Below are 144,179 nucleotides of genomic sequence, written 5' to 3'. Positions count from 1 at the left end.
AGCGTATGAAATAACTTCAGGTTGTTAGAATCAAAATTGCATTACCATGCAATAGGTATATACCATGATCTTACAATTATACTCCTAGGCGTATTCCCTAGGTGTATTACTTAATCCATGTATGCACCAGAAGACATGTATTGTTAGCATTATTCATAAAGTAAAAATCTGCATAAGCCATAAGCCCAACTGCCTATTGGCAGTACAAACTATAAAATGCTTTATATTCATAAAAGAAATACAGGCAATGAAAATTAATGAACTACAACTACATGCAAAAACACGGTTGAGTCTTAAAAACACAGCTTTCAGTGATAGAAACTTATCACAAAATAATACATGTCATATTGTAATTCTCTTTATGTATAATACAAACACAGTCTGTAGAAAAGTAATAAAGAGAAACCTCAATTAATTAGAGTTGGGAGACCAGAAAGGGGAGCTCTCACACCCTATGACCATAGCAGAGTACAATAAGAGGAAGAAAGACTCCTTTCCTGGCAAGGACTCAGCCAATGAAAAACCACAGACTCTTTCTTTACCATAGCCCTCTCAACATCCTTTTCCTCTCTATGAAAGAGTTCTCCCTCCCTTGCCATGTGGGGACTTGCACATGGCTCACCATGGTTGCAGACCCCAAGCTGCAATTCTCTGCTGATCCCAAAGAAACCCATCTTTGCTGGAGAAATATCTGGCAGTCTATTTGTTTTAGGACAACATTTTGGTGGCCCATATGGGGACCAGAGAAGACCCACAAAGGCTCCAGGGCTGGTGAACAAACAGGTGCAATATCCACAAACTGAACCCACTGAGCTCACTGATTTTCTTGCTGTCCCTGGTATTTGAAGTTATGTCTTTTTCCTGGATCTGAGCTTGTGCCCTTTTTGCATTTGAATCTCTCTAGGATTTACGCAGGAACTATATTAAGGTTTTGTTCTTTCTGGTTAAGGCCTTGTTCTGTATGTGAGTACTTGTTAGGCACTTTGATCTGATTTCAAGATTAGACTATTTCAACTGAAACTGGCTGAGAAGCCGCTGGCCCATTCCTTCAGGGACAGGGACTGCTTCATGGAAACTATGCTAGTTTTTCAGTCATCTGCCCTTCCTTTGGAGTAGGAGCCATTCTCCGGAAACTTTGGTTTGGTTCTTCTGAGACCAAGCTGTTTTCTTAGAACTGGCTGGTATTAGCTTGCAAGCAGTTTAAATTGAGCTGTTTGAGCTGTAAGCTGTCTAAGCTGTTTGAAAATTATTCTTTTACTCTATAGTAATAAATCTCTAAGAAATGGGATCACAGTTATTTAAATATTTTTAAATATTTTTAGGGCTCCCTGCATTCAGGGACTTTTAGCCAACAACAATTTTTCCTCATGTGCATTTCTAACTAAATGGAATGAGCTGACCAAAGGCAATTTAGAATATCTATGGCTATTATGGACTTCTAAAATCCCCAAACTTAATTTCCTTAAAATTGAATTGGACTCCAAAGCTCAAAACTTTCCAGAACTGAGTGGAATGCTTATTTTGATTAATATTTCGAGGTTTCCCAACATTATCAGGAGTCTAAAATTGCCTCTACACAAAATAATATTTTAAGATTAGCTGAGACAAACGAATGATTGAAGAAAGATAAAATGGCTTCCAAAGCCTCAGGCTCTTCTTCCTTGGCCTGTCTCAAGCTCTGCCTCTGGTGCCATCTTGTCTCTCTTCCTTGGATCCTCATGGCCAGACTCCTCTTCCAACACCATTTTCCTTCTTCCCTTCTACACTGCCCATGCCTCCTCTACACCCTCAATCACCCCAAACTAATTCTATTGCCAAATATCCCTTTTTCTCTGAAACTCCCCACTCCCTTTTCTTCTGAAATTACCAGAGCCTGTCTCCTTAAAATTAAGTCTTCTGAGGATCCAGAGGTTAAACCATTAATTTCTTATATTCTCTGGACTAAAGCTGAACCATGAGCCACAGTCAAAGATTCTCCAAAAGTAGTTGAAGATCCTCAAAGACTTGAAGAAGAATTTAATAAAGTCATTCAAACTTATCAACCTTGTTCCTCTGACTTATACCAGCTAGTTCATATGTTTGTTGGTGAAGTTCAGGCTAAGCATTGGATGAAAATCACTAATTGGGAAAATCTTGAAAGCTCTCTAGAATTACGACCAGTAGAACCTTGTAACTTATTATATAATCAGGCTTGGGCAATCACTAGGCAATTCACTGAGCAATTCCCAGGATTTTTCCAAACCCTATTGATTGGAACAAAATTTAGGTTTGCAAACAAAAATCTGATGAACCTATACATGACTATTACAATTGACTTCAGATTATTTTTAAAGAAAATTCTGTTTTTTCTCCAGATGTTGATTCTACCTAGGTAGCTCTTAACTCTACGTTTATTAATGGTCTGAACTGGGACCTTTCCTTTAGTAAAAACAGGTCAGGATGGAATAGGAAATTATGTCCATTCCAGATTTAGTTAATTTGGCAAACCATCTCTCTCACACTTCAGATGAGCCACCTCAAAGGAAGACCACCACAATTCCTAATCTTCAACTCCAGCAACTGAAGGCTCCTAAACAAAACCAAACTCTCCTAGTTTCTGCTTTTATTGCAAAGATCCAGGACATTGTAAAAGAAATTACCCAGAGAAGTTTTTGTAACCCGTGAGAATCCACATTTATTGGAGAAATATCTAGCAGCCTATTTGTTCTTAGGTCAACAAGTCAAAAGTACACCATGTTGTTTATGAAGACATCTACAGGTTGTTAAAATATATATTAAAACAAGGAAGTGGTTACCATAAATTTCAGAATAGTGATTATCTTTAGAGGGGAATGTTATTAGTAGGTTGGAGCAGTTGTAGAAGTTAAGATGCTGACAGATGTTCCATTTATTGTCTCAAGAGGGGGTTACATGAGTGGTTGTTTTGTGAAACAATTTTGCTGTTTGTTTTATGCACATTTCTATATGTAGGTTACATTGCACTAAACAAACAATCGGAAGGATTTCATAGTAACGAAAACTTGTGACAAAGTTTTACCAACTTCCTTTGATTGATATTGACAATGAATGCACCAGGTTTATTACACAAATGTTTGCTTCTAAAATGACTGAAGCCAATTATTATCTAAGAGAAATTTTGTTTCATGATATTATATATTTTCATGATATATTTGATAAGAGCATCAGCAATTCATTAGCAAAGTTGAATGAGGCTTTGGCCAAGCCCCATACAAAGTATAAATAAAACATTATAATTGAGTCCAAATAAGATTTTAGAAATGTAAATTTTTCTATTTTCATAGGGTTGTATGATCTTGTCACTTAAGCCAGGGTCCAGGAAATCAATTAGTGTTATAGAAATCAAACTTGAAAGGGCCTAGTTAGTGCACAATGTTGTAAAAATCTATGATATTTGCAATTAGAGCAAATCAATGTTTTGCCATATAAAATCAAATGATTAAAAAAAACCCCAAATATTATTTTTGAGTCAGATATATATTACTGCTGATTCCTCAATATTTATTAAAATTTTTGAATTAAATACTTAAAGTATTCTCGTCAATAAGTGTGAGGTTCACTTGATTTCATTCATCCCAACCTCCCCAACATTTACTTTAAAAAGAGACCACATTTGTCATAATATGACTAATATATCATGACAGAAATGTTTCTTATTGTTTTCATTTATTTTATAATCCTATTCTTCAAACTGTTGTAAAATGATCAAAATAGTTTTTTTGTGTGTGTGTGTTTCTAAAAACAGCAGCAAGTCATAGTCTAGAGCAGTTTTTCAAAAGCCTATTTGTACAAAATAATTATTTGTAAATGAGAATTCTGATTCAGTAGATTTGGGGAGTGGTCCAAGTACCTGTATTTTTTTTTTTTTTAATTATTTATTTATTATTTATGGCTGTGTTGGGTCTTCATTTCTGTGCAAGGGCTTTCTCTAGTTGCGGCAAGTGGGGGCGACTCTTCATCGCGGTGCGCGGGCCTCTCATTCTCGCAGCCTCTCTTGTAGCGGAGCACAGGCTCCAGATGCGCAGGCTCAGTAATTGTGGCTCACGGGCCTAGTTGCTCCGTGGCATGTGGGATCTTCCCAGACCAGGGCTCGAACCCGTGTCCCCTGCATTGGCAGGCAGATTCTCAACCACTGCGCCACCAGGGAAGCCCCAAGTACCTGTATTTTTGAAAAGGTCTGTGAAAAAATTCAGTGTACAGTACAGTTTGGGAATAAATAAATTCTACAGTAATTCCTATTTATTACCATAGTTCCTTCCTTTCTGAAGTGTTTGTAATTATTCCAGGACAAAATAGTTCAATTCTCATGATACATGATTTCCTCCTACTTTCTAATTTTTAGGTTCATTCTAACTTCTTATAGAATAGAGAAATTAGGATTTGTAGTCTTCTTTTTTATTCAAGGGTAATGATTAACATAAAGTATTTATCTCCTTTTCCATATTCTTTACCTCTCTGGGACCAATTAAAAATTATGGCTTGGCTTCCAAGAGATTTCTACATTTTTAGTAAAACATGAACTACAATTTGAAAATATGCACCCCCAATTGATTTTCAAGTCTTGATCTTCTGAACAATTTAAATGTTACCCTTCCCATCATACACAAGCAAAAAGGATAAAATGTTACATATATGAACCTTAGTTTCAATACCATTGTCTAAAAAGGGTGGGACTCTCTAAAAAAGGCTTTAAAGAATGAGCTATTTGGGACGTTACGTGTCTACTATCCCAGTATACTGGCTTGTCTGACAATAAAGCTAACCCCATTCCTCAACCTTTCTGTTTTCAATAGTGTTAGAATAGTAGAGCCTTTTGTAGTTCATGTATCGACAGCCTTAGCAGGATTGCAAAGCACACATTGCAAGTCAAATAGGCCCACGTTCAAATTTACAAGTACACTTGACCTCTCGGAGCCTCATTTTTCTCATCCTTAAATAGGAATAATTGTGCCTTTTGCATGGAAAGTATTGACCACGGGAAGAATCTGTTGTATACGAGCAAGAGGAAGGCATCAAGAGCAGACAGAAGAAAAAGATGAGGTTAACTTATTAAATTCAGGAGAGACTGGAGGACATCAAGATTTGGGGAGAGAAAGACTGATTTTTGAGAAGATAATATTTTTTTTTTTTTTTTTTTTTTTATTTATTTTTGGCTGTGTTGGGTCTTCGTTTCTGTGCGAGGGCTTTTCTCTAGTTGTGGCAAGTGGGGGCCACTCTTCATCGCGGTGCGCGGGCCTCTCACTATCGTGGCCTCTCTTGTTGCCGCGGCCTCTCTTGTTGCCGCGGCCTCTCTTGTTGCCGCGGCCTCTCTTGTTGCGGAGCACAGGCTCCAGACGCGCAGGCTCAGTAGTTGTGGCTCACGGGCCCAGTCGCTCCGCGGCATGTGGGATCTTCCCAGACCAGGGCTCGAACCCGTGTCCCCTGCATTGGCAGGCAGACTCCCAACCACTGCGCCACCAGGGAAGCCCGATAATATTTTTTTAAAAGACCAAAAACCCAGGAGGAACCATGGATTGGTTCTCATTCCCTTAACCAAAGTAACAAGGAAAACCAAGATTATAGCAGGAATCTAACTAGGTAGATGTTAAGCCCACTGTCAAAACTGCCCAGCAAATTATTAATTTCAGGTGCCCACGGTACATCTGTCTTACAGTAAGAACATTATGTTTACAGACAAAATATTTAAGTAAACAGTTTTTAGATGTAGGGGTAACAAATGTCTATCCAGCCCCATCCTGGGCAGCCATCTGGGGAGAATTTTGGCTAATGTCTGGGCCATAAAGGGTACTGTCTATATTGTAATATGTGATATTCACTGAATACTTATTCTATGTCAGGTACAGTTCTAAGTAATTTACATGTGTGGACTTATTTAATTCTCATAAAAGCCTTATGAGATTATTGTAAGTATAATCATAATCCTTTTTTGCATTTGAGGAATCTGAGACAAACAGAGCTTTAGTAAATTGTTCAAGGTCATGCAGCCTGCGTGCAGATACACATCAGTAGTATCAGTAATTATAGAATATAAAAGAAACTTTTTTGCACTGTAAGTTTTCTTATAATGTCCCAGTCATTTTTTTCTTTTGCTTCCCTTAGAAAAAAATAAAATCACTAAAGATTACCTCTGTAAGAAATTGGAGCTATCTTTTACAGAAAATTGATCTTTGAATATTGAATTTTAATAGTGGTATTGCAAAGATAAATTCTTGATGCATTGACAGAAAATAGGTTTTTCAATCCACTTAATACAAATGACACAAATTGATAGAAAAAAATTTTAAAACCAATAGTCAACATTGTTTTACCATCTGAATGACTAAAATTTTGCAACTGATTTTTTTCTCCAGGTAGAAGACACGTTGAACTTTTTTGACCCTAACTATTTTGAAGTATCTTTTTTTCCCCTTTCCCTTACTTTTTTTCTTCTTAACTTCACAGACGGATCTATGATAGGAATCATGGTAAACATGTTGATACTACTCTCAGAAAAGACCACAGACCTTAAGGTGAATAGATACTCTTTTCCTTTTCCCAATTAGCCGAGATTTTTAAGATTTTCAAATAGTTAAAACTGGTAAAAGGGGAACTAATTTACAGAGCTTTCTATTTATAGTTTTTATATATCAGCACATTATAGAACATCACTCCACAGATACAGACACCCTGCAGATGGAGTTCCATCTGTTCAGCCTCATTTTGCTACGTGCTGATGAACAAAGTCCAGTCATCGACCTTTTAAATTGCTGCTGCCTTAAACTCTCACTGGATTTCTACACCATAGACTCTGAATGTTTTCCTGCCTTGACTATTGTTTTCTTTTTCCTGTAAAAGAGTTGTTTTGCTAGATGATTTGTCTCCACAGACAATGTGTTACTTTGGGCAGGTATTGTCAATTACACATTTTATATGAATTCTAAATGTAAATGTATTCATTAAAATGCCTCTTGTTTGCACTAGAATTTCAAAAAATAGTATGGTTTAAATTAACACAATGAATGCATAAAATGCTGTCTTAGTAATTCTTTTGTTACTTTAATTAAAACTATTTTTTCTACTAGAGTTTTAGTACTGACTAAATTGACAAGGCCTTGCATTAAAAGAACAAAGGCAAAAGAATAGCTTAAATCTCCAGGACACATCAGCACAAACATATGTAAGGCACACTGTGTTGCCCTCTATTGTCCTGAGAAACAGAATCTAAAGTTCGGATGGGTGATTTCTAGCCTCCCTCTGCAATCTCTTCCATCTTCTTTTCTAAGTGATTTAGAATAACAACAAGCACAAAACAAAAATGACAAAGAGATGAAATTAAGTCTCTGCTAGCTTTACCTCTACTGGAAGACCTACAGTTTTGGGAGGGAAACTTATGACTTCAGAAATGAAGGCTTCTAATTGCCCACATCCCTCATCAGTAGTAAATTTATGGCAATACAGCACTTTTTTGTGCAATAAAATATGCTGTATTGGAGGAGAGTGTAAGAACATATTTTATGAGTAGGCAACAGTTTTACATAGAATAAATAGTGTTAAACGTTTCTAGATCAGAGCTTCTTACTTTGCTCTTTGATTAATAATGCTACAGATCCACTTCTTCCCATCTGAGAATAGTCTGTTCATTGTACTCTTTACTGAATAGACGAGAATTGTAATTTCTTTCAAAGTTTCACTCCCTCTTTCTGCCTCACTCTCTTTTATCCTAGACTGTTTCTCCTGGGAGTTCGTACAGAGAGATTCCTTGGAGTCCCCCTGCTCTGCCAGTGAAAAAACAGCTTTTCTGATAATCCTAACTGTGGAAAGAATATCATCTCCCATCTCACATACACACACACACACACACACACACACACACACACACATGCACACACATCTCCTTTTTGAGCTACTACCTGGCAGGAATTTCAGTGTGACTAAATGCCTTTCTTTTTTCTCCTGCCAAGTACACTTAGAAATAGAAGCTTAAGGGCCCCAGTCAGGGAAGATGTGATTCTGAGTGAGACAGCTGAAGCTCTGTGAGAGACAGAGCCACCTTCCAAGAAGCTGTAAAGAGCCAGTGATCTTCTACGAGTGGTGACCTTCACCTCTCAGAACTTCCGGGTGGACTTGGTCACTGTCCTAGGCAGGTACAATCTAAGAGCAGGCCACCTCACAATTTGTGCCAAACAGTACAGGGCAATGGAAACAATCAAGCTGGAATCCACAGAATCCTGTTTTGAATCCTGCGTTTGCCAAGTATTTGCTCTGTTTTCTTAGCTTTCTTCTTATACATGTCAACCCCATTTTTGTTCATGTGAAACTGGCTTTCCCTAATGTCTGCAACACACTTCCTACTGCCCTTGTACCTTTATTTTTAGTTCCAGAACTCTTATTCTCAATGTATTTAGTATAATTCTAATACATGCACAAACACAAGAGATTTTAAGCAAATACAAAATTACAATCTTGCCACATTTAGTGAATGCTTACAGTATTTTCTCTCCCATATTTTTTCCTTTTTCTTCTATGCTTGGCTCCCACACTCAGGGTTCCAATTTGGGGTGTTTTATTTTTGGGGCCAGCATATAAATTAAACACTTCACATTTTCTTAAAAAACTAAATGAACAAGTTTGTGATATATTAATTTCTGATATATGGTGGCACTATTTCTAAAGTCTCTTATATTCTATTGATATATGCTATTCTTTTATCAATAATTATTCAATAATTATATTATACATTTTGAAGCACCTCACAGTTTAATGAGGAATAACAAATACAATTTAATATCAAACATTTCATCCCATTTATCATTGAAATATTTATTTTATTGTTTTATACTAATATAAGTATATTATCATTATATACAATTGCATCAAAAAAGAAAATCACTGGTAAAAATTAAGGAGACAATTTCACAATAAGAAATTACTGTGCAAAGCTAACAGACCTACAAAGGTCTTTGACAGACCAAATAGACACCTACAAAAAAGGATGTTTCTCCTTCTGCTTTGAATGTAATAAGTTGCCAAGGAATATTTCTTACACCCTAGTAAGAAGAACAAGGCAGATGACCCCTAAAATTACAGATTTGCTTAAATCTATAAAAGCTCTAAGAATCTAAGCAAACTTAAATGAATTAAAAATTCAGAAACGATCATCTTCTAGTAGAGAAGAGACCCACTGCTGGTTTTTCCTTGGCAAAACAGTGAGAAAGAAGGAAGCTGCCATCATTAGGAATTAGGAGAAACTAGCTGAATATTTTACAATTGTTTAAAGTTGAGAGATGACTAGCTTGAGTGTTTAGGTTCTAGAGGAGTATGAAGCCCAAAAGAGTTTGCACCCACCAATCACCAATTTCCCACAGGCCTTCATTAAGTGCTCACTCAGAAAAAAAGGGTTCAGCAGGTGAACAGTAAAGACCCATCTGAGTACTCAAGGTCCTGAGATAGTAGGGAGAGTTCACCTATGTGCAGGAGAGAAATCTATCATTTATATAATTTATATAAATCTATCTATCTATCTATGTAGAAAATGAGAAAGTAAAATTGTTTCTAATCACAGGCAACCCAATTGTCTACCATAAAGTCCTAAGGGATCAACAGAAGTGTTGGGTTGGCCAAAATGTTCCTTCGGTTTTTAAGTAAAAATAAAAGACACATTTTTCATTTTCACCAAGAACTTTATTGAACAACATATTCACCCTTTTGTTCCACTACCTTCGGCCATTTTTCAGGGAACTTCATAGTTCCATCTTCCTAAAACTTTTTATCTTTTTGAGCAAAGAACTGCTCCAGGTGTCTTTTACACTCTTCCAGGGAATTGAAAGTTTTTCCATTAAGATAATTTTGTAAAGACTGAAATCAAAGGAAATCCAAAGGTGCAATGTCTGGTGAACATGGCGGATGGATCAGAACTTCCCAGCCAAGCTGTAGCAGTTTTTGCCTAGTCATCAAAGAAACATGTGATCTTGCGTTATCCTGATGGAAGATTATGCGTTTTCTGTTGACTAATTCCAGACGCTTTTTGTCGAGTGCTGGTTTCAGTTGGTTTAATTGGGAGCAGTACTTGTTGGAATTAATCATTTTGTTTTCCGGAAGAAGCTCATAATAGAGGGCTCACTTCCAATCCCACCATATACACAACATTACCTTCTTTGGATGAAGACCAGCCTTTGGTGTGGTTGGTGGTGGTTCATTTCTCTTGCCCCACGATCTCTTCTGACCCACATTATTGTAAAGTATCCACTGTTCATCGTCCATCACAATTTGTTTTGAAAACGGGACATTTTTGTTACGTTTAAGTATACAATTGCATGCAGAAATACGGTCAAGAAGGTTTTTATTCACTTAACTTATGTGGAACCCAAACATCAAAGTGATGAACATAACCAAGCTGGTGCAAATGATTTTCAACTCTTGATTTGGATATTTTGAGTATGTCGGCTATCTCCCCCATGGTATAACATTGATTGTTCTCAGTTAATGTTTTGATTTGATTGCTATCAACTCCACGGTTGGGTAGAGCACCGTCTAGCAAGAAATCTAGACCGTGGAGCACCGTCCAGCAAGAAATCTCGAGCACGAAACTTAGCAAACTGCTTTTGACACGTTCGATAAGTCACAGCACCTTCTCCATACACTGCACAAATTTTTTTGTGTGTTTCAGTTGCGTTTTTACCTTTCTTGAAATAATTAAGCATAATATGCTAAAAATGTTGTTTTTCTTCCGGCTTCAATATTAAAATGGCTACATAAAAATTCACCAATTTTGATAAGTTTTTTTTTTTTAATGCCCACTGATAGGACAGCTGTCACAATACAATCTAACAAAACTGTTTTGAATGAAATTAAAGACAACTTAGTGCTACTAGAGCCACCTTATGGAAAAAACCGAACAAACATTTTGGGCAACACAATATTTTAATTCTAGTATTATTAGCTGGTAGTAGTAGTATTTAGTAGTAGAATTAACAGGGAATTAAGCAGCAAGATACAAAGTCAATATCAAAGTGAAGAGCATTTCTATATATTGGTAACAAACAAATGGAGAATGAAACTTGTAAAATACCAGTTACAGGTGGTATATATATATATATATATATATATCTATCTCTCCATTCATTTGAAGGCCTTAGGAAAAAGATTGAGCTCCCTAAGGAAGAGAGAATTCAGCCAGCAGACAGTGTTTGGACTCCAGCTGCAATAGCAATTCTTTCCTGGATCTCCTGCCAGCCTACCCGGCAGATGTTGGACTTGACAGACTTCACAATCACAGGAGGGAATTCCTTAATATTTCCTTAATATTTATTTTTAGATCTATTTTATTAATAGATTTTTAGATTTATCTCACATCCTTCTGTTTCTCTAGAGAACCTTGACTACTATAGCCACATAAGTCTACTCTTACTTTGCAAATCTATCCTTCCCTTTATAAAATCTATAAGATGTAAACTTCCTTTCAATGTATTATGTAAAGAAATGTTATTCATCCTTCCACTGAAGTCACTTTATGCATAGGTCTGAAACCCAAGATGATATAATTCTTAGGCAACAATATAGAAATAGGATTAAATCATTATGTACTAAATAATTTTCTAAATGTGATCACTCATAAAAGCTTATCATTCTGATACTAAACAAGGGGTATTTCAGCAAGGAATCGTTCTTTGAAATTCATAAGATTTGGACAACAATTTATCTCTCACCATGAAAGAGAAAGCAGCAGCACATTTTAAAGAGTATTTTTTTAGATACAGTGACTCAGCAACCTTTGGGTAAATGTCTTTGATGAATGAGCTCAAACGATTGGACATTGTATTGTACTCTCTAAGCATCTGGTCAATATCTCTCTGATACAGTTTGACGCATTACAGTTGGTCAAGAACCCAAACCTGGGTTCCCATTTACCTGGCTAATTTTTCTAACTCACTAGATCAGATAAATCATTCTTGATTTATCCACCCATAATAGGAAGACCTCTCATTTTTTCCATCTCCAAATGTTATCTTATTTTCAAGTTTACTAATTCAGAAACAATACTACTTTACTACTTAAAAATAAAAGTAGAAAGGTAAAATGCCTGAAGATGAGAGAATTCATGATTTTTAAAAGTAATTCACCCTAAATGAGGCACTCCAAACTTCAATTTCAGTAGAGACATAGTAACAATTAGAAATTATGCTTTACTGGTCCTACTCATGAAGTTATAAGAATATCATATTCTCTGAATCCTTCCTGACTGGTTCAGAAAGTCATGGGAGGTAGATCTCTTTAATGTACTACTGAGTGGGGAGTCCTCTCACCTCGCTCTCTCTTCTAAATTTGTGTACATTAATCCTTACAATTCCCTCCGAGCATACTCTTCGGTGGTATTTTTTTCTATTCCCAATAATGGATGACTCTCCCACGTTGGTGTTTTGACATTTCTCATTAATCCAAAATAGGCTGCATTGTTCAAGGCCCAAAATAATCTTCAGTGGCTTATATTGACTATATGAATATACTTGCTACTTCCTGCATATATAAACCACACATATTGCTATATCCTCATTTAATTCTGACATTGGCATATCACAATACAAGAAGAATAGCCTCCTTCCATTTAAAAAATTATTATTATTCCTATTTAATTCGACTCTGCACATGAGGGGAAAAGGAGGAATATTTGAATCGTATACCATTGTGCACTCAAAACAATCTTCTCATATTTTCTGATACTTCGACTCTCTTAGTCTAGGAAGATTTCTTTCTTCTGAAGATGTCCAAAGCAGTAAAACAAACAAAAATGACCAAATATGAATCACCCCATATAGTGAATTTTTCCTGGCAAGCCAATGCAGGGTAAGTCTCTATTTACAATGAGTACACAGCTCGACAGACTCAATGGCTCAGTTGTTTCCTATTTCCCCAGTACACAAATAAAATGAGTGGACAATGATCGGTCTTAAAGCCAATGGCCAAATTTTAGAAAATATATTATAATGGACACTATTCTTTCCAATATGGGAAGAATACATCTCAAGGGGAGAAGGAAAGGAGCTAGTTTACCTCACTCTAAAACACCTGTTAAATATTAGAGTGTCTTAACTTAGGTACTATATGATATCACTCTTATCAATTCAATATCTGGATGGAGATATGGTTTTATAAATTTGAATTGTTAAAACTACTACAAGGACAGAAACTGGAGTAGCCCTACTTTTTTTTAAAAGTGAGTTTATTTATTTTATTTTATTTTTGGCTGCGTTGGGTCTTTGTTGCTGTGTGCAGGCTTCCTCTAGTGGCAGCGAGCGGGGGCTACTCTTCGTTGAGGTGCGCAGGCTTCTCATTGCGGTGACTTCTCTTGTTGCAGAGCACAGGCTCTAGGCGGGAGGTCTTCAGTAGTTGTGGCTCACGGGCTCTAGAGCGCAGGCTCAGTAGTTGTGGTGCACGGGCTTAGTTGCTTTGCAGCATGTGGGACCTTCCCAGACCAGGGATCAAACCCATGTCCCCTGCACTGGCAGGCGGATTCCTAACCACTGCGCCACCAGGGAAGTCTCAAGGTAGCCCTACTTTGAGTTCCAATAAAACAGTTTGAATTCAGGTGGTAGAGCATACATTAGCAACTCAGAAAAATCATAATGTTATTCTTTTATGAGCATCTTTTATGTGCTAGGCTTATAGTATATGCATTATTTTTAAATATTCCAAAGATATAAGATTTTATAGTATTTATTTCGTGCCAGGTCTTGAGATGGGTAGTATTATTATTTCCAGTTTATAGACGAGGAAACTGAAGTAAAGAAAGTGAAGTAACTTACTAGCTAATGTCCTGACTAGTATCAAAGGCCAAAGTTAAAATAGAATTCTCGGCAGCTATGCTTTCTAAAATATTTTAAAGCAAAAATATCATATGCTCAATAAATAATGAACAAAACTGAGCTGAATTTCACTATGTTCACACTTTTAAAATGTGGTTTTGAACAAGTTACATATATTTTAGTTTGAAACAAACAAAAAACTGAATTGGCAATATAAATGCCATTGTCCAGCAGTCTCTCAAACTCAAATCTCTGAGGATCACAATTAAAAGCCGTTCTGAGAATTCAGTAACCAAAAACAAAGTACACATACATACACACACACACACACACACAACTTTTAAGGCTACTCAGACAATTATTTAAAAATATATTACAGAAAAAGCTATGAAGTTTTTTTGATTTTTTTAAGAAAATAACTTCCCACATGTCTAGTAATTTATCATAATTCACTTTTTCTTTCATGTGCTATTTTGTTGACTACTTACTATCTAAAACCTAACATTTAAGTAATTCATGATATTTGGTTCAAACATTGGAACTGATGACATCAGACATGCACAGGAGGGTATAAATAGAATTTTTTCATATGTTAATTTTCAATTTGTATTTATTTTTATTTTCTTTATTTCTATTGAGGGACATTTTCAATTTTCAGTTAATTCATGTGGCCTCTTTATATATGAAAGTAATTAAAACTTTGTATTATCTGTTGCAAATATTTTTCTCACTCTCTTTTCTTTGTTTTCTGACTTTGCATTAACTGCAGAAAAATGACTGGTATTTATGTAGTCAAATCTATCTTGAACTCATATATCTAGCCCTATCTCCCCAAGTTCATATATCTAACTGCCTATTTGCTATCTACAGTTGAATATTACATAGATACCTCTAGGGTCTCATTTCATATCATATCACCCTTACCTGTATCCAGGGACTAGGCCAAGTTTTTCACCTTGGTTATCAAATTAGTTTGATCTTAATCCAGCCAATGGCTGAGGCAACAGACTGCACTTGGAAAAACCAGACAGAACTTTACCACTTGCCCTTCATGGTATGCTTTGTTTCTCACTCTGGACTTCCCTGCTCTCACTGAGGCATAAGCCAAGATGGTTTTAGTGCCCATAAACACGAAACTTGAACATGTAGAAACAGTTATTGCCCTCAAGGTGAATCTTTGATGGGAGTCAGGGTTTTGGTGGATAAATTCCCTTTCCTTCCCTCCTCCTGGACCTCCTGTCTCTAGTGCTCTATGTTATATGAACTGTTGGAAATCCTGTGCAATTTAGCGATTGCTTGTGCTTGATCCAATAGGCGGCCAACTCAGTTATGCACCTGATATGTGTTCTTGCCCCTTTCCTACCTTCTTCTCTCTTTCCCTCATACTTGCTTCTCAATCATTGTCTCCCTAACAACATATTAACATGTAAACATCTGTTTCAGGCTCTGATTTCTGGGCATCCCATACTAAGACAGATGTGTAGTAAAGAACTAGTTAGTATGACAAAAAGTGAACTATTGATTCCCTAAAATCTGCTGTTCACATTATTTTCCTTATCTCAGTAAATGGAAAATCCATTTCTAAGGGCCTCAAGCCAACAATTTTGAAGCAGTCATTTTCTTCTCTCTTCTTCGCATACTCCACATCGAATTTATTAGCAAATCTCATTGTATGTACCTCCAAAATACATCTAGAAATTACCCTATCTCTCCACCTACACAAACCACGATCACTGACATCCAAGGTACCATCAACATTTGTTAGGATATTTTCAGTATCCTTCCAAGTGGTACCCATGTTTCTACACGACACCTATAACCTATTTTTCATGTAGCAGAGGGAAGATTCTTTTATAAATGTACATCCTATGTTCCTAATCTTCATACAACCCTTCAAAAATTTTACAGTTGCTCAGGGTGAAGTGAACACCTTACAATGGCCTATAAAGCCCTACTTGTTTCAAACCCTTGTTTTTTCTCTAACTTCATTTCCCTGCTGCACATCTAATCTTCACTCCTAATCACAGACCTCCTTGCTGGATATCAAACACACCAAAAACACTTCTCTGTTATGACTCTTTCCACTTTCTATATACTATTAGCTTGTCCAAAGGATTTAAATAGATAATCTAGTAAATTTTGAGCACAGTTCCTGATACATAGTAGGAGATCATAATAATTATCACTTGCTATGACATTTTAAAATAGAAACTGCTATTATTCTTAGTGCCTCAGTCTTATTAGTAAAATGAGTACAGCGATTATAACACCAATGATAAAAATGAGAATATTTCCTTCTGAGTTTACATGGGAATATAAGGGGTTAGGATGAGACAGTGGAGAGCATTATATAAATGCTGGTAATTATTTAAATATTTAATGTATTCAGTGCACTAACAATCACATTTTCTCATATTTCTAAAAACTTATCATCGTGTGTTTAGATGACTGAGTATGTCATGGTTATAGATTTTATGACATATTATGTTAACATGTCACCACATCCTTCCCTTCTCCTCTCCTTCCATCCCCTTCCCATTATCTAATTGATACACATGTATCCAGTCTTATCTGTTGCCTCCTTCTTTCTCGCAATTATTCTATTGATTTTTAAAAAATCCCTATCACCATTCTTTTCCAGGTTCACGTTTCTCTTTCCTAGATTCTCTTCCATTTTCTACTTTCTTTTTATAATATAATTCTGGGATTTCTCAGCCAGTGTTTGATGGCAGGGTTTGGAGTTGTCTGTTGCCATGGATACTGTTTCAGCTACTTGCCCACAGGAGGGAGCCCTCTACCTGTTAAAAGGTAGGCTAGCAGCAGCAATTTTTTTGTTATGGAAAAGGACAGTCGAAAAGGAATCAATTAGCAATAGAGGCACAAGATGATTTTGTCATAGCGTGCAACTCTTACTGGTGCAAGGATGGCATTTGGCTTATTCTCTAGACATAAATAAGAAGCACACTAGACAGTTACTTATACAACACAATAAGAAAGACATCTAACGTCTCACTGAACACATATTTCTTCTCATTTTATTTTATTTTATTTTATTTTTACCAGCTCCATCTCTTTGCATTGAAACTCAGCGTGATATACCTAACAAGAATCTCATGCAACTAGACCATCGAGGATAGTTCTCATAGGAGAGAAAAAAATCAAAATGACCTTTTCTGAAAGAAGGTAAGGTCTACATGTGTCAAAGCAATGGAGTTCCCCAGATAATTGTGGGGTTTTTAAGATTTGCTTCGAAGTGTAGAGTCCTTGAACCAAAGGAAATTTCAAAACAATCTCTCCACATTCACAATGTTCTTTTGGGACAATTACGCCAAGGCAAAAATAATTTCATTCAGGGGTAAAGAGCGTTTTCTAACGCAGGAAACCTGAAGTACCTTTTTATAGTTCCAGCACTGTCAGCCCCACAGATACACCATGCTTGCTCTGAGACCTTGAGATTCCTGAAGATAGACTGGATCCTATGGCCTATTTAGGCAGTAATTTCTGCTCACTCATCCAACCCTGATGAGTTTGACTGGGTTTATTGTGAGCTTACAGCTTAGAATCTTTTCCCCTACCTACCCACCTTCAAGTACTAGCTGATTATAATTTACTCTAGTAGAAAACACCAAGTTATGGTTATACCTAAAATAGCCGCCATGCAAATGCTATCTCCTGTAGTCAAAAATTAAAGAAAGGTGCTAAAAATCTTAAAGAGAATGTTTTAAGTCAAACGTGAAGAAGAGAGTATACAGTAGTCAAAGTTAGTGGGCCAAGGAGCACAGTTCTTTTAAAAATATGAAGCCTAATATTCTATATTTCTTAAGGAAAAAAATAACTGTCCAAATTAATTTGGAATAAAGTTGGCATGAAATGAGAGCAGCAATTGAAGTTACAACTTGTGTTAAGTTTTCATAGCTAATTTATCATATATCAAAGGCTCATTTATTATAAAGATATTAATTAAAATCCAAAGATTAGATTATACTCATATCAATAAAATCTAAGTTTTGTTATTGGAAAAGATACTATAGCTTTTTTGGGGGATAAGGATTTAAGATGACAGACCTGATTAGCAATCTTATAGTGACAAATTTAATTATAGAACATTATACCAAATGTAAGAAAAAGGGACCCTACTGTTTAATTTTAAATATAAATGAAGCAAACAAAGTAAATCTGACGGACTGCCTGCTTTATTCACTTTTATTTTGACTCATTTTCCCTTCCTCAGGGTTCTCAGCCTTCACATTTCATGTCTAGGAACTCCAACTTTGAAATGCTTCACTTTTGTCAACATTGACGCTGGAAATCTTTTATTTGGTGTCTGAAAGTAATTTAAGATCTAGAAAGTAACAATAGAGGCCAAATTCCTCAAAGAAGATTTTAAAGAGAAGAGACTCTTATTTCCAAAAAAAAAAAGAAGAAGAAGATGAAGAAAGAAAAAAAGGTCGTTTATTTTCTATTAGACTAGCAGGGACTAAAGGAAGAATTTCTTCATAAAAGCAGACTCAGTGTGGCTTTTGCCACTACTTCCCATATTCCCTTGTCTGTTCTATAACTCAATGAAGGAGTCACAGATTGATTCTTTTTATGTCTCACTTGATGCTGGCAGTCAGAGAAAAGCAGAGACCTTGAAAATAATAACTACAGAACAAATTTAAGTAACAAAACTAATTTTGTTCAAAGTAATCCAACAAAAGAATTATGTAGCTAAAACCTGCAAGGAGTTATCAAAAGAAGGTACTATTTATAGCTAAATGTTTTTGGGGGGAGTGATAAGGCATAAGGGGTTCATTAAAACATCCTAATAAGTTTTAAAAAAAAACCTGCTAACCACAGACAGTGGATTGATCCTAAAATACTTCATTCTAAATGCTGTATGTAAGTCATCAAAGAAGGAAAACAAAAATAAACACAAAAGCAGATTATCTAAAGGGATATAGCCACTATATAACTCACCTATATCTCTGTGTAAAAGAACAAGTGTGCTACCAGCACCAAAACAACAAAAACTAGTAACATTTGGAGCTTTAAGGAGGAAAGCTGTTTCAAAGTTTTCGCTGAAACGTTATGGTTTTACCTGAGCAAACCATCTCAGTCCACTGCTAAGAGGTGACTGAGCTGACTGCATCTCTACACCCAATACCTGTGAACCCAGCACTGTTTTGAGATACACACACACTCACACACACACACACACACACATGCATACACATATGCATGTATGTATCTATCCTTTAATCTGTAACTATTTAATCTTATTTTTATTAGAAACTACTTAAATTATTTAGATTTGCTAGGTAATATCTGTGACTTTAAACTACTTAAAATGGACTTGGATCTACTTGTTTAACATTAGAGTAAAAGATAATTCTAATAAAATTTTTGTGTGATAGTTGATCCAAACTGTCAAGAATATTTTTTAAGCATGACAAAAAAACAGTCATTTACAAAGTCTGGGCTTTGGACAGTGAGTTAATGACTCAATCTTTCTGTCATTTCCTACACGAATCATCAATTACACACATGGCTTTTGAAAACTAAGGTGGGGATCTAAACTACAGCAGGTTTTCTCATTGACCTCTCTTACTTTGCTCTCAGGCTTTGGAAAGATAATTACTCATTTACATCAAAATCCTTTTGCTGGCTTATTTGAAAAACAAGATGTTTACTTCTCTTTACAAGGTGAAATCGTCCAGATTTATTGGCCTCATACATGAAAATGCTAAATGAATGAAGTCTTTGCAATCTCTCTGCACCCTTCCCAACATATCTGCGATGATGCAAGAGACTGGCCTAAATGAAGGAGCATGACATAAAAAATAATTTCATTGCAGGACAGTCCAAAGTTTACATTTATTAAAAATAGTATCTTGGATTTTTTTCCTCCTCAGAGGCTTGACAGTTGCATACCTGTTCATGGGAGCTTTATGGTGGGAATATTTTTCTATACCTACATATTTGTTGCCCTTCCACATGCTTACTTTATTACCACTTTAGTAATATTTCAAGGGGTATGTGGGTAGGATGTGGGGGGAGTCCATGCTCTGAAACTTGTTACTTGCTCTTAGTTGTCAAACCTTCACTTTGATGCTCCTTCTTTCTCACCCCCCTTGCTTTGGGAAATGGTAAAACTTTCTGCAGCCCTCTTTCTCCCTGACAGTCCTTATGTGAATCTTGGCATCAAATCCTCTTTGCTGCATTCTCCACCCAATCCCATGCTCTGGCCTGATTCCAATGTTACAATCTGAACATGATCCCAACTCCTTCCCCTTGTCAAACTTTGAAGTTGTACAATAAGAACACTAACTGCCATTTACAAGTACAACTATGATTCAGCAGGTTTCTAATTGTAGCCCATTTCATCTCTGTCTGGTGGACAATATGTCATTTATTCTGAAAGCTATTTTAGAAGTAATGAACCCTCCTTTATGGATCTACTGAACCCTACGTGTATATCAATCACAGTTGCCATTTCAGGGTAGTTCATGGATGTGTTTCCATTTTTGGTTCTTGCTGCTCTAGACTATAAGCTCTTTGAGAACTCCATTTATTTGTTTTTATATGTCCACTAGCTAGAACTATATTAGGTATATAATAGACTCAATAAATATTTGTTGAATGAAGAAATCCTCACAACAATCCTGTAATGTAGGTATCATTAACAAATTTTAAATTAAGAAACTCATGAATGGAAGATGTTAAGTAAATTTTCCCAGTTCTAAATGTAGATAAATAGTAAAACAGAGATTTAAACTTCAGGAAAGTCTGCCCCTATGACTTGCTCTTTCTAGCATCTTGTTATACCTTGTATGACCTCAGATTCTGTTTTCATTATTCACAGAATTGGGTTTATATTGACAGCGTTTTCATTGTTGCTGTTGTTTTTATTTTTATCCCACATGAAAATTCAAAATAGAAAATGATGCTCTTTTAAGTAAATAAGAAAAATTTAGTCGAATGAGAATAATTTGCTTTGGATTTTCTGAATGAGGAGGTTTATTATTTGGATGAGCTCAAATTAGACAAGTGATCATAAATACTAGAAAAGATAAATTAGAAATGAGATGTGTAACACTGTACTTAAGACCTGAGTTCATGACCCTAATCACACTACAATTGAAAAGAGAAGAAAAAGAGGTGCTGAAATTAGCCTAGTAGCCAGCATTATTTTCTCCTAGGAGAAATATTCCTAAGGCATTTACTGTGACTCTGAAGCTGTTTGTTTTTCTTTGTTTTTATTGCTGCTCTTTCCCCCAACCCTTCAAAATGGGGCTGTAGGGAAATGTTATTACAACTTATTCAGTTTAGCTGGGCTTCATTAAAGGCTAATCGGCCCATGTAATCTATTTTATACGTTTCTGTACCATTTGCTGAGTTGTGTCTTCTCAAAATAACATTTTTAATATCTTCATCAATAATAACCACAAGTAAACTTGTGAACTTAATAAAAACATTCAATGTTCATGTCCCCAAGCATTCATGAAAATAAGAAAATAACTTCCCAGGGAATACCACAGCGAGAGCAATTCTGTCTGTATTTTCTGGATAGCGGTAAGGGGTGGCAAACTGGTCTGAATGAACATGAATAGGATGCCAACACATGACATGTATTTTTGGAAATGTTTTTCAGTTTAAGCCTTCTTTTAATAAGCACATAAAGCTTCCTTCACAGGATATTTACTCCCATAATTCTGCCTTATGTGGACCCAGTATTGTAGAGAATATTGTTATTCTAGAAACAATACTCCAAAATGCTTAGTGGTAAAGATGCTGAGAGCAAAATGAACTTTTGACCCCAATCACAGAAAAGTGTGTAGAAATAAAGATTTTGCCACATAATATAATCATTGAGCTGTAATAAAATGAATCCCCCTCCCCCCACTTCTCCTTCCCTCCCCCTTTTCCTCACTCACCCTCTTCTCTATTTTTCCATAGATAAGAGCTAGTATACACAGGTAAAATGCACTAAATGCATACATACCTTTATATGTGTTTCTGAAATCACTAATCCAAGAAGGAAAAATGAGTCCTTGCATGTGTATATGGAAAAAAGTGGGTGGAGGGAGAAAGTAAAAAAGGAGTGCAAGGGACAAGAAATTCAATTATACCAAAAAGAAAAGAAAATAGGTAGCATGTACAGATAAGAAATATCTATACCTATAGTTTCCTTAGATATTAGTTATTCTGGAAATCTATTTAGCACTAAACATTGCTTTCCTGATATTTGGCAAACTTCTGATGCTGTACAATTTTCACATTGAAAGTGTTTTTCAGATGTATTAAAATAGTTTATCTTTCTTTTCTAATATTGTGATAGAATTTTACCTTAAAAAATATATATATATATAACTGCTTAGGTACATGTCTCCTAATTTTCAATTGTTGAGGAACAATCTCACCTTTTTACTTAAAAAAAAAGAAGACCTATGGACTCAAATAAAAGAGAATTTTGAGGTTCCTTTCACTTAGCTCTAGAGTGATGTTTCCTTCCATGAAAAGTTTAGAGTCTGTCAATAGACTCTTTATTATTTTCCCTGCATACACCATTACTAACTGACTATGTTAGTGTACTCAGGCTCTGTTCATTTTTCTTCATTCTTTTTTTCTCTCTGTTCTTCAGACGGCATAACTTCTATCAGTCAGTCTTCATACAGTTAATCCTTTCTTCTGTCAGTTCAAAACTATTCTTGAGCTCCTCTGGTGAGTTTTCCATTTCAGTTATTGTACTTTTCAACTCCAGAGTTTCCATTTGGTTCTGTTTTATAATGTCTATCTCTTTACGGAGAGTCTAAAAGATGAGGCATTATCATCATAACTTCCTTTACTTCCCTGAGCCTGGTTCCTTTTAGTTCTTTGAATGTATTTGTAGTGGCTCCTTTGAAGTCTTCCTCTGTTAAATCTGACATCAGCACCTTCTTATTGGCAGTTCCTGTTGCCTGATATTTTTCCTGTGTATGTATCACGCTTCCTTTTCTTATTGCATGTTTCATAATATTCTGTTAAAACTAGACATTTTAGTCCATTTGGATAGAGCTTGCTGTTGTTGTTTATTTTTGACTGGCTGGACTATTTTAGTAAAGTCTATCTACCACCACCCCTGACAGTGTGAAGTTCTCATGTTGCTCATCAGTGGGCACAGCCTTTGCCATGCACACAGTCACCTGGGATAACAGTGGTTTTAGCAAAATTCTCTTTGACCACCTCATTTCCTGACCACGCTCAACGTTAGGTTCCACCAACTGCCAGCTGATTGTTCCAATGCTTTTGACATTACTTGACATAAATTGTTCCACAGTCTGATCCACCTAAATTTGCTTTCCTTTGCAGGGTTCGTTTTTGAGCACAATGTTTAAGGATGTTCTGAACCAAGGAGGGGTCTTCTTAGCTATTTATTTCCCTGGTTCTCTCTTTTAAACTAATGGGCTTCTAGTTTACTTTCTGTGCTCTCATGAGCCTCCTCTTAATCGTTTTTCAACAAAACCTCTCCGTGTCTTTTTGTTTTGTTTTGTTCTCTGAGAGTAACTATAGGTTTGAACTTCCCTAAGACTCTGTTTCAAATACTATCAGTTCCTTTAAAGTAAACCTGAGAGCCTGTTATACTTAAGGTTTACACCCCACTCTGGGAAAAAAAAATCTCTGAGCCATGGCTCTGGAACTGGAGGTAAGAAAAGTGGCTCATTTCCCTAAATGACACCCATGCTTTAGGAACATGGCACTGGGCAGGAACAGTAGCTTCTGGCCTTCTTGGCTTGCTGACCCCAACATAAAATTTCCTTCTTGTTAACAAGCTGGGGCAAGGGTGACCAGGCCTTAGTATTATCAGAATGATGCACCTGAAGTAAAGACTGTCCTGTGAGTGGAGGTTGAACACAAGAGGGAGTCTCCAACCTCTCAAATGCACTCATCTGGAATTTAGCCTCCTCCATAGTGATGAGAAGTACTGGCAGATTGCCCCTCCTGGGAAGATACTGTAGCCCTTGAGAAGGAAGAGAGGGAGCTCTGTATTCTTGGCTGCTCCTGCCTGGAGTGGAATTTCTGTCACTGTGTGCAAAGGGGAGAGAGTATGAGATAGATGGGGGGGGGAGGGGGTCGCAATTCAAATACTACTGTTTCTTGCAATTTTTATTGATTTGAAGTAGATTTTCTTGAGTAAATGCTTCTTTATTTGATATAAGCCCATAAGAAAATTTCCAGAGAAATTTTAATTTTTTCAATACTTTTCACCAGTTATACTAGTTTTGCTTAAGAGCGGTCCACAGGTCCATGCTCAATTCCAGATGTGGAGCTCTATAGCTCATATAATTTGTGTTCAAAATAAAAGGTATCTTCTAAATTATTTAATCATTGTATGTTATTTACAATAGAACTGATACCCAAGGAAGATTCATAATTTTCTAAATGAAAAACTAGTGAAAGAGTAAGAACTATAATCCAAGTTCTCAATCCATCAGTGTTTTTACTTCACTATATGCTTATTTAAACTTGGAACTGCCCAAAATAGAAAACCACTCCCTTTAAAAATTATACATTTTAAGGAAGATTTTATTGTTATTAACTACAATAAAGAGTCTTCATTTAGAGACTGACAGAGGCAGATTCCAATATAATCTAAATATTCTAAAGATTTGCAGGGACATAGTCTGATTATTGAGTACACTAATCCCCTATGTAATATTCTCTCTTGTTTACATTACTATTTTATAATGATAATATTGGGTTTTTTGTTATTGTTTTTAATAAGAGACTAATTCTAATTTTGTTATTCCAAAGAGACATCTAATAAGTTCTTTCTGAAATACAGTAATTTATGAAATGGATTGTCACACAGGAGTGCTATCCTACTTGTTTTCTTCAAAATCTCCAAGGAAGTCTCCAAATAGAATGAAGAAAAATTATTGAAAGAGGATAAATTTATTATGAAGACTGAAAGATAATACCAACAATAGTAAAAGTCAAAAAACTGTTGTGAATTCTGGCTGTGTAAATAGATTATACATACACATGGTAGATAAATAGAGATGTTGATGCAAATATATCTATAGATCAGTGCTCCTCAACTAAGGATGATTTTGTCTCCTAGGAGACATTTAGCGATTAGGTAGAAATCAGGAGTGCTGCTATATATCCTGCAATGCACAGAGTATCCTCTCACAACAAAAAATCACCTAGCCCCAATGTCAATTGTGACATCGTTGAGAAATCCTGTTACAGATAATTTTAAGTTCAAGCAGAGGCCCCATTACAATATTGCCATAAATGTATTCAACTCATATTTCTTGCAGAGACCATGGATCAAGCACTGTCCTAGGCTTTTGGGAATTCAGTGATGAGTAAGATATGGTCTGTTCCTTCATGGAATTCACAGTTTCATGAAGAAAACTTTGCTGAAAAACAGCTGTGGGGAATCTGAGTAAGAAGGTGAGAGCACAGAACAAGGACTGTAAATCTCTTACAGTTGTTACTTCTTTCTACTGGAATTTCTGTTCAGTTTTATGATCACTTAGGTCAAGAACTATGAGCTTAAATTTCAATCTTTTATGACACAAGATATTAAAGATGAAAAAGAGGTCTCATTTTGAGCCTAAATTCTGTCCACTCTGAGTAAAGCAAAATTTTGGATCTATCTAGATGATTAGAAGACCAAGCACAGTGGATTTAATTTTTACATTTAACAAGTAATTTTATTTTCACAATTAATGAAAAGCATTCTAAAGGGACTTAAGTGGGGAGGGGGAATGGTGTACAGATTTTGGTTCAACAACAATGTGCCAGAAGCAAAGTGTGATTCCAATTTCCCTTAAACCTCATCCTTATGGACTGATTTAGAAGCACAGTGAGAGGGACGAAATAAAGAGTTAGTAAGAACAATACAAACTATTTCTCTGCAATGCCTCGGGACAACATGGTGGCAGTGTTAGAAGTCTTAGAAATTGCTCTAAAAACATTACATAGCAGTATGGGTAACAGCAGTGATCTTACTCAGGTCTAAACTGTGACAATAGTTGGCACAGTTTTAACTTTCACTTCTACAACTGATATGAATATACCTCCTGCAGATTAGAGAATGAGATGAGAAATCTATCAGACGGTCTGTAGTAGATGAAGAATTGTGTAATGACTCCAAGATTCTGAGGAGAAATGGAATTTCTAAGGAATAGCTAAGGCAAACAAGTTGAACACTCTTTTTAAGCTATTATTGTAGTCTTGTTTTACTTCCTGACTCATGCAGTGTGAGAAACATTTATTTAAAATAGTTTTTATCCTCCTCCAGTAAATCTTCTTTCAATTTACCAAACTCTCATTAAAAAAAAAAGAAAACTGAGATAATAACATGAATGTATTTTTGTATGATTAAATCAGCAGTGAAATTTTTCTTGTGTGTAGAAAATGGAGGTCCATTGGCCCATATGTTACATCCATTAAAGCAACAAGAATACATGCAGGTTAAAAGTAAAAATACGTCATTTGACTGCCTGGAAATAATATTCTGAAGATTCACGAAGATACTGCTGTATCTTTTTTTTTTTTTCCACTCTTATTTATTTATTTTTGACTGCGTTGGGTCTTCGTTGCTGCGCGTGGGCTTTCTCCAGTTGCAGCAAGTGGGGGCCACTCCTCATTGCAGTGCGTGGGTGGCTTCTCCCATTGCAGAGCACGGGCTCTAGGCATGCAGGCTTCAGTAGTTGTGGCATGTGGGCTCAGTAGTTGTGGCTTGCGGGCCCTAGAGCGCAGGCGCAGTAGTTGTGGCGCCCGGGCTTAGTTGCTCCACAGCATGTGGGATCTTCCCGGACCAGGGCTCAAACTGGCGTCCCTTTCATTGGCAGGTGGATTCTTAATCGCCGCGTCACCAGGGAAGTCGGATAGTGCTGTTTCTTTATTAGAGCTTTTTGCTCTTCAGTCTTGCTAACATAGGATTGATGTTTTCATTTAAATTTACAAAGCTTCCTCCCACATGCACATCAAAAGCAATATTCAATATCGTTAGCAAGCATTCTATCGCTAGGGCAGTCATTTTGTATTCTCTAAGCATGATAGGAAACTAAACATAGGGTCAGTAGATGAAAGGGAGTATGACAGATCATGTTGCTTTAGATTTTATATTCTCCCTACGAATCTAATAAAACAGAAGATGAATAAGAGAAATTACTAAATGGTTAGCAGAAAGAAATCATAGTAGTAGATCACCATTTTAGAAATTGATTTAAGTGATGGACTTTTACATTTATTTATTTTATTTATTTATTTTTGGCTGTTCTGGGTCTTCATTGCTGCGCACGGGCTTTCTCTAGTTGTAGTGAACAGGGGCTGCTCTTTGTTGTGGTGCACGGGCTTCTCCTTGCAGTGGTTTCTCCTGTGGAGCGTGGGCTCAGTAGTTGCAGCACGCAGGCTCAGTAGTTGTGGCATGCAGGCTCAGTAGTTATGACATGCAGGCTCAGTAGTTGTGGCTCGCGGGCTCTAGAGCACAGGCTCAGTAGTTGCAGCACACAGGCTTAGTTGCTCTGCAGCATGTGGGATCCTCCAGGACCAGGGATCAAACCCGCATTGGCAGGCAGATTCCCAACTAATGCAACACCAGGGAAGTTGCAGTGAAGGACTTTTAAAAGACTATCTATAATCTAGACTTGAAATCATTCCCAATACCCCATTTTATTACAATAATGTGCAAAACAGGGTGAAGGGAGGGAATACACTTGATTTTTTTTTTTTAAAGTGGAATTTCAACTGCGGAGGCCCAAATTTATTATATCCTTAGAAAATCATGTTTTCTAAATATAAAGATGAGGAAAAAACAGACTTACTCTTCAAATCTTATGTATTGCTAATGCAATGGAGGAATAAAACTGAACACGTTCTTATCCTGACTACCTATTATTGCAGTAATTGTTTAATGTGACATTTAAGAAGCATCATTAAAAATGAAACCAAAGAAAATAGTTCTGCATTATGAATAGAATACTTTTAAACCAAACATTTAATCTAAAGTAAAATTACCACTAAGAACATTTACTTCTGGGTTACCTGGCACAAAAAAGAAAAAAAAAATTAAACTAAAATTTCAGTCATGAATGAAAAGTTGCTTATCAGTTTATGAAGATAGTTTGTCAAATTTTATTCATACTAACCTCTTAACTAATTCATCTTTTTTAAAAAATAAATTTATTTATTTATTTTTGGCTGCATTGGGTCTTCATTGCTGCGTGTGGGTTTTCTCTAGTTGCAGCAAGCAGGGGCAACTCTTTGTTGCGGTGTGTGGGCTTCTCATCGTGGTGGCATCTCTTGCTGCGGAGCACGGGCTCTAGGCGCACGGGTTCAGTAGTTGTGGCTCGCAGGCTCCAGAGCACAGGTTCAGTAGTTGTGGCGCACGGGCTTAGTTGCTCCGTGGCATGTGGGATCTTCCAGGACCAGGGCACGAACCCGTGTCCCCTGCATTGGCAGGCGGACTCCCAACCACTGCGCCACCAGGGAAGCCCTGGCTAATTCATCTTGTAGAAGTTCATATAAGCACTAGTGGATAATATGAAAGATGATATCTTTCATAGCAGTTTTATAAAAAATTAAGACTGTGCCATTTATTTTCTAATTTTTTGATGACTCTCAAAGATAAATCCAGTCATGTCAACTCATGGTTTATGGAAGCTATTTCTAAGTTGTACAAAACTGTATTTGAAACATGTACTTTCTGGTTCTCCATTTCCAGGGTAAATGGAGAATGAATTCAGGGTACACAGTAAATCTGCCATTATAAAATTTAGATACTTAGGATTGTAAATGATTATATTCCTTATATCAACTGCCTTAATGAACTTTTTAGGGCCAAGTTATGGCAAAATCTTTTGAAATTGACATGTTTGATAACGGCCTGAAGTAGAGATTCCTTATTAATCTATTGAAAATAGATTCACGTGTTTTAGGTGCAGGTGTTATCACTGATATTTTGTTTGAAGAATTTAAGTGTTTGGCTCCTAATTTTGCAGGGAGTGCCAAGACTGTTCTAAATGAACAGCTTTAGTTCTGTTCCAATATGTATGCAAGTTGAGTGAACCAAATTGTGAGCTACATAGCAGGGATGAGATCAATTTGTTTGCAAAGATTTTAAGAGATGTAACCGCCGAATGATTCTTAGTATTGCCACTTAGTATTGCACAACTAGAGTGAGTATCTTAGTTTGGATTCCCTTTTAATGGACACTGAAACAAGGACTCAGGTGCAGTTGTGAGAAAACAGGACATGTGAAAGGAGGAAGGAAAAAATGCCCTGAGAAGGGTACATTATCACGGTCACTGTTGTAGGCTTTGACTCCAAATTCCCTCTGGACACTTGAAAAGTCACAACACCTTCCAGAATGGTCCATTTAACAAAAGAGAAGTTGAAGTTCTTAACCAAAAGCCTCTGTTACCCATTATTTGAGGACTACCTCCCAGGGGCATCATCCTTGCATTTCTGGGCTGCTCTTATGGCCATATCAAGCCAGTTTTTGCAAGGGTAGATTGTTGGAAGAGGCAACGTGCTTAAATTTGGACAACAGCAGCCCAAGATGAATCTGACTTGCATGAAATTTTCCACCACAACTGAGGTTGAAAACAGATGGGCAGAGACAATGCAGTACAGAAAACAAAGGCATGTTCTACAGTGAGTTTTGAGGGGAAAACAAATGTACAAGCTGACATTTTTTTATCAGCCCAACTGAATGCCGATCAGTGCCTGCTAAAATGGAAGACATGTAGGTTTTTTTTTTTTTTAATATGGTACTGTACCTACTAACAGTTGCAGTAGTTTTTGAAGGTAATCCAAGGAATGTGACACTAAGATGAAGTCACCAGCAAATATTATCATATTATTGGTATACATCCATTATTTCTGAAAGATTTGCAGATATTGATTTATAAATAAAAAGGAATTTATTGAGTCATGGACCAGTTTCACATCATTAAGGATTACAACATGCTCTAACAAGAGTAGGGGCTTACCTCTGCTGAATTCTGGAGCACACAGTCATAAGGAGTCTATTTCTACATTAGGTAAAACAGTAGATTAAACTTGGCTAAACTGTATAGACTAGTTGTTCAAGATATTCAATTGAGATACCAAAATCTGGAGTTTGCAATTAAAGCACAACAACAAAACATGGATTTTTAAGGAGGTAGCTAAAAAGTACTGGATCTATAATTTTGGAGAGAGAATAAAATATAAATACTTAATCATTACCAAACACAACCACACTGACATTTTTCATCAAGAAGAATAATTAAAAATCTGGGTTATATATTTAGACTGGGGCAACTATCAATTACCTTGTGCAGTGAAATACTAAGTGAATTATTTTAAATTAAAGATCAGCTAAAGAGAATTTCAGAAGGTGAATAATAAATAGCCAAAGAAATGCCTATGCTTCCAAAATCATCTTAATTAGAAAGGTCCTTTGGTATATCCTTCTCAACTTCATAATTTCACTTTACTTTATATTTTACACTGAGAAAACATAGCCTACAACTTGAATAGAAAGAGACTTAAGGGAAGAACTGAAACTATAGCATCAAAGAACAAATAATTATATACAGTTATTAGATACATTTTTTAACCCTTCAAAGACAAAAAAGAATTGGTATCTGCCTTAGAGACATCAGAGTTAAGTTGGGCAGGTGGGCAAATAAACAAATTATTACAATCAAATATGCTAAGATTTAGGATAGATGAACATATAAGCTTTCATTGGCAGTAGAAGAAAAGGGCACATAATCCATGCTGGTATTTCAGGAAAAGTTTCCTATAGGAGATGATTTTTTGTGGCCATTTCAGAAAGACAAACAAGAGTGACCCAGGTAAAGAAGAGAGTGAATGACCTATGCAGAGAGGAAGCAGCAGATGAAAATACATAGAGCTTGAAATATCATGACTCTTTCTGAAAACTCCAATTATAGTAGATTCTTACGTTTGCTCAGGACAGGCTGTTCTTTGCAGATTCTCTGGTTTGAGTCTGAAGGTCAGAGATACTTTTTGAACCATGCCATGAGAATTTTGATGGGAGGAATATTTAAGTTTAATTGCTAGAATCATTAGAATAAAGCTAATTCAATTGATGTGTTACCCTTTAATAAAAGCACCTGCTTTAAAGTAATCCTTCCAATTCCTGTTCATCACATTTCATAAGATATTATCTAACTCTGAGATGGTCACTAAAGAGATTTTTGATAACAAAGCGGTGGCATTCATTCTTCTGTTCATATTTTCAACAAATGTATATTTACTATCTGTACTATTCTTATCACTTATTTTTTAAAAATAAAATCAGCACCCAAATATTCCACATCAGAGAGGGCATATCATGAGAAAAGATACAAAGACCAGAATGTCTATAATATCTACATTTTTCAGCAGATATTTATATAAACACACTCAAATAAAATGACTTCACTATTTGCACAATCATATTTATATATGTCAGCCTAGTATCTAAATATGGGTTTCTAGGATAAAGTTATAAAATTACTCCCTATCCTAGAGTTAGCAATGGGTCACAACGTCACACAAATAGTTCCTCTGGAATAAGCAGATCCTGTCAAATTCAAAGTTTAGAAATTTCAGTAATTTTATCTCCTAGAGCTTGCGACAGATATTAAACTAATCAGCTGAAGAGAAGAGAAAAGTTGCCATGGCCACTCACTAGGGTAGCGGGCCAGAAAAACTATTCAGAGAACAGATATGGAGCAGCAGAAGGTACTCTTTTGTTACACGGGTTCCACTGACAGCTACGTGACTGTCGGTGCGGTTCTCAGCCCTTGGGCTTTTCTGCCGGAAATGGACTCTCTCAAACATGTTTTGCTATCTATAAAGCAGGCACTTACTGGCCTCTTTCCACACAGCAACTTTTCAATGTATCTTGGCTCTAGGCCGAGCAGTCTAGTGAAATTCATTAATTTAATATTCATAGAATCATCTAATGCTGAAATTGGAAGGAATTTTAGAGGTCAGATAATCTAATCTTTGTATGATGCATGATTCACTATTTATTGGCTGTTTGCCTGCAAGGCAATATACTGGGAATGTTCTCTCTGGCCCTCCTTCTGCGATCTGGGAAGCAGATTCCAATCTAAGTGTCATTATAAGATTGTATAAAAAGAAAAACTTGATGACCAGACTGCTGATGTTTAAATCCTGGCTCTGACTTGACTTCTGTGTCATTTTGGACAAGTTCATTGCTCTGTGCCTCAGTGTCCATATCTGTAAAATGGGATGTTGATAATACCCAACTCATGGAGATGTAAAGTTTTTTAGAGTATTTCTTGGCACTCAGTAATGTTCAATGAGTTTTAATTACTATTTTCATTAAACTCTGCTCAGCATAATATTTCCTCTTTCTCACAGCTATCACTTCTCACAAACTCTCAGTATTCTTTTACACCATCTCACCATGAAAAAAAGGATAATAAACGCTTGCTCTCTTTTGCCTACTGTTTAGGAAAAATATAAAGTTACCTTGTCAGTTAAGTTTAGCTTGCTGGAAGTTGTATTCAATGACAGAACAACATTTTCTATAAATCCCAGAAATCAACAACTTTTAGTAAGAATATCTCAGAGGCATCCTAGTTATGTTATCACCGTCCAATATTTTTGAACATTTTATAATCACTTCCAATTTTAATATGTTCTGCAATGTCAAATATTTGTGTAAATGGTGAAATTCTAACTTAAAAACAGTGAATCTGACATAAAGTTGCATGCTGCTTTAAATGCAACTAGAGGCTACTGCGTTTTGTTTTAGTTAAAATAGGACAGTGGGAGGAGGGACCACCTATATTTCATTCACTGCTGTGTTTATAGTAGTGTGCCTGTATATAGTAGGTTCTAAGTAAATACTGTTGAAAGAGTGACCTAATTAGTTATTAAGATGTAAGATATAAATTTGGTAATAATTAAACATTAATAGAATCAGTAAACGTGTATTTTACTAAAGAGAACTGGCACAGGCATGATAAATTGCTATTGTCATCAGAATGCAGATATTAAAAAGCCACTGCGTTCATAAAAAAAAAAAAAAACCTATTAAAGTTTTGGCGGGAAAATCATACTTAATACTCTCTACATATTTATTTGCTAAATAATGTGCATATTTTAATTTCCAAATGGTTTACTTTTGCTCGCTGAGCAGCTACATGTTCTCTATGCATTCTCTAAGCTATATATTTTTAACAATGTATGAATGTAAAATGTACCTTCAGCTAATAGCAAATGGAATTTTTTTTCAATATTCTCATCTTAAAGATAGATTCTAGTAAAAATACTTATTTGAGGCTTAACCAGGTGACAGATTCCATTTGTCTGTCCTACAAAGCTGAGTAAATTCTTTCAACTTTTTCAAACATCACAATTTTCTCCTCAAAGTCTTAAACTCAAAAATGGCCAGGCTAGAAATTTTTTCTGTGAGTTCCTTATAGAGACACATGCTACTTTTATTTTCTATAAATGATTACCTGATGGAGTAATTTTATTATCCATGCTTCTTTTAACACTTTGCCCTTTTATCCTTCATTCTTTTATAACCTAGTATGCTAAAGTATACTTTTATACTTCAGAATCTTACCATAATATTAGAGACTATAAATCAGGATTAGACACCTTCACGCTGTGTTCACAAATATATAATTTGTAGCTGTTATCACATTAATATATTTGTATATTTACTATCCTATTTGATTATGATAAACATTCTACTGTGAAAGATATATAGATACATGTTTAGCAAGTACAAATACATACATGCAAAGCCACAGATGCAATTTTTTTCCTATGACCAAAGAAGACAACTGCGTTTACAAATACCTTCAATTCTATTTGTTTTAAAAACAATAAACTTAGTTGTTATTGCTTTCTCTTATTCTACTGTTTCCTAGGTGCATTTTACTCCTCTGGTTCATTTTGACATAATAATTACTTTATGGGTTCGAATCATTCTACCATCTCATGTGGTCTGTATCCACAAGGATGTATTCTTTTATCATATTCTTATCCTGTCCTCGTATATTTTAATTACTCTTCATATTTCTTTAAACTCTAACTTGAATACTCAATCTCTCATTACTTGGAGGCACAAAAAAATATCATGTATGTATATCCTATAATTTATACTGTGAGTTTTTCAAGAACAGGGTTTTTCACAGTCTTTTGTACTTAGCCTTGCCATCATATCAGAGAAACTCAGTAACTTCAATGTACATGGTACAGAAGTTCTATTTGAGACACTATTGGCATCCCATATAAAATTTTACTGGAATTATTCTTACCTTTAAAAAATATGTTTCTATTTTTCTTTGTTTTAGAATGATGGAAATAATACATACTATTGTATTATTATAATATCTACTGCAATTTTAACATAAAACGAATATAAAGTAGAAAGCAAAAGTCATCAGTAGTCCCATTTGAGCTCCCTACTTCTACAGACAATTAAGTCTAATAAGTTGAAGTAAAATTCTTCCAGAAATTTTTCCCCACCTAAAATAATTCTATAAAGAAATTTGCTTTATATAGTGTGTGAGCATGGGTTGGGATGAGGTGTCCTTGGGTGATCAGATTAGCTGTCTTCTCCTTCATGCATTAAGAACTGTATTCTTGGCTACTAGGCCCTCACTATGTTCCTGACCCTGAGCCTAGCTGACATTTAGGTACAAAAGGCTAGCATGGAAAGAGGCTTAGATGCTGGCATATGCTGAAAACAGGTGAGGAGTGTTAGATTATTAAAGCCTGAGTAAATACAGGTAATTGGACCCTCGCATGTGCTAAATCACACAAAAAAAAGTATTTATATTTCTCTTTGGTATTTTAGCTTCTCAAAAAGTAAATGTACAATTATCAGTTAAAAATAAGAGTTTCCCATCCTGAAAGAAAACCTAATTGTCCTTACATGTAAACCAGTAATAGTATTTTATTTGTCACATAGATACATTTTTTCATTATCTTTCCCCTATCGAGACCCTTTTCAGGAAGGTCTTGATTTTAATGTAATAATAGTACATATATTGAATACCTTGTAGATTTTTAAATATACTGTTCTTGTTTCAAAACCAATTACTGGTTTTATTAAAATAATTTCAGTTAATTATACTGCAACCATGCCAATCATTTAAAAAGTCTTTATAGCTCAAACATTAGCAATCATTAATTACTTTACACATACTAGCTGGCCAATTTTAAATAATTTACATGCATATTTGACTCAGTAAAATCTTTGACATATTGAAGTCGATTTTTTAATATAAAATGGAAAGAAGTCATTAAAAATTTTTAAAAGCCTTTAACATTTTCAAGAAATGCTTATACAATATTCCGGTTGTAAATAATTAAAAGGAAGAAAGCTATTTACTCTATACCCCTAATTTTCCATGGTAAATAATTTTAAATATGAAATTTATTATCTGAATATAAGATGTTTCCTAAATATGTGCTGAAATATAATATATGTTTTGAACTTTGGTCTCCCTGATATTAAATATTTGTGCTTTTACCTATGCTAGTCTGTTGCATACTATTTATATCCTAGTCTATGACAGATAATAGAAAGAGGTCTTTGAAATAACTCTAAGAATAACCTTTAAAACAATATATGTAGAGAAAAATATTTCAATAAATTTTGGAATGAAAAATCCTTTTTTTTCTAGAACCATTTCACTTCAATTTCTTCACAAAGACAATTGTGACTGCTCTATAATATTTTTCTAACTTAGAAGGAATTAAAATTTAATAAATGTTTAAGTTTATAAAATGATAAATAATATACTTTTACCAAAAAAGAATATTAAATGTGTCTTTAAATTTCATTTAAAAGTCATATATTAAAACTCTTTACTTCAGATATATTCCTATACTAATAATTAAAAAGAGTTGATCTTGCAACATCTAAGATCTAATATTTCTTGGTTATTCTCAAAACCTATTCACGGAGGTTCTAGGGTCTAAGAACTGATATTAACATTTTCTCCTGCAGCCCTTGCATTTCACAGCCTTTCTTCTTATCCTTACCTAGCCATATTTAATGAGACAGTGATAAGCTCCTGTACCATCTACCAAGACTGAGATCTGTTTAATTCAGGAGGTTCCATTGACTTACAGAGCTGGACGCTCACATAGCATAACTCATGGAATACTTAGCTACAATGAATTCCTACAAAGGATCTTCTTTGGAAATAAATATCAAGAATCATAATTGCTAGTATTATTTCAAAAGAATAAAATACAAAGTAAGATATTTGTCAAAAACTTGATGTATATTGTCTTACCCTCACCATGAGGGTTAAGGTCACAATGTAGGTTTAGCATTAACTCCATTTTATAGAAGAAAAGAAAAAAACACTTCTGAATCTAATAGGTATAAAGTGACTTAGTCAAAATCACATGATTACTTAAAGCAGAGAATAATTTAAATCCTAGTTCTGTGTTATTCCAAAGCTTATGTTCTTTTGAGATGCCATGCTACTTTTTGAAAATAGGCTAATAATTATTTAGTCTAAAGATGACATATCACATATATTTTACAGATCACCACATTTTTGATGTTTGACCATTGACTTCTTTTTAACCCTCAACGTTTTTTCCCCCCTTTGGCCGCACTCTGGACAGTCTTATAAAAGAGCCTGCACATACTTCCTCCTTTGGAGCAGGAGTGAGAACTTTCCCCTAGTTACACCCTTTAACAACTATAAACCCACTTCCTCTGCTTTGCCCAAGCCACCTCCTACCTGTTTCCACAAACTGATTTCACCAGGAGTCCCTCATGTGAGGTCGTTCTGTCAGATTCTCTTGGTGTGTGAACTGTCTTCAGGTTCAACATATGAATGAAGTTTGAAGGTTGGGGTCCATCCTGCAAAACAATGAAATATTTACAACTCTACAAAGAAGGTTCCAGGTCAGTTCTCAACCAAATTAATATTACTCAGAGATTCCAAGGAAAGTATCCAAAACATAACTTGTTTGTTACAAGTAGCTGAGATATAGCAATATTCCCCATAGGTAAAATTTTGTAAACTAAAAGTTTGATCCTTGATCCATTTTCCCATTTCATAGTTTCATTGGACATTGCTGTGAACAAGATAACAGGCAGGAACTAAATGCTATTCGCTATTCATTTTTAAATACTCTTTGTGTCTAATATACAACAAGAATCTAATAAAAGCTGTTTGAATAATAAAGTAACAAATAAACATTATTGATTATTCTACTTACATTTATTCTTAATAAAATTGGTATACATTGTATAGGTCTACTCAAGTAAGAATCAACAAATCAGATTGACCATGTTCATACTATTTTAGATTTTCAAAATATAAAAAAATAACATTTTCTGAAAATAGTAAAAGAAATGATGAATATATTCACAATCTAAAAATATGCATCCATGTGGAATTATCATTTAAAACGAGGGCAAAATCCAACAAAGAATGTCAGAGTGTGGGTCAATAGAGGTTTGAAAATGATACTGATGCTCCATTATCAACATGGAGATATAACTGTGTTATTAATAGGCTAAATCAGGTTATGACCCCACCGATTAAAATAATTAGATGTCTTAATTAGTTATACTATTAATTAACTCTGATCCTCTATTAAGAAATTAATTGAGAATAACAGCATTACATTTATATTCTAACTCTAAAACAAACAAACCAACAAATACGCAAACTGGAAGAATTGATCACTTTCTGTCAGTTTTTCCTAGTTTTGCACTGAGGAAAGTGAAAGAAAATAATCTGTTATAACACAGCTTGTACATGGATCTCTTTGGGGTTTCATACATTTGCACAGAGTTCTTTTCTTCAGGGAGTATTGCTTTTTTTAAGACTGTCTCTGCTGTAAATGGTACAGATATTAATCAGTATAATGCCCCTGGTAAATTACCCTGCAGTAAAGATTAAACTTGTATAATGTGTTTTCAAATTAACACTAACCTTTAATGAGAAAACTAAAATTCTTTAAAGATCATAATTTTCTGGTTATTTTCATAGCTCCTGTTCAAATACATATAGTCTGCATGAAGAAATGGAGAAGAGCTCCCTTGCAGTATATCTAATATAATCCTTACAATGCTAATATAAAAAGTAGAGTTCCCGTGCAATAAATGCATTAGAAATATGCAGAGGACCAAAAAAATAAAGTATTACTTCCTAGCACACTTATTTGATCCCCAGAACAGTGTGGAAGAGACTTTTTAGTTTGAAAGTGAATTTGCAAATGTGGAAGTGAAACTAATCAAAGGCCATTAACTCAAATTTTCTTGTCTATTTGAATGCTGCAACATGAAAACAACTCACAATAAATGGAATTTGAAATTAATAGAAAGGGCAAGAGGGAAGAGATATGGGAACATATGTATATGTATAACTGAGTCACTTTGTTATAAAGCAGAAACTAACACACCATTGTAAAGCAATTATACTCCAATAAGTAGGGAGAAAACTTATCTCCCTAATGAAAACAAATCTTCTCTGAGGCAAGAAGAGGAAGGTCCCTAGTTTACAACCATTTCTAATGTGAACGTAAAAAAAATGGCTCTGGGATTCATCCCCCAAGTAGAATAAAATCCGGAAACAAGAATTAATTGGTAAATAGTACCTAGCCTTTGGATTTCAATGTGAATATTTTTCTTTTCACATGAGAAGGCTACTTATGCATACAAATTATGATAATTGAACTATGTTTGGAAAACAAATAATTCTCACAACAATTTTGAGTTTATTAAAATTTAGAGAATGCCAAAGCTTAATTTCTTTTGTTAATCATTTTAATCTCTCTTTATAAGGAGATGGAAAAAAATTTGTGTTAACTGGGTCATTCCAGGAAAGTCCATACTCATATTGTTACTATACTTGGTGTAACCTCAATAATTTATATTAATTTTCATCTTAACCAAAGTAATCAACTTTTGTTTCCTACAGACACAGACTCAGTGAAGACTAAATGACAAATCCATAAACTCTTCATCTTTATGAGCAGATATTTCTTATAACTTTCAAAAATTCTATTGTAGCAAAAAAAAGGTGATAAATATATAACATCTGGCAAAAGCGTTTTCACATTCTATATGGTAAAAATAGAGTATATTATGTTTAATGACCAAAGCTTCTATTTTTTTCTTGCTCTTAAATTACCAGAGAAACCAAAGATTATTTATTAACACAATTTAATATTAGTCTAAGGTTTCAAATTTAATTAAGAATTTGGAAATTGTAATTAAAGTCAACACATTAATCCCTTATTATTCCTAGCATTATTAAAATTTATGGGATTTAACATTTTAAGAGATATCACAAACTAATTTCTTTATGAACCATTTAATAATTTGAAATCTTAAACTATTGTGGGAACAATGCTAGCTTCTTTGACTCAAAAACAAATGTTGGAAATATTTCAAAGTTTAAATCATGAGATGTTTAGACATAATCTTGTATAAACTGGAATATTTTGTTGGTATTAATTTATATAGTAAAACGTGGAAAATGACATGTCCATTACTTAACTTGTGTTATTCACTTAACAGGAATATTACATATACTTTTTTTTTTAAATTTATTTATTTAATTTATTTTATTTTTGGCTGCATTGGGTCTTTGTTGCTGCACGCGGGCTTTCTCGAGTTGCAGTGAGCAGGGGCTACTCCTCCTTGCAGTGAGCGGGCCTCTCATTGCAGTGGCCTCTCTTGCTCTGGAGCATGGGCTCCAGGCACGCGGGCTTCAGTAGTTGTGGCTCGTGGGCTCTAGAGCACAGGCTCAGCAGCCGTGCCACACAGGCTCAGCTGCTCCACGGCATGTGGGATCTTCCCGGACCAGGGCTCGAACCCCTGTCCCCTGCATTGGCAGGCAGATCCCCAACCACTGCGCCACCAGGGAAGCCCCCATGTACTTATTTTAAGACAATTTACAAGCTTATGTGTTTATAAAGCTAAATTTTAAAGACTCCTTAAATCATATTTAAGCTTTCTTCTTCATTTTGTAGAACTATAGATCATCTTTCCTCTTTAACATTGTGAGCAAGGCCATTACTCAATTACTTTTCTAAGTTGCAGAGTTTTTCTTCCATAAGCGCACATATTTTAAGCAAAATAAATTCAGTTTAGTAATTTTTCTTTCTTTTCTTAAAGACAATTTATCTAGATTATATATTTTTAGAGTGAACACATGATAAAACTTTTTGATTAATTAATCTCCAAAATTTCCCAAGAGAGGGGATAAAGTAGAAGAGAAAAAAAAATAAAAAGAAGTTTGAAGGAGCTGGTTTCAGACAAATGTGAAATTATTATTGTCAAAAGTTATTTATCTTCTCTCTGCATGAAGGAAAGAAAGATTAGATGTGGGAAACCTCTTCTGATACACACAAACACACAGACACACAAGTCATTACAGCTCATTTAAATAAAGTGACTCTCATAAATATTCTCTTTTAGATAAACAAAACTATAGACGGTCTCCTTTTTGTGCTAAGTTGTCTCTAAAACGAAAAATCTTGTTTATGTCAAAAATTCCTCAAAGTGACCACTGTAATTCTAGATTGTCCTTTATGAAATCCTTTCAAAAATTAAAATTTTTGTGCTATTGGCACCCATACAAATAGGCAGATGGAATCTAGCTAATGGCAAGCCTATTAAATAATGGTTGCCCTCTGCTTCTTTTGGTGAAAAACAAACATTACTAGCAAGAGTCCTCTGAAAATCAAAACCAACACTGCACTATTATCTACCTCATAAAAGCTCTTAGAAATGACAAAACCAAAACAGTAGAAATTATAGAGAATTATTCTCTGATTATACTACATTTAAAACTATAAAGAGGGGCTTCCCTGGTGGCACAGTGGTTGAGAATCTGCCTGCCAATGCAGGGGACACGGGTTCGAGCCCTGATCTGGGAAGATCCCACATGCCGCGGAGCAACTAGGCCCGTGAGCCACAACTACTGAGCCTGCGCGTCTGGAGCCTGTGCTCTGCAACGAGAGGCCACGACAGTGAGAGGCCCACGCACCGCGATGAAGAGTGGCCCCGCTTGCCGCAACTAGAGAAATCCCTCACAGAAACGAAAACCCAACACAGACAAAAATAAATAAATTAATTAAAAAAAAAAAAAACTATAAAGAAATTGCAAATGTAGCAATAAAAGTACCTAGAGATGTGGGAAATTATTCAATTATTTCCTAAACAATTCTTGGATAAAAGAGGTAATCAAAATTCAATTGTCAAATAATTATTACTATATTTAAAACTATGAGATGTAATGACAATTGTATTGAGAGGGAATTAATCACCTTAAAACCCATCATTACTCACAAAAGGAAAGAATAAAAATAATAAAGGACACATTCAATTTGATAACATAAGGGAAAAAAACTAAAAAATAAAAGGATTATAATTCATTAAAGAAAGCAGAAATTTTGAAATGCAAAGAAGTGCAACAGAACTTTAATAAATCTAAGAAGTGATTCTTAAAAAAGTATAAACTAATAGTGGTATATAAAAAAAGAGAAATATGAAAAAGATGCTATCAAAGGGAAAACTGCACTGGCCATAGTTGAACAGCCTAGGGTGACTTTTTCCAAGGCTGTTCAAGTAGGGAAGAGAATTGGATTCTCAACTCAATTCTGCTGTAACAAGGGTTTTCAAGAGATGAGGTGAGGGAGATTTTAGGCCACCTGTGTTTGCTAACTGGTCTTACCATGAAAACTGAACTTTCTCCTCTCTTCATGATTGGAGGGAGTTTTATAACTTGGAGTTAGGCTCTTACACTTCCACTGGGACTGGGAGATAGGGTGCTCTCATGCTTGATGATTATATTTCACTGAGATGGCTCTAGGCCCTTGAGAAAGACATTCCTGGGTTATAAAACTGGAGAGAAACTTTTAAATGATTTATAGATCAAAGAGCAGAGTCAGTATTTGCAATTATAAATCTTCTAAAGTAAATGTTCTAAGAAAAGGGAGGTCAGATAGCTAGAGTCAGAATCCTATCTCAAGTGTAGTTAAGCTAAGGGGAATATTAAGGCCCTATTGGCCAATACTCCAATACCACATGTTCCCACAAGTCATTATTTTCAAACTTTAATATAACTCATACTAATAATGTTATCACATACTAAATTATTTTATAGCATAAAGGAAGAACACGTCCAACTTTTTAAGTGCAGTATAACCCCTATACCTAAACATTACAAAGTACCAAATGTAAACTACCAGCCAATCAAACTTCTGAGTATTTACACACACTCACAAAAATACATATACAAAAACTAAATTTAACATTAACAGACTAATTTCAGCTGACATCTAAAAAATAACCCACTGAAAAAACTGGGTTGGGTGTCAGCTGGGTTTCTACCAAGAAAGAGATGATATACTTAAAATGGGTTAATTGAAAAGAGTTCAATGAAGGGACTATTTACAAAGGTTTGAGCAGAATTAAGAGATCAACATGGATAGTGAAACTCCAAGGGATGAACAATCCTGGCAAAGTCATATGTGATATCACTTAGATACAAGGAAATACATTACATCTAATCCTGAAGGGACAAAGGAGGTGGAAAAGAGTTAATGGAGTCCAGTGAAAACTAGGGCCATGGACCACTAGAGAAACCTTAGGGCCATAAAGAAATGCAGCCTTTGCCAGATCTGCAGCAAAGTAAAAAGGAGGTGCAGGAACAACCATCTCCCCTTCTCTTCTCCTTCCACTCTAAGACTTTCTCAATATTTTTTCTACTGGTCGAACACAGGAAGGCTGAGGGCAAAGGAGCCTCCCAGGCAGGGCAGAGAGGGTTAGTGTACAGATATAGGGGTGGGGAGGATAGCAGGGATTGTATCGTGATTGCAAATGAGCTCCAAGGTCAAGAGATATGCTACCTTTTATTGAATCAAAGGCTAAACTGATTGGAAGATGACATTTTATGTGTCACTAGGAAATAAAAAATGCTGGCAATAAAGTTATAACAGTATTTTTTCATCTGATACTTAAAAATTTTTGTACTGATTTAACATTTTTTAGATTTAGACCAAAAAATGTTATTTTTTATATATCACTCTTTGCCCACATTAAAAAAAATATGTGCAAAAGTCAGCTGAGAAATTCTTAAAATTTCACTATTCACTCTGATTATTCAAAATCACTTTCACTCAGCATTGCTATACTCTACCACCTGTACCATTAAGGACATTAATGAGGTGACATTTTTAAGAATGACTTACCACCATCTTTAGGAGTTTCTTCCAAGCCACAGACACTCATTTTACAACTTTTATGCTGGCATTGGCTCCACTGTATCAAAAGTTACCAATGGAAAGTTTCCAGACAGCTTTCCAGATTAATTTTCCTTCCTCAAATGATCCATGAATGGACTTGGAGAGAAAAGAAATAAAAATCTTCTCTCTTGTGAAATCAGTATTATTTTGAGTCACTGTTATATACAGATGAACCTATATTACACTACACCATGATATCATGTTTTTTTTAATTAATTTATTTATTTTTGGCTGCATTGGGTCTTCATTGCTGAGCGCGGGCTTTCTTTAGCTGTGACAAGCGGGGGCTACTCTTTGTTGTGGTGTGCGGGCTTCTCATTGCAGTGGCTTCTCGTTGCAGAGCACGGGCTCTAGGCCCGCAGGCTTCAGTAGTTGTGGCACGTGGGCTTCAGTTGTTGTGGCTTGCAGGCTCTAGAGCACAGGCTCAGTAGCTGTGGCGCACAGGCTTAGTTGCTCTGCGGCATGTGGGATCTTACCAGACCAGGGATCGAACCTGTGTCCCCTGCATTGGCAGGTGAATTCTTAACCACTGCACCACCAGGGAAGTCCCCAAGATATCATGTTAAGATGAGTCACAATTTAAGGATTATACAAGACTCCTAGGAAGAAAATTATTTTTTAAAATATACTAAGGAATATATAGAAATTATAAAAAAATTAAGAGAGAGAACTTTTGTTCCTTCAACAAGTAAACCTTAAGAAAAGCACTGTGTATATTTTTAATCCATGTTTCTTTCTGTTTCCAATGATGTTTATAATCTATGTTTTATGGGGAAGAATCGTGATCCTTGACTACTACATCCAAGAAATCTGCAGAGATTACCAAAAAGACAATTATGCTTAACATTTCTACAGATCTGAGAGTGAAGAAAGTGAAGTTAGTAGGCAGAGCAGCTGTAGAACTCCCTGCTGAGTGGGAAAAATCAGGCAAAACTGCAGCATGTCACTGTGACACAGTTTTTCTGTTTGTTTGTTTTTTTTTTGTTTCTATCAGGCAGGGAAACTGCTAGGAAGTCAGAGGGAATGCTCAGTGTTAATTAGGTGCATGGATATGCTCTTCAGTGACTTCTCTTTAGTAAATTCTAAACGTGAAATTAAAGGCCTCTCTTCTAGAGAAAGGAGATACTGAACAAAAGCAATCTGCCAGGGTACTGGACACTATGGGGCTCTCAATCCTAGACATGGTGAATCTATTCCTCCCAAGGGCCTTTGCTTCTAGCAGAGTATTCTGGCTGAGTTAAATGTCTGTTTCCTACTTACGTCTCAGGTGGATAACAACATGATATGTTTGCCTACCTAAATTAAGTTTACTGAGGCATGCAGGGTCTTTCACTGCGGCACGTGGGCTTCTCTCTAGCTGTGGTGTGCAGGTTTTCTCTCTCTAGTTGAGGCGCTCGGGCTCATTAGTTGTGGTGCATGGGCTTAGTTGCCCCGTGTCATGTGGGATCTTAGTTCTCCAACCAGGGATTGAACCTGCGTCCCCTGCATTGGAAGGCGGATTATTTACCACTGGACCACCAGGGAAGCATGACACTACTAAGACCCAATGCAACCAAAAATAATAAATAAAATTAAATAAACAAATATTTTAAAAGTGCTAAAATAAATAAATAAAGTATATTGAAGCCTTTTCCTCCCTGACTGATAACAGTTAAAGTTAACAAAGAAATACTCAAGTGAAATTGGTGCTGTTTACTTCCATTTCTTGTTCTGCACTATACTGTCTTTTAAAATATGGCATATTAATGCTAGGCAATGCTTCAAGACTGAGTTTTATCAAGGAATACCATTTCTGTGGAAGTAAAAGAAAAATATAAATTCACGTTTTAATTAAAAAAAACAGTCATCCTTAGAGTCCCTAGCTGCTTCAGTTTAAAACACACACACACACACACACACACACACACAATATGTGTGTATAACTAAATAGATACAGATACATAATTTTGTATTTAATATATCCCATGCAACAAGATACTTGCTAAGGGTACAAAGAGGGATAAAATGCAATCTTTACACTCATACCATCATACCATAGTGGCATCCATTAAAATAAATAGTAGACATAGTGAAAACGAACAGGACCCTGTGGGATCCTTCCAAGTATGAAATCCCCTCAGTGTCCCCCATTGCCTGTTTGTAGAAAGAGGCTCTAGTGTCCTAGACCTTCCCTGAGTTCCAAAGAGCAGTTAGTAATTAGGGAAGTGAGGGAATGCAGAAACAAAGGAAAAGCAGTCAAACAAGAAAAGTAATGACAATAGTTCAGCAATAAAACAGAGTCTTAGTTCCTCCTCAAGGGGTATACATAACCATCTGACAGATCTCTTTGAGTTGTTCTTCAGGAACTAAGCCTCACCCACCCTCCCACTCCAATAGAGGGTGGTGACTACATGCTGACCACAAGCACTAAACCCCAGACTGGCTGGAACCAGAATGCTGATGACTGAGATTCCTGAAACACCACCCTGTTACCTCACCACCAACCAATCAGAAGAAAGTCATGCACCCTGCAGCACCCCCATCCCCAGGTGTTGCCTTTAAAAAGGCTTCCCTGAAAGCCATCAGGGAGTTTGGGTCTTTTGAGCATGAGCTGCCCATACTCCTTCCTTGGTGCCATGCAAATAAAAGCCTTACTTTCCTTCACCACAAACTGGTGTCAGTAAATTGGCTTTGCTGTGCAGTGGGTGAGTGGACCCAAGTTCCTCTGGGTAATAACACTGACTAGGAAAGCAACATCTCCCTGCATGGCTAGATTTTGCAGAACTGAGTAAAATGAAACACTAAGAATGGGAAATGTGACCTAAATGTTATTCTCCCCTATGTTCCCTTCTACTTTTGGCCTGCTTCTGAGGCAGAAGGGAAGGGGTCAGGGCCCAACCTTTAAAAGAATGACATAGCTGTTGAGGATATGATAAAAACTGGTTATTAGACCCTACTGGGCCCAAGATGGTGGAAGATTTGACTTCCAGTGGACCTTGAGCCTCATTATACGCTCATTGTAATACATTAGCATATGCTAAATGACACACCCACAGGTGCCATGACAGTGCCGAGGACAAAAAGTGGGTGGTGGTCCAATTCCTGGAAATCCCTGCTGCTTCTCCAAAGTAGTTGGAATAATCCTCCTACTCATTAGCCTATGAAATTACCCAGCTGATAAAAACTAACCACCTCCACACCCTGGGGCCTCTTGCCTTCTGAGACAGCTCACATTCTGTTTAGGGAGTGTATATCTCCGTGAATAAATATCTGCTTTCACTCTACTTCAGCTCTGTTTTGCAATCTTTCCCACGTGAAGCCAAGGACCCTGACTTGGTGCCCCCTGCTCCCCCCCCACCCCACCCCCGCATCCCAGGGACTCGCAGGAGACCTGGGACTTAACCATCCTGCTATGTCCCATTTTCCTGCAACACTTCTGCTCTCACACTAATGTATTTCCAAACAATCTTTTTTTCTATTTAGACTTTCTAATTGTTTTTGCCAAGAGGATTAGTTCAGCACTAGTTAACTCATAATTATCAGAAATGGAAACTTTGTATTTTTAATCTCCCCAGGTGATTCTGATGTGTTCCAAGAACTTTGATCTGGCCAAATGCTGACCTATTAGCTTAACACTGTAAAGACTTCGTTAGTTGGATTATGAGTTGAGTTTTCATTGATAGTTATCGTTAGCATAATAAATGATAGTAAAGTAACTCCTTAACATTTGTCCAAAATTTTTATCCAACTGGTAATGTCTAAGAAACAGGATAACTTCTTGGTATGTTATTTTTGGCCTGTAAACAACTGCAATTGTCACAATTCTGAGCAGCTTGTGAACTTTAGACAAGTTTTATTCACGGGGATTTATTCATCTTCGTGTGTTTTATAAGGATGTAGTGTATTGTGGTATGTCAGTGTATCATCTTGGACAGGCTGAAATCAGTTCTGAGATTTTAACCTGTAATCTTTGTTCACAAAAACAAGTATTAATTCTCAATTTATTATACAGCTGGATGAATTAGCAGGCATTATGTATCCCTAAACATTTTAAATAAAATGTTGTACATCTCTCATTTGATTAAACATATTATTTCCCTAACAACCCTCATACTTCAAGATTGTTTTCTATAGAACTACAAAAATTACTGATTATAGGACCTGGCTTTTCTTATATAATTTATCATTGATAGTCCTACGTAACAGGCCAGGTGTTTAAGAAGGGGGCTTCAGAATATTTTTTTTTCTTTTTCTTTTTTCTTTAAACTTGGACTCTGGATCTCTATTTGGAGCACTATTATAAAGGTAACCGTCTGAAATTTTTCTTTGCTAATTGACAGGACAACAGCACTGGTTGCTAATTGGTACTTTGCTGATGAAATAGGAATAGTTGAAGTGCAGCAATTCATATGCAAACAACATACATCACCATTGCTTAGGCAATTGCTTTTACATTTCAAAACCCTGTAACAAAGACTATACTGCAAAGAGTAGAGTTCTTCATCCTTAGCATAAAGGAAACTTCACATAAACCCTCTTTCAAGCATATCAAAGAGGCTTTAATGGGAAAATTATATTGTAATCTTTAAAAGGACCAGTTTAGTGGCAAGATGAATTTCTAATTTGTGGGCCCTATCATTTTCCTATTTGATAATAATTTAGCTTCTTAGTGAAGCATGTTAACTCTTTAAAACTTTTGAGGAAAATTTATAAATCTTGCTGCCAAGACCACTACAGTTGATATGCACTAAATATGTAGAATCTATTAAACTAACCATGTTCCAAAGTGTCTTATGTGTGAATGGTGACTTACATCCTGCAGGACAAAGTGGTTCATTTCCCCCTGATTCTGAAAGCTCAAGCAATTTGGTTCAGAAAGGGTAATCTGTTTGTGTTTCTAAGGTAGTGAAATTTTGAGTCAAGTTCTACATATATCTTCTCATATCCAATCCTTGAAAAGAACGTGAACAGAAATAAAGCTGCAATGAACTAGCAGGTTTTGCTGAGCATTTGGCCCTAAAGAGTTTATTTTAGATATTTTGGTAGTGTATGAATATAATTCTATAAATGAAATAATAAGCCCAAGATCAAATCCATGCCTCTGATCAAATTACACTCTTTGAGTCAATCATTATAAAAAACAGTGATGTTTCTGTTAGGGGAATCACTGTCCAAAACCACCCGCCCTGACCAGGCATGATAGTAAACACTTACATGAGTTATCTTACAACAGGAGGTCCTGTTGAGGAACGTAGAACTAACAAGCTACCACCAACCAGAAGAATTCAGGAAACATCAAAAGAAGAGAGGAGATGCCAGTCCATATGTCCTACCAACCTCCCAGAATCCTTCTTGCTGGAATCCATCTTGGCTGGGCAATGCACATGCCACCAGAAGGACCTTGAGTCAGAATGATTGGCCAGAGACAACCAGGAAACTAACCCCATCACCATAAAACCTGAGACGGCAAGCCATGTGGCAGACCAGGTCTCCTGGGTTCCCTTATTCTGCTGCTGTCTGCCCAGGCGCCCCTTTCCAATAAAGTCTCTTGCTTTGTTAGCACATGTGTCTCCTCAGACAATTCATTTACGAGTGTTAGACAAGAGCCCACTCTTGGACCCTGGAAGGGGTCCCCCACCTGCTATATTTCCAAACATTCCTATTTGTGAAAGAAAATAAATTTTTATGAATCTCTTTTTATCACATCTAAAGTTCACAAGGTCAACATTTTTTTTTTAATGTGCTTTCTTCTGTGCTTATTTTCCTCAGCCTCCACACGATACATGTAACAAAAATGTAGTGGTAAATTATAATTGCATCTTATCAAGAAGCTGTTTGAAAAGCGCAACAGCAAAGTATTTCTTGTTTGGAGCAAATATGACTTGATGGTGATTAAGTAACTGGAAACTGAACTTTACTAATAATCACAGAAGAGGCTGAGAAGAGGTAATGGATGGACTACAATGTGTATCTGATCATGGGAATTAACTTATATTTATCTGGCTGAAGAAAAAAAAAAACATAGAATGTCTTCCAAGCTACTAAGACCAAACAAATCCTAAATATGTTTTATTTGTGCAGATAAAAAAAAGTTACTTGCCATTTCAGTAAACAAAGAATGTTGCCCACCATCAAGCCATCAGCCACTGTAGCCTCCACCAACAGGGTGCCCTGATGGGAACTGAGGAAGGAGAAAAGAGGATACTGGCCCTAGATAGTTAAAATACATATTTAAGGAGTAATTTCATTGAGCCCAGACTCTTACATCTTCCCATACATAGAAAAGCACTAAAATCATTAAACTGAGATGTCTTTTACTTCTTTGTAATTAGCAGTAATTTTTTGACATTCAACTACTTTTGTTGTTGTTTTGTTTTTTTCACAGAAACTTATGTCTACCCAGGCTATAGTTCTCAGTAAGGTCCTCAAATAAAACATAACTTGCAACTTTTTAGGTTGTGCATTTTTCTTCTGTCAACACTTCCCTCCCCGTTTCTCATGCTAATTCTGGGCATTATGTTCTGTTCAAGTTTTGGGGCTATTTTTCTGTCTACCACACCCCTTTTGAAATATCATTTATTATCAACTACTATGCTGATTAAAAATTATTCATTTTTATCAATAGGTCTGGTAGATTAATCTACATTCAATCAGATACCTATTATATACTCAAGATTATTACACACTACATGAAATAAAGAAGCATAGGAAAATCCCACTGCCTTTAAAAAATTTACACTTTAGTTGACAAACAATAACATTAAACAATAGTTATTAATATGCAATATGGTCTAGAGAAAAATTATGTGATAGATTTTAAAAACTGATGTAGGATATAATCCAAGATGAAAGTTACTAATTAAAAGTTTCACAAGGTAATTACATTTGAGCCTATCCTTGAAGACTGGATAGCTTTACATGAGTAAAAATAAAAGAGAATATACTGAGTGAATAAAACAACTAAGGAATGTAATAAGATAGGTTGTAAAGATGCTGGCATTATGATAGAGCATGAGGAAAGAAAAGCAGCGGGGAATGAGGCTTGAGGCCATAAATAATAAAACTGTATTTTATTTTTAATATGTGTGAATGTATGTTTATGTGTGTGGTGGATATATTTTACAAAACCTGGACCTGAAATAAATTGAACATATAAAACAAAAAATCATTTGATGTCTCTTATTATAATTCTGAATCATAAATTTTGTGAAATACACATTTTAGCTACTTTAATACATCCTATTTATTTTTAGATGGATACTATAGGTGAGATAACAAACATTCAAACATTTGATTAAACTTGGGAGGAAAAGTAAGCAAAATTCTTAGTAGTTCTACTTATTTGTTAAATAGAGAATGAAAAGCAAGGTCCTGCAGTACTAAAGCTATTATACTTGGGCATGCAGCACAAATATCATTTAAAAGGTCTTTCTACAGATAACACTGAGTTACATAAGAAAGTTGTAAGAAAACACATATTAAACAGAAAGAAATAAGGTAGTAGATATTTGCAATGCTATGTCTGACAAAGGACTCATATCCTAAATATAAATATAGGAGTTCTCTAAATTAACACAAAAAATGACGCAAAAGGGAAAAATGAAAAAAAAAAAGTTGAATAGGAATATTACCCAAAAGTATGCCTAAATGACCAGTAAACACATAAGATGGTATTAATTCATCATTAGGACCATACAAATTAAAGGCACAATGAGATACCAGTATACATCTATTTTAGTGAGACTAAAAATTAAAGACTGACAACAGCAAGCACTGAAACAGTATTGATTGGAATTTTTAAAACTGCTGGTGAGAATGCCAAATGCTATATATGACTCATGTATCTTAGAAAACTTTTGATAATATCTATAAAGCTGGATGACCATTTCCCAAGAACCAGCAATTAACTTCCTACTTATATATCCAATAAAAATTCATACATGGCAGCTGAAAATTGAAAAATCCTAAATGTCATTAACAGTCAAAGAGATAATCATCGTATAAAACACCATACAGCACAAAGGACTACTGTTACATGAAACAGCATGAATGACTCACAAATAGTGAAAGTCACAAATATGCCATCGAGCAAAAGAAAAAGACACAAAATATACATGCAATATATTTTCTTTAAATAGTGTTCAAATAAGCAAAATTAGTGTATGGTGTCTGAAGTCAGGATATAGTTATATTTTGGTGGATTGTGGTAAAGAGTGGCAGGGGTTTCTTATGTATTGCTTGTAATAATCTTTTTTTTTTTTTTAAGTCTGGTTGGTGGTTACAAGTGTATGTTCACTCTGAAAATTTAATCAGCTATAAACTTATGATTTGTATACTTCTTGTATGTATATGTGTGTGACTATATATTTTTTAATAAAAGAAAAATAGGCAAATATAAGGGATTACCTTTTAGCTTTCAGTTGTGATTAAATTCAAATCATTATCAAAATAACATGCCACTGTTTTTGTCCATCTGATTGGCATCAATTAAAATACTAATAGTTGGAGAGGATAGAGATCAGTAAGATATTTTAATCTTTTTGTAGATGTTAGAAGCTGGAAAATCACTTTGGAAAAATGGTACTATTTTATAAATTAAAATTATGTTAAACTGAGAAATACTATCCTAACTGTATTACCAAAAGAATTTCTTATAATGTATATCAGAAAACAAGATAACAGCAGCACACAATATAAAAATAAAAGTCAGATACAACTTAATGGCCATGAACAGGAGCGTAGATAATACACTTCGAAGTAATCACAAAATGGAAGTGTTTAACATGAAAAGATATGAACAAGCTGAAACTACGTTAAAAAAAAAAAAGGATGAATATTAACAATGTGATTTAAAGTTTAACAAGTTATAGGAGATTATATTTCATGATACCATTTTTAAATTAAGCACAATTAAAATGAAAATTAATTTTTCAGGAATTTTCATAAACTGAACACAAATAAAAATATATGCAAGGAAATAATAAATGTAGAACTATAGACGGTGTTTTGTTTGTTTGGTTGTTTTTGTTTTTCAGTTTGAGGGTGGCAGGTATCTGGATGGGGCAGGACCAAAATTGGATGATGGAGGTCTTTGTTAGTGTTCTAGATTTTGTGTTGAATAGTGGGTTTATAGATGCTTTTTGAATTTTTAAAAACGAATAGATGACAGCCATGTAGATCGAGGAATAGACAGACTTATGGGCAGGTAGATGACAGACACTATCAGAGTCTGTCATAATCAAAATGAAATAGGTTGGCACCTGGGACCCTTTACTGCAGTGTTTGCACCTGGGCAAATGTCTCCTTGAGCAACAGAAAACAAACTATAAGGGATTAAAAATAACTGGGTGCATGAACAGTTGGGACAAATTATGAACAAGATACAAAAAGACCAAAACCCAGCTGCTACTTCTGAGGTGCCTGGAGCAAAAGCAGTGTCCTGCCCATGATCCCATGCACACAGCACCACCAAGGGGGTGGGCAGACCACCTAAGCCACCCCTCCAGCCCACCCACTGGTCAGCCCTCACCCTCACCGCATTTAAGGGACCAGCTACCCACCCCCACCCCCACCCCCCAGGGAGCAAGCAAGGGAACCTGTTACTTGTTTTTACTCCCTATGCTACAGTATGAGTCCCAATAAATCCTTGCCTGAATTTCTCATCTGTCCTCTTATCAACTTCTATTGATTAAAGAGTCTAAGAGTCTAGGTCGGTAACAAAAGCATGGATCCAAGTTTGTGTGCCTTTGTCCATAAAAAGGAAAAAAAAAAAAAAAGAAATTAAGAAATAAGGAAACAAAAGAAAGATAGTCTTCAAATCAGTAAAAACCTCCTTCTAATTAGCACTTGTAATTTAGAATTCCAATCACAGAAATTCTCTTGAAGGGAAAATTTGTTTCTTGAGTTGACCTTTATTTACTGTCTTCAGTAACAGCAAGATTGAGTTCTTCAAACAGCAATGCACTTGATCTTTGCACCACTATTATATTATTTAAAAATATAATTTTTGAATGTCAATCTCATTTGTTTCTTCACAAGTCTAAACTATTATATTAGAATTAGCTTTCTATTAGCAGACTTTAACCTGGCATCTAACGGAGCAGTTTACCATTTACTTTATTAACCTAGTTATTTGACTTGCATTCTGATAACATACTTGGTGTTCAATTATTCTTCACCAGCCCCTAGTACAGTTTAATTCCATGAGCGACAGATTACAAAGAAGTATCAATTTTGAATAGTGACAACTCGTATAAAGAGGTTAATAAAGGAAAATTAGAAGGCATTACAGAATAGTTCTATGATCCTGGATAGGTTTTACCTCTCTGACATATTAAAAATATTAAAAACCAAGGTCTACAAAGTAGCTTATGGTGTATTTTTATAAATAATCCTATCTATAAGACTCAAGTAATTTAAGAATTGTCAAGTAGAAATTCAAGAAAAATTGTAGAATGCTTCTTTTTATTGGCACTACATGTTTTAAGTTTTTAACTATGTCACATTCTTTCATAGTTCAAATGTTAGATTTGGGGAGAGTTTTGTACTATTATTTCCAAATTGCAAAAATTTCAAGTTTGTTGCTGTTGAAAATATTTTTTTTCATTTTTCTAAGAATCTTTTTTTTTTTAAACATCTTTATTGGAGTATAATTGCCCTACAATGGTGTGTTAGTTTCTGCTGTATAACAAAGTGAATCAGTTATACATATACATATATCCCCATATCTCCTCCCTATTGCATCTCCCTCCCACCCTCCACATCCCACCCCTCTAGGCGGTCACAAAGCACCGAGCTGATCTCCCTGTGCTATGTGGCCGCCTCCCACCAGCCATCCATTTTACATTTGGTAGTGTATATACATACGTGCATGCCACTCTCTCACTTCGTCCCAACTTACACTTCCCGCTCCCCGTGTCCCCAAGTTCATTCTCTAGTAGGTCTGCGTCTTTATTCCCGTCCTGCCCCTAGGTTCCTCATGACAATTTTTTTTTTAAATTCCATATATATGTGTTAGCATACGGTATTTTTCTCTTTCTGACTTAATTTCACTCTGTATGACAGACCCTAGGTCCATCCATCTCACTACAAATCACTCAATTTCGTTTCTTTTTATTCTAAGAATCTTATATAACAATGTTTTCAAAAAGTAACACACGTTTTTTAGTATTTTCAAACTGAAATAAAATACATTGGTTAGTATAATTAGTTTTTCCTTATTTTGTGTTTTCCTACTTTACTTCTCTTTCATATATTTATTGGTGAATTTAACTATCTAAGTATACATTTATTAAGATATGTTATAAACTAACTACATTTTCAAGGTTCCAATCATGAAAATTAAGAATTTTGGCCTTTGTCTTTGGTGAAAATAGCTTAAGAATTTTGAATATAATCAATGCAAATTCTGCTCGATAATGGGTTTTATAATGAGAACATCCATTTAAGGTATAAGTTCATAATAGTAGCTAAGCTCTATCATGTGCCGGATAACATGATAAGTGCTTTCCTGTATCTTATGCAGCCCTCACAACACAGCTATGAGTCTCAGCTTCCTCATTTGTAAAAGGAGGATTAAATATCCCTCATGTTTCTTATCATTAAAATATATCATAACTTATTGGCAAGGAGTAACTTCTAGCTACTTTTTTCCATACAGAGGTGCATTATTCATGCTCTAATAAATTCACATATTACAAGTAATTAAGCAAAAAATGTCTAGAGAATTCTAACTTTTAATTAATTATTCAGTACTGCTGAAGGTAAAGTCAGATTTAGGTCTGATATTAAAGTGATGAGATTAAACAGAAAATATTCAACAGCAGCCTCACCATTGTCATAAATGTTCACATCAAATAATCTGACACCGTAAGAACTGGAGGAAACTATTACCCCCTGTGTCAGTGGCGTTGTGAAAGTAATACAAGCTGAAGGCAGAAAACCTGAATTCAGATTTATACTGTTTACTAGTTATATACTGTTGGGCAAGGAACTTAACTTCTCTGAACTTTATTCATTCATTTGTTAATGCTCAAAAATCATGCATGGAGATATCAGACTAACTGGTTCCACTTTCTTCATTTTTACAATATAGGTAATGACCAAGTCAGAAGTAGTTGCATACTCCAAAGATGTCTAGGTTAATGTGTTACATTGCAGACCATAAAGTCCTACAAGGTTGTAATAAATTATTAAGATAAGTGAGCAGTTTTACCAAAATAAGAATAAGATTGTTTCTATTTGTCTATTTTACCACCAGAGAGCTATAGGCCTTTGATGATTTCTTTTAAGAATTTGCCTTGGTTACAATAGTTTCTCAGGTCCCACTGGCACTATCATTCTATAAAATTTATCATTGCATTGATTCATTCATTCATTCATTTAATTTCTCTGTAAATCCATTTGTATATTTTTTATTGAAGTACAGACACTATACAAATGCTTTCTCTGCATCTATTGAGGTAATCATATAATTTTTATTTTTCCTTTTGTTAATGTGGAATATCACATTGATAGATTTGCATATGTTGAACCATCCTTGTGACCCTGGAATAAATTCAACTTGATCATGTTGTATGATTCTTTTTATATATTGTTGGGTTTGGCTTGCTAATATTTGGTGGAATATATTTGCATTTGTATTCATCAAAGATATTGGCCTATAATATTTTTGGTAGTGGCATTGTGTGATTTGGTATTGATGGTGGCCTCATAGAATTAATTTTAGAGTGTTCCGTCTTCTTCAATTTTTTGGAATAGTTTGAGAAGGATAGCTATTAGTTCTTTCTGTGTTTGGTAGAATTCCCCCATGAAGCCATCTGGCCCAGGACTTTTGATTGCTGGGAGGTTTTTTTTTTTTTTTAACTACAAATCTAATTTCACTACTTGTGATTGGTCTGTTCAATTTGTCTATTTCTTCTTGATTCAGTCTTGGCAGGTTGTATGTTTCTAGAAATGTGTCCATTTCTTCCAGGTTGTCCAATTTGTTGGCATATAACTGCAGTATTCTATTACAATTCTTGGTATCTCTGTTATATCAACTTTTATTTCTCCTCTTTCATGTTTTATTTTGTTTATTTGGGTCTTCTTTCTTTTCTTCTTGATGAGTCTGGCTGAAAGTTTATCAATTTTGTTTATTTTTTCCAAAAAACAGATCTTGGTTTCACTGATCTTTTCTATTGCTTTTTTTTTTTTTTAATTTCTAATTTACTTCCTCTCTGATCTTTATTATTTCCTTCCGTCTGTTGACTTTAGGCTTTGTTTGTTCTTCTAATTCTTTCAGTTGGTAGGTTAGGTTATTTATTTGAGATTTTTCTTGTTTCCTGAGGAAGGCCTGTATCACTATAAACTTCCCCCTTAGAACTGCTTTTCCTGCATCACATAGATTGTGCAGTGTTGCATTTTCATTTTCATTTATCTAGAGGTTCTTTCTGGTTTCTCCTTTGATTTCTTCATTAACCCATTGTTTTTTTTAGTAGCATGCTGTGGCGTAGAGTGAGCAGGGCTGGAGCATTCATTCACTCCAGGCTCAGGCACACGATGAGGCAATTGCAGGAAACCCAGGAACCGCTACAGCAGACCTCTCTCAGGGGCAAGCCAGCACACACTCTTCCTACTTTTCCACTCTTCCTACTTGATTACATATGTATATTTCTTATAGCCTTGGTTGTACAGGGGTCCTTCTGCCAGTTTTCAGTTAGTTTCAGATAGAAGTGTTCCACATATAAATGTGTTTTTGATGTGTCCTTGGGGGAACTGAAATCCATGTCCTTGTACTGCACCATCTTGATCTCCTCCTCCATTTGTATATTCTTAAGAGAAAAGAAGTTTGTGGCTTTTTTTCAGCTAATAAATGCTCAAAACATTCTGAAGATGCTACTGTATGAATTTTACACAGATGAGGTAAAAAACTGTGCTAGATGACATTAAATGTTATCCCTTTCCTCTCGATTGTTATTTCCTTATATATTTTTCTTTCTCCCATTGTTCAATTATGAGAAAAAGATACTTTGAGGATAGTATTTTCTTTGTTTTAACCCTTTTCTGCATCATAGAATACAACATCATATTGTCATTATAGGGTTTCCAGATAGGTGTGGGGTAGATGTAGACAAAGATAAGGATGATGGATACCCGAGGACAGTAAGGCCATGCAAGATGGTACTCAAGCTCACTCCTTAACTGACCAAATTATCTTAGATTGGGGTAAATGAATTCAGACTTAGGGGATATTAAATTTAAGAACAAACAACCTACCATTGGTATTTCATTAGGCTCAACAAGGCTGGAAACTTGCTGGTTGAGTAGAATTAATACGGAATACAGTATAGCAATCACAAGATTAATAGACTGCCTCCAAGGTTTTAGAGACACACATATATGTGTCTGTGATTTAAGAGGACAGCAAAAGTAATATTACTTTTATAAACTAAAAGCAGCCTCTGCTGCAATCTAGTTTCTTAAAAAAAGTTTTATTTTTTAATTACTCTTATTGAGAGGTGAAATTTCCATAACATAAAATTAAGCACCTTAAGTTGTGCAATTCAGTGCCATCTAGTAAATTCATAATGTTGTGCAACTGCCCTTTCTATCTAATTCCAAAACATTTTCATCACCCTTAAAAAAATCCTTGTGCCAATTAGACAGTCACCCCACATTTCCCTCTTCTACAAGCCCCTAGCAACAATCAATCTGCTTCCTGTCTTTACATGTTTACCTATTCTGGATATTTAGTATAAACTGAATCAATTTTTAACTATATCTTCATGCTTTTTGTACTTTATGTACTTTTTGACACTTGCACATCTCAGAGGATAATAATACTCTTTCTGTGCATCATATTATACTGTTACTAATGTCACTGCAGCAGATGTAGTGAGAACTTGTCTCATGCTTACACAGTTACTTTATTTTTAATTACCCTCATGTTCCAGTTAGTAATCCTTAATGATCCTATTCATGGTAAAAGTCAACCTCATCTGTGATGGATATAGGTGAGTGCCATCTGTGATGGATATAGGTGAGGTAAACTACCCTTATAACAACACAGAAGTGAAGTGATGTCTTGGGCTTCAACAAAATTGTGCTCCACTCTTCTGAAATAATATTTCTCCTAATATTTCATCAGGGATGTGTATGTGTGTGTCTGTGTATGTTTGTTGAGATGATACTACTTTATAAGAGGTATAGTAAGTGATGCCAAAAAATGTGCAGTAAGATAGTTATTCATCCTCTAGTTCAGTGGATTTCAAAGATGTGTTCTAATGGTTCCAAGGACTACTAGAAATAGTGTAATATTGGCTTGAATTATGCTATATTTCCAAGTTACCTAAAGGCTTCTATAAACATCTGTGCTTTTTTCCCCCTATATTCTCTCTCTCTTTTGTCTGGCTGAGTAACTTGACCTAGGGTGTGCTAATAATAGGTGGCATTCACATTGTATTTTCATGTGCTCACCTCAACCTAAAGATGAGTTTGTGGGTTTTCTTTCCTGTGGATCAACAAAAGGAAACAAGATATCATGTTTTGTATTTTGACTTATAGATAATAGAAGAGCAAACTGTGGCTTCTAGATCTTTAGCTCCAACCTATTGATCTCTGCTTCTTTTTTTTTTTTTTAAATATTTATTTATTTATTTATGGCTGTTCTGGGTCTTCGTTTCTGTGCGAGGGCTTTCTCCAGTTGTGGCAAGTGGGGGCCACTCTTCATTGCGGTGCGCGGGCCTCTCACTATCGCGGCCTCTCTCGTTGTGGAGCACAGGCTCCAGACGCGCAGGCTCAGTAATTGTGGCTCTCGGGCCCAGCTGCTCCGCGGCATGTGGGATCTTCCCAGACCAGGGCTCGAACCCGTGTCCCCTGCATTGGCAGGCAGATTCTCAACCACTGCGCCACCAGGGAAGCCCCCTGATCTCTGCTTTTAAGTTATGAAATACTTGCACAGTTGTTCATGTTAGCCATTTTATCCATATTTGTTGCTTACTTTGTGTAACATTCTTCAGAGAAAACCAGTGATGTTTAATAACTACTATTAAACAAATGGCATTTGTTTCGACTGAATAAATGAATGAATGAATAAACAAGCATCAATTCCTAGCTTATATCATCTAAGCAGTTGTCTGTTTACTGGTCTACCTCTCCTGCCAACACTAAGGATACTAAGGTCAGGTAAAGTGCCTTTAATATATTCAATTCCACCGCTGAGTACAGCATCAGATACAAAATATAGGCATAATAATCACCTGATAAATAATAAATGTAAGGATAATATTTTAAAACATATATTTGCTGTACAACTTAAGGTGCAACACTTTTTGATCTGCATAAGGAAGCACAGACATTCTAGGAAAGCAAATATATATATATATATCATACAAAATATCTAATTTCCAACTAACTCTACATTCCAGGTCAAGAACCAGTGACAGCAGTGATGTTGGCAAAAATGATATAGGAGGGGCCTCTAATGGCTTGTCTCACACCAGAAACATTGAAAGTCTGACAACAATGATCAGAATCAACCTTATAATAACTCTAGAAAATAGTTAAAAGTTTACAGCAAGCAAGCAAATGCTTAAACAGGAAAAAGACAACTTAAAACAGCAGAAATGATTTGTAGCATTTTAATTTAGCTCGCCTACCTCCCCTCTTCCAGGCCTGAGGTGGTTATAAAGATGGCAGCACTCCCAGTGTGGGTCCCTGGCTCTTCAGGTCCCAGAGCAGATCTCGCTTCCAAAGAATTGTGTTTGTCTGTTTTGATTTGTGTGTGAGTTCCCTGAAGAACTGACACAAGGGACCTGCCTTTGCCTTGCCTAACTCAGAAGTCTCTCAAGGAGGAGAAGCCACTATATGGATGGTGTCTCTTGAAACCATTAAAAGACAAATAAATAGGCCACTGCTCCCTGGGGCAAAATGTTAACAGTCAGGGCAAACAGTAGGTACAACCAAAACCAGGGAGAAACTGGAAAGTGACAAAATTTTGGGAATAAGGTCTTTGAAAAGATCCTGCATATAGAGGGAAATCTAAAAAGTCATGCAAATGTCCTGGACAGAATGCATCCTCACTCTGCCTGATTTGTATGCTCAGCATAAGCAGGAAGTGAAAGTTAAGGTAGAGTTGGGAAAGAAAAAAAACAGCGTGGCTAGGCAATGAAGGAATTTCCCAACACACACCCAATGTGCAAAGATCTGGAAAGTACTAGTAATAAATTTAAACAAAATGGTGCAAGACCAAAATAAATATAAAGATATTCTGTGTTTATGAATTGGAAGACTTAATATTGTTAAGATGGCAATGCTACTTAAATTGATCTACAAATTCAAAGCAAGTCCTATCAAATCTCAGTGGTCTTTTTTTCCCAGAAATAGAAAAGCCAATCCTGAGATCCATAGGGAATGCAAAGGACTCTGAATAGCCAAAATAATCTTGAAAATGAAGAACAAATTAGGAGGATGCACATTTCTCAAACATGATCTCAAAACTTACTACAAAGCTATAGTAATAAAAACTGTAATATTAACATAAGATAGACATACTGACCAATTGAATAGAATTAACTGTCCAGAAAGAAACACTCACATTTAAGGACAATTGATTTTTGACAAGGGAGCAAAGAAAATTCAATGGGAAAAGAAAAGTGTTTTCAACAAATGGTGCTGGGTCAACTTGTCAACACATGCACACATGAGTGCGCACACACACCTTGAGTACATTTTGACCCCTAACATATGAAAATGAACCCCAAATATATCAAAGACCTAAATGTAAGAGCAAAAACTATAAAACTATTAGAAGAAAACATGGTAAAATTTCATGGTTCTGAATTTGGTAATGGTTTCTTAAATATGATATGAGAAACACAAGCCACAAAGAAAACTACTATTGTTAGACTTTATCCAACTTACAAACTTTTGTGCCTCAAAGGACACTGTCAACAGAATGAAAAAACAACTCACAGAATGGAAGAGATTATTTTCAAATCACATATCTGATAAGTATCTAATATCCACAAAATATAAAGAAATCTTAGAAGTCCACAAAAAAAGACAAGCAACTCCACTAAAAAAATGGGCAAAGGATCTGAATAAACGTATCTCAGAGTAGATATGCCAATGTCCAATAGCACATGAACAGATGATCGAAGTCATTAGTTATTAGGAAAATGTAAATCAAAACCACAAGATAGCACTTCACATCCAGTAGGATGGTATAATCAAAAAACAGATAAAAACAAGTGCTGATGAGAATGTGGAAAAATTGGAACACCCCTAATATTAAAATGGTACAGTCACTTTGAAAAACAGTTTGGAAGTTCATCAGTAAGTTAAATGCTGAATTATCATTTGACCCTGCAGTTCCACTTCTAGGTATATATCCCAAAGGATTGAAAATAGACATCCAAACAAATACTTATAAGTGAAAGTTCATAGCAGCACAATTTATAATAACCAAAAGGTGAAAAGAACAGAGAAATAAAATATATTATAGCTATATAATAGAGAATTATTCAGTCATAAAAAGAAATAAAGCACTAATAATATATGCTATAGTATGTATGAACTATGAAAACATTATGGTAAGTTAAAGAAGCCAGACACAGAAGGCCACAAAATTATATATTATATAATTCCATTTATATGAACTACCTACTATAGACAAATCCAGAAAGACAGAAAACAGGTATGTGGTTGCCAGGGTCTAAGGGGAGAGTAACTGCTTAATGGGTACTGGCTTTCCTTTTGGGTGGAAGAAAAAGTTCTGGACTAGATAGTGATGAGAGTTGCTTAACCTTGTGAATGTACTTAATGCTCCTGAACTGTACACTTAGAACAGATAAGGTAAATTTCATGTCACCTATATTTTACCACAATTAAAATACTGTAAAAAGAAAATGGTAACCTATTTTTTCTCACTTCTATCTAAAACTAAATATATAAGAAAGACTACTGTAATTAATCTCTGCCCTTAACTTAAAGTTAAAAGGTAATCTCTATCTAAAAGTAAAATAAATAATTTCTAAGACTCAAACTGTGATCTACTTCGAGAACTACTGGAGAATGGGAGAAATTTGAATAGTGACTCAGAATTTTTCAAAATGATTCCAATATAGCCACATAGCACTCCTAAGAGAAAGAAAGTGAGTGTTGCCTTGTTTATTTTTCAAAACCACTTGTACAAAAAGAACAAAATACATTTTAGTAAATAAAATAACACCTGTGGTTTATGAAATAAAGAGAAGGATAATTATTCAGTCAGGTTAATGATCTATAATATCAGTTCAGTAACTTAAATGTTATTTATATCTTCTAAAGTAATGAGAATGTCCATAGTCAATACCCTTGGGAAAGATTCTGAAATTATTACAACAAAAATGTTTGATTCACAGTAGCTTCTAGCACTTTCCCTTGATGTTGTGCCTCCCAGCTTATGCTACTTCACGATAAACAGTGTCCTTAAGTTAAATAATGTGTTTATCTTAAACATGATATTTCAAGGGCTAAAAATTTTATAAACTGTATTCCAGACTTCCTAGAAAAGTAAAATAGAATAAGTGATAGAATATTTGAACTATAAGACTCCTTAGTGATTTATAGAATTTACTAATCATTTTAGAAAACTGATTCCCAGAGATTTTAAGTGTATTATGTTTTGCATAATGTCACACAGCTAATGAGTAGTCAAGGGGCACCAGACATCCAATTTAGTGGGGGATTTTTTTCCCCTTGTATTTCTCTCATTACTTCTGCTGCTCACTAATAATCCTTCATTTCTTTTAGGATAAAAATCTCTTCAATGTAAAATGCCTTAGGTACTTTTTATGAGTGGTTTTACCTAGGGTCATCAAGAAAGGCTTCTCTGAAGAGGTGATATTTGAGTTTGGTTCTGAATCATGAGAAGGAGATAGCTATGCAAATATTTGAGGGAAAGTTCCAAGACTTCCAAGAAGGAAGAGTAAGTAACCATCGCGGGAACGACCTTTACATATCTCAGATTTAAAGTCACTGCACCTAGAGCATGATGAAAATGGGAGAAATATGAGAGAGATGAGGTTGGGCAGGTAGGTAGAACCTGCAGAGCCTGGAGGCCATGGCAAGCAGTTTACTTTTATTTTAATTGCAATAAAAAGACATGGAGGATTTTAAAAAGGACATTACATCTCTGATTAATATTAAAACTTAATCCATAGATACCTGTTCTATGGAGTATGGAGCACCTTTGAACAGGATTATAGCAGTGGAGATGCATGGGGATAAAATGATCCAATCCAGGAGCTAGAACCCAAGACCTTATGGAAAGACTAGATGTAGATTTTCAAAGAGAGGAGTAAATTACTACTCCTTTATTTGTAGACTAAAAATCTAGGTAAATGTTGTTGACATTTACAGATTTGGAAAAGGAAACCAATTGTTATGTTTTGGCCACGTGAAATTGAAGCTATCAATTATACATCCCAGGGAAACATGGAATAGTCAGCTGGACACATAATCCTTGATCTCAGAAGTGAGAACTGAGAGGAGACATAAATTTGGATACTATGAATGGGTTTCTTCAAACTTTGCAATTAAGTTAGATCCCTTAGGAGAAAGGAGAATAGGGAAGATCACCAGGGACTATTCCCTAGGATACTCCAACATTTAGAAGTATGTAACAAAGTAGAAGCCAGAAAAGGAAAATGGAAAAGAATTCCCATTAGGAAGACAGAAAACTCCTCCAGAGACACTTTCAGAGGCCTTTGAGAATGTGTTTCAAAGAAGGAAGCAGGGAACTGTGTCAAAGGCTGCTCAGAAGTCATGGAGGATGAAGATGGAGAATTAATCATTGTGTTTCCCAAGAAGTAGATTATAAAGGCTTTAAAAGTGGAGTGGTGGGATTAAAAGCCGAACGGTAGACAAATGAGGTACATATGTCAGATGAAAAGGTAGAGATATTTTTTTTTGAAATGGGGCAGGGAAATGGAGCACATGCTGGAGTCAGAAGTATATGAGTGAAGGCATATGAAGGCACACAATTTATTGGCATGGATGGTTCCTCATAAAAATTCTGCAGAGTATACATACATTTTCTCAAAGTTTGTAAATGAAGAATCTGTGGCTCAGTGACTTTGCTGAAGCCCTATTGACTGTTAGAGGGACCTTATTTCTGAAACCTGAATTCTAAGTATTATTTCTCCCCAAATCACTTGATATATAATCTAGGGTAATCAAGCTGGTAAAATGCCTTTTTAAAAGCTGCTTTTGTCAACCTAAATGTCCATCAACAGATGAATGGATAAAGAAGATGTGAGATATATATATAGAATGGAATATTTCTCAGCTATGAAAAAGAATGAAATATTGCCATTTGCAGCAACAAGAATAGACCTAGAGATTATCAGACTAAGTAAAGTCAGACAAAAACAAATATTATATGATATCATTATATGTGGAATCTAAAAAATAATACAAACAAATTTATTTATAAAACAGAAACAGACTCACAGATTTCTAAAACAAATTTATGGTTACCAAAGGGGAAAGGGGAGGGATAAATTATAAGTGTGGGATAAACATATACATTATTATATGTAAAATAGATAAACAACAAGTATTTACTGTATAGCACAGGGAACTATATTTAATATCTTGTAATAACCTATAATGAAAAGAATCTGAAAAAAAATCTGAATCACTTTTCTGTACACCTGAAACTAATACAATATTGTAAATCAACTATATTTCAATAAAAAAGGTGCTTTTGTTATACAATTTTTGAGAGTCCCAGATTCTGTATCTGTGTGTGTGTGCCTCACAAGATGAAAACTTGGACACAGCCTTTGAATGTCTTTGTTTTCTTAACCTGACAATGAAGGACTAAAGCATAAGCGTACTTAAGTGTGTGTTGAGTCACTGACATGACTGATTGCACGTATACAGCTGTTTATATGAGAGAGATAATCAGATGTCCATCAGAATTTTGTGAATTCCTACCACAGAGTAGAGACATGTTTAGCAGTGACATTCTGATCTCAGTTCCACCTACTTCTGCATCTAGGTAACATCATGTAAATAATCCTTACTAGTGCATTTTGAACAGAGATGTGCGTCAGTTCCAGACCAAAGTGATTAAGGAGTAGATATACATTCATTATGGTTTCCCATTTCCCATGTACTTGATACATGCAGAGAAATCGGACACCCTAGAAATGGACATTCCCTTCTCATGGAAAAAGTCTGGGTCCCTAAATGTCCTTGTAGAAGGCCACTTACAGATAAGGATCACTAGTATTCAACTTTACATGAACAGGAAATAAACATCTACTCTATTAAACCACTGAAATTTAGAGATTGAGGTATCACATCAGTTACAGTTACCTTGATTAATACACTCAGCTTATGCTGAATCACTGTAACAAATTCTGTAGAATTTGAGAATCATAGTTTGAGGAGATTTGGACATGGTAGTAGTGGTGCTGTGTTCAATAACAAAAAAGTCCCGTTGCTGAGAGGATGGAAGCTTTTATACATTCTATGTGTGATTCTGCTACATTCTAGGTGTCATGGAGCAGAAGTGTCAGAGTACCATTAGGAAACCAACGAAACAAAAACTACTCTAGCTAGTAACTGCACTGTTACCAGTAGATGTCAGGCAATTTTTCCCACTGATTTTGAAAGAGCAAGTTAAATGAAGAAAACATTCTTCTAAAAATAGAAATTGATAAAGTTAAGTTTGTTTTCTGAATATCTCTTTACCCTGTGGCTAATGTCATTTCATTTGTGCATATTGATCTTGACAAATGGGAAAGAAGAATGGTATATGAATTGGGTGATTGGGATTGACATGTATACACTGATGTGTATAAAACTGATGACTGATTAAAAAAAAAAAGAATGGTATATATTATCCTTCTAAAAATATTAAAATACAGAGATGATAGATTTTTTGCAAGGATTAAGAGATATAGCAACATTATTAGAGATATTAGAAAGATAGATATAGCATATGTGGGTATATAACTGTTGTATTAAAGATATTTATACATATATACATACACATATACATATATATATATTTATATACTTTTATATTTTTATCAAGGAATTCTTTACTGGTGATTTCATTTTAGACCTTAGTGTTGAAATGAAGACAATCCAGATTTAGGGTTAAAGATGAGGGAAATGATAAAATATTGGTTAATTTAGCCTTAACATATGTAGGGAAATTTCCAAGGCAGAGGGCACAGGCCTTGAAGCAGGACATAGGCTCAAGAAGATAATTCTATGAACATCAAGGATATTCCCATTTTGGATACACAGGTTCCTTTGTGAGAAAAAGGAAGGAGGAGAGGAACGTACCCCTTTCCTCTAATGTGCTTTCTGTACTTTCATATAAAAACAGTAAAGTCCTAGATTTTAACTATCAGTTATAAGCAAGGGCACTTATACAAAGTGACACCATGTTTTGCAGGTGTTAACATGTATATTTTTCTAATCTTGCTATAAAATTTAGGGAGTCAATTATTTTACAGTACCCATTCAAGCACCATGCATTTTATTAATCTCACTTAGGGAGTCCTAAACAGAGAGGCATGTATTAAATCCTACAATTAATTACAAAGTAAAAGCTCCATTTTCCAGTCATTTTTTAGATAAAAACATTGCTTATGGAGGCAGCCATGGAATGGACAGGATAGTATTTCTCCAAATAATGTGATTTGAAAGATGACAAAAGAATTCCATCAACAGTCAAATCTCAATATACTACTTCCTGTTCCCAGTTCCTTGGAGTACAGTCATTCCTTGGTACTAGAGGGAGATTGGTTCCAGGACTTTCTGTAGATACCAAACTCTGAGGATGCTTAGGTCCCTTATATAAAATGATGCAGTGTTTGCATACAACATACACATTCTCCCATATACTTTAAATCATATCTATACTACTAATAATAGCTGATACAATTAACCCTTGAACAATACAGGTTTGCGTTGTATGGGTGCACTTATAGGAGTATTTTCTTCAATGAATACATACTACAGTACTACACGATGTGCAGTTGGTTGAATCCCTAGATGTGGAACTAAAGATACGGAGGGCTGACTGTATAGTTTTACTTGGATTTTCGACTCGCATGGGGGTTGGTGCCCCTAACCCCTTTGTTGTTCAAGGGTAAAATGTACAATATAAATGGTATGTAAATAGTTACCAGCATGTGACAAATTCAAGTTGTACTTTTTGGGACGTTCTGGAAATTTTTTGGAATATTTTTAATTAGTGGTTGGTTGAATCTGTGGACAGAGAACCCAAGGATATGGAGGGCCGACAGAACTACCATATTCCTCTTAAATAAAGCAAACACAATTTTTTCTTCTTGGGGATATATATATATATAATATATATATAAATATAAAGTGTCCATTAAGAGAACCACATGTTAACCTTAGAGTTACTATCAATTAATTGCAAATATTTGGCAAATTACCTACTAAACACTAACCCTCATTTACTTTATCTGATAGGTAAGTTGGCAGGATTTTGCTAAAATGATTCTGGGATCCACCAGCCACAATGCTTAGTAATTCTATAGTAAATTTAGTTTCATCCTTTGTGGTTTATAAACTATTTTCTCACCAGTTCCTTATTATTCTTACACAAATTTTCAGCAGATAAATTAAAACAATCACTTTACTAGTGAAAATAAACAGAATCTGGGAAACTATAATTGCTTAAGATCAACAACCTCCCGGGTACTTGGGTAGAGTTCTAATCTAAAAGTTTTAAATTCACAATTCTTTTATTACATGACACCAATCTTCCTGAACAGTTAAGATTCCTACAGCAAAAGGAATGTATCTTTTTCAGAGCCCACTAGATTCCTGAATGTAACCAATAAAGTATCATTACTGTAATGAGAGCTCAATGTTGAGAATGTTTGCAAAGATAATTCCTTTGTATTTCATTTAATTCAAAACTGTTGGCAAGCTTCAAGTTAGTATTCACTAAATGAGTACAGGTCATGTGAAGAAAAGAGAAAGAAAAAGAAATATGATTCAGTAATTTGAAACATTTTTCTTTTTGCCCAGCAATCAGAATGACAAATTTTACTGAATCACAAACAACTTATAAATGTAAAGCCAGAAGAGCATGTAACTGGAAGGCATGACTTGTGTAATTAGCTTCTCTAGGCTTACCTTGCTTCAATTGCCAAATGAGGTCAATATTAAGAACTCATTATACAACTTTTACTACGTGCCTTGCACTGTCCTCAGCTGAAAAGGATTAATTCTTTAAGGCAACAATTCTAAAAATTCTGATTTTACAAATGAAGGAACTAAGACAAGGGTGCATTAAGTAGTTTGATCAACGTTTCATAGTTGGGAAATGTCAGAGCCAGGATTCAAATTCAGATAGTCTAACTCCAAATTTCATGTTTTAACAATTACTCTATAAGCATTTCATACAGTATGAAGATTTGATGAAAAATATCACAGAATAATTTACAGTGCCAGCCAAAGAACAATCCCAAGTTAATATTAATTCTCATTAATATTATCAACATATAATGTTTATGCCTAAATACCACTATAATTAAATAAAATAGTATGCTAATAATAATAAATCATTAATATAATAACAAATATCCTATAAGAAAAGAAAATATATTAGGATATATTGTATACTTCTCTGGTTTAAATTTAAATAAGCATAAATACTGATGGGGTTCAGGGCAGTTGGCCCCAAAATGTGTCACTTTAGCATGTGGATTATTTCAAGCTGAAGATGATTAAGGCCCAACATACACAAGAAGAGTTTTTACCTCCCTTTTAACTGTCTAAATTAATTTAGATAGGGAACCTATAGCAGGAAGAGAGCTAGTACCAAAGATAACTTTTTTAACATAAAGACTTCTCCACGTGGCCTTGCAAACATTTGTCTATCAAGCATTTGCTCTTTGTTCCATCTTCCTGTGAACTGTCTTCCTACCCTCTGAAGTCCCAGATGCTTATCCCTTTCTCTTTAGCTCAGAATGACATGTAAAACCCAGTTGCCTGTCAGGGAGCTTCTCTAGCCTTTGGGGATCCAGTGCATACATAATTAAATTTGTTTTTCTCCTGTTAATCTGTCTTCTGTTAATTTAATTATTAGGCCAGGCAAAAAAATCTAGAAGGGAAAAAGGTCAAAGTCTTCCCCCCCTACAAAACAAACAAGCAAACATTTACCATCATCACAAGAATCATTAACATGAAAAAAAAATTAAGTAAAATATAAAGAGACACTGAATAAAAGAGAAGGCTATATAAACCTAGATTGTCCCCTGATGTATAAAATATTCATACATCCTATTGAAAGTAAATGCTTTTGTCAAGATTTATTTAATTTTCTGGTGGGATATTTGTTTTCTTCTTGTTGTGACTCACTGCTTTCTCTGAAAACTTGATCCTACTCTCAGCTTCTATGTGGTAGGCAGATGTTTTATTTTCTCAAAATATTAATACATAGAGCAAGGTGAAGCAAGATTTTAAATAATGCATTACATCAACAAAAAATAAAATTGAATATTAGACACTCTTCTCTTTAAAATCCCTTTAGTCAAATCAACAAGCCCTATTATTGTTTGACACGCTGAGTCCATCCAAATTCAGCTCATTTTACCTTACATTCTTTTCCCATCTTTATTTACATAAATTTACCTACTTAGCCCTCTCCAACTTAAGATTTACTTTGGCCTAAAAAGGGCATCTTCTGTGAATTCCCCTTCGGTGAGTGCCCCATACAACTTCCTAACCTTAGTAATTTCAGAGATTTTTTTTCCTCTTCTTCCATTAATTGAAGGGGTGCAGTCCAGAGATTTAATCTCTCCCTGATATAAATAATGATATCTCTGTTTAAAGGCAGATACATTTCGAGCCACTTTTGACCTTTCTTATCTCCCCATGGCAAAGCTGGCTATATAATTTGTGGGGTCTAGTGCAAAATATAAATGGGAGGTCTCTTGTTCAAAAGCAGGGAAAAAGCCAGACACAAAAGGCCATCTATTATATGATTCCACTTATATGAAATAAACAGAATAGGCAAAACCATAGAGACAGAAGGCAGATTAGTGGTGGCCTGGGGTAAGTGGGGAGGAGGTGATGGGGAGTAAATGTTTGAGTTAGTGGAACTTCTGATTCCCAGGTGTCCTCTGGAGACAAGCACTTAATGAAGTTCCTTGTCATTTAAGGTTAAATTCCCAAGGAACAAATGCTTCTGGTAAAGAGAAGCTATTTAATTATTTACTTACTTAATGTATTTTTTTAAAGTTACACATGTTTGTTTTTCTTTTCTCCTTATGGCCTAATACTAAAGTTTCATATTCTCTGTATATTTATTTTCTATGCTTTACTTCCATTAATTCTTAATTTGTGCTTATCATCCCATGACAAGATTGTTTCAATACCCTCCTAATTTGTCTCTTTGCTTCTATTAAATTCAATGTGTAATCCACAGTTTTCCAAAGGGATTGTGTTTTATGTTTATATAATTTCTGCCACTTTCTGACTTCAAAATTTGATTTACACTCATTGCCTGGTGCATAAGTTCAGACTCAACTAGGGTGATAAGGCAGGATTGATCAAAGGGAGATTCAAGGAGATTCAATCTCCACAGAGTCTCCATAGACTCTAATTCCATAGGAAGATAAGAAATTTACCAGTAGTCACCCTGTTAATTTTGGTTAGAGAACCAGGAGAAATAGTTATAGTTGGAAAGAATTTGTGGAAAAAGAAATAGGACAAGAAAAGAGGGGAAAAAAAGGAGAGACAATAAAATACTTTTATTCTTGCCACCATAAATGTGAGAGTAACCAAAGATGGAAAGTTATAACTAAGAAGGTAAAAGTAATCAATAAAGACTGCAAGCACCTATTCCTCTTCCAGTTGTGCTGGCTACAGCAATCATTCCTTATAGTATCCCCTCCTTAGGACAAGGGTGAAAAATCACAAGGAATTAGGCAAATCATAATAAGAATCTAAGCTAAATATGATCATCTAGCATTGCTTGGGGTATGATCTGTGCAGAACTTTGAAAGAGAGCGATGTCTCAAGTAAGTGATAACAAAAAATAAATAATCTCAGTTTTCTATGAAAAGCTTAATTTGAATCTTCCACCTCACAATATTTCTAGGCTATGGAGACCTATGCTTCTCCAGCTGAATTTAGTTAAGTCCATGTAGGGAATAGATTGTGTAGATGCATATTTATGTTGAACCACTTGTTCCACTTATCAACATTGCTGCCTGGAGGGAACCTCAGGAAATCCAAGGACTGATACTAAGCAGAAGCTCATTCTCCAAGATGTCTTTGTCATTTGGTATGAGATTGGAGTAGCTGTACTTACCAACTGCATACCTTAAACTCCTTGCTCTGCAACCTTCCAGAAATGTTGAACTCTCTCAAGGCATGACAGAGAGAGAATAGGAAGCCAAAACAAACCAGACTTCTAACATTTTTAAGAGACTTTCCTCTTACAGGAAAGATCCTTTCTATCATTTGTCTCCTATTTTTCATTATTTGGAAAGTTCTATTGTATCCTTTAAGATCAATAAAAGATCATCTCCACTGTGAAGTCTTATCGAAACCTCCTGTCAGAAGTAATTATCTGCTCTACTGCTCTATAATACTCTAATGCATTGATGAAACAAAATTATTTTTTAAGGCAGGACAAGAAAATTTTAACATAAAATTTTCTCTATTTGAGTCACTGCCCCCTCCCCTTTAGTGTGCATTTTGCATCTGAATTATACATTAACTAGATTCTCTTAGACACAGGAATTCCTACTCACCAAAAAAAAAAAAAAAAAAAAAAGAGACATTTCCACCTGGCTCCAGGAAGATAACTCCTTAGGATGTAACATTCCTTTCTCAATTCTATAAGTGGGCACAATGACCCACTACTCACTGTGGACTATGTAAACTGTCAATATGTTACTTTCAAGTGTAACCACTTCTCTCAGAACCTTACATGACTGTGCTTTGACCTCTAATGGGTGGAATAGTCCTCAAAGTTTTCTAAAAGACTGTCTCCCAGGATATAATCTTCAGGTTGGCTCGAGTAAAGTTTTCCATGTCTTTCTTACACTGACTATTGTTTAATTTTTTGTTAACAGCACCATACTTCAATTATCACATTGATGGTATTGTTTTATAATATCTGTTTACTTGTTTCCAATGCATTTCCATCTCACTTAGGATAAAATTCAAGTCCTTACCATAAATGCAAAGGCTCTGCATGGCCTGGCTCCATGTTATCCTCCTGACCTCACTTCTTTCCATTTTCCTCCTGTACAGGCTTTTGTAGGCATACACGCCAGGACCTTTGCGTTACTGATCCTTTGGACTAATTTTTTTTTTTCCTTCAGATATATGATTGATTCATTCTTTACCTCCTTAAATTGTCTTATCAGAGAGGACTTTCCTGATGACTTCACCTAAAATAGACCTATTCCCAACTGCATCAAGTTCTTTGTGTTTACTATCGTTTTGTTTTCTTCAGAGCACGTCTCTCTTGATTTTTAAAACATACTTATTTTTTGATGCTGTTGTCTACCCACCAACCAATACAATGTATACTTCATGAGAGAAGGACCTTATTTTTTTATTTACTGAAGGCATTCACTACCCAGGACATTTCCTGGAGCACAACAGGTACTTGATAAATAGTTGCTGAACATATAAGTATGTTGCAGTCTAGTCTTATAAACTATAGATTCTGTAAAGGCAAGGACTGCATCATGTTTCTTCAATGTCATTCACAGTCATGAACATATAAATGAGTGCTTCATAAGAATTTTTTTTTAATTTTTAATTTTATACAATTTTAAAGTTTACTTTCCATTTATAGTTATTACAAAAGATTGGCTCTATTTCCCATATTGTACAATACATCCTTGAGCCTATCTTACACCCAATAGTTTGTACCTCCCATTCCCCCACACCTGTATTGCCCCCATAAGAGTTTATTGTAAGAGTAAGGTACTTTTCCTTAGACTATAAAACAAATATTACTCCTAAGTGCATTGTTACAAATTTAAAAGACTCAAACTAATGAAAATAAAGAATGAACCAGTTATGTTTTCAGTTTTTGATGCTTCTCTTCTTGATCTCAGCTTCTTAAGCCCCCAAGAACACAGTAGGCCCAAATTTCAATTTTTGCCTTCCAATCCCTATGAGATTACAAAAAAACCTATTGGTGTCTCTATCTCTTCATCCTCTGTAGCTTTTATGTATCTTATCAAACAGCAAATTCACTGAAAGGCAATGTGACAGATGGAATGTTGGCCATAACTCAATATACACTCCTTCTTTCTGACATTTTGATTCAGAAGTTCCCTGCCACCTTCATACAAATTTGTTTTTGTGTATGTATACATTTCACCTATCTTTTCTAGTTGTTTTCAGTAAGATCATTGATCAGTGTGGCAAACTACTTCTTCATAGTAAAAAAATATAGATATTATTTTGATATTTCAATCAAGCAAATTGAACTATAGGCATGCAATTTGTTATAGCTTCTTTCAGGATGGAGTATTTGCCATTCCTGACAATTAAACCGTTAAAAGAAAAACACGGTTGACAATGACACTCTAAGATTATGCAGTTAAAAAGTTTTGCAAATAAAATAAAGAATTCTATGCATTTTTAACACAATTAATCACTTTTCTGTCTTGAAAGTTTTCAGGTCATAAATAAGGACCAGTGAATGCATGAGTAGAGTATTAGAAATCTTCACCTCAACAATTTAAAAATAATAAGTACTAAATGTACTGGAATGTGCAAAAATAAGCACCTAACAAACCCTGGCTATCAGACTAGGCTGTCACACTGACCAACCTTCTTATTCTTCTTTCTGCCACTCCAGATTAGGAACATTACTTTATTCAAAAAAGGATAATGTAATGGAAATGGTTGATATAGCTGTTCCAGTTAGAAACTGTAAAACATTTAGTATGACATTAGACTAGAAATGAGTATGAGACATAGTCAAGGATGTGAACTGCAAAAAAAATGGGAAGATAACATATATTTGCACACACAAAAAATATTAAACTGTCATGAATTGGCATCACTTAAGTTGTGAGAAGTCAATAAAATACAAGTTTCAGCATTTTTACAGAAGCTTCATTCATGCATGCATACATTCAGCCAATATTTGTTGAACTATGTCAGTCATTCAGGCAATGGGGATTCGATAGAGAACAACTGCTTCTGGAGAAGCTAAATGTCTAGTGGAGAAAACACAAATTAATTGGACAATAACACAAATGCGCTTACAACTCTAAATTCTGAGACCTATTGGAAAGAGACAAAAAAGGTATAAGGGGAGAAAAGGAAACACTATTGTTCCCTATCCAAGAGCCCTCATCCCTTCTTTCTCTTTAACATAACCATACTCTTACATGGTTAAAGTTTTTTGCCATGGCACACTTCCTTCCTGCTGGGATGTTCTTGACAAAGAGTGTGAAGCTTGGGGCTTCGGCATGTACCTTACCAAGGAGACCAAGCTGAGGAACTGGGGATGGCAATAAGAGGCTCTATTTCTTGACATTGTTGAGCCACTAGATTTACCTCTTATGTGAAGCTGATAATATTAATACAACTATTCGGGTAATACTCTGTTATTTAAAGCTAAACACATCCCACTGAAACTAATGTTTCAGGACATATTTGGAGTAATATTTTTTTGACTTTCAGTGTTTCAGGACAGGTATTACAAAGTTAGATTTTATTTCCCCAAAGCTATTCTCCCACTTTGCAATACTAGCTATGTTGTATTGACTACTTAGTTTGCCAGAATCACACATATTATTTCTAATTCTTATAAAATTTGAAGAGATAGATATTATCCTTTGTTTTCCATATAAGAAAACTGAGATACAGACAAAGTAAGATTTTTTCAGATTATACAGCTAATGAAAGTTGGAGTCAGAATTCTTATCCTTGTCTCTATGACTCCAAAGCCCAGGATTTTCCCAGTAAATTATGGCAAATATCTCATGACTCTGACATTTAACTGATTCAAATATTAACTTATTATTAGGAAAATAGAAAACCATGTGACTCAATTAATTAATTTTAGCCATAGAATTAATGAATGAGAGCCTCAGATCATATACTAATAGAGATACTTATTGTCACATTGGTTTAAAATTAGTACACCTTTCGAATAAACTTGAGGATAAATCCAGATATAATTGATCAGTAAATCTTATGAAATCAGGAATAGTGTAATAATAATTCCAAATTACTCTGCAACTTAGGTTGTTTTTCCTGTTTCTGAGTAGACTAGAATTCACTATAAATTCATATCTTTTCCAAGAAGTCATAGTAAGTATAAGAAAATAAAATATATATATTTAGATCTTAAAAGTTCTCATCACAAGAAAAGATATTTTTTAAAATGCAGTCGTTTATGTATATATGTATATATATAAACACACAATCATTATAAGTAACTATTAATTACCTCCTTATGATTGTTCCCATTTTATAATATCACATTATCTAATTATTTTAAGTGAATATTTTGCTCAAAGAGTTAGATGTTTATTAGAAAGAAGCATTTAAGAATTAAGGTTGACAGTATTGCTGTCTCTTGTATGTCAAAGGAAATTTTACTTTTTAATCATTTCTATTATCACCCATAGAAATTGAGGCTATTGCATTTTGAAGGTTTTAAAAACAATTTGAAATGAAATTCTGATTTCTCTGCCTCACTAATACACATATTAAAGCCAATAAAGCCTTTTAGAACTGTTAGGAGTAAGTGATCTCAAGGGAACAATGTTTTCCAGGGAAATGATAATGGGATACAGAACCTTTCATTTCTGGGTCCCTAGTTTGAAAGTAGCTCTGGTTGTAAGTGATGGAAGGTCATTACTGTTCAATGGCCTATGTGAAATTAGTTGGTGGTTTCAGTCCAGTTCCTAGTGAATAGGTATTCACATCCCAATTGGCATTAATTAACATGCATGTTGACAGTTTTATTATGAAGACCAAGGGCTACCGACATTGAAAACTGGATTTTGGAGCATATGACAAATGATAGCATGGCTGGGGAAACGTATGTTTCTAAGAATGTTACCATGGAAAGAATCTGAAATTTGTTTTTCTTCAAGAGCCTCTTTGAAAAGTTTCTTGGTACTCAGAATTTTTAAACAACAAAGGTGTATTTATAACATTGATCTAGTGTATCTTTAACACTGTTCCACATTCTCAGAATGTTTTTTAAAAAACCTTAATTATTGGAAACACCTATCAGCAAAACCCATAATTGTTACTTAGACTCTACCCAAAAACTAATTCTTAATTTTCTTAGACCAATGACATAATAATCTGGCTAGATCCACTAATCAATATTATTTGTTCTTCTAGATGATTCTGATGATATCCAACCAACTCTGGAAGTGAAACAGAATGTACCTTATAAAGGATAAGCAAAATTCTTTGACTCAAATAGTACTAAAAATAGACTTTTTAAATACAGAAAACTTTGCAGCTATCTATATCTGATCTTTCCTAACTACTTGGCAGGTATATTGCCAGAGCTGAAAAGCCAATTATATCAGAATCTCAGATATTCCATCAAACAAACAAATATGTGCTGAAAAAAGTGAATGTTTACTAAATATATGCTAAAAGTTGAATAGTAATGTCTATAAGACATAATTCTCTAAATGGGATATCCCTCTCTCTCTCTCTGTCTCTTTATTTTTCTCTCTGTCTCTCTCTCTCTCTCTCACACACACCCCAATTTAAACAAGCCAAGTGACAACCATTTATTGAGTACCTATTATTTCATTGTTTTCCAGGAACTTTAAGCTTCTTCAGAGTAATAGCTCATTAAATACTGACAGAGTATGTGAGGGTTGTCATTGTTACTTCAGATTCATAAGTGAGGAAAGAGTCACAGAGAAATAAAAGAGCTTATCCATGTTCCACTGGCAAAATAACAGGGTGAAGTTTCACATTCCATGTTTTCTTGACTTCCAAATCCATGTTTATTCCACTACACTAATATAAGAAGTTTATGTCAACTTACAATTTAGGAGTCTATAAGCAAGTCATTTCTACTCTTTCAGATTTATTTCTTATATGCAAATAAGAGAGTTGAACTAGATGCATTCCCAAATTCCTTTTAATTCAACTGTCGTAAGATTCTGAAAATGTTTTAGTTGGATGATGCAGACAGTGATTGGAATCATTAAAGAATATGTTCTGTCTATGGCGCATCTTAATGGTAGGTCCTGCACAGAATGCAAAGGGAAAATAGAATTACTTGTTTAAATGCTAGGAAGCTTAGATTAGTGACTACTGAAAAGAAAACAAACAAAAAACAAATTTATGTAAGGAATATGTCAAGAATGGTAATGGACAAACATTCATTGCTGGGAGAAGAAACTAGTTAGCCAAACTCAGGCAAATGGAAAAATTAAATCAATCATATAAAGAAAGAAGACCAAATATAAGAGTGGATACAAGTTTCATCATATATGAAGTTCAAAATCATTCCTGGTTGGGATTTGCTGCTACTACTTCCCATTAAAAGGTCCTGGGCTAGGAATCCCAAGATTTGAAGTTCTGTTTTCCTCTCCTGTCACACTAAAGAAAGACTACACTGTCAAATTCACATTTAAGGATGGTATCATGTATGTGGCAGAAATTGAATTGGGTCTCAAAGCATAACAGGAGCCACCTAAGACATGAAATAGTTTCTTTGAGTATTCCTAGACTTGTCACTCCGGCATCAGAATTACTGATTCCTGGTGAAAAATGTCTTTGATTTCTTTGTTTATTAAATTGCACAGAGTATAAACCAATGCTAGGAAATAGAGAAACAAACTGTTAAAGTCAGCTACACAGAATGAGTACAAATTTTTCACATGACCAATATGATTAGCTGAATAAAGGCTGTTTACAACACAAGACCCATGACACAAATTTTTATTAAGCATGTGAAAATTTAAGACACTATTAATTCTGTCCACTTCTATTTATTTACTTATAAGTAAATAGCAAAAAATATTGAATTTGACCAAAAACTTTTAAACCCTTTTGCTAAAATTGCCTAGAGTCCATTGAACACTTCTTTAAAAATAATATAACTGATGGAACAATTTTATCAACTGAGGATAGGTTTGGTTTGGGGAAACAGTAAGACCCAGTTTAGCACCAAGTATGATAAATTAAGTAAAAGATTCCAGGAGGAAAACACTGTTTTTGATCAAGTTGAAGTGTGACTAAAAGATAATATGAGTGATTTGTGTGTCTTTGACTTATAAACTAGCACTGATGGCAATTCCTAAGGAAGAAGACCGAAAAAATTTAAGCACTGTTAGAATACTGAACAGTGTCTAAAATCCTCTTGAAATAGGTATTTTGAAAGAAAAGAATTTCTGTTTCATTTTTTGTATGTTTGCATTTTTGTATGTTTTTCAGGTTACTTTTATACAACAGTTATATTATGTAGTATAGAAAGCAAATATAACAGATGCAAATTAGACATATTAAAATCCATGTTAATCATATGCAACAAACTGGAAGGATTACCTTTAAAAAAATTCAGGGATTGAGTAAGCAAAATTAGTGCAACATAGGAGTGGGGAAGATAAATCCCCTAGGCTAGGTCATCAAACCCTGATTCCTTTCCTTGCTCAGAACCTTAAGCAAGATGATACAATTTTTAATATTTCTAACATCTTTAATTTTTATAACAGTAATACGCAGGTTTATTTTGAGGTTAAAGTTAAGTATGTATGTGAATTGCTTTGCCAAATGTAAAATGCTATAGAAAAATTAATATGTAGTTATCTTCTCATTGTTATTTTTGGTGCTATATCAGGTAGCATGCTTTATTTAATCAATAACAGGTAATCAATTTTAAAGACACTTAAACAGTAAATAAATTTTCATCTCATATGACATTAAACCCAAGTATTCTAGCTTTAAGAATGATTAATTTAGTGACTCAATGAGGTTATCAGCAATCCATCCTCCTTCCATTTCATCACCTCGCCATCCTTCTGATGGCCCAACTATGTTTTGCAAGATGGCTACAATATTTCCAAGTGTCACACCCAAACATAGCAGTGGTCATAGAAAATACTTTTCCCCTGTTAAAGTATAAAGCTCCATTTTCTCCTTTACCTAAGAGCATAAGTTATTAGACATACCTGGGTTACATGGCAAGACCAGACTAGAAACTGACAGGAGATATAGGATTATTATGGGACCTTAGACTAATTAGGATTTTCTCAAAACTGGGAGAGGGTCAAGTTCTCAGAGAGATGACTATCTAAGTGAAATCATGACACTTTTATACAGGTAATCAATAATACCTCTTGGTAATCAATAATGCCTATCGGTTCAGGGGTTTGGTAGTTGTTACTGGAATGTATTAATTCCTTACCTTTAATTCCCTGAGCACTGGTGACCCAATAGTTGTATAACAGTATAAAGTTCATAGCTGTTATTCATAAAAATATTCTTACATCTTTGTAGAGGCAAGTGTCCCCTCCTTTCCTGCCCCAATAACAACCAAAGAGCTACCTTTGGACTCACATATTTTTATATAATCCCAGTCTACTATCTGTACTTGGTTGACCAAGCCAATCTGAACTCTTTCTCATGAATTCTTAGAATAAATGTTAAGTGCAAAATATGTTAAGTTTTAACAAATATAAGTTGAGTAACTACCACATAATCATTACCATGTGATCATTATATGGAACGTTTCCATCTCTCTAAAGTGTTCCTCCATACCCCTTTTTATTCATTCCCCTCTCCCACCTCAAAGCTTTGATAACCACTGATCTACTTTTGCCATTTTAGTGATATCTTCTTTAGAAGTACAGAGTTTTCTTTTGTATCTGACTTCTTTCATTTTGCATAATATTTATGTGCTTCATCCATAAATCATCTGTCCATTTTATAAGGCTGTTTTCTTATTATTGAGTTGTAAGTGTTCTTTAAATATACAGGAAACAAGTCTTTCATTAGATAAATGTATTTTGAATATCTTCTCATAGACTGTGGTGTGCTTTTGTGTTTTTTTAATTAACAGTGTCTTTTAGAGAATAAAAGTTGTCATTTTTTTCTTTTACGGTTTATGGTTTTCGCCATCTGAAAAAATCTGCCTAACAAGTGTCACAAATATTTTCTCTTATGACATATACTAGGAGTTTTAAAGTTTTAGCTCTCACATTTAGGACTATGATGCATTTCAAATTAATACTGGTTTATGGGGTAAAAGTTTAATTTTTAGGTAGGGATGTCTAATTTTTCCAGCTCCATATATGAAAAATAGTATCTTTTTTATATTGAATTCCCTTTACATCTTTGCTGAAAATCAACTGACTATATATGTGGGGGGCTATTTCTAGACCCTGTTCTTTTCTATTCTTTTACCCACACCACACTGTCTTGATAAACATAGATTTATTGTAAAACTTGAAGTTGAATAGTATATCTTTAAGTCTGTATTTTTTTTAAAGGCCATATTTCAAAATGTCTAGGCCATTTGCATTTCTATATAAATTTTAGAATTATCTTGTTAATTTTAACAAAGATGCCAGCTATGATTTGGTGAGGATTGTAACTGAGCCCACAGATTAATTTATGGAGGATTGACATCTGAAAAACATTAAATCTTCTGATTCATGAATATATCTCATTTACTTAAGTCTTTTAAAATGTCTCTCAGCATTGTATTATAGTTTTCCATGTACAGATCTTGCACATATGTTGTTAAATATTTTCCTAAATATTTCATGTATTTGATGCTATTATAATGGTATTGTTTTTTAATTTAAATTCCCACTTTTTCATTGCTACTTAAAACAAAAAAGGACAATTAATTTTTTAACTTGCCTGTATCCTCAAACCTTGCTTATTACTTTCAATAGCTTTTTCACATTCCTTAGGATTATCTTCATAGAAAAAACACCATCTACCAATAAAGACTTCCTCATTTCCAATCTCTATGACTTTTAAGTTATTTCCTTGCCTTACTGAAGTGTAGGACATCTGGTACAATGCTGAATAAAAGTGGTGAAAGTGGAAATCCTTACTTTTTTTGAGATTATGCTTAAAATGTTCAGTATCCCACCATTAAGCATAATATTAGTAGTAGATATTTTGTAACTGTCCTTTCTGGTTAAGATATCTGTTTTATTCCTAGTGTGCTGAAAGTGTTCAATGATGTAAGGAGACTGAATTTTGTCAAGACCTTTTTCTTTATATGTTGAGATAATAATATAATCATTTTCTTTTTGTAGAATGAAGATTACAGATAACAAAAATAATTTTTATAGGTTAACCTTGCATCCCTGGGATAAATCCAACTTGATCGTGAAGTATTTGTTTTTTTATATATTGCTGGATTCAAATTGCTAAAATTTTGTTAAGGATATTTTGCCTGAGTTCATATGGGATATTGAACTGTATGGGTTCTTTTCCTATTTTTTCCCTAATAATTGCTGTTAATAAAAATTCTATGTGAGTGTGAAACTAACAACTGAGCTTCAAAAGAAATGATGCAAAAACTGAAGAAGAAATCTAAAGAAGAAATGGGCAAATCAGTAATTGCAGAGTTATATTTTAATAAGCCTCTGTCAGTAACAGAGAGAACAAGTAGAAATAAGAGTATAGAAGACTTGAACAACCTTATTAACAATCTTGACCTGACGTCTTAAAACTCTCTACCAAGCAATAACAAAATATACATTATTTTCAAATGCTCATAGAACTCTAGCAAGATAGGCCATATTCTGGGCCACAATATCAGTTTCAATACATTTAAAAGATTGAAATGATACATATTATTTGACTATGTGAAATTAAATTGGAAATATCCATAACAGAAAGAAATCTGAAAAATCCCTGAATATTTGGTAATTAAACAACAGACCTCTGAATAAGATAATGATCAAAGATGAAATCACAAGTTTAATATATGAGAAACTATATTTAACTTAATAGAATGAAAACACAACATATCAATATTTATGGAATGGGGCTTACACACTGATCAAAAGGAAATTTATCCTGTTAAATAATTATATCAGGCAGTAAGTCTCGAATGATACAAGCTTCTGCCTGAAGAAACTAAAGAAACCAAAAAGAAAAAAAACCTAACAAAAACTAAATTAAACCCACTGCTAGTAGAAAGAGAGAAATAAAGGCAAGTTCAGAAATAAATGAAACTGAAAACAGAACCACAGTAAAGAAAATAAAGGAGACCAAAAGCTAGTGTTTTGAAAGGTCAAGAAAATAGTATTAAAAAAAAAAAAGGTAGAGAGAGAAGACACAAATTACTAGTATCCAGAATAAATGAGGGGGCATTGCAACAGTTTCCATATGCATTAAAAGCATATTAAGATAGTATTAGGATGTACTCTGGGACTTCCCTGGTGGCTCAGTGGTTAAGAATTTGCCTGCCAATGCAGGGGAATGGGTTCCATCCCCAGTCCGGAAAGATCCCACATGTTGTGGAGCAATAAGCCCGTGCGCCACAACTACTGAGCCTGCGCTCTAGAGCCTGCACACCACAACTACTGAGCCCGTGAGCCACAACTACTGGAGCCCGCCAGCCACAACTACTGAAGCCCATGTGCCTAGAGCCCGTGCTCCACAATAAGAGAGAAGCCACTGCAATGAGAAGACTGCGCACCACAATGAAGAGTAGCCCCCGCTCGCCGGAACTAGAGAAAAGCCCGCGTGCAGCAACGAAGACCCAACGCAGCCAAAAATAAAAATAAATTAATTAATTTTAAAAAAAGATAGTATTAGGATGTACTCTGTGCCAATATGTTCTACAACTTAGAAGAAATGGACAGATTCCTTGAAAGACAGCATCTGTAAAACTCATTCAAGGAGAAATAATTAGCCTGAATAGCCCCACATCCAAGAAATTCATACTAAAAACTTTCGTACAAAGCTCCCAGTTGCACATATTTCATAATAAATATTAGTTGTCATCACTTTTTATTATTAACTTTCCATTGAATTATTCCATAAATATTTATGTAGTAGACTTTAATTCAGAGACAACTAGGTTCTACCTAACTAGTCATTATTTTTTTAAGACCATCATGACTTTACCCAATATCTTCCCTAACTTTGTTGGCTTAAAGACAATAATGGTATTCTTATTCATTTAATATGCTTTAGATAATATTTATTGCAATTATTGGCAATATTAGAGCTCTTTTTTTACACCATATCATTATCTCCTCATAATTATAAATATTGGTCTTGCCTTTTTTTTTTTTCAGTGACATGATTTTTATTTCATCTAATGCCATTGGGCAAAATAATGCACCTTCTCTGTAGACTGACATATCTACATATGCCAATTGGTATATCTTTTAGCTCCCAGAATTCCTTCTGTTTCACTATTTAGCATCATTTAAAAATTATGCTAATAAATTATTTCTACTGCTAGAGAAGGAATCTGGAACACAAACTTGACAAATGCATAAGGACTTGTTCAAAATATGGCTATAATGTCATAGGCATATTCGATGGTGTAATGCAATAACAAATCTGGAAAAGGCATGTTTAAACTTTGCTAAGTAGTGTTTTTGAAAGGAAACAAATCTGCCTTTAAATCTGATTGAAAATGCTTAACTACTCAATTTCTTCAACTAGCTTTGTTTGCATATAATTTGGTTTCACTGCTTTGTGATTGTACATTTGCATTTAAATAGATTCATCTCCAAATGCTGTGCAACATACAGTATAAATGTGGGACTGTGAGGCCATTTTGTAGAAGATATTTTTGCTGACCCGATAGTCCAAAATGTTATAAAGCTCTTTGATGTTTTAAAAATTGCACAATGAATTTTATCACGTCTGTAACTCCCAATGAAATTACAATTTGGAATGATTTCTCTGTGTGTCTTGAACCTGACTCTTTCCTTCATTCTTTACCTCATTCTAATGCAGACTGATGAAACTGTCTCAGCCATTTCCCTAACCTCAGATCTAGGTAGAGGGCTACGCAATTTAAGATAAGGCAAATGACATTATGTACTTTTATTGATTTTTCCTTCTGAGTAGCAGTGTCTACATGACTTTTAATACTGGCAAGCAAAAATCTTCCACACTGTATATGAGGGAGATGTTCAAGCTGCACCCAATAAAGTCTTAATAATAGCATAGAATTGAAACACACATAACAATACGATCTTAGAATATACACTTGTATCTAAACTCTCACTACATTTTATATGTATGTGTCATAAGTCACTTGTTCTTGACTTATTTCCCTGCTGGAAGGTTAGCTTAACAGAGCTATTGGACAATACATTATATGAAGTCTCCTAGAATGTTCTTAATTTTGAGATGGTCAGTTCGGTTCTATTTTTCCTTTTAGTTCTCACCTAATCGCTACCTCTGTAAGATCAATTTGTTTCTCTTTGTTTAGTATTTCTTTGTTTTTAGTTTTGTTAAATTTATTTTTTATTACTTGACTCCCTCACTAGAGTAGGAACCACATAAATATAATTATTATATTCAATGTAGTTGAATTTATTCATTTGGAAACCACCTCTTTCTAAAAGGTCTGTTTTTTGATAGAAGCTGATCTCTACTACACCTAGAGGTAGGCAAGAGGATTCAGACATAATCTCATCCATGAAATCCCAACCTCATGGCCAGAGCAATTAATTCAATAATGTACACTTGAACTAAATGAATTAAAACTTGAGTGAAGCTCAAGAAATAATCCCCATAGAAGTTCTCCCTTTCCTCTTGAAATAAATTAATAATCATCTTCAGGTGAAAAGGAGAGAGCCTACCTGATAAAAGAGCCAATATATGGAAAACTGAAAAACGAAATGAAAAAAGACAACTCATAACCTGGTCGTATCAAATGATTGCTGCATTAAACTGTACCTGACAATGGGCTCTGGAAATGCATATTGACATGTTGCAAGAAAATTCTATTTTGCTTAAGCAACATGTGGCTTGTATTGCCCTTTAAATGCTAATAATTTCAAAATTTATGTATTTTCCCAAATGAGATTATACAGTGCTATGTTGGTGTATATATAATAGCCAGATCTCCAAAGTAACGTCTTGATTTGTAATATTTGCTGCTACCACCATTGAACATGGCATGAGAACGAGATCCACACAATTACCTGTACAAAAGCAGTGTGAACCACTCCAGCCCAACAATGAGGCTAAATTGTAGCTGTGCCATGAATAATCTCCTTAATTTTAATAATTAAGTGGGATATTTTTGTCTGGATTGTGACAAAATTTGAAAAAGTAATTGAAATATAGTTTTAAGGTCTTTGCCTGCCGTGCTTCATTGTTTGCACATTATTATTTGAATTGTAAGAGTAAAGAGGGATTTATTTGTGCAGTATATTGTGTATGAAGTGTGGAACATGGATTAGAAAAGGAGAGGCAAATTTCCAAAATATACAAACAGCTCATACAGCTCAATAACAAAAAAACCCCAAACAACGCAATCAAAAAATGGGCAGAAGACCTAAACAGACATTTCTGCAAAGACATACAGATGGTCAACAGGCACATGAAAAGATGCTCATCATCTCTAATTATTAGAGAAATGCAAATCAAAACTACAATGAGGTACCATCTCACACCAGTCAGAATGACTATCATTAAAAAGTCTACAAATAACAAATGTTGGAGAGGGTGTAGAGAAAATAGAACCCTCCTACACTGTTGGTTGCAATGGAAATTGATACAGCCACTATGGAGGTTCCTTTAAAAATAAAAATAGAGCCGCAGTATGATCCTGCAATCCCACTCCTGGACATATAGCTGAAGAAAACCATAATTAGAAAAGATACACGCACTCCAATGTTCATAGCAGCACTACTTACAATAGCCAAGACGTGGAAACAACTTAAGTATCCATTGACAGATGAATGGATAAAGAAGATGTGATATATATATATCTACTCATATACATACACAATGGAATACTACTCAGCCATAAAAAGAATGAAATAATGCCACTTGCAGCAACATGGATGGATATAGAGATTATTATGCTAAGTGAAGTAAGTCAGAAAGAGACAAATACCATATGATATCACTTATATGTGGAATCTAATATATGACTCAAATGAACTTATCTACGAAAGAGAAACAGACTCTCAGATATAGAGGACAGACTTGTGGTTGGCAAGGGGGAAGGGGGTGGGGGAGGGATGTATTGGGAGTTTGGGATTAGCAGATGCAAACTATTACATATAGAATGGATAAACAACAAGGTCCTACTGTATAGCACAGGGAACTATATTCAATATACTGTAATAAACATAATGGAAAATAATATGAAAAAGAACATATATATATATCTGAATCAATTTGCTGTACAGCAAAAATTAATACAACATTGTAAATCAACTATACTTCAATAAAATAAATTTTTAAAAAAGAAAAGAAAAGGAGAGGCAGAGGCAGATATATGATGAAGCAAATTAAGCTTAAGTTTCTGGATTCTTATTTCCATAGGCCTCTTCCTACACCAGGAGTATAGCACATGTATGCACAGGATCATATGCTTTTCTAAAATTACCAATGCTAAAATGTTTAAGCAGTGTCATTTAAGAACACTATCTTTTGGAACTCCAATTTTTTCTATACTTTCTGTCGTGTAAGATGCACTGTATGGCCATAGGTGTTTTGAGGTCCAGCTAATGCCCAAGTAGACTGAGGGCAATAGACATGTAGATAAGGACATAAGAGGGTGGTTAGTATGGCTATGTGAGAATCAGTGGCATATAAATGTTTCTTGAAGTCATGAAAGAGCCTGACAACCCCCCAAACATGTGCAAATTTTTTAAAAAGTGGCTAAAATTAAAATATTGGAAATAGCATCATTGAAGCAGTATGGAGAAGGCAACCAGGGAAGAAAAATATATAAAGGAAAATAGAAATCTGTAGTGGTGTGGAAGGTATTGGAGGTCAGTTTCAAGAGGGGACTTGATCAGATGATCTCAAAAAAGACGAGAGGCAATTAGATCCGGCCAATAAGAAACTAACTTAAAATAATCAATTCAGCAGAGTTCTAGGAGAAGAAACCAGGTGACAATGAGACAAGGAAGCAACAGTAAGAGCTGTTACAAGAGAAGTGGGCAACTCTTTTAAAATATTTTGTTGGAATGTAGAAATGTAATAACACTAGGATGATTCCCAAGATTTAATCCTAGATTTGAATATTCTAAGCACACACACACACACTCAAGAAGTAATATAGACAATTACCTTATATAACATATGTATATAAAATTAATATAATGTAAATGTAATTACTTTGTCTCTAGGTAAAAATCAAAGCAATACTAATCAGAACATGGCTTTTAAAAACGTAAGGGAATAAACATTTAAAGGTAGATTGTACATGTATTAATATAATGTTACGGCTTTTGTTTACTCTAGCTTTTTACAAAATTTTATTTTTATATATTACATTTATTTGCTTGAAGGAGGTGAAAAATGAAAATATAGAAGGTAAATTACAATCGCTATTTTTTTTCAAGCCTATTGAAAGCTATGTAGGATATATAGTTTTAGAAAACTCTTTGCAAAGCTAATTGACCAAAATTCCCATGGTCTACTCGGCCTAGGAACAATTTTTATTCCAAAACTTAATTTAAGATACTAAAAAGAATTACTAGGTGCTTATTTATTAGTGTCTATTTCTCCAACACAATCTAAGCAAGAACTATAATCCCTTTTCAAAAAGGTTTTCTTCATTTCACATTTCTCTACTTCTTTAAAAAAAAAAGATACATTTTGGTCACATTTACAAAATATAGACTATGAAGACTGTTTTGAAGTTGTGAGCATTTTTCTTCATAAAGGATGTGACAAGAAACAGATTTATTCCGCCTCGTCTTCCACTGGTACAGTGCCAGCACATTTGGAAATGGTGCATTTATTATTATTTCCATTAAAGCCACTGTCAGTTTGGGAAACATTAATTTTGTCTAAAAACACAGTTTGCAGATTTTGAATAACAGTATCAGACTTAATGTTAAGTTGAATATTATCTGAAAATGGAGCACTCTACCAACTGACTTATCTTGGTTCTAAGATTTTTTGGAGTACGGTTAATTCATTTTTTGCTTAGTAAACTAAATGCTTCAAGATTTTTACAGGAATACACTAGACAGTACTATTGGGAGACTGAGGCAAGGAGAGGCCACAGAAGCTAATATGGCTATAACTAATATGAGAGAAATTTATTCTCAAGGGGACTAAATGGAAAGCAGAAAAATGAGCAACTGTGACAACACCATGACTGGGAAGCTGCATTAAATGGTTGTCTGGGCCCTAGAATCAAAGAAAGCTTGATGAGCTTGTCCTGTCACTGGCTGCTAGCAAATTACATAACTTCTGTAAAGAGAAGATGGCATTATAATGCTGTTTCGTAATATTTTCTGGCTTGTTGTGAATTATTAAATAATAATTATAAATAAAGTGTTTTGTATTTTACCTGATATCTTATTAACAATAAATATCAATTACTTTTATTGTCTATAGTAAGCCTTCAAAGCAGATAAATGGATTCTGAAACCAGGGCAAGAAAGAAAGAAAGATTTATTGAGTACTTCAAATATTCTACACTCACCTGTGGGATCTCTAAAAACTTGGGAAGACCTAGGAGTGAGTACATCTACATCTTACATCCACCCAAAAACTTGGATAAAGCCTTAGTAGTCACTGTTGTGGTGAATGAAAGTTTAGACTAAATTATACCTGGAATTTTCACTGCTTAGTTTTAGCTTACCCACTGAATAATTGATGCACTAACTATATTTTTCTAATTCATTTAATTAAATGCACTTTAGTCAAAAGTTTGTGTGAAGATTTAGGGATGCCAAATAATTGAGTGAAGTGTGCTATATGAGCTAGACACTAAAGATAATGTTTATAATTATCTTCTGGCAAAAGACCTCAAGACCTGTACATGTTCTCTAAAAATGAGACTTACAAACTACCTTGGATCAAAGAAATAGATGATCAATCTTAAACCACTCTATCAATATATAAAAATTAAAGGTCTCATTAAGTAAGTGTATTTTCACATTTTTCTATATTGAGAAAAATGTAGCTGAATCTGGTGATTTAGGCCTGTCTGTCAATTCATTTAAGAGAAACAATCTTTCCAAAGCCAATTTAATTGTTAAAAGTTTTTATCATTTACAGTTTCATTTCTTTAATTTTCTCATCTCCAATATGGTATATGTCAATAGTAAATACCTTACAGAATTGTTGTGAGAACTGAAGAGAGAATTAACGTAAAGCAGATATCACAGTTCCTGAAAATACTTAAGTAAATCTGAGTTATTCTTATTGGTGGAGGTATTGGTATAAATTTGTGAGATCCTAAAAATTATATCTACCAAAGTAGACCAGTTCCATAAATATATATGCATTCTATAATCGCTTCGGTAAAAAAACAACAACAACAGCAACGAGGGGGCTAACAAGAGAAACAAGGTAGAAAAATATCTGACTAAATACTTTTGAATCTTATTTCCTTTCTTAGCTAAAGCTATTTAGAACACTTAGCTCTTTAAATTTTAAACTATTATGGATTTAATAATTAATTTCCATATGGGGGATTATTTGTCTAGGCTATGAAAAATATCCAAATTATAATTTAAGTTATAATATTTGAACTTCAAATAGAGTTGAATTTGAACTCAATGTACTAGGTAAATCACATAAAGACCTTCCTTCCACATATCATTTCTGACTAAATCTAATAGCCTGAACCTCATGAATCTTGGCCTTTATATAAACTGTCAGCATCCTTACATATAATTTCTGGTATCAGTAGTGTCATACCAAACTAACAAAAGCATATGATTTACTCTCATTTATTTCCAACTAAGAGAATTTTGTTGTGAACAATATAAACTATTTCAGAAAACTTCTAAGCAAAAGCAAAATATTACAAATGATTTATTTCTCTCTCCAGCTCCAGCATCCCCATCTGACTTTCTTACCTCCTGCCTAAATGTCTGCACATGCTCTTCAGTCCTCCCTGAAATATTGTGATGAAGGCTTGATCAATTCCAATCTTAAATTCAGAAAACTTCTCTTTATTTACCTTGACTCTTTCTATAAGTTCAAAAATATTTATCTATCTCAATATCAGCTATATTTGTCTCCTTTTTTTCCAGCAATATCCACGTTTCACTAAGACGCAAATTCACCTGCCTACTGTGTAGGTAACATTTGTTGCCAACTTGTTAGCCCCAAAGATTAATGTTTTCCATATTAAAGTGAACAATCCTATATTCCTCACCTCCTTAAAAGATGAATTGTGTGTCTTTTATGTGGGAAATAATATTAAATAGGTGATATCTGTCCTAGGCAGTCTTTTTTTCCTCTTGGATTTCATGACTTTTCTTCCTTTTCTTTTTATAAATTTATTTATTTATAAAATTTATTTATTATAAAATAAATAAATTTGGCTGCATTGGGTCTTCATTGCTGCGCGAGGGCTTTCTCTAGTTGAGATGAGTGGGGGCTACTCTTCGTTGTGGTGCACGGGCTTCTCATTGTCCTGGCTTCTCTTGTTGCAGAGCATGGGCTCTAGGTCTGTGGGCTTCAGTAGTTGTGGCTCGCGGGCTCAGTAGTTGTGGCTCGCAGGCTCCAGAGCGTAGGCTTGGTAGTTGTGGTGCACGGGCTTAGTTGCTCCGCGGCCTGTGGGATCTTCCGAGACCAGGGACTGAATCCGTGTCCCCTGCATTGGCAGGCAGATTCTTAACCACTGCACCACCAGGGAAGTCCCAACTTTTCTTCCTTTTTGACAACTCCACAATAACCACATTTTTGCCACTCCCTGAATTGTTAAGTCTATACTGTATCTAATCTATTAGCCAAATGTATTAGCTAATCCCTCTCAATGTTATTTGCAGACACATGAAGAATACTTGTATTCTCTGGTGAATCAAGAACTAAAGGAAGTACCTAACTGTGGAATTTCAGAAAATGTGAACTAGAATAGTGAAGGTCTTTGGAGGCCTTATGGTAGAGGCCTCCAAAGGGGCCTATTATTTGGAGGCCTGCTTTTCATGGCTAAAGCGTCTACCATAAAAAGTACAGATCTCATCTATACCAACACACTGTATAGCATAATAAACTGAGCTCCGTCATTATAAAAGATCTGGGTTCAATTCCCAATTAATCCACTTAACCGGGTAGCCTTAAGTATGCCATACTTTTTTCTAGACCTTAGTTCCCTTCTTTATAAAATCAGTTGAAGATTCAATGAGATAATGGATACCATATGCTTAGGATTGTGATACAAGAATAAATGATTGCCACTTCAAAGAAAATGATAATAGAAATATAATGTGATGATGATGATAATTTTGATGTAATTTTTCTTTTGATCACTTCCTATTACCCTACATTCCTATTTACCTATAATTAGTGTAAGATGTTATATCCTGAATATCTACATATTAACTTTCCTATAGTTCTTATCCTCTGTTTCACCTGAATTACTCAGATTCTGATTTTACTTTCTTTTCTGGTTTATAATGTTGTTTGATTTAGGCTCCATCAAATCTTTGGAAGAACGAGGCAGTACATACAAAAGAATATTTATATGAATACTTATATGAATATGTAAAATGGAATTATATGTAAAATAAAATAGCATCAACCTTAGGGTCACCTATGCCTTTATGCATAGGTACCATCGATATTTCCCTAATCTAGTCAATACATTTTTTTCCTAAACTTGTTATTGAGTACTGTGTAATTACTAGGTATTTGTTGGCCTTGAAAGTGCAAATCACTGAAAACCTGTATATAACAGTTTCCTTTGTCTTCTAACTGTCCCACAAACCTAAATTTTGATATAGATTACTATAAAAATATAAGGTATATCATAGACTCCCATACAACCTTATGGTTGGAATACCTTAGAACAACTACTTCAATGTTCTCCACAAAACAAGAATTTTCTCTAGATAATTACATACCATCACTGACATATCCAGGCTTTCCTCAAAGGAAATTATAGAAGTTTACTACCTCAAAAACTAGCTCACAAATTTATTGTTCTGATTACTGAAAATTGCTTCCTCTTATTAAGTATAAAATCTGCTTCCCTGGACCTACCAATGTGAGGTATTAGTTCTGCTCTCTAGAGCTCTACAGTACAAGTCTAATCCGCCTTCCACATGACAGCCCTTCACATATTTGAAGACAGCTTGCACTGCTCCTCTAAGTCCTTAATCTATATATTCCTGCGGTTCAACTATTTTTTTTGCCAATTCTAGTTTTTCTTTCTTGGCTTCCTATGTGGTTATTTTCTGTCACACTCTAGCTTCAGTTTGTCAGTGATTAGTTTCAAGACCCTCTTCTCTTGGAATAATACTCCAACGAATGAACATAATATCAAATAGGAATTGTGAAAATGTTGAAAAAAATTTAAAAATCAATCGTAACTTTCCAGTGCTTTAGTTATCAGATGCTATGTTACGAATGGTTCCAAACTTTGTGGTAAAACACAACACTCATTTTATTCAGTTTACGAATTCCATGAGTGAGAAATTTAGAAAGGGTATAATAGGGTGGCTTATCTCTGCTCCATGATGACTGAAGCCTCACTTGGGAGAAATAAACAACTGGGATGACAAAAATGAATGGGGCCTGACATAATGTGGGGACTTCTTAACTAATATATCTGTTCAGGCTGGGATAACTCAAAGACCTCAGCTGACCTATGGTCTCTCCATGTGGCTTGAATTCCTTAGAGCCTGACACCTGAGTTCTTAATGGAACATGCAGAGAGCATTCAGAAAAAAACAAGGCAGAAGCTTAAAGGTTTCTTCTGACCTGTCATCAAAAGATGTGCAGGTGACTTTGAGGTGAACCCCAACTTGGAAATAGACATTGACATAGAAAGGGGGAAATGAAAGGTACAGAGCAGTCACGACTCCACAGCAACTCTGGTGTCTAACTGGATATATGTTGCCAGTTCTAAAGATCTCCACGTTTCATACTGCCTTTTTCACTTTTAGTCCAAGCTGATAAAATTCTTTTAAAAAATTCTGGGTTTCTTATGTATCAATTTATAAATCCACTCCATTAAGAGAAAACCAGATCCACAAATCACTTTATGATAGATTCTCTCAATCTTGGGCTTCCTATGAGACAGTTGTGGGACAACACCCTTAAGAATTAATAGAAGGTTATTTTTAACAAAGAGTGTCTCTGAGGCACGCATGAGATAAACTTAAAAGACCACCTTTTGCCTTCTGAAAGAGTCCACAAGGCATCACTTTAAATTTTCTGGAGGGTTTAACAAAAAGATTTTCAATTACACCTTTCCTTCATTTTTACTCTGAGGCCACATTTTCCTGACAATATTGTAGATTTGACATTTGCCCCAAGTCCCTTTACTATTTTGAAATCTTCTGCATTCTGAAGAGGCTGTGAATAGTTTTTTTTTTTTTTTTTTTTTTTTTTTCAAAACTTTGGTAAGTCTTGTCTCCTAAATACTTTTTTCTAAAGTTTGCTTTAAAATTGAACAACAGCTTTTTAGCTGATTTCTATTTGTATCTTATCATACAGAGCTAAAAGAAACCTGTTAAACCTTTAAAATTCAACATGGAAATATCCTTAGCAAATTCAACTCGTTTCTTAAACACAGTTTTCATTTTCCACGTTACCCTAGGTGACAGTCTTGCCAAGATTTCTGCTACTACATAAGGTAAACTGGATACATTATGAAAGGTAAGAGTGAGGGAAACAATTATCATCCTGTTTTGGGTCATGTGGGATATTTAGCCTCATGGTGCAAAGCATAATTTCATATAACCAGCCCCATTATATGTTTACTTCCCTAATGTGGCCAAAACACCCATTTGACCAAGAAATCTATGGGATCCAAAAAGCCCTAAATGTTCAGAACACCATGTGACCAAAAACCAGTCATATAACCCCCACTATTCCAGTTCATCTACCTTAATACTTCTGTTAAAACCTTTCATAAAATTGGCTGATAGCTCTAATCCATTAACTGTCATTCACTGTAATCTGTTCACTTCTTGCCTACACAGCTACTGTTTCATGGGTCTTCATTGCAACAACACCTTTACAAACTCCCTTAGTCTTTATGATTTCCCCCCACCACTGTGACACTAGCCTGGAAACACCTCAATTATGGTGAAAAACAACTCTCCTCCTATTCTGTGTCTGCCACTGATCAGTTTAATATTGCTGGAGAAAAACACAGATAATTTGTGAAATAAAATAGTGTGTCCTGCTGGGATTGACATATATACACTAATATGTATGAAATAGATAACTAATAAGAACCTGCTGTATAAAAATAAATAAATAAAAATTTTTAAAAAACTGTGTCTTGAGTAGGTTTGATTTTGACCTGATTAAAAACTCTGAACTAGCTATTGGCCTTTGTTTAGAAAGATAAAGAAGGAAATGAGTGAATATTCACATATCTATTGCCAACATTTTTTAGTTAAAGCTTCACATGTTCTGTAATTTGTCACAGGTTCTGTGACAAGTTCAGGTTCTGCCTAAATTTGCATACCAAGGGAGGCAAAGAACTTTCTTCCTACAAATTCAAAAATGTTTAAATATTGTTAGAACTGCTGACTTCTAATCTATGAATGTTTGGAACAGGAATACTTGTCATAATGTTTCAGAAAAACTTGTTCATCCCAAATTTTAAGCTGTATTTGTCAGAGGAGGTTGGTTTTCCTGATAATAATAACTGCCCATTGAGTATGGCTCGGCTGATCTACTTTAACAGATTCCAAACATGTTAGGATCATATCTAAAGACAGTCTTCCTTGCAAAAAAAAAAAAAATAGTTTGCATTTAAAATAATAAACCTAACAATTGTCTTCTTAATCTGTGTCTTGGCAGAATTCAAATTCAATCCATGTTGAAATATTTTATTTGTCGACTGAAGAAAAAGTACAGAACCTAAAAGTTGAGAATGATGTTTTATTTGGTGGACAAAACTGAGGACTTAGGCCCGGAAGACAGCCTCTCAGGTAACTCTGAGGGACTGCTCCAAAGAGGCAAGGAGGAGCCAGCATATATAGGAGTTTTTGCAACAAAGACCAGGTAGTTGGAACTTCAACCGATTACGGTTAATTAAAGAAAACCAGACATCTCAAGTTAATGAACTTGGCACTTTTCTCTGTATGGGAAGATGCAAAACTCTGGGCTCATTGAAATCATTCCTTTGATATGCACCTCAGCTATCTAGGGCCAGTATTCTGTGCTTTCCCAACCTGCGTCCCCTCCGGGTGCACCACTGAGGGGTGGCTGCAGTGACTGAGGGCTTGGAAGCAGGCAGCCTGTTTGTCTCCACCCTGAGTTTTCTCAGGGCTCACTGTCAGGCACAGGGGAAGTGGCTGGATGGCTACAATATCCTTTGTTTACTGATATGGCAGGCAAAATTTTTCATTCACATATTGTTTCAGCTCTGATATCACTATATTTTACTGGATGTCAGGTTTTTTTTTAATGTGTTTAGGTCATATCATATCAATATATTCTATCCCAATCCATCAAAATAGTTCCTGTACCTTGAGAAGATTTAAGTTTACATACCTAAAATTAAATGAACTAGGGTGTAATTTATTTATTAAATGAGCTAGATTTAGTGAGTTCACACCTAAAATAATTTCACCCCCACTCTTATCTGTATGCCTTCGAACTGCTATGTTGAATTGTTTTTCCCTATCATTGTATAAAACATTGAGTAAATTCCAAAGCTTTCATAATCACATTCTAGTATTTGCAAGTCCTGTTTGGTCTAATGACAAAACTTTATTCTCTCATTTGAATCAAAGCTATTTCATTTACAGGCAGCTTTGACCTGAAACTATCAAATAAGCTTTCATGTACTTCACATTCAGCTTCCTTCTCCTGTTTGCTTTACCTCCTCTTCTACAGTCTAGTTGATGTTTATATCTATTCCCAGACTTAGGGAAAGGGTAATGAGTTCTAGGAAACAAGCATGATGTTATGTGGCCAAGATAATTGTAATTTAACATCAGGACCACCTTTATGTCAAATGCTGAAGTAATGGCAGTTCTGTCTACCAAAGGATATTTTCAGATTTCCTCCAAAATAATAACCATGATTGGAGACCACTTTTCCTGTATTTCCCTGATGACGATGAGGCTTCTACCAAGTAGAATTTTGAGACTTGCCCTCTCAATGTCTAGCTTCTGGCTGTCTACCCCATGCTCACTCTTTCTCGAAGAGAGTCCATGCTCCCTTCCACAACGTCAAAATCTGGCCCACAGGAAACTGCTTTGTGGAATTTAAGTTCTGTCCATTCCCCATGCCATTTGTTTCACTCTGCTGCCACAGACCATTCAAACCTATAGACTTTTTCAGGCTTGGATCAGAAAGTACTTCTTGTAGCCTTAAAAGTCCAAAAAACACACCTAACATCTCTAAGTGGGTCTCTGATCTTTACTTCACATAGTTTGGTGGCAGGAAGAATTAGCAGCTCTCTCTCCAAATAAATTCCCAATTTGTAGTTCTTTTTACCATCATTCTCTTCTCTCCTCATTTAGGCTAGAGTTGGATAAATAACTACTTCTACAGGGTCTTACCATGTTTTGTTTACCATCTAGTGCCCAAGTGAGTCTTCTGGCTCACTGGAACCACTCCCAAAGGCATAGAAACTCTAAGACAATAAGAAAAATTACATTTGACATTGTATTACCAAGAGACAGCTCTTAAGAGACATAGGAAGAACACTCTTTGACATAAATCACAGCAAGATCTTTTTTGATCCACCTCCTAGAGTAATGGAAATAAAAACAAAAATAAACAAATGGGACCTAATGAAACTTCAAAGCTTTTGCACAGCAAAGGAAACCATAAGTAGGATGAAAAGACAACCCTCAGAATGGGAGAAAATATTTGCAAAAGAATCAACGGACAAAGGATTAATCTCCAAAATATATAAACAGCTCATGCAGCTCAATATTAAAAAAAAACCCAATCCAAAAATGGGCAGAAGACCTAAATAGACATTTCTCCAAAGAAGACATACAGATGTCCAAGAAGCACATGAAAAGCTGCTCAACATCACTGATTATTAGAGAAATGCAAATCAAAACTACAATGAGGTATCACCTCACACCAGTCAGTATGGGCATCATCAGAAGATCTACAAACAACAAATGCTGGAGAGGGTGTGGAGAAAAGGGAACCCTCTTGCACTGTTGGTGGGAATGTAAATTGATACAGCCACTATGGAGAACAGTATGGAGGTTCCTTAAAAAACTAAAAATAGAATTACCATATGATCCAGCAATCCCACTACTGGGCATATACCCAGAGAAAACCATAATTCAAAAAGACACATGCACCCCAATGTTCACTGCAGCACTATTTACAATAGCCAGGTCATGGAAGCAACCTAAATGCCCATCGGCAGACGAATGGATAAAGAAGAAGTGGTACATATATACAATGGAATATTACTCAGCCATAAAAAGGAACGAAACTGTGTCATTTGTAGAGACATGGATGGATCTAGAGACTGTCATACAGAGTGAAGTAAGCCAGAAAGAGAAAAACAAATATCGTGCATTAACGCATATATGTGGAACCTAGAAAAATAGTACAGATGAACCGGTTTGCAGGGCAGAAATTGAGACACAGACGTAGAGAAGAAATGTATGGACACCAAGGGGGGAAAGCGGCAGGGGTTGGGGGTGGGAGGGGTGGTGTGATGAATTGGGCGATGGGATTGACATGTATACACTGATGTGTATAAAATTGATGACTAATAAGGACCTGCTGTATAAAAAAATAAATTAAATTAAATTAAAAAATTTTAAAAAATGAGGCACTGGGCCTTGTAATTCTAATTCTATCTCTACAAGGAATCATGGAAAAACTCAAGAAAATATTAATGTCCAACTTTAATTACTTTGATGATAATTTTTACACATTTTATGTTTGTTGAAGTACTTTTCAGGAATCTTGTCTACGTTATTTCTTAAGCTACTTACAGTATATATTACTGGGAAAGGAAATTAGACTTATTTGTACTTAAATATCTGGTCATATGTTTTGTACAAGTTTAAAACTATTAAAAGTAGGTTAATTTAAGCCCCCTAAAATAGGTGGATTAAAGTTCAAGTTTATATTCCTGAACTGTTTAAGAGGCTTACTAATTAGTGAAGTCACCTGCAGTGTGAATATCACATTGGACTATGCCTTTCCTAAAGACATTCAATAACTCTCCTTTGCTTAGGACATTAAATTTAAACTCCCTAGCTCAGGGTCACAGTTGCTCTTTTTCTATACGCTTCCTATTTTCTTCAACAAACTTACCTCACACTACTTCCACACTCAGTCCTTCTGCTCAACTATGTATTGTTCTTGAAACTCATAAGAAACTCATCACACAATTTCCCCAGGTATCTTCTTCCCTGAATCTCTCCAGCTAATTTTGCTCTTCTATTTCTGTTCAAGATCTACGCTTATTTAGAATTTGTCTAGGTAAATTTCAAATATGTATCTGCAGGTTTACCTCCACTAGATTTTAAATTACTTAAACTGATTTTTTCCAATCTTTAGTGCCTAGACTAGGACCCTGTATACACAGAGCAGGCTGGCAACACATTATATTGGTGATAATTTATTATGCAACCAAATATAAAACACTACCATATAGTGGAGCTCTTAAATCTCACCAATGGAAAATAGTGATGTGACTTGTTGATATAAGTTATGCAGTAGCACACCATATCTTGATTTATTTCTCTGTTTATACTTATATTTATTTGATTTCTGATATATATACAAAGATGCTTTTTCTGTTGCCCAGGAAGGGCATTTGTTTGTTTATATTTTAGTCATAACTTATGTATGTTTATAAATAAATATATTTATATATACATATACATATATGCAAACATACATGCATACATATAGTGGACGGGGTTGACATATGCATATGATATATGAAATATATATGTGTGCATGTATGTGTGTATGCATATAGTGTGGTAGATTGTAAAATCAGACACATTGCTTTGTCTCCTCCCAAGAACTAGAGCCTTTTTCTACCCACTTGGATCTGGGATATTCTTAAGCCTTGCTTAAGCCAAGAGGATAGTAGCAAGCATGATGCAAGGAGTTTCAAAAAGCACTTTCATTTTAAGATTCCTTCATGTCCTACCATCACATGAAGAAGCCTGAGCTAGCCTACTGGAGGATGAGACCACATGGAACAAGCCTAACCACCTGAGGCCCCAGAGATCAACAAGAGTTTAAGTGAGGACATTCTAGACAACAGCCCCAGTCATTTCACTAACTGACTGTGGTGATGAGCTAGGCCAGTTCAGTATGGAAGAGCTTCCAAGTTAACCCACAAAATTGTGACTAAATGGAAGGGACTTGTCAGACCCTGCTCTAAGTGCTTTAAACATATAGCATTAACTCTTGAAGCTTCATACCAACTCAATGAAGCAGGTACTGATATTTTATATCATAAAACTGAGACAAAGAAAAGTCTCGTGATCACTAGAGGGTAAGTGGTAGAGAAGGGGCTCAAACCCTGGCAATCTGTTCTCTTCATATGGATACCTAAGTTCCTCTTCCCTGCATGATGGACTGAGCTGGGAATTATTTATTAATGATCAAATAGCAGGTGAGCTCAAGCAATAATTATTTGATTCCTTAAACTGAGAGTTAAGAGCAACGGAGCCTGATATAGGTTTCAGTCTCCCATTTTGACCTCTGAAAATTTGAATAAAGCTAGCCAAAAAGTTATTTACCAAAAGTTAGACATTCCTATGACTCATTTTCAGTTTCTGAAGGCAGTAGGCAGTAGCCAAAACATGCCCCACATCTACAGTGAGATCCTTACCACAATAATCCTGTGAGAAAAGCCATGGATGTCCCCATTTTATACATAAGGAAATAAGGCTTAGAGGGGATGAACAATTTGCTACATGTCACCTGTTGGTAGGTAGATTTTTCTTCAAATCGCATTGTTCCTTCTCTTACATCATATGTCTATCATCTGGGCATACAAACCAATTAAAACACTCACTCTTATAATGTTGGACCACCCAGCAAGTCCCAAACCCCTGCCCACTTCTCTTTATTATTTCTTGAGTTTAGAGGTATAGATATCTGCCTAATATTTTCATGATTATCTGTAATCTCAGGAAAAAATACAAAGTATGACATTCATGTAGAATATTGGTAAGTAAATTTATGTAGATTTAAATTTCTCTTCTTCCTTCATAGATTAAGCTACTTGTCTCCAAGTAATATTACTTCTAATTATACTAATAAGAGTGATCAAATTAAATTCCTAGATATTAGCACTGGAAATTGACTTTTCTTGTGGCAATCACTGAAATCCATATAACTTATTTGGTACTAATTCTCTGAGGTTTCTTGAAAATGACCTTTAGCTCTTAGTATAAATTAATTTTGTAAAATGCTTTTACACTTGGAGAACAGGGTTGAGACCTCTAGGTCAAGGATAAAAGAACATTAAACTTTTAACATTTCAAATTTTCTTTTCTTTCTGTGATTATTTGAACTTATAAATGGGATTTTGTGAGTATAAGATACATGGTATTTTGTTTTTAATATAGTTTACTTTAAAAGTGGTTTAAGTAGGGAACATAAAAGAAACATATTAAGGATAAACTGAAGTAGGTTTCAAATGATGAAGCATAGCGGCACTTTATTTGGAAATAGCAATAACAGCAGTTTGATGTGCATGAGTCTACAATTTAATCAACAGAGATTTAATGAGAACACACCTCTTAAAAATACGTAGGAAACAACCATAGTGTAAGGCAGTATTTGAAAAGTGATACATGCGATACAAAGCAAATGAAACAGGAAAGACACAAAGTAAGTGAAACAGGAAGTCAGAGATACGAAATATACATTATTTGGTGAAGGATGAGAGAAGTTAAGAATTCACAGAAGGAGAAGTTAGGTTGAGCTGAAGAGTGGATTGGATGGCATAGAAAGAAAACTTAATTCAGACAAAGTGAAGAACAACACTATGGCACAAATGCAACAAAGTTCTTGGTAGAATAAGACAGTGTTTATTGTGGTTATACCTGGATGGAGATTTCTAAATATTTCCTTCAAATATCTGCCAAATATAGGAAATGGAATTGCTACCAGTGTGTATGTAAACGTGTGTGTGTGTGTGTGTGTGTGTGTGTGTGTGTGTGTACCTTGCATAGAAATCATGGCTGACCTCTTAAACTTTCTTTAGCCATAACAAATCTGAAGACAAGAAACATTAGCACTGCTTTCTCCTGAATATAAAATTTGGGACAGTGTGGGAATTAAATCTCTTTTCTGCTGATTATGAGTATTTTAACACCTGACACTTAGCAGATGATAATTTTTTGTCAATTTATATAATTCGAGTAAGGTCTAAGAGGAACTGAAGTTTACTCTTAAGATAATTTTAAAGATGAATTCTAAGGAAACACCAAAAACAAAACAGAAACATAGGGTCAATGAGGCTATGCTTAAATCATCTTATGCGAAATCTCATATAACCATTTAGTCAAAAGGCTAATGTGGTAATTGCCAGCAAATTTATCCATTTGTTAAAGTGTCATCTCTAATGACTTAAACTTGTAAGCACCTCATTTGCCAAAGTTACAAATACATTCTTCATTTAAAAATTTTATGACAAATAATAAATGTCTTTGTTTTGTTTTTCTCACGTTTAGTCTGAATGATGGAGACTGTTTAACATGTTCTACTTTATCATTGTTGTGACAGCAGATTTGTTTGAATAGTGGTACAGGAAAATAACTTTTTTCTCTCTTTTCTATTTTAATGATGCTGTCACCTAATAGTAATACTTAGAGAATAAAAGAATTTATAATTTTTATTGCATTAATACTCTATATGACACTTATAGTTGCAAATTAGTGCATGGGAGGTACTTACTTTAACATCACCTTTATAACTAGGTTACCACAGTGCTATGCCTGAAGAGTAGTAGTCAGAGTAGTTGACACTTTTCCTGAGCATTTACTATGTACAAATCTTATGCTAAGCACATTAACTATATAATCTTAATAAACACTCAAAATCTTGGCACTTGTTTCTATTTTATAAACTAGGAAATTTGTGATTAGATCGATTATGTTATTTCCCCAAGGTCCCATGATTAGTAAGTGGCAAGTTGCTGAGAATGTATTCTGTCTCCATCTATATCCCTAGGTAAGGGCTAGGAGCTGTATCCTGCTTATGACATTTCTCAGTAAGCAAAACTCTATGGAGATCCTACCTCTATAACCCTCAGCCTTGTTTATTGTGCAGAATTACTCATTACTGCCACTATTCACAAATTTTAATTCTTCTCTTGCACTTTTAAAAACTATTCTTCACTGAAGGATAAATTACATGCAGTAAAATCTACAGCTATTGCTAGTACATCTAAACCATACAAAAAATATACCTACACTCCTGTCAAGATATATTTCCATCACTCAAAAAATATTCTTCTTTCCACTCCTCAGACAATTCCTTCTTACCCTCCACTGCCAAGTCCATGAGTCAACCACTGTTCTTACATCTTTCTCTAATAGAGAAATTGTTTCCTGTTTTAGAGCCTGATTTAAATGAGATTAAAAAGTATGTACTATTTTTCGACTAGTTTTTCTTGCTTAGAGTTACGTTTTTGAGGTTAATCCTTATTGTTTGTATCTACAGAATGTTTCTTTTTATTAATGAATAGTATTCCAATATATGAATAAGTCACAATGTTTTAATCCATGTTGTTGTTGATAGACATTTTGGTTGTTTCCAGTACTTCTTTTTATAGAGTTAAAATTTTCATATCTCTTGGGCAATACGAAAAAGTAAAATTACTGGTTCATAGGATAGGTGTGTTCTTAACTCTTATTAGAAATTGTCAAACAAATTTCGGATGTTATTTTATCACTTTATACTCCCCGGGGCAATATGTAGATTGTTTCGTGTCTTTGCCAATATTTGGTATTGTCAGTCTTTTTTATTTTAACCAATCTATTAGGTATGTAGTGGTATCTTATTGTGATTTCAGTTTTAATTTCCTTGATGAGTAATGATAATAAGTAATCATGAAATTATTAGCCATTTGTGTATTTTCCTGTGTGAAATACTTATTCAATTATTTTGCCCATTTTATTGTATAATTTGTCCCCTTGATATTCATTTTTAAGAGTTGTTTATATAATATGGATAAAACTTTTTTGTTGGATATATGTATTATGAATATTTCATCCCATTCACTACTTGTGTATTCATTTTAATAAAGGTATATTTTTCAATAGACTTTTTAAGAGCATTTTAGGGCAGAAAATTGCTCAGAAAGTATAGAGAGTTTCCATATATCCACATACCTACATGTACATTTTCCCCTATTATTAAGATCCTGCATTAGTGTGGTACATGTATTATAATTGATGAAATGATTCTGATACATTATTATTAACTAAACTTCATAGTTTCCATTAGGTTTCACTTTGTATGGTACAGTTGTATGGGTTTCAACAAATGAGTAATATCATCAATCCAGCATTACACTATAATACAGAACTGTTTCACAATCTTAAAAATGCCCTATGTGCCACATATTCATCTTCCCCTCCCCCACCAAACCTCTGGCAACCACTGATATTTTTTAAATGTTTCTATAGCTTTACGCTTAGAATCAGTTTGTTGATCTCCATAATGAACCTTGCCAGGATTTTGAGTGAGATTGGGTCTGATATAGACCAAGTTGGGAAGAACTGACATCTTAACAATATTGAGCCCTTATGTCCATAAGCATGGAATCTCTTTCCACTTATTTAGATTTTCTTTCATTTCTTTCATCAGAGTTTTATAGTTTTCCTCATGTAGATCTTACACATTTTTTGTTGATTTTATACCTAAGTATTTAATTTTTTTCTTGTTAGTAACATAAGTGGTTGTAAGTCTTGAGTGCCACATTCAAGGCCAGGGTGATCATGGCAAAGTGATTCTTTATATAGTTGAAATGTTTAAAACAACTTTATATTTGGAAGACATTTATAAATATTGTATTAGAAAAGAGGTAAAAATCTAAAATCCACAAAAATTTACTGTATATAGCATCATAGCTGAAAAGATAATCCCTTGAATTCCGTATCATGAAAATCCAAACTTCAATATATTCAAGCCATGAAAAGATTGACCTGTTTTGAAACCAGCATAAACTAGTACATTATTTAAGCACTCTTCTTTATATCTTCTATCCTTGAATTTTATTAGTCAAATCGTCATAAAAGTACCCCTAACAGAAATAAGGTGATGGTTGATATAACAGTAAATTATATGAATAATCACAAATGGAAGTTGAATAAGATGCTTAATTTCAAAGGCTTTAAAGGGCACTGGGAGGTAAATATCAAAAAATTATTGCTTCAATGATTGGGTTTCCTGAGGCTATTTTTGAAAAGTTACAGTCCTGTCTATTTATAGCTGCAAGGACAAAATCAGGATGGCACCTGTGATTCAATGTGGAAAACAGCAGAGATGAGAAGCCACATAGACTTTTTTTTTCATGGTTTTCACTATGTCATATTGTGATAAAGCTGTACTTCCTCTTATTTTACCTTTATTTAAAATTTGTTATTATTTTTACTTTAAACTTTATCATTTTTTCCTTGGCATTCTGCCTTCAACGTGCATTTGTCTCCATACTTAGTCACTGGCAGTTCTACATTGTTGAGCTTAACAAAAGAGACAGACAAAAACCTTACTCAAAAGTAGTTTCAGTTGAAATTGGAGGTAAGTGTTATAACAGCAACTTGTACAAGGTGTAAATGGAACAAGAAGAGGTAGAGCTAACTGCTAGAGGCATACAGCTAAGGCATCATCTAACAAGGCAGTGTCATTTGAAGGAAGGGAAGGAGAAAGAAGAATGGCAATATTCCACCATTAAGGAGCAAATATAAAGGCATGAAAACATGGACAGTCGCTGGGAAAAGCAAGCAGCTTGGTGCACTAGAGGATTTGGAGGAGTAGTTGAGAAAGAACGATTTACAGAAAATGTAGAAAGCACTATGCTAAGAAGATTTCAGTTTATTGCAAAAGCTTTTGAACACAGGACTGACAAACAGTGGATTATTTTAATAAAACTAGGGTAATAAAATTTAGGGTATTAAATTTGGAAGCCAGGAAGAGGGACACTTGGAGTAAAAGAAGAGCAAAAGACCGGTTAGGAAAGTAAATATTATAGTATCTGGGCAGGAAGAGAAACTGAGGTTCCACCTTCTCAAACTCACTCGTCTACTTGAGATGTTGAAATGTTGATTATTTACCAGAATGATTAATTCAGACTTCTTTACATGAGATTTATATCTAATAATTCAAGTGCCAACCCTCTGTTATATTTTGGAAAAACAAAGCAATTACAACATGGCTCCTGACCTAGTAGAGCTCATGGTATCATGGAATACAAATAGGAATAGAGAGAGGTATTATACAAAACCTGGGGTTATAGCAAAGATAAAGGTCAATTACAAGGGATATATCAATGTGCAGGATTAAAGAATTATGGAGGCCCTTTAAAATATGATTCCAGTTTTAAAATCTACTTCTTGAAATATAACTGTGTTTACCTTCAGACTATCCTTTTGTCTAATTTTGGATGCATTTCCCTTTATTTCAACAAATTTAATTAGTAGCATTGATCGATCTTAACATAATCTATATTAAATAATTATGCAAAATAATTGAGTGTATTAGACTGCATATAATCAATGGAAAATACTGTTTTGTTTTGGGGTCTTTAGAAAAATTGTTTCTGTATTTCTAATCATTTGTTTTCTTATTTTATTACACATTTACCACCTCAGCTTATCTTGAGAGAGGTTAAAAAATAATATATATACATATATATTTAATGTATTATTATAGCAATACTAAAATGTAAAGTTAAAAGGGAGGAGAGATACTATTAGAAGACACAAAAATAATAAAAATTGAGGAGAGAACAAAAAGAGTATAACATAATCCACTCCTATGCCTAGCTCATAATAGGTGCTTAGTGAATGATTAATGACTTAAAAACAGATTATGGTCGACTTGACCTTTTAAAGTAATGTTTCAAATTATTTATTATTTTTATGTTTACATTTAAATTTAATTTATAATTAAATTCTAATTTTAATTTACTTTGAACTTTAATTTTCAGTTTAATTTTTATTTTTAACTTTTTTCATTTATCACTTACTGTCTCAAAAAGCTTATTTTTTTCCAAATTCAACTGTAGCTATTATTAGAATAATGTATATAAACAAATTTAAGATGAAGAGCTAAATATGTAAATTGAAAAATTTTCAGAATTTTTTCCAAGTCAATATTTGATGAAATTTTCAAGTGAAATAATATTTATTTTGTTTTAAGAATGACTCATTAGTTTAATAAAATGAGGGCATAAGTTGATATTTTAATTTACTGTTTTTATTTCTTAGTTAACATTGTAACCTAATGGGCTTAGAAAATTTACCATTAGGTTACAAAGTTAAAACTAACTGTAACTGTTAGTTGGTTAGTACCATCCAGATGAAAATTATTTAGGCTAACATTATTTTCATCATATTATTTATATCCTTGTAAAACTGTATTTCTATTTATTAGAATATATCCAGATTACACTCATGAGGAGAATCTTGGCCATGTTCACAGGTAATTTCCTCAGCCCACTTCCAAGCAGAGGAATCCAAGCAGGCAGGTCTCAAGATACCTATGATTCTTCACTTTGAGAAAAAATATCTTACTAAGGGGAAGATTAGAATCAATATAACCTCAGATATTCCATAATTATTTCCTCTGCTATCTTATTCACTAAAAAGCATTGCTTCAGTATATTTGATGGGGAAAGAAAAAAAAAAAAGTAACCTTTTATCCAGATAGAGTTAGCTTATTCACTAACAACCCAGATGATTAGAATGCTGTAAATGTAAATATTTATTTTCATCATTTACAGAAAACATTTCCTGACAAGGAGTAATTTTGTTTAAATTGCTGTTCACTTCATCAGAAAGTGTCCAGTTTATGAGCATTTATGGAGTAAATCTCTCTTGGGTATCAGTAGCACGGAGACTTGTATTTATCTGAATACTGTTTTTTTTTTAAAGCTGTGGACTCTGTAAATAAAGTAACAGATAACATAGTGTTTCTCTCCTTGGTTTTTGCCTTAATCACAATATTGTATTCCACTTCTATCATCTGAATAGGATAAAAAGGCATGCATTTATGTGTAAAAAATTCATTCTGAATTTTTGCTGGTTGGTTTGGTATGTAGCTTTTCATTTCCTTTTAAGTGATTTTATTTTTTGTTATTTTATTTTTTGCTCATATTTGGGAAAGCTGCCTCGAATGAACTGCCCTCTAACTCACAGGTTTAATTCTGAGTATCACTGTATAGACATTAAGTGAATATCATTTTTTTAAAATTACCATGGACAGTGTCTGGACAAATACATTTTATCATAAAATTTATATAATTTATTGTCCTATTTCAGTGATCTCTTACAAAAACAGGTTAAACATTGGAGGAGATTTGACCAGCTTGATATAATATCTCCTGAAGTTTAACTTTCCCTTAAGGTTCCATACTTTGATTCATTGTGCTCTACGTTTTTAGTCACAGCTTTAAAATGTAGCCCAAATGTACAGTTAAATCACTTTTCTGGGGTCCATCGCAAAGCTGTGATAAATAGTGTTCAACAGTATGTTCAATTCCAAGCCTTATTAAATGGACACAATGTTATGATGACCTTACAGTATGATAGCACTCTGTTAATGTATTTATATACAAAAGATACATAAACTGTCAAGTGTGGCTACTGGTATGGGGAACTTTATTCAATGACAGCCCAATATAAATTCTAAGGAGTCAAAATATTATTTTTTCCCCCAAATTATTGGAGAATCAATGACCAAAATCATTTTAAAGGAAAAAGCCAATACTGATACTATATTGCTCTGTTTAATCGAAGTGGCTCTGCTTTAACCAATGTTCATCAATGTGAACCTGACAAATACTGCAAGGCAAAAAAATAATACATGAAGAAAAACTTCAAAGCCCAACAAGAAAGTAAAAAAAAAAAAAAAATCTAACCTTTTTGATACACCTAAGGTTTTGTGCCTTGAGCCGTTCCTTTCAATTATTAAATACAGGCATAGTGTCCAGGATTAAAAAAAAGAATGTGAGATATTTTTACTTAACAAATGGTAGTGTGAAAAATCTGTTTTAGTAGTGCCAGAAGTCAAAGAGTTATGCTTTGAAATGTTAGCATAGATATGCCTTTACGAAAAATAAAACCAGTGCCTTTCTAAATCTATAGGTAAAACAGTACAGCTAAGTTGCATGTGGAAGTTAAGTCAAATATCTTGGAAAAATCAAACTCAATACCACATAAAATATTTTCATTGATAGAGGCATTTTGTTTCTGCTATATTCTCTGCATGCTGCATAATTTATAATTACACCTTTATGTTTGTGGTCAATATGATCTGCTTAAAGGACTGGTAGGTCTAATATTCCACAGAGCAGCTACACAGTTTTGTAAAAAATCAATGCTACTGGCATTCAGATCAGGGTGGAGCATGGAGTCCATGCTTTGATCACACTCTCTGCTCTAAACATATAGTGATGAATGATGAAATATTAAAGAAGAAAACCTAAAAGGCACTGCTGGGCTCAAATACAAGATAAAAATCTCTGTGCCAGAAATAGAATAAAAACATGCAGTAATGAGCCACGCTGAAGCTGCAGGCTTACTGAGCTCCAGGTACAAAAAGAAGGCAGTTTGGGCAGGGGTTAAGTTTCTATAGTGTAAATGGTACCACAACTGCTTCATGTAAAATGGTGACTGTAAACCATATTGACTACGTAAAGGCAGGGAATGAAATTTGGCCCCTTCTATCAAAAACTTTGTAAATGGAGACAAAAAAATAAAATAAAATAATATCAATCACTGCCTGGGTCTGTAAATCCTGGGACGCTTCAAACATAGGGAGATGAGAAGACAGAAAAACCTCTGAGCCAAAAGTTAAGCCAAATCATTAGCTGTGTGTGTGTCTGTATCTGCTAAACTCTTAACATGACCATAGGATGGAGAATCATAAACTCTGTTAAAGATTTGGTTCTATATTGTGGACCTGTAGGGTTGAATGGAGGCAACTGAAATACCACTACAAAGCAAGAAGTGATCCAAGAATGGTGGGGAAGGAGAGTCAAAATCCCCAAAATTCCTAACTACCCACACAAGATAATAAAACACCTGAAAATAATCTAATGCATTGATAGCCAAAAAATCCCTATTCATTGGAATATAAAAACTTTCTACTTGAATTTTATAGCAGATTCTTACAAAGACTTTAATTATATGAAAATATTTAAAGAGAAATATGGGTGATAAATCCCAGTTTGAAAAAGAAGTATTTTTAAAGGAAAGCATACAAAAATGAAAGAAAAACAAATATGAAATAAGAGATTTTAAAATGAAAAATTACTGAAATGCAATATGAGAAAAAACTCTAGACAATACATTTGATGAATGGAACAGTGAATGGTTAGATAGTATTGAGGGAATCACACAGAAGGCAGCAGAGAGAAAAAAAGGCAATTTAAACGTAAAAATTAACAAATAGTTAAGAAAGCTGGGAATATAGTGCAAAATTCTAGTTCTCAATAATAGGTGTTAAAGAAGAAAAGAAAACAGGTAACAGCAGTAAAGTAATATCTTCCGTAATAACAGTTAGAAAAACTTTTTTGGAATTGAAGTGAGTTTTACATTCTTATTCTAAAAGTCACTAAGATTAATTAATAATATAAGTAAAAGAAAATCTAAATCCATTGACATTTTGGTGAAACAGCAAAGCATCAAGGAAAAATAAACAGTATATAAAGCTAGAAAATGAAATATTTATGAATGAAAAGTTATTAAACTGACCTTAGATGTCTTATATACAATAGTAAATGTCAGAAAACAGTGTTATGATATTTTCAGAATGCTCTTGAAATACAATTAACAACTCAGAAGTTTAGTCAGCTAAACACTCATTTAATAGAAAGATATATTCAGAAAACAAAAACTAAGATAACTGTTAGAAAGTACTAGTGAATATTGGACTATTAGTGGATAAGTCTTAAGACCAAAAGACCCTCACTAAAATGACTCTTAAAGAGCAACATTTGGCAAAAAGAAGTAAACTGAGAGATGTGAGAAAATGAGAACATGAGATAAAAGAAATAGGAGTAAATCCATAAAAATTAAACATGTAAATAAAGTATATTAACAAATGGTTTTAAAAATATTAACTATATTATTGTATCAAAAATAAAAGAACTTAAGGCTATTTTAATGAAATAGTAGTGCAGTAGGTAAATGTTCAATGGGCATTTAACTGAGGCCCTTGTCATAATCAGGAGAAATATATAAATACTGAATGTGTAGAGACATAGTAGACCAGCGATGCTTAAAGATTTGCACTCTAAGCTCCTTGCATCATTAAATCAAGGAATAATTCTTAGAAGCAGATCCAAAAAAGTACAAATATGGACAAGGGCTATATACAAGACGAGGCACTTGTGCTTAATTTTTGAGACTGGTTATTAAGTAATAAGTAACTGATAATGATAATACACAGCAGCACCAGAGAAAGGCAGATGGCCATGAGCTCCTGAGGGTACGAAATGACCAGCTAGATATTAAAGCTGAGTGACTTCATAGCACAGGTTCTGCTTCAACATAAGCTAGTTCATTAGTACCAAACATTCCTGGTTTTGCTCCGAAGGTCTTTCCCATTCAAAACAAAAAGCTACTAAAATATGCTGTAATTTTGATAGAATGGCAGGTAGAGGAAGTACAGGGCAAAAAACCAACCCAGAGTAATGGAGTTTGATAAATCCCCAATATTTAAAACTGATACTTTAAAAAACACAAATAAAATGGAATATTATTCAGTCACGAGAAAGAAGGAAATCCTGCTATTTGCAACAACATGGGCGGACCCTGAAGGCTTTACGCTAAATGAGATCAGTCAGACAGAGAAAGACAAACACTGTATGATATCACTTATATGTGGAATCTAAAAAATGCTGAACTTGTAAAAACAGAGAGTGGAATGGTAGTTACCAGGGGCTGGGGGGTGGAGGAACTGGGGAGACGTTGCTTAAGGACACAAACTTGCAACTAGCAGATAAAAAAGTCCTGGAGATCTAATGCACAGTGGAATGATTATAGTCAATAATACTGTCTTATAAACTTCAAAGTTGCTAAGAGACTAAATATTTGTTCTCAACACAAAAAATAAATGATAAATATGTGACATGATAAATGTGTTAGCTAAAGTTACTGTAGTAATCATGTCACAATATATAAATGTATCAAACCAATATGTTGTACACCTTAAACTTATGCAATTTTATATGCCAATTATATCTCAATAAAAATACTTTAAAGTTGAAATATAGAGTGACCTCATAGAGTAATGTGAACCAGAAGTAAAACAGTTCTTGTATGAGACTGCAGTTGAAGTCAGTATCACCTTGGTGGTCCTGAGTACCTCAGGACTTGAACTTGGAGTAAAGTGGTTTCTGACTTATAAATGTTCTCTGAAGAAAAGAAAGGTAATATTATTTTAGGCCCTGAATATTCCCTCCATTTAAACAATATCCAGTATCCAGTACACAGGCAAGAATTGTCAGGCACGCAAGGTTAAAAAAATATGTTAGTGAGAAAGACCAGAATCAGATAACAGAAACAGACTCACAGGGACCCTGATAGCACAATTTTCAAAAACAAACTGAATAACCATAGCAACTATGTTTGAGAGGACAAAAGATAGGTGAAAATGTCCAGAGGGAACTAAAAATATGAAATGTAGCAGATCAGATTTTAAAATGAAGCAAAAAAAAATGTCAAATACAAAAATTAAGAACTTGGCGAATGAGTTTAACACAGGATTAGATATATCAGAAGAGAGAATTAGTGTACTGAGATGTAGGTAGGAAAATGATTATCTAGAGACAAAAAACACAGAAATACATAGTTGATGATAAGAGACATACAGGCTCCAGTGAGAAAGTCTTAATACAAGAATGCCAGAGGGAGAAGAGACAGAGAAAGAGGGAGGGAAGATAGAAAAAGGGCAGAAGCTATATTGGAGGAGAGAATGGCTGCAATTTTGTAAAACAAATAAACTATCCCAAATCACAGATTCAAGAATCCTGACAGATTCTTAAAAGAATAGATTTTTAAAAATCCATACCAAGACATTGCAGGGATAAACTAAAGAAAACCAAGGATAAAAAGAAATGTTCAAACAGGAGAGGAGGGGGAGACAAATTATCATTATAGATGTGACAATCACATCACACAGACCTCTCCATATAGGATGCAAGGCAGAAAACAACAGGAGGTATATCTTCAGTCTGATGAAAGAAAATAACTGCTTTATACAAGTCTAAACTCAGCCAAAAATATATTTTAAGAATGAAGGCAAAATTCAGGTGAACAAAAATCAATCAGATTCTACTGACTGATGCACAATAAGGAAAATCTGAAGAATGTACTTTAGTCAAAAAGAAAAATTCCCAAATGGAACATTACAGAGGGAATGAAGGAATTTTTATGTGTATAAATAAATTATTAAAAATAATATCATATAAAAATTGAGAAGTTGAAAATGAAATCAATGTGCTCTAGGTCCTTTAATTGTCTGATGGTAGGACCAGATATTTACTAATTTTAGCTAATTTAAGGATGCATGTTGTAATTTGGAAGGGAACCATTGCAATAATAATAACAATAATAAACTGTATATGTTCTGAGTTGATTAAGACAAACAGAGATTGACAAAAATACAACTAAAAGAAGAAAAGAAATGAGGAAAAATATAGAACAGAGAGGATATGTAGAAAGCACGTAATAAGATGTTAGATTTGAACTCAAATATATTAGTATTAAAGTGAGTTTAAGAAGATTAACTACTCTCTAGTAGTTTTTATCTAAAAGAGATAAATTTAAAGTGTATGTGCACATAAAGAATGAAAATTAATAAATGGAAAAAGATACGACATGCAGAACTATCCAGAAGGAATTCTGTGTAATTACTCTAACATCAGACAAAGGGAAATTAAAAAACAAAGAAGGATTTCTAGATATAGAAAGACCTTTCACCATCATAAAAACTTTTAAGTTCCTGGGAGATATAATAAATCTAAATTTGTATAAATGTAATTACATAGCAGTGCTGTCCAATAGGACTTTCTGGGATGATAGAAATTTTCTGTATCTTCACTGGCCAATATAAAAGCCACTGTCCAATATGTAACTATTGAGCATTTGGAATATGGCTTTTTGTGAATGGGGAACTAAGTTTTAATTTAATTTAATTTTAATTAATTTAAAGGTAAATAGATACATGAGGCTAGCAGTTACTATACTGAAAAGAGCAGTTGTATATCATCTAAATACATAAAGCAAATATCCAGAGAACTCAAAAAAGAAGTAGAAAAATCTAAAATTAGAGTTGAAGATTTTAATAAACCTCTATAGGTAACAGAGTAAGCAGGAAAATAAAATACTAAGTGTAAGATTTGAACACAATAAATAACAAATTTGACAAGTTGATATACAGACTGCTACATCCCCTAATTGGAGAACATACATTATTTTCAAGTGCAATTTTTATAAAAATTGACTATAAGCTGGACCATAAGCAAATCTTAGCAAATATAAAATAAAATCATGCAGAACATGTATGCATAACTACAGCCCTCGATAGATTTAAGGTAGCAGTAACAGTCAGATAATTAGAAAATATTGTATTTTGAAATTAAATAAACTCCTAAATAACACACAGGTCCAAGATGAAATAACAACGGATTTTAGAAACTATTTCAAACAGATATACACTCTAATAAAAGTAAAATATGAAAATAAATGTGTTGCAGCTAAACATTGCTTACAGGGAAATTTTTAGCTATAATGCACATACTAGAGAATAAGAAATGCTAAAAACCAGGAAGCCAAGATTTTATTAAATAAAATTTGAAATAGAATGCATGTCAACTCCTCAAAAGTCAGACAAATATAGCAAATGGAGAACTCAAACTCAATGAAAAAAAAGATAAGTCTACAATAAAGAAAACAGACAAACCAAAAGCAGGTCTTTGAAAAGACTAACATAATAACAATAATATGTGGAGGCTTCTTAAGGCAGAAAAAGGGAAGAAAAAGCACAAATAACAAATTTCAGGAATATAAAAGGGAATATAGCATTACAAACCACAATGTCATTCAAAAGGATATAAGAATATTATGAGAAACTTTATACTTATAAAATAGAAAACTTAAATAAAATAGACAAATTACTAGAAAAATGTAAATTATCTAAATACAAGAAGAAATTGACCTCTAAATGGTTCTAAATCTTTACTTTAAAAGTGAAATTCATTGATAGATATTCTGATAAAATAATAACAGACCGAGATATATTCATGAGAGTATTCTAGTAACACCAATCTTACACAAAATCCTCCACAGAACATATAAAAAGGAAACATTTTCCAACTTGTTTTCTGAGGCCAACATAAATTTGATACCAAAATCAGTAAAAAGGAAATTATAGGCCAATATTACTCATGAACACAGATGCAAAAATTCTCAACAAAACATTAGAAAACCTAATTCAGCAACATATAAAAACATCATGAATGAGTTGAGCACATCACAAGAATGCAAGGTTGGTTTGTAAATTTCCAAAATATGTATTAAAATATTGTTTTCAAGAATAAATACTGGGAATAATCTCTATTTCTGTTAATAAAAACGAAAAATATAAAAAGTACATAATTTTAAGTTAATGAATTACGGCAACCGTCTACCAACATGGATACATCTCATAATATAATGGCAATCATAAAAGCAATTATGCCATTTATCCAAATTTTAAATATCAGAAAATAATTTCCATTTAACATTTAGAGGCACATAAATATGTGGTAAACATGCATGGAAACAACTGCTACTAGGGGAAAAGAAAAATGAGACTGGGGAAGGATGACTTTTGTTTTTCTTTTTTTCTTTACACATTCCATCCCCTGGCCTTTAAATAAAAGTGTCAAAAGTAGTGGCTTAATATTATGGTATTTGTAACACTGTGAGAAATACATACATATGTGAAAATTCTCACAAAATATTAGATAACCTAATTCAGCAATATATAAAAACATACATATATGCTTATTTTATATATATGTGTGCGTGTATGTATGTATGCCTGTTATATTATCTATCCTTTAGTACAGGGGTCCCCAACCCCTGCGCCGAGGACCAGTCTGTTAGGCACTGGGCCGCACAGCAGGAGGTGGGCTGTGGGCAAGCGCACTGCTGCTCCCCACTGCTCCCCATCACTCACATTACCGTCTGAACCACCCCCATCCCGGTCTGTGGAAAAACTGTCTTCCAGAAAACCTGTCCCTGGTGCCAAAAAGGTTGGGGACCGCTGCTTTAGTATCTATTTGAAATATTCTACATGTGACATAAATAAATAGGTAAATATATAGCTAGATGCCATAACTTATAGGAGAATTTACACTATGATTTACAATTATCAGACTCTTCCATCATATATCAATTTGAGACATCTATTCAGGCTAGTTCTTATGTCTGCTGATGATATGAAACTTTATATGAAAAAGGTAGTTGAAACATTAATTTTAGCTGTATTTAATGTTCATTAAATTTCTGAGAACACTTACTTTCATTCTTCACTAAAATAACTGACTTAACCATTCTTCCTCCAGCTATCTAGAAAGAATCTGTGTCTTTGTTTCTGACAGACTTTGGTATTGTACCATTTTAACTAAAATCAATTGGCCATTTTGGTACTAGAAATGGAAGCCCACTACATCATTATTCTGAAGAAGAAATTTATGAGGAAAAAATTTCAAATTGTCTTCTAATAAATATTTAATTGCTTTTTCTTCCTATATACTAGAAGCATTGCTAGTAGGTGGGGAAAAAAGAAATAAACCATTTCAATGTTCTTATTTGTACAAAGAACTATTGGCTTGTCAGAAATCAAGAGCTTACTGCCAAATCCAATGAACCTATTTTATTCCATATCTTGCTGCATCTTTGTTGATACTGAGGACAGTAGCTATAAGGAAGTCTAGTAAAACTGATATTTATCACATTATCAAATATAGGTGAAATAAAGATTTTGTTCTAATTAAGGTATGAGGTACATACTGGCTAAGCAAAATCAACTGGTATTCATCAAATTAGTCACAATAGAATGATTGTGTGTTCATGATGCAACTAACTTCATCTTTGTGTTCAAAAGTGTTTCATTATTTCTATGGGAAGGGCAATGCTAATTATACAAAGACAGACCTTGGGTTGAGTTGAATCAACCTGCAATACAAATAAATTAGAATTCAAATCTAGTGACTATTAACATGGTAAAAATCTGAGTATCTAGGAAAATGGGGGAAAATGATGTCATTGCATTTCTTGAGGTATTCTTGAGGTATTCCTGTATTGGTGGGGAAGCCCCGGCAGTAGAGAGCAAGGGTTCAATCCTGGCCACCCACACCTTCATAAAGTTATATTTCACTGACCTGTATAGTGGACCTTCAACTCCACCTCTCTTGAAAATCATCTGTGTCTGGATGAATCTACAGATATTTTACCTGGTGAATAAGAATATGAGAAGGAGTTAGTACTATCCTTTTCTCTTTTCTCCTATTAGATTTGACAGGTTAGGTCTCACTCACTTCATTTATCCAAGATTGTGCATTTTATGCCCCCAAAATAGGTAAGGAGGTGCCAACATCTCTTTTCTTAAATTTACTGAATTTTCACTCATGAAACTGCCCATTGCTATTACAACACAGAGATAGAGGAATGAGTGATGGCTGAGTAGATAGAAGACGTTATAGAGGTAGTATATATTCCAACTATTCACATTACTAAGATATAGAAGTTTCCTATGGTTAAAGTGGCTCTCAAAGACAGTTTAACCAACTGTCTTCTAGGTACCTACCTGACAAAGGCCTGCCTTTTAGGTGTCAGTCCACATGAGCAAAACCTCTGGGGTGGATTTTTTGTGACTAAGGCTAATTAGGGGAAAATAAGGTTGAGATTAAATCAATCTCCTATGTCAGAGACTGCCTGGTTAGAGGTTCCTGTAGAACCACACTTTCAGCAAAGATCCAAGGGGATCTCTATGCAGATTTCTGGCATTTGTTTTCTTCTGCAGACATCTTTCCTTCCTGCAACTCTACTCCACAATAGCTAGTCCCCTCAGACTTTCTGAGCTTCTTTCCTGCATCTGTTTCCACAACTCAGCAAGACTGCTATGGAATCCTGCCCCCGTTCTATGGTTGGAATGTGCCTTCAGACAGCAAAGCCATGCCTTCTTTGCCCTTGTCTTGCAGATTGCTGTCTAGTGCTGCTCCTTGTGTTGTCAAATATGTGAAAATGATTGTTCCATATAATTTTCATTTATCCAGCTCTTTAAGGTGAGTAAATCCAGTTGCTACTACTACATCATGGCTAAAAGCAAAAGTCAACATAATCTCTATACTCCAATAATAATAATAAATAATTTTATATTGGTAAACTTTTTACTAATTGAGTTATTAAAAAGCATTTTCAAAATATGTTTTTGTTTTGTACAATAATTTTTACATTATTTTATTAGGTGTAATAAATAAATTATACTATAATACATATATAAAGCTAAATGGAATGAACAAATGTATAAATTGAGTGTTTTTATTTTTAGAAAGAAATTTAAAATAACATTGGATTTATCATTTTGCGTTGATTTGGAATATGTACTTGAAGAAAATATTTTTAGCAAGCAAAAATTACATTAAATTATTGATAGACATTCAATAATGCATAACTTACAAAAAAAACTTATTTTCTTCAAAATACATAGACATGAAAGGAAAAATGCAAATAGCTTTCCAGAAAAAAGTATTTTAATGGCTCCAAAGGATAATTATGATGAGTTCTAAGCATAATTTTGGGGTGATGATGCTGATTATGATGCTTTGTTTTATAATCTTTTTGCCTTTATGTTCTATACTTTTTCTCTTTCTGTTGTTGAAATGAAGAACATAGAACCAAAGTTGAAGATTTGATCAAAGAGAAAAATTTTTTAATGTCTACAAGAAAATGTTAAACATGACAAATACCCAAATAGTTATTTGGAAATAGTCGAATAGTTGGTACTGAAGTAAGGAAGGGAAGATAATAGCAATATTGAAACCAATACATTTAGGCATAGATTCATTTATATTTCTTAATATTTATATAAATTCATACTGATATAACTTTTAAGGCTATAATAAGTAAGAAATTTATATTTCCTCTGAGAAAGGTGGCAGAGGTTCATTAGTTTTAAGGTTTTTATGACTTTTAAAAAGAAAGTAACTTCATTTTATCTAAACGAATATAAAAATGTAATACATGGCTGATAAAACTGTCACAGTTCTATAAGCAAATAATTTGGTTCACTTTCTTTTTATTGCTCTTATTTTATATATTTTCAGAGAATGAAAAAAATATTTTTTTTTTCAGTGATGTGTGTATGAGGACCATCATTTAAGAAGGCTTAACTCTTTAGGGTTAATATTCCTTTCATAAAGTATATCCTCTCTCAGAGTTTTTAGGAACAAATATTTCCTTGATAAGAACTAGATTTCTTATATGTCAAATTCCCTTAGTAGAATGTTAGATAAGACTGCTTTTCCTCATTGCTGACTTCAGTCAAGAGAGATTTTTCACATTCACCCCCAGGGCTGTTCCCAACATACTCTGTCCCTGAGGAGGGGCTTATTTCAGTTAAATTTTTTATTCATCTTGGCATGAACTGGTGTGTCCTCTGTTCCTCCAGTGGAGAGCTCTGCTTTGCCAGTGCTGTGTGGGGAGGTTCTGCCCTGGTCCTGCTTTGCCCGGACTAGGCATTTCAGTCAACCTGATGCTGGGATTCAACTAGCAGCTTCAGTGACTCTCACGATAAATGGCATCTTCCAAACTTGCTTTTCTGTGGTAAAGGTAATAGGTTAACCATCATCATCATCTATTCTTTGTTTTCTATCTCAGTGCATTCAGGATTAGGTTGGAGAGAAAAAAAAAACAGCAACAAAAAAACACTATTCAGTGAAGGCCACTTTAAAGAGGCTAACATGAATAATGGTTAAAAACATGGAAAACCAAGCCATGTAGGTCTATGTTTGAATCTCATCTTCATGTGTCAGGTGTTGCATTATTTTGGGCAAGGCACTTTCTCTGAACTTCAATTTTCGTATCTATATATGAGACTAAGATATATTGATTACAAGGATTTAGTGAACTATTATTTTGTCTGTATACCTATTTTTAAGTATAACTGTATAAAATATAACTATATATAATAGATAATAATCCTTTAAGAATAGTGTATAAAGTAATATATTTTTACACAGACATAAGATATTTAACAGAGAGTATATGAGAGATATTTAAGGTTATTATATTTATATGACACACACAGAAGGCAGAAAACCTTAGTACAATAATTTATACATAAAAGAGTCTCATAGAATATCAAGTACCAATCACTGGAAGGAATAATGTGGAAACAGAGGTATTTTAACACTATAAGCCTTATTTTTGTGTGGAATATATTCCTTGAATATTCCACTTGCCAGTAAAGAACAAAATAAATAAGCAAGCAGGGAAGGTAGGGCATAATTCTTTTTATTCATAATACCACTTTCTCTTAGTGTTCCTTACAGTTGCCATTCTATGTTATCCTTTTTCTCTTTTTTTAGGAGGCAATGCTTTATATTGTAACCTCTTGTCTATTTGGTTCCATTGTTATAGATTTTCTGTTCACTGCAATATAATCATTAGCTATGAATATTGGGATAATTGATATAATGAATAATCTATGTAACTTTTTATTTACCCAAAATGAGATGGAACTTCTATGTACATGTGATCCTGAGAAATTAGCATCTTCTTCTAGAAAATTAAAGGACTAGTGGAAATATATCCTCTCCCAATTTCAGAAGTTAGTGAAAAAAGGAGATTAATCTAGCTGCAACTGCACCAGGAGAAACCAAGATGGAACTCAAGACAGTTCAGAAACATCAAGCCTACTTAAAGAGATGAATTTAGTCGTGTTGCTCATGTTAACAGATGACATAAATAAAATAATGGTCAACATTTCATGAGTCACAGAACAGTTTCTTGAATATCATGAGCATGTGGACATTTCTCTAGCCAGTGAGTAGCAAATTAATATTTGCTGGCTGTTACCTATGTATTTTTTTAATCCATTGATGCCATATGTTTCCTGAAGCCTATTCATCTAAGGGGAATAGATGCAATGATTGGTAATTACCACCTTCAACTTCTTCCTCATTCTCTATCCAATTACTACATTTATTTTTTTCTCTGTGTTTAGCTTGTATCATATACAGTCCACTGATACAGCTTTAACAAGCAAAAAACAATAATTTATATTAAGAGATGTGACAAAGTTACAACTTAACATGGGTGAAGAAAATACCTTATAAAACTAAGATATCCTACAAAGCATGTAGGTTTCTCAGTTAACTATATGCAATAAGGAACTCTCTGATTATCAGAATAAAAGAAAATATAATTACATGATACTCAAGTCTAAAACATTCAAAAAAGTAAAATATAAAAATCATAACAATATAACAATCAAGTTGTGCTTCTCAAATAATACTGGGTGGTAGATTAAATGATAAGCCAAACTCATACCTGGAATGGTCTTTGAAGATGACAAAGATATGTCTCAAATATACTTTATGAATAAGGTACGTTAGTTTTAAAATATGAAATTCTCTAAGGTAAAAAGGAAAACCTAAAATATGTAATTTGAAAATTGTGTATTTCATATGCATATTTTATCCCAAATATGGCATAATTCCTACATACTTAAATCATAAATGAAGGGTTTAAATTATATATAAACATATACGTATATGTGTGTTTTCATACAAATATCTGTATTCACATGTAATAAGGAAGTATATAAATGTATTTGTGTATGTATCTATATACATAGATCAACACAGAGAACTGTAATCTCTCTATATATCTATCTTGCATCTAGTATGGATGTGATATAAAAATATAAGGGAATGTATATATGTTACACACATACGTGCACACAAACACACAGAAAGAGAAAAACGTGATTAGGGGAAATTACCCTGTGAACCTTCCTCTGCTTTAGTCATTGTTGTCATTTTACAGTGGTTAATCTATTCCAAATTACATCTGTTTTTTTATAAATATGAGACAGTGATCTAATTACAACAAATCCTTTCTTATTAGGGTAAACAACAGCTACTTGTGGTATGATGCTAATTCAGTATGGCGGAAGGCACGTAATGAAATAAGACTTTCAAATCATATTAGCGTACAGATACTATGCTTCATGATCCTTTTCAACAGCACTGTAGTCAGTGGTTAATGAAATGCATGTCCTGGAGAGAGAGCATATTTTGTTTGATCAGGTAGGTTAAGAACTGACACAACAGTGCAGTCGTGAGGCTCTTGATTGCTGAGCATTCTTGTTACTTGCTGGTTATTTAAGGAGAACCTCACTGATTTCTTTAAAGAGACTAATTGGAAATGAATGAGCTCTCAGAGTTTATCAATTTAAGCAGCAGCATAAATCATCCTCGTCCATGTACTCTTCACAATGCCAGTGGGTGGTAGTGTAGGGGTGGAATTTAAGTGAGTCATTTCATAATCACAGTCAGACACATCATGTTGTGATGGTGGCTCATGTTAAAAGTAGGAACTGGTTGCTCAGAATCTGTACAATATTTGCAATTCAGTTTTTATTTTCTTCTATTTTTTTTGTAAGTGACAGCCATTATTCAATGAAAAATGGAATTAGGAATTCAGCTCTTTAAAACACATGAGATACTCTGGTTTAAAAGGTTTAGAGGAACAGTATTTTCAGCAACATTTATCCTGGATTCCTGAGTGAGAAGCACCTCCAAAGTAAACCTAGGGCTCTGTGAAGCAGCTGAAAATTTGTACTTCTAGAAAGCTCTATGTTTAGCAGCTTAAATACTACATTCATGCCAATTATAGATTTAATCACACATTTGAGTGTGAATTTTCCACACTGCTTCAGAATTTTAAAAATTACCTTTACCTTTTATTGTTTGTGTGTGTGTGTGTGTGTGGTTTCTTTGAAGTGGATTCAACTTTTAAAATAGAACATAAATAGTGTGTGTGAGAAATGAAAAAAAAATTCAGTTTCTGAACTGGGCTTTTGTTTTATGTTTTTTTTTTAACTTTTGGGTTTATTTATTTCTTTCTTTCTTTATTTTTGGCTGTGTTGGGTCTTTGTTTCTGTGCGAGGGCTTTCTCTAGTTGCGGCAAGTGGGGGCCACTCTTCATGGTGGTGCGCGGGCCTCTCACTATCGCGGCCTCTCTTGTTGCGGAGCACAGGCTCCAGACGCGCAGGCTCAGTAATTGTGGCTCACGGGCCCAGTTGCTCCGCGGCATGTGGGATCTTCCCAGACCAGGGCTCGAACCAGTGTCCCCTGAATTGGCAGGCAGACTCTCAACCACTGTGCCACCAGGGAAGCCCCTATGTTTTATTTTTTAAGTAAGCGTCACTGTTTGTGTGAATTTCTAAAGCTGTATGTAGATTATATGTATGTCACATTTCCAAAAATATTTCTATAGTTTTCATCAAGTTACTAAATAGGTTTTGATCCCCAAATACAAACAACCTTAACTTTAGAGTCATCTTTCCTTTTCACAGTGATGGATCAATTTTGATGGTAAAGTATCTGTAAATTGAGAACATGCTTGTTTACTGGATACATAACTAGAGTCTCTTGAATGACAGCAGTGTCAACGTTCTGACAATTACCTATTTTGTCTATAACTCCATTTATGTTCAATTTAAATTTCACTTCAAGCATTATACCTTTTTGTTTCTTTGCTGCACTTTCATCTGTGCTAACCAGTCCCTTTCTTGAATATGCATATTTGTAAAATGTCAGAAGTTTATCACCAGGACACAAGAACGTGACACGTTGACATGCTTTGCTCCCTGTACTTGAATTGAGTAACAAATGTGCAGTGATCAATCACTGAATGACTTTGGAAGAAATGATGTGATTGATTGCTAATCCTAATATGCATCTGTTACATGAAGATTTGTGGACTGAAGAGACAGCAGCGAAGTTTGTACTTTATTCAATTACTCACACCTAATACACAGTGGTAACTGAAATTTGAACCATGTTGTGGAGGATTGGTATTATTTAACTAACTGTAGTAAATGAAACTCGTACATATCAGAATCATATAACGTGAGGACGACTTTCATTCAATATCCAGTGAAAATATCATTCAAATATAAAGGCAAAATACTTTTTCAGATCAACAAAGGCTGAGAGAATTTTAACCACCATATCTGAACTAATGGAAATACAGAGGAACTTCTTCAGGCTGATGGGAAATGATAGCAGCCTAAGTGATAGGAAACGTGAATCTATAGGAAAGAAAGAATAACACCAGAAGGAAGATCTCCTTGAGTAACTTTAAAGAACACATATTTTTTCCTTTTTATATATCTAAAAGTCAGCTGACAATTTAAATGCAAAAAAAAATATCTATTGTGAGATGTAAAATATATGAAAATAATATTACCAAGAATGTGGTAAAGAGAAGTGAAGTGTGTAAGGTTCTTATATTTTACATGAAGCATGATATTACCTATATGTAGATTCTGATGAGAGACAGAGTATTACAATCCCCTATAAATATATAGATATAACTAATAATACCAATAGAGTAATTAAATTACTAAACATTTTTGATTAATCCAAAAGGAAGCAGGAAACATTTTTTTTTTTTTTTAGGAAACATTTTTGATTAATCCAGAGTGACAGTTCAGATGAAAATAAAAATAAACAATGGTAGCTTCAAATCCAATCGCATCTGTAATTCCACTAAATGTAAATTGACTAACTATTCCTATTACAAATAGACATCAGACTAGGTAAAATAGGCATTCCCAACTACATAGTCTGAAAGAGATTAATTTGAAATATAAAAACATGTTAGGCTTGATAAAATAATGAAAAAATTAAACCATTCAAAAAGTAAACGTAAGAAGGCTGTTTTGTCTACATTAACATAAATGTGGATCTCTAGATAGTAAGTCTCAGAAGAAAAACAGGGCAATTCATAAAAAGGTCAATTCATCAGGAATACATAACGATCATAAACGTGTGTGTGTGCCTGAAGAAAGAGCTTCAAATTCATAAAAAAATAAGCTGTGAAAAATAGAGAAATAGGCAAACCTATGAGTATAGTCGGAGATTTTAATACATATTGCACTGTGACTTTAATGGTTACTTTTTCTCTTAAAGCTAGTCTCCTGGTCTGTTAAACAAGTATAATTTCTGTCTTAAAATATGAAGCTTAAATGGGATAATACATGTGAAATGTTTAGCACAGTTCTATATGGCCCATAAAAAGGTTTCTGTACAGAGTTGATACTAATGTTTCTTTACATTTAAAATACCCAACGTATAAAAAAGAAAAGTCCACTCTAAAACTTCAGAATTAGTTATAATGCCTTCTAACTTTGAAAATAACTTTAGTGAGCATTGCCATATTTTCTTTTGATTGCTAAAATCTTCCATTTTTTTCAATAACCCTTCCACTTTCTTACTACTTTGGATTCTGGTCCTTCCATTCTACAGAAACTGACCTCTCAAAGGTTGTGTCATTCTCTTCTAGAAAAATTGATTGTATCTTCTTAAACCTCAGGTTCTTTGATGTGTTGTTCACAGCTGTAGAGACTGAACAACATTTCCTCTTTTGAAAGGCTGTCCTCATTCGGCTTCTGTATCATGCAACTCTTTGAAAGGCTCTCATGTCTTTGATTTATTCTTCTACCATTTTACTGTTCCTTTTTCTTCTCCTAACTTTGGGATGATGTCTCTCAAGGGTCTGATTAATTTTATGTGCCCTCTGTTTCAAGATATACATTTGTGGGATTTATTAATTCTCATTATCTAAGTGTTCACTTCACTATTGATGATTATAAATCTACATTTTCAGCATCCAAATAACAATTTGTTCATTCACCTTATATTTAAAATATTGAGTTAGTGGCACTACGATTCACTGTATGCAAGAAGTTCTTCTTTCTCTCTGCTCATATTAAACAAATTTGAATGTCAGGCTAATTTTTCATGTATAATTTGTTTGAGATTTGTCAGCACTGACTCCCTTATGGCCACCTTCACCACCATAATTATATACTATAAGAATAATTCCTATACTGGACTCCATTCTCCTCCTCTTCCATCCATTCATCCTAAAACCTGTAACCACTTCAGGCTTCCTTAAGCAAAATCATCTACCTCATAGTACTAGTCTTGCTTAAAGCATTAATGGCTACATAGTGAATGTTTATCCAGATTACTTTCTCATGTTCTCAGGTTTTCATCATCTGATGCTCTTTATTAATCCAAACAGTTGTATCTTCATCATCTTTCAAATAAACATTTCCATCGTTATTCCTGGTAAATCAGTCATCTTAGTTTTCCCTTCTAGCAAACCACACCTGTTCATGATTTGCTATCCTGGCTCATACGAAATTTCTTACCTGACCCTGGAAAACTCTTGCCCACTCTCTCATCTTCAGCTCAGGATTCCCTCTTTCATGAAGTTTTTGCTTATTTCACTGCCCTTCACTTCCCTACGTTTACCTACTGTGCCAGCTGATGGGCTATTGTTCCTCAGATTAAAACTCACTCTCCTATGCTCAGCAAGGACCCTGTAAGCTGTGTTTCTCCTTTGCTAGCTGGATCCCTATTATCTTCTGTCACTGGAAGCATTAGAGGGAGACTAGAAAGTCAGAGGAGAGAGAGAGGTTTTAGATCTTTTTGTTTTGCCTTCAGCTTCAGGCTTGCTTTTTGTTCCTGCCAGCACCACCATAGCAGTGCACCTTGATTTTGGTGGTGGCAATTCACCTAACAATAGCATTTGATTTTAGTGTCCAGTTTTTCAGCACTCCCGTAACTACTCTCACTTTGACCCCTGGAGGTACCAAAACCATCCTCTGGCAGTCCTCCTTCAAAGTCTGAGTCCCTGCTCCATGAGGTCCTTCCTCTGAGGTCCTGGGATGTCTGTCTCATGCATGCAGTGCCTCCTCCTTATAAGTCAGAGTTCCAGCCCCACAAAGCCCCTCCTCTGGGCTTTTAAACTTTAATAATTTCAACACCTTCTCCGTTAGTTCAGCCTAAGAGGTGTTAATTACAGTTACTATCACTATAATATTTTAATGTTCCTGTTTGTCACAACAGTTCTCCAACAATATTAACAACTGCTTTTCTTGAAATACCTTGTTAAATAACTGAAGTGGTACCTGTCTCCTGACTGGACCCTGTTTAGTAGATGCCCCCTCGAAGCCATCTCTCCTTCCTTTGCTTTCCTGCTTCATTATGACATGTGTCAATTTAAGGTATTTATTTTGTATTTACTTTGTCCCAGAGTAGACCAAGTTTCTTGAAGGCAGGATACTTTCTTTTCTTCACTCTTGGATCCCAGCACCATATATATTTGTTAAATGGACAGAAGAATGAATGACAGCATTGAGTTTTCCCAGCTTGCTATTTTTTCCATGTGGTGGTGGAGCATTCTGAAAGTCTGGCTTTCTAAGCTACATGTCAGAGCACAACAGGAAGCTGTCTAGCTGGAGGCTGTGAGGAGCACCAGCTTCCCAATGAATGGACTCACCATTTACCTAGGTTTTTATCACTGTTTAGGAAAGGAGAGAATGATCATTTTCTCTCCTCTCTGAGAGTGTATACTACATGTTTTTTCTGAGGAAGAGAGCTTACATCATAGTTTCTTTCAAAAACCTCCATATATTAAGCCAGGCTTCTCAGCTCTCTCCTATGGCTTAAAAACATGGGATGAAAAGTGCTATATTGCTACTAAATAATAGAACTTATGCTCAATTGATATTCTTTAATAAACATTGTGTAATAAAAATTAATGTTGCTATGTATCATTGTAATTAATATTTTCTATAATTGTCACACAGTCAATTCTAAGAAGTTTTTCTCAGGTAATGTGAAAACTGAAGGTACACTCTCTTCATTCAACAATGAACTCATTCATCTTTTTCCCCTCTCAAGGGCTGATAACTTATGTAACTCATCTTCTGTTTTTTTATGGGTACAACACCACCTCTGTAGGAGGAAGGTCTAGATCAATGTTATGGGCCCGAAAAGTGCAGATGTCTTTCCTCTGGAAGCAATTGAATACAGTTATATATAATCTGTACTCTCTTTCCCACTGTTGTGACTTCCTTCGGTAAGACAACTAGGCTTCACGCAGTAGGACTCAGCAAGGTCATAATTAAACATGCTGAACTTATCTGGTAGTCCACAGGCTTGTGACTTGATTAAAAAATAGGGCATAAAACACACATTAAGAGTCTAGTGAGGTGGAGAGTATGAAAAGGAAAGGCACAAATTACAAAACCTGTACAAATCAGTGGTACTGTTTTTTAAAAATATCAATATTAGGCAGCATGGTGGCTGGGAAAATAACATTCTTCCCCAGGGGTTGATAAATATAGCATAATGAGTACAACGTTTATAGCCAGCAATTAGTCTGCCATGCAACACCTTCAGCGGAAAATGGAATTACCAAGATCCATCCTGATCAAAAAGCCATAGAGGCTGTTAATGAGCAGTCTATATCTTTTCTTTCTTTTGCCCTTACAAAATCAAGAGGAGCCCAGGTTGAATTATAAGAGATAGGAAGAAAGTGCCTCTACTTAGAGTAAGAGAAAAAAGTCAGTTGATGGTAGATACGTTGCTAAATTGTTCTAATAGCTGCTTAAACTCTTATTTTTTCTTATCCATTCAGCTCATGAGAAAATACTTTGGAAATTTAAAAGTAAAATGTATTTCTGAATCTGAGAGTTAAGTGTTTATGGTATCATTATGTGCCAACCATGTCTAAACTAAATCTTTCTACTCTGTAAGCAAGGATAGCCCAAATAACAATTGGAAGAGGAATAAATATGCCTTTTTATGTCTTGTCTTCCTTCTATGTTTCCTTTATTTTACAGATTATTAATGTTGTAATCCTGCCTCAAAAGAAGTGATCTGGGAGAGGGAAAGTAAATTCATTCACACTGTAACATCAATAGGCAGTAATATATGGTGATATCATGACCTTTCATTTTTCTATATTTTGCATGCATTGTTCCATTATTTTTCTAATGTGTTCACTCTTGTCTTATGTACCTGGAAAAAATAAACTCATCCTTCCTGTGTTACCTCAAACTTCTTTGTGGCTTGCGTCCCTGATTCAAGCACAAAGAGGTGTTTGTATCTATGTTTAGTACCTTGAGTACACTGTTTTTCATTTTTAGCACTTATTACCTCTAGGCTTTGAGTTGTTCTTTTTTATGTTTGTTTTTGTCTTTGAATCCATTAGGCTAACATAGTGTCTGGTACATAGCAAGCACTTAATAAAATCCACTCAATGGTTGCATGTATTCATTACTGATGAGCAATATTTTGTGTAAGAGGACTTCATCATGTGCATTTTCAAAAGAGACAAATAGATTTTAGAAATTTAGCTAGTAGAACATTTGATTGGGAAAATATATTTGTAAGGGGAATCTTCCAAGAAACCTTGAAATTTAAGCTTGTACGTATGATTATCCTTGTTTGAGATACTCTTCCCTGAAAATCCTGATAACTTGTGACAGTGTATCATTGCCATGCTATCGCACTAGTCGCCAGACTGAATTTGTTGTTAGTTACCCTTCTCCAGGACACACAATTCTAGTGCATCTGATGAACTCAGCATTCCTCTAACTGACAGTCTAGATCTAGGTCTGCTTAGCGTACCCAGTACAGTGCTCTGGACTTCTGCTATTTACACGGTATAGTTTCCTTTTCTAGTAACTTCTCCTTAAAGGTATTACTTCTTTACTATTAGTTGTACTTTCCCTAGAGCTATATTTATGAGTCTTTAAATGGTGATTTGACTTTTACTGCTTATGTGCAGTCTTCTGTCTTCCCTGTTATGTTGTTTGTATCTGGGGAGACTCCTTGCTTCTCCTAGAAATCACAATACTTAGCTTTTGAAAGTGTAACAAATGGCATTTGTAATTTATCATTGAGATCTGGCCTTGATATGTGATATGTGACATGTTCCATTTCAGACTGAGCAACTGGGCTAAGCCAAAAATTAAAATCAGTTTTCATTTTTTTTAGAACTACCTTTTGATCAACTTAAAGCTCTAACATGTAGATTTTAACCCAATTAATTTGGTCCATATTTCAAAAAAAGTTTTGCTCACTTCTCCACTTAAAATGTCAGAAATAATATAAAAAATATTTTAATTGAACAGCCACAATTATATTTTCTTTTGTAAGTTTCATTCAGTTCTATATGATTATACTCATTTCAATAATATTTGATTGCCTAGCAGCTCTTTTCACTCTACCATCAGCTGTGGACTAAAAGAGCCCTGAAAATCCTGACTCAGTTCAGTTAAATATTCTGAAGGTGTCTGTTTATGATATTGAGGCCAGCTTTCGTTGGGAATGAACTACTCATGAATTCTATTTCTTGCAATACCAATAGACAAGAGGAAGAAAAATACTTAATTGAAATTATTGTTCTTTTACTGCTTCCTCCTCTATCCTGTAGCTTTTAGAAGAGGGCTTTAGGCTAGCATGAGGGAAAAAGAAAAACTACTGTTTGATAAGATTGAGTGGTTGTAAATAATTTACTGCAGCAATCAGTGTCAGAATGGAGGCAAATGGAATCCTCTTTTTGATATATGACATATAACTATTTCATAAGGATTAACTCAAGATTACTCTTAGGAAAAAAACACATTATGGACAGTACGTAGGACACTGACAAAACTCCAGGGTCCTTCATTCACCCAGCAAGGTATGTGTTAACTGTCAAAAATGATGAGGATAGCTTAATCTAGGATTAAAACCTTATTAAATATTAATTTATTGAAAATGAGAACATTACGCATTAAAATGAGTATGCTTCTATCTATAATGAAACAGGTGGAAAGAAACATTCTTCTGAAACCTACTCACATCAATAATATTTTATTTGTACACAACTCAGCTTGGAGAGGTTTGGCTTCTACTTTTTTTAATTGTCAACTCTTTCCTTGTGAGCTTGCTAAACAGGATAACTTTTACAAAAGCATTAAGTTAATTAATATATTAAGAATACCTGTACATACTTATTTCTACTAATTCTCCTTTTATAAGGGAGGGAATAATCCTTGGAGCTACTTAGTGGCCATCTGGGAAATACTAAACATGGTTTTCATATAAAAGTCAACTCAACAGTTTTACTATTCTGAACTTGGAGCCTGAATTTAATAAGGGCAATAAGCGGTGAGACAACACTGTTCATTACATAAATATGTACATAGAAAACTAGATTTGGTTACTTTTAAATTTTTTTCCTGATTATTATCAAAGAAATTATATAGTTAATTCAAGACTTCAGGTAACCAAAATGACTCATTTATTGTCTTTACTCAGTTATTAGTCTGAAGTTCTAAAATCATTTGGTGCTTATAATTACAGAGCAACAAAATCACAGTAAAAATTTGTCTGAGAGATGCCATGAACATTTTGAGATAGTTTATATGGAATAACTAAGTCTACATGCAGCATCACCTCAGGATTACAAGAGATAAATCTTTTAAAAAGTCATTTTAGTTTAAAATATGTTCGCATTTTCATGATCTTACATAAAATCGACTGTTACGCTTCCATTATATTTCACACTGTGAAAAGATCAGAGAGAAGATATATAGCTATTTTTAAGCCAAGTTATCAAACAATATTAATTTGTCCAAGAATTTGCTTTCAGTAGGATTACTAAACAATAGATTCTTAAAAATTGTCTATTTATGTGTCGACTATTTAAAATGTTTCAGAAATTTCTACAACACTTTTATGACTATTGGATTAATAGCTATTTGCATTAGTTTCTTTTTCATCTAACAATTAGATATTGTTATCTGACTTCATGGTTTTTGAACTTTAAGCACTGCAATTTAAAGTTCTTCCTTTTCTTAGAATCCTCCAGGACTTCAGAACTTCCATATGAGATTTAGAATAATAAATACTACTGAGCACTTATTTATCAGAAAAAGAGCCACCTCACACTTAGGATATTTCATCTAATTTATTAATTCTTTGTTGAAGTGGGACACTTTTTTTTAAAAACAAAATTAAAAATTATCTATTGATATATTTTAATACCCAGTCTGAATGTGATCTTCCCTGATTCACTCAAAAATGTCTTTTTATTGTTGATTTATTTGAATTAGGATCTAGGAAAACCCATATCCTACACTTTGTTAATGTCTTTTATTTTTTTTAATTAATTTATTTTTTATACAGCAGGTTTTTATTAGTTATCTGTTTTATACATATTAGTGTATACATGTCAATCCCAATCTCCCAATTAATCCCACCCCCTCACCCCCCACTTCCCCCCCTTGCTGTGAAGTGGGACACTTATGACATGTTTCCTTAGAAGATATTCCACACCCACGTGATGAGAGAATCTCATCAAACTCCCAGAAAAACCTGAGGTTGCTCTTCTCTGTATGATACAAGCCATTTCCTTGGTGAGGAGATTAATTAGAGATCTTAGTGCACATGAAAAATTATAACCTAGAGAACCCTAACAAAGAATATGTGGTCAGATGGTGAGTTGAGCTAGAGGCTTAAATCAAAATTTCAATGCCTTATTACTGGCACATAAAGCTTTACTTCACACCTTGACTGGGCTCATTTGTATATGAGACTCTACCACTACTTACAAGAGAAAAAGTTAAAAAGTCATGACCACAGATGTAAGTAGTGTGAGGTTATGAGACACTAGACAAGCCAGACACTGACAGGCATGTCCCTTCTAGCATCTACAGCCCATTATTTCAATCACACATTCAAGTACATTCCCACAGATGTCACAGAAGCAGTTAATGTTGAGACAGAAGAATGTCTTGATCTCTACATCATGCAAAACTAGTTTCAATTTAAATATTTGCTTACGTTTTCCCTCTTTGATGGTAGAATTGTCTGTGTGATTCAGCTATTCCCAGTGTAGAAGCAAACATAGATTAATCTCCAAGAGTGTCCCCAATATGCCATCCTTTATAAAAAGGTAGCTATAATTAGTGCTGCAATGAATACTGGGGTGCATATATCTTTTCAAATTATGGTTTTCTCCAAATATATGCCCAAGGGTGGGATTGCTAGATCATATGGTGGCTCTATTTTTATTTTTTTAAGGAACTTCCTTACTGTTCTCCATAATGGTTGTACCAATTTATATTCCCACCAACAGTGTAGGAGGGTTCCCTTTTCTCCACACCCTCTCCAGCATTTATTGTTTGTAGGTTTTTTGATGATGGCCATTCTGACCCGTGTGAGATGATACCTCATAGTAGTTTTGATTTGCATTTCTCTAACGATTAGTGATGTTGAGCATCTTTTCATTTGCTTTTTGGCCATCTGTATGTCTTTGAAGAAATTTCTATTTAGATCTTCTGCCCATTTTTTGATTGGGGTGTTTTTCTGATATTGAGCTGCATAAGTTGTTTGTATATTTTGGAGATTAATACCTTGTTGGTCACTTCATTTGCAAATATATCTCCCATTCTGTGTGTCGTCTTCTCAATTTGTTTATGATTTCCTTTGGACATGGAAGCAAATGTCCTTTGACAGAGGAGTGGCTAAAGGAGATGTGGTACATATATACAATGGAATATTACTCAGCCATAAAAAATAACAAAGTAATGCCATTTGAAGTGACTTGGATGTAAGTAAGTCAGACAGAGAAAGGCAAATATCATACGATATCGCTTATATGTAGAATCTAAAAAAATGGTACAAATGAATTTATTTACAAAACAGAAATAGAGTCACAAATGTAGAAAACATACTTATGGTTACCAGGGGGGAAAAGAGGGAGGAGGGATAAATTGGGAGCTTGGGATTGACATATACACACTACTATATATAAAATAGATAACTAATAAGGACCCACTGCTAGTTCCTAGCACAGGGAACTCTACCTAGTACTCTGCAATGACCTATATGGGAAAAGAATCTAAAAAACAGTGGATATATGTATAACTGATTCACTTTGCTGTAGAGCAGAAACTAACACAACAGTGTAAATCAACTACCCAATAAAAATTTTAAAATGGATAATTATGATTGGCAATTATTTTGCTTCAGGAAGGAATAAAGACTTTCTTGTTTAAAAATATGCAGAGATTATACAGCTTCAATTCTGTATCTTAAGTCATAGGTTAAAAGCAAATGTATATTTCAACATCTCCTGTGTGGCAGACATAAACAGACAAGACAATTTGAAGATTCCCTCTACAGCCAAATTAAAATACTGGCAGTTTTGTAGGATGTGATATGGACAAACTTTTTGGCTTGGAGTCCTGGTAACTTTCAATAACAAATAAATCATAATGGAGAAAGTCAAAAGTTCATAAAAATTAAGTTCCCAGAAAAAAAGAGGAAGAGGGAAAACTGTTTATAACTCAAATTATAATAGACATAGGGGTCGGTTTTGAATTAAAAATACAGAAACTCCTTTTTAACAACCAATGGTTTCTCAGCCTATCAAAGAATATAAAACTTTTAGGATGACCCTGTAATCCATTGTATACATCTTAGAAAGCAGGCCCTTTAGAAATGTGAATCTTTTCTGTGCCATAACAGTCCCATGCTTCATTTCTCACAATTGGCTGAACCAAGATGAGCATTAATGCCCTATATTTAATTTCATTAATCAGATCCCAAGAGGACCATAAATGTTTAATAGCCATTGAATTAATAGAAGAATTACACAATCACACAGATTTGTGTAATTCCAGGTTTTTGTTTTTTCAAGAACACAAAAGCATCCAGCATCCTTTGGATACTCTTTTTTAAATTTACAACCTCAGGATGCAAGCATTTCTTCTCCACAGACTCTGGCTGGATGAATTGCTTCATTGTTTTAATAAGTTCCACCATATATGCATTTTCTATTCTCTTAGCTGGGATAGAACTTGCAAGACAAGAAAAATCTTGATTCCTTTTTAGCATATTCCCTCTACATTTATATTCCAAAGGACTTTCTACTGGTTCTTTTGTTTTGAGTCACATGACCAAATCTTTCCAACTACTACCGACATCAATTTTTGCTAGGTTTTAGAAGGGGAGCAAGTGATAAAGTAGAAAAAAATTCTTATGTTGTTACATAGTCCAACTACAATCAGTTCTACTATAATGTTTGTTTTAAAAGATGAATTTGTTCCAACGATACCGACGTATTAGGAAACATTTTCAGTATAACTCAAATTTCACATTTGCTTATGTTCAATTTTTTCCCAAGAAACCCTAGGAGGACACAGTGTCCTGTACCCACTTGACCCAAGCTGGGTAGGAATATACAAACTGCACACATTTAGGACATCTATTCACTTGGAAAATCTATTATGAGTGACACCTATGCACATTTGATCCAACCAATTTCAGATGGCCCTCTCTGCACCAATTCGCTGTAATTCACAATCTCATACAGGAAGAATATATATCACTCCTTCAGATTAATAAATTATTATTACAGTTGATTTTATTCCTAATAAAGAGAAGTCACTTTTCCCAACTACTCAGAAACATGAATAGATATGTAGTTCCTACTTCAACTATGATTAACCTTTAAAAAAAAAACAAACAACTGCTACTAAGTAACCCATTTTCATGAAGTTCCAAGAGGTTGACTTGTGTCTCACTATTTGGACACCTCTCAGTTTTGGCGACTGTGACCAAACAAGTATGACTATTGTAAACTCTAGAGTAGGTCAAATGACTAAGCTATCCTGGCTACAAATAGCATTATGATGATTTTATTAATGGAATTGAATTACCCTTATCAATGTTTCCAAAGATACCTTTTGAAAAAAATCCAGGTTTTGGATGAAAGCCAAGTGACTATGCTTTTGAAATGTGTGTGTGTATATATATATATATATATATATATATATGTATATATACACATACACACACACATACATATATGGCTATTCCTTTTTAAAAAAATGAGTCTGAGTCTTTTACTACCTTGAAAGGGCAAAGGAACCTCTCTTGAGATTGACCCTTAAGATCATGGATCAAGGATTAATGTTTAGCCTATGCAGTCTTTGTTATCTCAAGTTCATGTAACTTGCTCCCTGGCTTTTCAGATAATCATTTTTTGGCTTAAATAGAGTAGAAGAATAAAAACATTTTGATTTCTGTCTGCTGGAAAATCCCAGTGTTTCAGTGTGTGAAATGGGAAAGTCCAAGGATACATCTCTAACACATCCACCCTCTTTACCATGTAAATCTCATTTGATCCTCACATTTACCATTGTATGTTAAGCATTATAGCTTTCACTTTACAGGAAGAAACTGAGGTTTTGAGGTTTTTTAATCCACCTTTTTAGTATCTGTGCTAACTCTAAGGTCTATGTTCTTTTCTTCTGACCACTATACCTCCCTTAGAACTTTCTAGGACCTTGACAAATGAAAAATATATTTTGTCATTAATTTATAAATGGTAGAAATCTAAAAGTTTCTTGAACATTATTAGCCAAGAAAGTAGACCGAAGAAACACTTTTAGGCTTGGAGAGGTGATTTAACTATTTAGTAATAAGCACAGAACTTAAATATTAAAGAAAGGCAGTGGGTATAGCAAAATATTAGCCAATCTGATAAATTATATCACTCTAATTAAATTTTCATTTACTTCTTTGTTATAAGTAGGCATGTAATAAGAAGGTAGTTGAAAGGCAGTGACAATTAAAAGTTTCTGACATAAACAAATAAATGAATCAATAGCTTTATACTTATTAACAATAGTCTGAAATTACTTCAGAGAATCTCATTTAGTATGTTATATAATATAATCACATCTTAAGAATACAGAGAAAATTTAAAATTTTATGAAGTACTGCTCTAAAAAAGGGATTAGATTGGACTCAAAACTTCTCTCATTTTCAAATTCCAACTCCCTCATTGATTATACACTATTTTTCATGTCACTTAACCACTATAAGCACTTTGTTTGTTTGCTTGTTTTTACTATAAGGATAGCATCAGTTTGTTGCAGTATTTTGAGAGGATAAAATGTACTTTGAAAGGCTTTTGTTAAGCCCTATATAATGGAAAGTGTTGTTGTTATTTTAAATAAAATATTAGACATTGTGTTGGTATACATTCATTTCCTTGATGTAAATACAAGTATGTAATTAATAATCATTTGTGGAAATTAAAATTTAATCATTTACTCATGGATTTTAATAGCTATATTTAAAAATTTTAAAAGACAATAGAATTGTTAATAAGCATTATTTAGAGAGTTTTCAAACAACATTCACTGCTAACAGCATATATTAATAGATACTTTTTTTTACTTTGAACACTGGCAGTATTTGCTTGGTCAGGTTTGAGAGGTTTACCATCTTATGAAAACATGACTAGATCATTTAATTGTGCTTTTCTCTAAATATTTAGAAGAAACACTATTTATTTTTTCAACTTTTTTTTTTGATTTTTGCCTTTCCTGGTATCTGCGGTATAATGTACGGAGGATAAGAACTTGGGTGTGGACTTTGGGGGGAAGGGAAAGAAGGTTATTTAAGTATGTTGCTAGCCTTGACTAAAGGACCAACTTTAACACATTTAATATTCATTTAGAATGGTTGAGCCAGCATATGAACCCAGCTATTACCTACTACAAAGCTATTCTACACTATTGCATTTCATCACTTCCTAAAGGAGATTTATTGGTAGATTTTCCAAGAAATTTAACTTCACTAATATATAAAGTATTGATATTTAGATATAGCACACTATCCTAATAATTTATTGATCTGGTTAAGGGGGGTAAAATAAGGCAGTAATAAGGAATATATATATATATATATATATATATATATAAAATTGGAATTTATTTTGTACAAAATGGAAAATAGAGTCTTCTTTATGAATCTTTGCTTCATGCTAGTCTTCTTAGTTTTTATGTTAAAAATTAAGCCTACTGATAAACCCACACACCTATGGACAACTAATCAATGACAAAGGAGGCAAGAATATAAAATGGAGAAGAAAGTCTCTTCAATAAGTGGTGCTGGGAAAACTGGGACAGCTACATGTAAAATAATGAAATTAGAACACTACCTAGGGGCTTCCCTGGTGGCACAGTGGTTGAGAATCTGCCTGCTAATGCAGGGGACACGGGTTCGAGCCCTGGTCTGGGAGGATCCCACATGCCACGGAGCAACTAGGCCCGTGAGCCACAACTACTGAGCCTGCGCGTCTGGAGCCTGTGCTCTGCAACAAGAGAGGCCGCGATAGTGAGAGGCCCGCACACCGCGATGAAGAGTGGCCCCCGCTTGCCACAACTAGAGAAAGCCCTCGCACAGAAACGAAGACCCAACACAGCCAAAAATAAATAAATAAATAAATAACTTAGCATTTAAAAAAAAAAAGAACACTACCTAATACCACACAGAAAAATAAACTCAAAATGAATTAAAGACCTAAATGTAAGGCCGGATACTATAAAACCCTTAGAGGAAAACATAGGCAGAACACTCTTTGACATAAATTGCAACAATATCTTTTTTGATCCACCTCTTAGGGTAATGAAAATGAAAACAAAAATAAACAAGTGGGACCTAATTAAACTTAAAACCTTTTGCACAGCAAAGGAAATCATAAACAAAATGAAAAGACAACCCACAGAATGTAGACCAAAGGATTGATACTCAGATGCTCTCTCATAGACAAAACGTACTATTGATTCCAAGGACTTCTGAAACCCATTGATTACCTTTGAAAAACTGAAACTGTGGATTTGATGGCCTACTTTTATGTCTCCAGGATTATAACAGAAAGCTAAACAAAATGTATTAGTTAGTATTTCCATAAATTATAGAACATTTTTAAAATATGAAGACCAACAGTCAGCTTTGAGCTATGTCTTCATTTTCAAGATGCTGCTGGTGAGTAAACTGCAATGATGATTTAATCATAAATGCAAATTCTAGAGCTAGACTCCTACTTGAAAACCTGCTAACAGGGTGAATTTTCCAGTTGGTCTCCCTTCTTTTTCTATTACTTTTCTGTTTTTGAATATTTCCCATAGACTAGTTCATTAATGTAATCAGAACTGCATTACATATCATAATCTTAGGAAGGACAATTACGGGAATGGAAGAGAAAAGAACTAGGAAATACATGACTTTCCAAGAGAAGCTATATAGCAAATAATTTTGGTGATCTATTTAACAGAATCAAAGTGTTTTTTCCTTTTACTGAAAGCACTGTTTTTTTGGGACTCCCATAAATGCTTTTAAGACTTTCTTTGGAAAACCTGTCATTTTCAAAGTACCCTTAAGAGCACATAATCCCTACATAATTTGAAAAAATTGCACTTTTCTGAAATAATAGCAATTTTCTAGATCACTAGTTTATACAATAAGAAAATGCCTCAGACTTGCATTGAAAAGGGGCGTGCATTACAGCTGGACACCTTGTGCCATACTTGGATGGAGTATATTACCTACAAATATAAAAATACATAGAGTAATGTGCATTAGATTGTAATCTATACTTTTTTTTTTTTCAGGAAAAATATGCAGCTCAGAAAATACCTGGGAATTTTTGGAGAGAAGAGGGTGATGTTATAAACCAATAGTTCTTGAAGGCTTGTAAGAAGAAAACAAGAGCTATCTGGGAGTACTATAGGTACACTGGTATTTTTAAAGAGTTCTTTACACTCTATATAAGGTAAGCTACAAAACAGAAAGACAGAAGGCAGGTTGATCCTGACTTACCTCGACAAATTATACCTATCCCATTTGCAGTGCAAGTCTAAGGTTATTCTTATGCTAACGTAGGGAAGGAAAAAAATAATAGAGCAAGAGAGAAAATGAATGAACTCTCCTACAAATGGGTTTATAATACACTTACCTAAAAGATAGATGTGGTAATCTTTTTCTATCCTTCCAAAATCAAAAAATCTGTTTTCAAATGCATTACTGTAAGATGGCCTTACTCAAATTGTCTACAATTATCCATCATCAAGTCATGAAATATCAGACCTGCCTCCTTTAGTCATCCTTAAACATCTAGCCTAGAAGAATATCAGAACTTTCTATAGTGGAAATCTTCCTACAAGGATATTAAACCTTTGGTTATATTACTATCATATTTTTACATATTGAGATGGTTAAACACTTTTTGAACCAAATTCCTAGGAACCAAATAGTCACTTGAGAGAATAGTCAAATAATAAATATTTTACACAGAGCCAGATAGCGGTGTTTGAAATGTATATTTCAAATCTTGAAAATATATCATTGTCTTTCATAGACACACTCGTTAAAACTGATAGGAGCACTGGAGATAAACCATTTTCTTTGGGTTATATATTGCAAAATACTTTGGAGTAGGAAAATATTCATTATTCTTAGAATAGGAACTTGAAATACTAGTTCAAGTATAGTATTCTCATGCAAACATGAGGCTCAGACTTGTGTTTGAAAACTCAACAAAAATAGCTTGTAAGTAGTTCACATATTAAAATAAATGAAAATAGTACATATAATGAGTTGTCATAAGCACTAAGGAGACAAGGATATTAGAATGATGTACTATTCTTGACTCCAGACCAAGATAACCATCTTGTATATGTCAGAGCCATACACTTCATAATCCAAAGTGAACTATGTTATATGTAATCTACACTAAAATAATAAAAATACATTTATTCTAGGTAAATAATATTTTAATAAGATAACCATCTAAATAATAACACTATCTTAGATAACTCAAATACAAAAATTGACATAATTCACTCAAAATAATCTTATGCTATATGAGTATGGGGCTAGAGCTGAAACTAAGTATTAAACATTGCAACTTATATAACTACAATAGAATTATCAAACTGTTAAATTTTTAAGATGAAGGTAACATGAAGACTCTAAGTTTATCCTAATTTTCTTACAGATAACAAAAAAATGTATTTAACTTAGCAATAGAAGTGAGAGTTAGGGCACACTAAAGCTTAGGCACTGTGCTGAGTATAGTAAAAGCATTTTCTCTTTGAATTCTTATCAGTATTCTGTGAGGTTGGCATAGTGGACAGAGTGAAATTATTTCTTCCACAGTGATTAGTTTGCAATTAGGTGAAAATTGCACAAAGTCGAAGTTTCTCTGCAAAATGCATTAGAGGTGCCACGTCAGAGATTAATACAAAATTTCTCCACAAATCCTTATAGCTGGGATTTGCTCTGGTAGAAGGCAGATTGCCATGTTTTGAGTGCCAGAAAGAGTAGTTGACTTGTTTTATATGAAAAATAGATCATTAAACACTAGCTCATATTGTTAATATTTTATACTGTGTATTCTACTACTGTGATTGAGCAGTTATTAAAGCTATTTGCAAAGGACAATAATAAGTCACACCTAGAGTCATTGTCCTGAAAACAAATTCAAAACCATGAGAGAAGAAGCATGATGTTTACTGTTTATTGTAACTCAAGTCTTAAGATTTTAATAAGTCAGAAAGTTTGCTATGTTTTTAATAGCACTTATAATAATTTAAATGTGCTTATTATTTCTGGTGCATAATTGAGTTATATAGTAAGAAGCATAGATTTTTTGAGGTAGGAAGACCTGAATTCTAATATGATTTGGCTTCATTTTTTTAAGTTTTAGTTTTAATATGTGGCAGATGTGGAAAATAATTTCAGACTCCTAAGATGGTTGTTATTTAGGATTGAAGAGGTAACCTATATAGCATCCTTAGTTAATTATAGATGTCCCCAAATTATTAATTTTGCCTATATTATTTCTGACTTCTTCTAGGAAAAAATGAATTGAGATTGGGAAATGATGCTACCATATGAATTTCCACCGTTTCCATCATCGCTTGAGACATGACTTTGATCAGATTCTATAAGCTCTCTATACAGCAATTCCATTACCTATATAACAGTATTTTGTTCTCTTTCATCTGTGTCTTACTTATTCCTGTCATAAATAGCCAAGTCTGCTACTTAGGATATGGAAAGACTTGGAGATCCAAAATGGAAAAAAAGAAAGGGAAAAAATTGAAGTGATTTTTATTTAACTCTTTAACCTCTTAAAGCAGAGGATACTATTCCGAAGCACACAGGTGTGTTCCTCAAAGCATTTAATGCAGGCTTCCTTAGACTGGGACTGCGTTTGCTTTTTCCATCATTATTTCTCCTGTTCCTAACATAAAGGTGATATTTAGTATTCATTAAGTATTGGTGGGATGAACAAAGAGGTGAATTAAAATCTTTCCAATACACAGAGGATGCTTCCTTAATTCCACCAGTGATATTCAATTTTGTGCAAACGCTACACAATGCTCACTACATATCTTTCTACAACTTAATAATTATTTCTTAAATGGGGTAAAAGCATGTGTTGGCTACTCAGTAGAAAAATAAGACTGATTCGGGGTGGGGTGGGGTGGCAAACTATGGTCCATGAACCCTGCTGCCTGTTTTTTTATAAATAAAGTTTTATTGGAACACAATCATACGTATTTGTTTACTTATTGTCTAGACATGTTTTCTGGGTACCATAGTAGGGTTGAGCAGTTGCTATAGAGACACTATGGCCTGAAGAGCCTAAAATATTGATCAGTACTATCTGGCTCTTTACAGAAAAGATTTGCTGTCCCTTAACTTAGAGGAACAAAATACAGATTTTAATGGCAGTGTTTAGTGGTCTCCTAACTATTTAGAAAACTTCCTGGGGAAAATATGTGTATCATACTTGGCTTAGTATAGAAAATATGAAGTTAAAGCAATGCAACAGATTTTGTAAAAAGCACTGAAGAAGTTATGCATCTAACTGAGTGCTGTCTCCTGTGGCATGTCTATTTATATCCTCTCAGTGGTGAAAAAACACATTTGCCCTTTAATGCTGGATTTGAATTTTGGAAGCATCTGAAGTTTTTTCAGAGGTAAAATGACTGAATAATGAGTTTGACAATTGGCAATACAATTTTGGTCTGAGAATTTGAAGCAATGATAGTTATTTCATCATGTGGCCTGTAATCTGAATCTGAAGAAAACGCCAAAAGAAGCATCAGGGGATTGAATTTTTGTTTCCAAGGTTAAAAAATCTCTAAGTTGCAACACCAAAGAACTTAGAGTCACATCTAGTATGAACGAGGCATGTAAACATGAAGTTCATGGTGTCATCTGCAATATCCTTCACTTTTGTGTATCAACCTTCATCCTGATTCTTTTTTTTTTTTTTTTGATGAACATTTGGATCAAATAGAAAAAAACATAGTTATCAAAAACAAAACTCTTTGAATGGTCAAATAAATTAAATATTCAGTTTTGTCCAAAGCAAATTACAGAGCATCAGATAACATTCCTAATATTCAGTAAAACTGACAATAGATCCCTATTCTGTTCAGACAGTGTGACATTATACATTTTAACTACATTGGTTGTGAAAACATGTGTCAGCTTGAACATAATTTCTTAGGAATGTGAGGGTATTAAATATTGCCTTGCAGATGCTCAAAAAATATGTAACCATTTTTGCCATATGGGAGAGACAAATGAAAGCCTTCAAGGATCAACAAGAGAAAAACAAACCACCCCATACGCAGATTAAACTAAGTGCCAGCTTGGGATAATATCCTCCTTTGAAGTGTCAGGAATGATAACAGAGCTTTAGAAAGTGATCTATGAATATACAATGGTACAAACAACAGAAAACATCCTTCTCTTATTTTGAAATAAATATATAGACAATCCACTTTTATGTATAAAAAATACTGAGGCATGATGCAAGGGATACCATGATAATTATCGATGTCTCATTTTTAACAGAATGTAGAAACAAAACCTCCAAACATTCCAGTATGCTTTTTTCAATAAAAGTAACTATTAAACATCCAAAGAAACTACTCAACACCCAGTCCTCTGCAAATGACTGTGAGATACACAAGAAAAGCTAACATTTATGTTTCAATCACTCTCTCTCCTCTTCTCATCTCCTGCATTGGCTTCCTTCCCTGTATTTAGTATCTGAATAATTGGCACTACCATGAACTGAGTTAACCCCTTAAGTCCTACAGACTCCTCCCTTCTCACTCCCTCCAACCAGTCAACAAATCCTATCAATGGTACCTGATAACTACACCTCCTGTTCTTCCCTTGTCTCCACTCCTACTGCTTCAGTTTCAGTCAAGATTATTAGCACAGCTGACACAATCTACTTATCATGATTGCAAGTCCCTGCATAATTTTCCCCTTTCACTGGACCTCTGTTATACAGAATTAAATGAATAATAATCCTCTTTTTAAGGCACACTCGTTTTTCCATATGAACAGTGTTGCTATAAAATTTTTTGCTGGTCGAGGGTATGTAACTAAAATTTAAATTACTGGGTTACAGTGTATGAGTATGTTAGATTACAAAGTAATCTCAGTTTTCTGAGTAATGGCTGTACTAATTCATATCCCTACCAGCAATATATAAGCAATCCTATTGATTCACATTTTCTGCCAGACTTGATAGTGTAAAACTTTTTAATCTTTACCAACTAAATGGATGAAAAATATTATTTTTATCTTAATCTTCATTTTTATGATCACTAATGAGGTAGAACATCTCATATTATTAGCTCCAGCTTTGCCTCTTCCCCATCCTTGATGTAACCACAAAATGCACTCATGCAAATACACACATGTACACACACACACACTCTTCACTCACAGTTTTTACTCATGTGACAGCGTAAACATCACCATCTCTTGCAAGGTTTTTTCCCCCCATTCCTTCCATATCAGGTTTAGTTACACACCTATGTACTTCCTACAACATTTTCTATTTCTCCTAT

The sequence above is a fragment of the Balaenoptera musculus genome, chromosome 6 (assembly GCF_009873245.2).
Source record: "Balaenoptera musculus isolate JJ_BM4_2016_0621 chromosome 6, mBalMus1.pri.v3, whole genome shotgun sequence".
NCBI lineage: Eukaryota > Metazoa > Chordata > Mammalia > Artiodactyla > Balaenopteridae > Balaenoptera > Balaenoptera musculus.
Note: the sequence above shows the minus strand (reverse complement) of the source record.